Source organism: Echiichthys vipera (assembly GCF_963691815.1).
Source record: "Echiichthys vipera genome assembly, chromosome: 18".
In the NCBI taxonomy this organism is placed as follows: Eukaryota; Metazoa; Chordata; class Actinopteri; order Perciformes; family Trachinidae; genus Echiichthys; species Echiichthys vipera.
The window spans coordinates 20,870,655-21,014,833 of NC_139843.1; the positions used below are offsets into that span (position 1 = coordinate 20,870,655).

Here is a 144,179-nt window from a genome sequence, read left to right on the forward strand (position 1 = left end):
ACAGGCAGCTTAATGTGTTTGTATAAGTCTTGGGAAAGCATGAGTGGAGCAGCTTAGTTAAGTGTTTGATTCACACCTTCACACACACACACACACACACACACACACACACACACACACACACACACACACACACACACCACACACAAACACACACACACTTTTCCCTCTCTCACCATTCATGGCGTCAGTTGAAGCACTACATGTGAGACACCCCTCATTAAGTTTGTGTGTGTATAAATTTTGACTGGCCCCTCTCCTCGCTTATTAAACATTCATAGGAGGGTGATTACTCTGATGTATAAGTTCCCTTAGCTAATGTGCGTGCGGGGTGTGTGTGTGTGTGTGTGTGTGTGTGTGTGTGTGTGTGTGTGTGTGCGTGCGTGCGGGCGTGTTTTCTATGAGGCCTGCATCCTGTGGTGATCGCACAGGGAGAGCGTTTCGGTCTACAAACAAAGGACCACTGTTAAACACGTTACCGTATTGGACTGTGGAGGAAAGTAGTTGTCTCTGCATCTTGCACTTCCTCGTGTGCAATGCACATACAATTCTTTACCCATTGTAAGGCAGAATATACTGTATGTGAACCATTTAAATACAACAACACACTGTGAGTATGCCAATACCCTTACAGAAAAGTACTGGCAGCTGTATCTTTTGTGTACATTTTTGTTACTGCTGTTTTTTTTTAAGGTCACATTACCGTAATGCAGGGTGAGGCATTCTTACTATAATGTAAATAAACAAGAATAAAAACTAAATTATCTATAAATCATCACTGAAAAAATTGAAAACAAATATTAGTTAGTTATTACTACTGCTAAATATTAGTAGTAAGGTCACCATTAGCAAAACTGGCAACCTGAGAGAAGTACCTACTTTGATATGAAGCAGAATATATTCAGCATTTAGAATTCATCATGGGCAAACATTTTTTAAATTGTAATCAAGTAATCCTTGATATATCTAATATACTGTATCTAAATACCGTATTTTTTGCACTATAGGGTGCATTGGATTATAAGGCGCACTGTTAATGGTCTATTTTTTTATCTTTTTTCATATATAAAGCGCACCGGACTATAAGGCGCATTAAGCGAAACAAAACATTCAGATAAGTCAGTCAGTTAAACTTTATTAAACACGTTCACAATAACTCTCAACATTGTTCAAACGTTAATGAGTGTATTCACAATAACTCTCAACCTTGTTCAGTTGTAACATGTAAAAAACACAGTCTGATACCGCTAAATCAAACGTTAGCGTATTCACAAAAACTGTGAAAATTGTTCAGTTATAACATGTAAAATACAACACAATACACTCACTTTTTCAGTTTATTCCTCGTCCACAAATCCCTCAAATCCTTCATCTTCAGTGTCCTAATGTAACAGTTGTGTGATTACGGCATCCAACATGCCCGAAGTCGTACTAAAACATTACTACTTAGCGCCGTGTACCACACAAAATCGCTTCGAGTAGACGTCAGATACATTTTTCCAAAAGATGTTTTCTGTCATTTTAGCATTTAAGTTATTGTTGTTGTCATCACACTAATGATATGTTCAGTTATTCATTTCTCTGATAAGTTTGGGTTTAACTTATTTGATGCTACAAAAAGGGCATAAAACATCATGATTGCTAGCTGTGATTGACTCCACCAGCGCCCGAAATTGACTCCGCAGTCTCTGGGTCCAAAATCACAAGATGGCAGCACCTGCATCTAGGGTGTTTTGGCTTTACTTTTGTACAATGGTAGGAAGTGGAGGTGCGGCATCCATCTTATATATATATATCCAGTCTATGATTTCACCTAAAAAGAAAAGAAATCCTGCATGATTTTGTTAAACCATGCTGAGAATGAGTCTGCTCCACTTGGATATTAGACATATTGTCATGAGACCTGCAGCAATACCCAATTAGGCTCACTATAATTTGGGCTCAACCCAATCCCTGGTTGGGTGTCAATTGTTGGAGTTGAGTAGACCACCAGCTGCGGCATTGTTTTCTGAAATGTGCACCAAAAAATGTCTTTCAGGTCATTTCAGCAAGACATTTGCCTCTTTCTCTCCTTTGCTTGTTCCTGCTGCCCTTCGAGAGCAACTAAAGACCTGGGAAGCAACTTAAAGAGGTGGGAAACTCTTAAAACTGTTGGCGCACATACCTGCTGATGGTTTACCCTTTCTCTTTGATTTATTCCTCCAAATAACAAAAGTGGTTTAAATCTAGAAGAAAGAGACTTTTCTCACATCTCATCAGCCTCAGCAGTCGTCCTCGGGCCAGCAGGGTTAGGGAGGTTGGATCTTTTAAATCCTGTCTCTGGGGAGCTAATCTTCCATTCCATGCTTTAAGCCAAAAAAACATTTTAGGTGATGTAATTATTCAGCTTTCACAATGCCTGCAGCCTGGCCTGCCTGCGTACCTGGCTGGCTCCCCTTACAGGGTTATTTGCTCAGCTACCAATTGCTTGTAAAAATAAAAAGCAGCTTCTGAAACAGAACAACTCATTACATCTTGTAATCAAGTTCAGATTTGGTTTATTCATCCACTGCTGTTTTTCTTATGAAAACCAGGTTGTTTCACTACCTCTTACTGTTTTACTCAGATTTAGATGGTGGTGGGGCTGACTGTCATAGTGCAGGGATGCATACATTTAGCAAAAGATAAATATCCGATACATTAACTGTGAATGTCTACACCCATTACCATTCTGTACAAAGATCTACGCCTGTATACATTTGTTCCCAGGTGAATTTGCAGGCACACATGCTCACACTGGCTTTTCTGTGTTCCATCTATGTTGAGGTCTGAGCGACACAGCCAATTATTTCATTACTGTGTCTCGTCCCTGTGAACTTATAAAACAGATCTGAGACTCCAAACTCTGATGCCGACCGAAGTGGACAGCTTTCATTTCAAAACAAAACAGTGTTTTAATAGAATAATAATGTAGTTTCCTGAAAAAACAAGGTTATTGACTGAAGGTTAAACTTTAATTATCTTTGAGTAAAAACAGTTCATGTTATATACAAGGTTAAAATAACTCACATTTTGTCAACCTAACCAGCAAGTTTTTTATTTTAAGAATGAGCTCAGTTTTACTACTTTGGACGTTTCCTCATGTGGCACGTACAGTAAATTAATCTTTAGGTAAACCTAATTAATTGACATCTATAATTCAAAAGAAACATTAGAATTAGAATAAAGTTGGAGTCTTAGCTCTGTTTTTCGTCTCTCCACCAAATCCTAATGAAATATATCCTTATAGCTAGTCCATCTAAGCTAGCTAACATTTATATTCACCGGCTAGTCAACAGCTTTATGACTTTGTTTGGTAAGTCCATTATTAACTCTCTATCCAACTTACTGCCAAAAGCGCGCCGAATATATCTAATTGAAGCTGTGACATGGACTCCTTTGGCACTGTTCCAGACTCCCACCCTATGTTAAGGAGATGTGTCAATCAAGACAGCCCCTCCCCACCCAAAGATTTTAGCATTTGTGGACGAATCTCGTCAATCTCTGGGGCTTTGACACTGTGAAGTTGTTTGACTACCTCAGTGACTTCCATATTGATATAGATAGATATAGATATTGCTTACTCTGGGTAGGGAATATGTCCTCAGCCCGAGTGAAGGAGTTCAAGTGCCTCAGGATCTTGTTCCCGAGTGAGGGAATGATGGAGCGTGAGTTTGGCCAGAGATTCGGAGCAGCAGGGGCGGTATTGCAGTCACTTTACTGCACCGTTGTGACGAAAAGTGAGCTGGCAAATATCTCACTCTACCAGTCATGGAAGCTGGGTCATGACCAAAAGAACGAGGTCGCGGGTACAAGCGGCCAAAATGGGTTTTCTCAGGAGGGTGGCTGGAGTCTCCCTTAGAGATGGAGTGAGAAGTTCAGCCATCCGTGAGGAGCTCGGAGTAGAGCCGCTGCTCCTTAGAGTTGAAAGGAGCCAGTTAAGGTGGTTTGGGCATCTAGTAAGGATGCCCCCTGGGCGCCTCCCTAGGGAGGTGTTCCAGGCACGTCCAGCTTGGAGAAGGCCTCAGGGAAGACCCAGGACTAGGTGGAGAGATTATATCTCCAAACTTGCCTGGGGATGCCTTGGGATCCCCCAGTTAGAGCTGTTGAATGTGGCCCGGGAAAGGGATGTTTGGGGTTCCCTGCTGGAGCTGCTGCCCCCGCGACCTGACCCCGGATAAGAGGGTGAAGATGAGTAATGAGTGAGAGTGCAACACTCTACGCAACCCTCCAACAGGTAAATTTAGACAGAACTGTCTATACAAATAGTATGATCTGTTTAAAAATGATTAAGATACCTTATTGTACCAGAGGACAATGTGAGGCAGCAGAGCTTCCAAAGGTACAGAGATGGAAACGGGGGACAGAGCCAGCAGTGGAGGTAGTCACAGAGCTGCAACTGCGCCGAACCAAGGTCTTTGTGAATGGGACAGGCAGCAGGGAAGAACTTCATGCAGTAACGATGTACGAGTCGACCCAAAGGAGGATCAAAAAGTGACAAAGCAGCATTCAGAGTAGTTAAAGTTATTAATAACTTTAAGAAACATTGCGTGCAATAGTCCACCTACACGCAGACATACACTGTGCTGCAGTCCGTCTCTGTCCTTCTGTCTAATCACAGTTGTGCTACTATGATGTATAAAGTTGGTAATTTGTGTTTCAGGTCGGGCTCAAGTTCTGGCTTAATGCCAGTGTGAATGAATAAAACCAGGGTTGTAGCATACCTTCATTACTGTGCTGTTGGAGAATCTCTGTGAAAGGGGCTACTGAAAACAGCTGGAAACAAAGCAGTAAAATTATGGGCCATAAAACCAAAACAATGAGCTGAAAGATGCTTAAAGGCTCCAGCTGAAAATGATCTGTGGGTTTGTTACTATGAGACCCTTTACAAGCTGTCACTTGTTCCAGTGGTATTGAAAATATTGATATCTCATTGCTTCCATAAGGTCAAATTATTTCAGAGCAATGCAACAACGTGACAAAATGAGAAATTATTTTTAAATGTCACTGCTTTACCTTCCCTTTATTAAAATACCCTGCAGGCTCTTTTGAGATTTCTCCTACAGTTCTAATAAGTCTGGATAGCCATGGTATCAACACAAATGTTTTGAAATACCAAAATCTACACATGAAATCAATATGTGAATGTCTCTGGAAGAGTTTCGAATTTTACCATTTAACCACCAAATCCTGCTTTTCTCCTTAACGTCCCCTGTTCCCTCATTGCTTTCATTTCCCCCTCTCCTCCTCACACACAGTCGCACACATACAGTTTTGTTATCAGTTCAAAGCACAAAGAGAGGTCAGTCAGGGAGCACGTCAGTCAGACAAGTTGTCACCCAAATGATGACAAATTGGCCGCCTCTCCGCTCGCCTCCCAATCAAGTCCAGACCTGGCTTTCATGCACACACAGTTCTTGTAAATGGAGATCGATGGCAGTGAGGCGAAGCTCACAGACACACAGTCAGCGCTCAGTCACTGTCATATACAGCTGCTTACAGTCAAATAACTGAATTGATCTGGTTTCAGTGGAGAGTTTTAGTGTCTTGTGATGCCCTACATATTGTGAATTATCTTTCACTCAGAACACATACTGAACACTTCTGCTTTTGACAGGAAAATTGTCATATTGGACCAAATTGAAAACAATTGCTGTTGGCATCAGGTTTCACCTGTTTCTGATCTCCACTCGGCTGCTAACCCTGCCGCCACTTCAATGGGCTTGTTTCCAGGGAGACAAACATCATGTAACCCAACACTTTGAGTCTTGCAACAACATTGTCTTTATCGTTGCCGATGGATGGAATTTTTTCATCTCACGTCTTGAAGCCGAGAGAATATGCAGGAATGCTTTTCCTCCTGGTTAATGTAGAGTGGAACGTGGGGCACAATATTTGCTTTCTTTCATGCTTTTTTACCTCACTTTTCTGGACCTTTATTGTCTCTTGATCTTCTTTTCTATCTTTTGCCACTTTATTCATACACACTATGTTTGGTTTGTAAATTCACATAGAGCTGGAGCTGCTCAGGATATATTAATGTGCATTCCAGAACTATCAGTGAGTCAATTCATATTTTTGGTGGTGATAAACATTGTTATTGAGTGAGTTTGATTCTTTATTCTGATATCATGAAAAAGTGGGTGTTGTGTTACATTTGGGGACCAGCCATTTGTATTCACAACAGCAGATGCTGAGTGAGGGAAGTACCAGTCCCTTACTTATGCGGATTTTCACAGCTTCAAAAACAGCAGAACGGAGCGCTTCTATTCATTATCAATGAGTGAAGTTAGCTGACAGTCTGCCTCCTCTCCAAAGGTTGACTCTGGGTCAACTGAAATATTTTTTTTCACGCAGGTTGTAACTCCTAAAAAAATGCACCCACTGAATTACAGACTTCGCCTCAATGGGAAAGTCCGTTTGGGCCCAAACATGAGACAGCCTCAGAAGTTGTAATTCAACCGTTGGCCACAGATTAGCTGATAAACCGACATGATATTTGATACAGTCATATAGTGTCCCTCTGGATGAATTTTAATTGGTGATCTGTTTTTTCAACCCATTCTCCCTTCCAACTTACCGAACACAGTAGCTTGGTCAGTGGTCCGCAGTGTCCGTCTGACCGCAGATCAGGAAAATGACATAAAGAGCGACAATGTCTGTGTAATGAGTGTAATATTTATATCATAACATAATGCAGCAGATTAAAACGCGAAACAGACCTACATAAAAGCCCATATACAGCAGCATAAAGCACAAACAAGCAGGACAAACATCTAAAGCAGCATAAAGCGCAAACACACACCACCAACATATTGATTTACACACTAACATGCACAGCACAAGGCAGGACATGAGCACATAGGAAAAGGGGACACGAGTGTAGCCAAGAAGTCAGCAGGGGAAGCATTTGTAATCCTAATGTACACATAACTGTTTAACAATGAGCCACATTTTCAGCTGTCCTGGAAAGGAATGGTAAGAACTCATGTTTCTGATGTCACCTGGTACTGAATTCCATTCCTGAGATGCTGAGTGGCTAAACTTTTTTAGTACACTTTTTCTAAATGGTACGACACTGAGTGATACACTGTTGAAGAGAGGGGGGGGGGGGGGGGGGTTATTATGTAAAATCTAAAAAAATAAGGCAACTTTATTAAGTGGTCCTAACTCAGAAGTTTATACTTCTTTAAAATAAGACAACGGTGGTAGGGTTTGTTTATAAATCTTTTCAAGTGGTTTTAGTGTTGTTTTATTGGCTTGTGCAAAACTGGTCAGACAGTATGTGAAATGCGACATTATCATTGTATTCATATATAACTTAGCTGCATCAGTAGTCAGTGAATTTCTAACAAAGCGAAAATTCGATAAGTTGAACTTAACCTGGTGACTTTTTTTGACATAGGATTAAAAGGACAATTGAAAGTCAATCAGAAAGCCTAGGTACTTAAACTCAGATATAATGCTTTCTGGAGAAAAGTTTGAAGTTTTCTCTGAGTCAGGAGTGCAGCATTAATAATACAAAATCTGGATAGGAAGGAGACATGAAACACAGGACTTTTACCCAAAGAGACTGCTGTCCATGTCCCATTTGAAACCAAAAGTCACTGTTGACTTATTTTAACTATTTTAACTAAGTTACGTCACGTACGTAACATACTTAATAACATCACATATGTAAAGTACATAAACATACCTATTTGAAGCCAAACACAATATTTTCCTAAACCTTACCATATAGTTTTGTCGCCTTAATTCAACCAAGTAGTTTTGTTTCCTAAACCAAACCATGACCTGCATATTGAATGATGACACCAAAGGGGTAACCAGAGAATTAAAATGCAAGTTGGGATTGAGAATGTGTTGTCAGTGCCAGCATCACATCCAAATTTCACTCTATCCATCCGTCCATCTTCAACTGCTTGTCCCTATCGGGATCGCGGTGGGGGCCGGAGGCACACCCTGGATAGGACGGCAGTCTATCGCAGGGCACATAGATACAGAGACAACCATTAACACTCATAGAGTCATCAATGAACCTAACACATGCACGTCTTTGGACTGAGGGAGGAAGCAAGAGAACCCGGAAAAAACCCACACAGACACGGGGAGAACATGAATACTCCACACAGAAGGGCCCCAGCTGGGATTCGAACCAGGAACCCTCTTGCTGTGAGGCGACAGATTTCTACCAGCCTCAGCTGTACTTTGTTTTTAGTGCTAATTCTTAAACATTAGCTAGTTATTTAGTTATTTAGTTATGCTAACAGGAGAAAACTAAGATGGTAAACAAGCCAGACATTACACCTGCTTAGCTTTAGCATGTTAGCATGATCCTTGCCAGCATGATGAAGTCAGCATTTAGCTTAAAGCACCAATGTGCCTGTAAAATATAAACATGTTTTAGAAGTCTGGTTTAACCTTGTGGAGTTTCTGGTGGATGCAACATGTTTCGCTGCTATGGAGCATGAAAATGCATCAAAAGCATCTAAAACATACCAAGTGCCAAAGAAAATCCTTCCAATCGCTTCCACAAGCCTGACAGGAGAGTGTGGTAGTGGATGGCTGATGAACAGCATGAAAACTTTGTTGACTAAAACTGTTGACTAAAAGTTTCTCTTTGCCAGTAAGACTAGACAGAAACAGTATTGTATACCTTCAAAAAGTATTTTTCTAAAAAACAGGAGGTGGAAAAGAGGGGGGTTGTCTTATAACCAGGGTCTTTGTATATTTATTTGTGTATTTATTGGATGTTTATTAAGTTCTTGAAATCTATCTACACATTGCAACAGATAATATGGAGAAAAGCATGGAAAATATCAGGGAAATGTTTCTTATTTTCATAAGCTGAGTTTTCATTCTGCCCTTTCAGCTTCTCTTTGTTATTGTTGCTTCTGTGAAACCAACAGGGATCCACAAAGTGTAATGTTCTGTCACTGTATAAACACTACCTTTTACTTTACTTTTGCACTTTTGCTCCTGTGACCTCTTTGATCAGCGGATGAACTTAGTATGGAGGAGTTTTGCAAGTTAAAACACACTGAATATTTTGTGACATACTAAACTAAGTATTTAGAAGACAAATGCGGGACAAGGGCTCCTGCTGTGATGTGGACAAATCCCAGGATGGCGCTTTGGCTCTGATTCATTGCCATCAACTGCATTCATTCCCATTTGGTCAAAATGTCATTTGGGGTGGGAGGGGTGTGGGTGTTAGTGGGGGCAGAGGTGAAATCCAAACTTCAACGCTATAAAACACAAGGTTTGAATAAAAAAAAGAACTCCGGACCTCAGATGGCAAATGTGAAGAAAATAACCTGACTCATTTTCTTTTCTTTACCACAAGCTTCCTCCAGGCAGGGGTCTGCCAAGTCACAAATTAACGTTGATTTAGAAACAACAGAAGCCTTTTGTCTCAGAGTGCTGGGATTTTTCTTTCAACCATCGAGCCACTTGGCTCCGCGTCTTGTTATTTTTCCATGCATAAAACTTTCATGATGAAATAAAGCAGAGGGCGTACGGCGGCGGAGACAGGCCGCTCGCTAGGCCTTTGGCTGCTATCACTCATTAACCTGTCTGATCGATGAGATGAGGTGGACGGCCTGTCTTGCTTCTGTCTGTCTTTTTTATTCTTTCCTCCACGTCTCCCTTTATATCAGTGTCTCTTTTCATTTTTTATTTTACCTCTCTGCTCATCCCTTCTTCACCCCGACTATAACTTTCTTTGACCCTGTCTTTTCCCCCTTTGTCTGTGACTTTCTCGATTCATTTAAATTCAGTTACTGAAGCTTTTTATTGGCCTGCAAGCCTGAAAATCAATCTTGCTGACAAATTAGAAACCACTATCATTCTTTTTCTCATCTTTCCCCACCACACACTAACACACACACACACACACACACACACACACACACACACACACACACACAGGCTCAGGTTCCCTCAGATGTCGGGTTTTAGGATTCATTGTGGACATCTGATGGAGAAGTACGTCTGGGTCATTTCCACCCGGATGTTGGTTTTGCCTGCAGAGCGTTGCTCTAACATCGATATCTGATATTCATATTCTGTCATTTCTGATGTTTTTTAAAGCCCCTTCTACCTGTCCTCATAAATAATGATATGCTGTGGATTTAACGGGCCAGCAGCAGACATTGATGGCTGAAACCACATTTATCTCACATATCTTTAGTTTTGTGACTCAGTTTCAAGTTTTATGACGGGAGAACTGAACCCCAATCACCTGGATACAAAAATACGCTTTTTTAACCAGAGAAAGGGATGACTGAATTTAAGGGTGACATTTTTAAGGGCTAGCAGCTGATTTAGGCACCACCACCACTGTGTGAAAATGTAACACCTCTATCAAGCAAACGTGACACTGCTAGTCCATGAAAGTCCTTCTTAGAGCTGCACTGGTAAATATTTGTATGCCTCTGCATTAGAGACATTGGGCCTCATTTATCAATCTTGCGTGAAAACGGGCACAGATCTGGGCGCAGAATTGGTCGTAGGAAAGGACCCACGTGTGATTCATTAAACATTCGTATCGGACCAATCTCAGCGTATGAGTGAGCGGGCCCTGATAAATGCGGCGGCTGAATTCGATCGTCATTTACATGTTACGCCCCTAAATATTCCTGGTTCGGAGGCCTCGCCCACTGAGGTCAAACATGGAGAGAAGAAACACTGGGAAGAAAAGAAACTTTTCCGACACACAGATCGGCATCCTGACATCCGACATGGAGCAAAATAAAGATGTGCTTTTTGGCAGTCTTAAGAGTGGAATAAAAGGGGCCCATAAAAACGCTGTATTGGAAAGAATAACGGAGGCAGTCAACCCGAAGCAGCGCTCCACTGTGACCCGAGTGCGCCTGTGCGTGTGTGCGCACTGCTGAACCTGCGCTCCTGCTCTGTAGCGGGTTTTGCCAGCGGGGTTATTAGGTATTCTGTTAGAGGATAACCTTTGTCACCTAGAAGAACCATGCCAAGATGTTAATCATCTGATACCTTGTTTGATTTAATGCAATTCATGGAGGGTAGCCACGAACCGAGGAGATGACTTTGGCTCTGCAGTGCGCATTCCTGCAGCAATATAAAAAAATTGTGTGTGTGTCCAGGAAATGGTCTTACGCATGTTTTTCTGCCGTACGTTCGTTTGATAAATGAGGGCCATTATGTTTTTGGGTTGTCCGCCCGTCCCAATCATGTGAACCCCTAGAGGGACTTTCTTCAAATTTGGCACAAATGTTCACCTGGACTCAAGGATGGCCTGATTACATTTTTGGAGGTCAAAGGTCAATGTCAGTGAAAAATGCATGCAACTGAAGAATTCCTACGCTAATTATGGCAAAACTTCAAACCAATGTCTTATAGGAGAAAATTATGAAATGGTGACATTTTCTATCCAGAAAGTCGAAGGTCAGCTTTACTGTGACATCTTAATATTTCTGTCCATTATTCAATGCCATAAACCACAACATTTGGTCAGAAACTGAATTGGTGGCAATAATCGTAAAACTGTGCTGATTGTATAGAGGGGTGTGAAGCAGCCACATTTCTCCAAAAAATACACTTTAAAAATTAATTCACTGTCTCTACTTCATATATTATGCATGTCTGGACAATTTGGATGTGAAATGCAACTTGACTGTTTGGGCGGAGGCATACAACCACAGTGCAGTTATATCAACAAATGTATGTAAAAGGCGTCACTCTTTTGAACTCATAATCATTCATCTTTCAGCTATAGCCCCTTTTTTTGCACACCTGAAATTATCTAGGCATTACCCAGAGGAGATGAATATGAGAACGCAAATATCTGAATCATTTCTCTGAATGAGCCCATGTGTGAGAATTCGGTGAGAGGAGTGGATGTGTTGATGACGTTTCTATCATGCGGCTTGCGCAACAACAAAATAAAATTAAAAATCTGAGGACGAAAAAGAATAGTGATTTACATGAAGATGGCAACAAAAATGTGACTGGAGAGACGATGAGATGGGGGTTGACTTTGGTTGTTTTTGACCAAATTACAAACCGGCTATATGACCACAGTGTAATCTGCACCATGCTCTGCATGCCACATGACATATCAAAATAAAATATATGTTTTTTTATAATTTATTAAACTGTTCAGCGTTATTCAGAGCCTCTCATGTACCCAGTCGTATGTTTTGGAACAGTTGGCAGTGTCGATCTGTTGAGAACATTCTCTCTAGTGTAGAAAATGTGTCATATATGTCTCCACGTTTGGTAGTTGCATTCCTCGTCATATTTTACCTCTATACACAAAACTGCAGTTGTCATACATTTCAGTCTTTATAATTCCTCCGACACAGCTTACTTTCCTTTGAGCAAGGAGCGTGTGACAGGAAAGACTTGAGGGTTAATTGTGAAATGACACATGAAGTCTCTCTTGACTCTCCTGCAGGACTATGAAGTAGCTGTATCAAATGTCTTACTGAGAGGTGTTTGGCAGAAAATAGCCGCCTGACTTCACTTCTAAACACACGCCTGACGTACAGAAAAACAAACTGACTGACAGGAAGCATGAAATAAAAGAAAGTGGCCTGTGAGCTGGGAGTTCCTCTGTATTGTTTGATAAAGGAGAGACACAGAAAGGAACCAGACACAGGGCGAGTTCACTGTGGTTTGATGAACGCAGCAGTCAAACTTTTACAATCACCTCACACTACATGTGGAGTATTTGATGTCAAAGGTTCAGGACGGGGTCATATGATCATTAATGCAACCCGAGAGAGCCTGTAGCAGCATGGTGTGTGGTGGAAGAGTGCGATTACAGAAATAATTCAGTTGGAACCAGAAATGAGCTCAATTCAAGTCAGTGCTGGCTTACTGACAATATTGTGTGTGTGTGTGTGTGTGTGTGTGTGTGTGTGTGTGTGTGTGTGTGTGTGTGTGTGTGTGTGTGTGTGTGTGTGTGTGTGTGTGTGTGTGTGTGTGTGTGCGCATTGTGAGGAGCATGCACGCCATTTAGTCTGTTAGAGTAGAAATATGGGTTAATTAGAGTCGGTGAAAGTGGAGACTACACAATTGTAATGTTACAATAAAAAATATTACAGAGGCTGACATAACAGCACTACAGCAATAATATCTGGGAGGCTGAATCCATCTGAGCTTTGTCAGATGTGATTGTAATGTATAGTACTGTAGATACAATACACAGCAGCACACCCTAAGGTGGTCAAAGTATCACCAAGGGTATTTATGAATAAGAATGCTAATTAAAGCATATGTTCTTCTAATGTAAGTCTAATCAACAGTTCTTTGTACATTTACTTTACATTTATTTAACTGACGCTTTTATCAAAAATTACGATAAAGTACATACTGCAGGAATGAGTCCTAAAACCCCCAAAGTGCTAGTGTTAGCATTTTTGCACTTTGCACGTGCTATTATCATAACCTGTGGTTGCCCATGGGTCCAATTTACTGCAATAACCAATGGAAGAATCCCATTGACTTTTTGTCGAGGGAACCCAGGGTGATGCCAACTTCCGGGTCAGCCGGAAGAGCATCTGCTGTCCTGATGTCAGTCATTGTGGGCCCAGGACAACAAACAGTCAGGACTTTGAGTATTAGCTGGGCCCCCTTCCTAGTGAGCGAGTAACAAGCTGTCAGAGCTCTGTGAACGGGCTGAGGTGTATGGTTTAACCATGTCCTGGATAGAGGATGGGCCTGAGCTGTGAAAGGCAATTGAGAACAGTGCCTTGAACCGGAAGCCAGTACAGCCAGTACAGGGAGCAGAGAAGTGGGATAGTGTTGAAGAACTTGGGTAGGTTGAAGACCAGCCTGGCTCTTGCATTCTGGTCGTCCGGCGGGACGTTTGTGTGTTTCACCATCTAGCGGCGCGGCCATTGCAGTCTCCCTCCAGTATGCGCACGCTTGAATGGGAGCTGTCATTAGAACTGTAGCTTTTCTACTTTTACCTGTACTTTTTATGCAGCATTACTTTTGACAACGATGTCTAGGAAGTCTGGGAGAACCGGTACAATTCTGCTGCTCAAACAGCAGTGGGAAACTTCAACTTTGGAAAAAAACTGAATAAGAACGACATAAACCTTTACCTCAGTGCCCCAGCCCGTACGTTCTACATCATCTCTGGGCGTGCAGAAATTCGCCAAAATTGGATCAAGAATATTAACAGAGGGGGCTTTGTTCCCAACAGCAACAGGGCTGTTTTTGTGCAAGTCTTGCTTCACACTCGTCAACCTCCCAATGAACAGCATGCGGCTGTCTTGCTTAACACAGTGAAAAAGTAATGTCAGCTAAGCTAAAGCTGCGTTCAGGCCAAACGCGATAGATGCAACACAATCGCTTGAGACGCTTGCAATGCGCCGTTTGCATCGCGCCGTTTGCATCGCGCCGTTAGCATCGCGCCGTTTGCTCACATTTTTCACATTTTTGATCATAGCTTCATCGCTTCAATCGCAGGTAGCAGCCGAGGCGGCTAGCTAACTGAAGCTAACCCCCGGCTCAGCCTACTCTGCTGTTGTGCTAAATGGAAAGTGATGCTAGTGCTAACCATGGATCTGATGCTTTTAAAAGAACAGAAATTAGCTCTCAGAGGAAGTGTGTGGCTGTTAAAAGACTGGAAAAACCCAGAATCGAAAAGCACGAATTCAGAAAGTGCAACAAAATCAAAATGTATTTAAAAAAAAAAAGAAGCAAAATCAAGGCAGCAAACAAAGCAAGCAAACTAAACAAAGGGAGAGACGCAAAAAAAAAAACTCTGGCAGTTGTCTAGGTGAAATCTCAGGCAGAGCAAAAGTGACAGGGTGAGAGCTAGGCATGTGGCATGACAATCAGACAGAGGGTGAATGAGAATGGGTTGTAAATGAATGGGAGACTGGATGGGAGGCTGATGATGATAATGAGGGCCAGGTGGGGAAGTGGGTCGGGAAGCACAGGTGAAAGAAATTAGGTCATGCAGGGCAGACGAGAGTGGCAAGATCTGCAAAGACAAAAACAAAAAACAGTCCCTAAGCAGGTGACCCCGTGATAGTTGTGTTGTAGTGAGATCAGGCCATCAGTGATTCAACCTCTGAAAGGTGCTGCCCGGTCTCTGGTAGATCAGACAGGGATATGCATCAATCTGCAGTTACGGCTTTCTTCTTCTTCTTCTTCTTCTTCTTCTTCTTCTTCTGGATCTCCACAGTTCATAGTTATATCCATTATATTATATCCATAGGAACAGTCTGGTTTCCCCCAAGGACTGCAGTAGCGGCTTTGGTGAGCCCCTGGATGTGTCACGGAGAAATTTGATGCCGCTTACCGCAATCTCAATGCTGATTGGCTGTCGCAGCACGATGCACAAACAACTTTATTTGTGACGTTTCAGACGGCCCTGACGCTCCATTTGCGCCGCCTCCGCCTGAATCGCGTGTCATCACGCCATTTACATTGATTTTCAATATAGAGTTACTGTTCAATTTGCCTGTTCCATCGCATTTGGTGTGAACGTCCCTTAACACTCCTTAGCAAGCTCACATAAGAAGCCTCTATCAATGCTGCCGTGGTTGCACAGAGTAAATTAACTCAATGTGGTGTTATTGTGAAATGTAAGGTAAGTTGCTCTAACTAGGGCAACCTAATGACCACAATGTAAATTTCAAGTATCCGAGTTAATCATTGATGGAGGTAAAGAATCACAAGCACTCTTCATGAGGTAAAGGTTGTAGAAAAGGTACACTTTTCATGACAGCTCCCATCCAATCGCACGTTTACTGGAGGGAGATGCCACCATAGCTAAGGTGGCTTGTTCACTTACGGTACTTCGCCGGGTTAGTCTATAGTAGTGAGTTAAAGTAATCTAGGAATGAGAAGACAACAGGCTGGACCAGGTGTAGAGAGAAAAGAGGAGGGGACCCATAACCAAACCCTGAGGGACCTCAGTAGAGAGGCTTCAAGAATCAAACACCGATCATCTCCAAGTTCAACTGTAAATAGTCTTGCATTGCAAGACCATAGCCCAGGTTTTGGGCTATCTATTGGTGTCTTTAGTAATTTATTCCATTGTTGATGTACATATATGACTAAGCTTCAGCAGTGACTGAAAAGCTCAAGAAGATACTGCCATCACTGCAGTTAACTGTTTCTTTTCCAAAATTTCAAACCAAAGACCTTAAATGTTTGTCAAATTTCATAAAAGGTAAATAAGTAATTTCTATTACTATATACGAGAAAGCTGTGTAAATGTAATGCATAAAATAGACTCATTTTTACTGCTATGAAATTATGATGTAGATCTTCTATTTATGACGTTTATGACATTTCCGAATATGTATGTATGAATAAAATACATCACTGCTGTATAGGTTAAATAAATAATGTTACAAACATTTCTGGGTGCAGAAATAATCTAATTGGTGGAATTAAACAGCTGTGGTTCAAGGTAAAGACACAAAGGCTGGGTAACATAATATCACCTCAGACCAAATGGCTCTTGGAGAGCAAGAAGGCCCCAAAACCTCAAAAACCACCCAAACTCAAAAAGCTGGTCAACTTACCATTAAATAACCTTAATATAACATCGGTTTAGTTAATGTTTGTATTGAGAGCTTCATTTCCCTGAGAATGGACTTTTTCAGTGGGAGCACTCCGCGCAGGATCAGACCATATGTATGAATTTAGTTTTTCCCAGGAGAGAGGCTGCAGCCAACAGCAGATGACGGAGCATGGAATCAGTGTACACTGGAAGAACAGATACTAAACTACTGTATTGTGTAACTGTTCTGAAAATAAAAAAGACACAGGCAATATGACACATTATCATGAGTCACTGCACGTTTCATGACTTACAGGAATAGTTTTTACAGTTTGAGAAGTTCTCATTGTTTTTTTTCCAAGAGTGAAGGGCCAGACATAACAATCCTACATCAAAGAACTAGCAGGGATGAAGACCGACTGTTGCGTCGCCTCATGTTCCCTCCATCTTACCCGTAAAAGTTGCACTTGAACACATAGCAAAGACTATAGCTGGATCACAAGCCTCTTGACTTTAGTTGTGTGTTTCTCACTCATGTTTCTCTTTGTTCACATACTTACTTACGCTGAATAGCCAATCAGAGTGATTTCTCTCACTGACGGACTCCGCCACCAATTCAACATGCTGTATCATCTAAATAGCCTCTGACGATGGTCAATTAGTGTCAACGGTCCATGATGCACCACAAAAACTAGGCCTATTGACGCTCACTGTTAGCCATTAATTGCCCAACGGCTGACTGTCGGCCTGGTATGGCCTTTAGATAAAAAGAATGATACCACTCTCATATCTATACACTAAGGCTGAAACCAACAGATTTTGGAGACATTTGGTAGTTTATTGTTTGCTATATTTCTTCTAAGAAAAGCTAGGCAGTGACACCGATTATTTTTTATTATGGCATTAATACATTTGCAGATGTAATTTCAAGATATTGAAGTACAGAATAATGTGAGTTTACTTTTAAACTTTTCACTTTCTGTTTTTTCCGCCCCATTGGTTTTTGTTCGTCTCCCTGTTATCAGTGGTCCAAGCGCCTGCTGCCTCCTTCTCCCCCTCACTCATCAGCTCTCAGAGACAGGAAGCAATTCACTAACCCCTCTCATCACCACTCCAGTTGTTCCCGTCTCCAGCATTTTGGCAAGCCATTTTGATAAATACCATGACAATTCATATACAGCGAGCACAGCCATACCATATTAGCCTCAATATGATGGAGTGTGTGAATATGGAGCACAAATCTAGGGCCCCTGACTGAGAGTAGTGCAGTATCCTCTGAAATCCCTTCAAAAAGCAAGCATTCCCTCATGGATTCATGAAAAGAGCCCATTTATAGACAAGAAAAAAAAGGCCCGTTTCAACAGACTTTAAGTGCAGCGGCCAAGGAAAACAATGTGCCTGGCCAGAAAAACTGAAGTCTGTAATGCACCGACTTAATTCCATTCTCTCGCATGAAAAGAGAATAAAAAGTTCAGAGCTGGCTGGAAAACTCGCTGTGTCCGAATTGTGTGCGACTGACAGAGGCACTGACATACAAAGTATTGCTCTGCACGAAAATCAACTGGGGGCTAAATCACACCACAGGCTGCCTCAGCATGGCCGGAGTACGTCACAGTGATATGACAAGTGATTTATAGACAGCAACAGGACTGAGAGAAAAACGTGAGAGGGAAGTGAGGAGAGAGAGAAATAAGCAGATTGGGAAAGGGAGAGAAAGTATACAAAGACAGAGTAATAAAGTGAGGGGGTGTTTGAGAGCGCTTGGTGCCAGTCGTCAGTCCATTTGGTCCATTATGTGGAGAGTAACGGCCTCGCTGACTGAGCGATGATGGGAAAATAGCCTTTCCTGTAGGGTAGCTCTTGAAGTGATGTATAGTAGCGAGGACAGAGCGCAGTGCCCGATGGCCGATTCCTCCTTCCTCAGTTCATCGCAAGCATAAACAACAGGGGGCCTTCCTATACAGAGAGGGCACTTTCACAACACAGAGCCAAACCAAACTACAGTGTGTGAACTCGATTGTTTTGCTCTTTTAACTTTATATGTGCTCAGTTCCAACTTTAAATGTTGCTGCAGCAGCTCACTTGAGCTTTTGGGAAAATTGATGTGAGTGGACTGAGGGCCTAGTGTGTGTTCTTTTTAACAGGGGTAAGAAGTTTCAGAAAGCAATTTCAGTCAAAAAGCAACTGGATTTGGACTACATGCTACTGAAATGCAGCATGTAGGACGACTGAAGACTAACAAGATAAAAACAATGCCTTGTGGGAAATGATAAAAGATAAAGAAGTAGTCCAAAAAATAATTTCCTAAAGGTAAAAAAGTGTTTTTGTATGAAAAAGTCCTTGCAAGTCTGTCGGCGCATTCCTTGTTCAGCCACTCTCTGACGAGCTGCTCTCTGTCCGTTCAGACCTCGAATAGTCTTTGGGCTGCTCCACACGCACCCCGCTATCTAGAAAGAATACAGAATAAGCCCTAGGTACACAGAGGGAGATACGCACACAAAGAAGTGATGCACACTCACCTGGGACTGCAGGCAGGATCGCTGCTACCTACTTGGAACCCATGGTTCCTTAGTGTGTGTCTGTGTTGTCATCTCCATGTGTTTATTCCCCTCTCTATGGCTCCGTCTTCTTAATATCCTGCTACTGTTATTTGCCTCCACACAGGTGTGTCCCATTTCACTGATGGTTGTGACCAAATAAACTTCACACTAGAAAACACAATATATGGAAGAACTAAGTATCCTAGTGAAAAATATGTTCACACTAAAGCCACTGCAGACGAAATAGCCTGGGACAAAACGTGAAGTGAAGAGGCAAAACCGGAAGTTGAGAGTCTTTCCCTCCAAGCGATTCATCTGTTATTTTAGGACATTTTGCTGTTTTCCAAATGGGTAAATTGCTTCAAAATGCTATTTCTGTACAAAGCATTTGAAGAATGTACACTTAAATGATTCTATAGAGGTCAAATATGCAGTATATGATGCCAATGGTGATTTAGTTGGTCTGATGTTTCCAGATTTCATCCACATGTGCTTATATTTTCTGAAAGCATTGTAACTTTTTAACTTTACAGAAATATATTTTGTTATCAGTCTGAAACAGATTTTCATTTTTGTTGTGTAGTGCGGTATGGGATTAAAGATAGAGTAGTGAGTTTATTGAGAAATACATACATGCCAGTTCACTTGATAGTAATTTACCATATGTTTCATGTTTAAGGGTATTGACTCCGTCTTTTATTTATTTTATCTTTGCATTAACAGAGAAGTAGCCAGCTATTCATATACTGAAGTACTTTATGCACTGAACTGATTTACTGACCCAGGTACTGCTTGAGGCACTTCAAGCTAGCCAAGTATTCAAGTCACATTACTAAAGTGGTTGAGGTGCTTCATATGATATTCACCAAGAGTTGTTAAAACTTTGTTTGCACACTGAGTTAAATTGTTTTAACTGAGTTAAAACTGAGTGTGTGTAGTATAAAGTTCACTGTGTAGGATAATCTTTGTTAAATCTAATCCAAATTTAATCATTCAAATTCATTTAATTTTACTCTCCCATTTAAAGAGCAGTCAGAAATAAATATCCATGAATATACTTTTGTGTCTGTTGTCAATTTTACAATTACATCAAAACCAAATAAGCACACATAATACGCGTATCTGGGGATCTCAATCTTCCAAAAAGCATGGAAAGCTATTGTCTAAGCTCCCAGGACTTATTCCCTTCTGAGCTGAGAAACCACATTTAAAGTGATGTAAATGACTTGGAAGCCAGCACATCTGGCTGCAGATGTTTTGACTGTTGAAAATGTCTTGTTTTGATACCTTCTATTCTGTACTTTGTGTACCTTTGTGTCCCTTTCTAGTTATGATATGTTTGTTTTATGTCTGAAACCATGTTGTTAGTGCTGCTGCCTGTCTTGGCCAGAAAAAGCGAAAGATTTTCAATCTCAATGAGTCTTTTTATTCCTGTTTAAATAAACAGAATTGAAATCCCAACAAATCAACCAGTGCTGGTTTTTAAAAAAATGATAATGATGTAAACACTGCCTCCCTTTTTATTTTCTTTGTTAAGTGACCAGATAAATATGTGATAAAATATGACGAGGTGTCTAAATATCAGAAAGAAGTGGGCATGCTGGAGTGGAGCACCTTAACTATCTATTATTATTATTATCATAGTTTTTATATTGTTTGACTGGTGGGGCCAACAATACATTAGCCGGTGTAATAAGAGTTTCAGCATGAAGCTTTGAAGAGCTTCAACGGTTTTAATGTTTTTGCCTTTCTTGTCCTTGTTCAGAGCTACATAAATTCTGCTGGCTTAGAAATTCATGCATCCTACAATCTAAGAATTCATGCAAATCAAATACCTATCAAATCAAAACAAATCATCAGCTAGTCTCAACTTCTATTCGTGCAAGCCATAAGCCTAAACGAATCAGTGGTTCTAATTATTGTTCCCAGTTAAACAACACTTAAACACATACAATAAAAATATTTTTTTCTCGCAGAGATGAACAGAATCTAAAGAGTATGTGCATTATTTGAGGGTAGCAGCTTAAAGCTTGCCTAGTCCTCCGTTCTAGCAAAACAACAGCCCAGTCTGGAGGTAGTTAACTAAAAGAGAGCTGACAAGGTGAAGCCAAGAACAAGCGCAGGTCTGCTCCCGGAGTGTGAAATCGACTGGAGCGTCTGGTGCTGCGGACCATTCCTACTGGCAAAGAAAGATATGCAATCATGGCTGGCTTTTAAAATGCAGCTGTTCCAGAAGCCTGAGATGTGAATAATAGGTGCAATTTGAGATCGTTGTCAATTTTTCAAATAACTGACAAACACGTCGTGGATGATTGTTCTCAGACGGGGGCCTCTGAGGAGGAATTGCCAAAACAACACGCTTAGAGAAAATTGCAGTCTTGAAAACACTGGAGGAGAGTGATCACCATTTACTAATGAAAGCTCTTCTCATGGGAGACATTGAGACTCATCCGTCACACAGCGAGACTGACGTTTGGTTTAGAGAGAGTTTGTAAGGTTTGGGCCTCCGTTATAAAGGCTCCCTATGACATGTTTTCTTATGATTAGTGAGAGTAAGGCCTAAGTGGGTTTCCCTCAAACTCCTCGTTGCAAATCTGCTGTTGAATGGCACAACAAACTGTCCGTCTGTGAGTTTTCAAGCTTTTTTGTGTCCGTTTACGAGATCAGCACCTAGCTTAAGATCTGGTTTCTCACTTTCCTTTTGTGCAAAGGGATTTCCCCTACTCTTTACTCCTAACCATAATGAAACTAAATTTCCTCTTTAAAGTCAATCCATCTTCTGGCCGACTGTACATCAACCGCTGGATCAGATGGTAAGACACAATGAGAACTTGAGAGCTTTGTTAAATAAAAGAAAAAACAACCCACAAAAAGTATTTTCCTAATTGGGCCGCTTGAGGAAAAGCGTGTCAGGGCTGAAATCCATCACGCTGATTGCTGGCCTTGTCTGCGTTGAGCCGCATGGGGGTGGTGCTGTGTGGGGTTTGTTGGGGTTCTTGTGGTTTTGGATTCTGCACATGCTAGTTGGATCTCCGGAGGGAAGCCCTCGTGCGGCTGAGAGCAACTCATTACTGCGGTCAGTCATCAGCTCCACTGTCTGCAGCGGGATGATAAATGAGCAGGTCCTCATGTGTGCCTCTGACAGCCCTGTGGCACAGGGTCAAGCTGACATCTATGGAGGGGTGCAGTCAGCAGGGAGGCCAAGCAAGAAGCAACCACACTTCAGAGAATCTGTGAGGGTGTTCACGGAATTTAAGGAAAACCCTACAGAGGCTATATTGGAGGTCTTCTCTGGCATCAAGAAATTGTTTGAAAAGTGGATATTGTTTCTGAAAGGACAACTTCCCATCTATTGCAACACTGATCACTCTGTTAGGGTTTGGATTCACATAAGAAATGCCCAATACTAATGTGAGCAGAGCGGAACACAAAACTCCAGGACCGACAATAACTTTAAAGACTACAAAACTTCAACCAACTCTGCTCAGACGAAAAAACTCTGTCCTTATCTGTTAAATTTCAAAAGTCTTAACTCGAACACAGTTGTGGATACAGCAATGTGTTAGAGACATAACTTTAGCACCAACACAGCAGAACACTCTGCTTTTCATTCACTTCTTACACCAGAACAAATACACCAGCTTTTGTTTTCACAAAAAATAAATGTAACCACTGAGGTCGGTCACTTTGAGATTCCTAGAAGATATTTATTCAGATTCCAGTGTAAATGATGAGTCCATATCATTATCTTTTTTTTCCGTTGCAAAAAAGAATTCCAATGCAACTCCTCACATGTTCCTAACACTTCACCAGGACCCCTTAGCGTCACTTGTCACCGCATTGGGTAGCCCTGCGCGTCAAGTAATGATGCTACACTATGGCCATTGTTGTAAACACGGGAAAAACATTGTGGGTAGGGTTAAAAGTCAAAAGGTTAAGTACATTTGTAACGTAGCTACTGTCACACACAGAACAAGACCAGAACACGATCCACTGTCTTCTGGGTGAAAGTCCTTTGTTTATTTATTATTTATTTATTTATTGTATAGGACAGACAGGAAAAGGAATGAGAGGGGGGCGGGGACATGCAGAAAAAGGCCGCGGTTAGAGTCGATCCTGCGGCCGATGCCCAGAGGACCTCCAGCTTCTTTACATGGGGCGACTGCTCTAACCACTGTGCCACCGGCCACCCCCTTTGTTTATGTCTAATCATCCACCACGCCGACCTCCGCCATACGCAGACTTTGTTGGTCTTACTTCTGGAGCACTTGCTCAGATATTGCTGAGGATAGGTTTGCAGTTGAAAGCATGGTGCGTTTCATACAGATGCTCAAGGGTGCCAAACGCAGAGGGCATTAACAAAGCGGTGGTATTTGAAAGAATAATGAAAACAGGTTGGTCCAATAGGGCAACAGGCACAATGATAAGTACAACATATAGGTTGTAAACAAACCCTGGATTAAACACACTTTTTAAAATAGAAATTCAAGGGTACACTAACCCAAATACCCAAACTACGCATGTTGCTGTGTTTTCATATCTTACTTGTGAGTATGATGTTATCATAAAAATTGATTGCGAGAGCCCTAGTTGTGATGAACTGTAGTCTTTCTTTGGATGAAAACCTGTCTGAAAATGAGATTATAAAATATCCTTTGGAATGCAAATATTCTGTAGTTTAAGCGTTTGTTGTTACATCAAGATCTTCAGGCTGATTGAATGCTCTTCTGCATTTTCTCCCATTATTTCTGTTAGTGAATGCATCTTTTGAGCTTACCAACCAGCTTCAGAATATGTGTTTAAACCAACCTATACCATCTTTTTAAGAAGAGGATATGTTTCAGTGAAAACTGGTGTACTTATTTAAGAAGCTACCAAGTTAATTTTTACATGTGGTTGGCGTCATGCCTTCTATTTGTTAGCCAGCTAAAAAAACAAAGCCAAGACAATTAGCTCAGATCAACATAGTTGACTGTTGCTAAGCTACAAGTCAGAGTTTTGGAGCAGAGTGAGGGTGTGAAGATTAGATTCATTTTTATCAGGTGGGCCAGTCTCTCCAGCTCTAGGGAGTCTCTTAGATATTTACATATTTGCACACAGAAAATTCTGCAGAGGATCTCCAAGTCTTGTGGGTGTGAAAATTTTACCTAACTTTTAACAAACTAATGTCTGCTTTAGGAACTGCGATCCGTCACCAGGCACATATGACTCCCCTGTCACCGAGTTGCCCAGGTGCTGCGTGGATGAAGAAATGTGGTCTAATTCTCCTCAGATGTCAGTTGTTGTTTTTTCACCATAAAGTCTGGCAAATTGCAGTTATTTGCAGTCATAAATTTGTCATGCACAAGTTTCCCCCTGACTACAGCAGACATTCCCCTTTCAGCTGGCACTGCTGCAGCCACTTTCAACACTAATGCATGAGACAACCGGATGTCTCCCGGAGTGAGCGAGAGGACTGTATGTTTCTGTGTGTGTCTGTGTTTCTGTGTGTGTCTGTGTGTGCGTATGTGTGTGTGTGTGTGTGAGTGGTTGGACCTGTCACTCTTGGATGAGTGATGTTGATGTGAGCTCAAGTGGCATGACTGGCTCTCTATGAGGGAGGTATGGCACAGAATCCAGACTGGTGTGTGGTATGGTAAGTGTATGTGTGTTTATGTGTGTGTGGACGGCTTGGCAGACATCAGATGAGGGGATGTCATGCCCCTCAGACCCCCCCCCCCCCCCCCCCTCTCTCTCACACACACACACACACACAAACACACAGACATTCATATCCAACAGCAGCAAGCATGAATGGTCATTCAGATCCAGCCAGCAGTATGAAAACAAGTCAAAGGGAGGAAGAGGAGGAGGTAAAGGGGGAGGATGAAGGATGGGGTCTCGGGCCAAAAGAAACATGGTGGGCTCGTCTGTCCTCCTCCCTGTCCTGATGAGCACCCCAGGCAAATATTCTGTGAATGAGAGCATGTTTTGGGGGGCTACACTTCCCATTTTACCCTGTGAAAGAGAGGGAAGAGAAGGAGATGGAGGAGAGGTAACTCATCCATGATGTCATAAAAGATGAACATTTTTTAAATGAGTCTCAATGTGTAATAGGGGATGTGAATTTTGGCGCGATTCTTCATCTGGTACTTCTATTACCATACAACAGCATTGGTTCATAACCCTTTCAGCTTCAGTGATCCCTGTGAAATAAAGTAGTGCCCTTTTAAATTACCTGGTCAACATTTTAACTTGTTTGTCTGGTCCACAAAGCTCTTTTACAATGTACAAAACATCTGTGGTGCAGCCTAAAAGGATGATGGTTAACGGAATAGTTTATCACTTTAAGAAATGTGCATATTCACATTCATGCTGAGATCAGTGGCGTTTCCAGGACATTTTGACTGGGTTGGCCAAGGTAGGATACAGAGCTAGCCAACCTGAATGAATGGCATGTGAAGTGCATTGTTAACCAATGCAGAGATGATTCATATCTGATTTCAAAAATCATGTTGGGCATCCATTGTAATGTTTGTATTTAAGACTGGGTTAATACAACCTAGAACAGCACGAACATGCAGTTACCCTACCATATACTAACCATAGACTGTATAAAAAATGGACGTAGCCTCTCCATCGAGGTGTGTTCTCTCAACTTGATCCAATCGTACTCGTCTAGGGGGGTCGCCATCTTGTCAGACTTTGCCTTCGCCTCATTTCCTCTTACCAAAAAAGCATTGCTGTACGGTGGAGATAGGGAGATGCGTCCATCTGGCTGACGTACACTGGATTAGCCACATTAGCACCACTGCCCGGGAGCTAGGCTAACAGAACACGTTACTGGATAAACTGGAGTAGGAGTCAATTACCGTGTTAATAACTGAGGGATTCATTTGGCTGTGAAATGGCCTTTTTGTCTTGGCGGTCAATGAAAAATGGCTCTATTATGAAACCTGCCCCTAGTGGCCACTGGACGAACCGTAGTTTTTGGCACTTCCATATTGGATCCACCAGGAAGTCGCTGTGGTGGGGGCCTGATACTAACACGGTCCCTCTACACATACTAGCTTGCTAGACTAAGTTCTAAATAAAGTTTTCACATACTCAGCAGCAGGAAAGTCAACAGAACTTAAACATTAAATGACCATACCTCTCAATGGATACATTTTATCTTTTCGTTGCTGCTATGACTGGAGTCTGAGGATGAGGACTCTGCTGACCAGAGATCAGTTCTTACGGCTGCAGTTACTGTACTGTACAGTGTCTATTCACCCTGGCCACCCCAAGTCCCCCCTAAATTCACCACTGGCTGAAATGTAGATAAGAAGATTGAGAGCACTTTCATTCCTGTATGTTAAATATCAAGCTACAGCCAGCTAGTTAGAATATAGCTTTAGCTTAAAAACAGGAACTAGGCTAAAAATCCCCTTAAACTCCCCTTAAACGACAACTTGTCAATTTTACACATGTTATTATACAGATTAAACAAATGGGATATAACACGTTAATTTGTGAGATCTAGTGGCACTGGTAGGTGGAATTTTCAGACACTGCTCGGCTAGCTGTTTACCAGTTTCCAGCATTTATGCTAAGCTAAAACAACCAAAAAGTTGTAGCTTCATATTGAGTTCACAGACATGATGAGTGATATCAATCTCACAGCAAAAACTCAGATGTGTATCTGCAGGTTTTGTGTCATTCTGACAGAGCCAAGCGAACCGTTTCCCCCGCTTCCTGTATTTATGCTAAGTAAAGCTAACTGTCTACTGGAATTAGCTTCCCATTCAATGGACAGACATGAGGATGGTATTGATGTACTCATCTAAATATCTGCCATTAAGTCAAAAATAAGATTTAAAAAAAAACATATTTCCCAAATGTGTTAAAATTTTTCTTTAACTGTCCAAACAGAAAACATGATGAGCTGAGATATTTCTAGTACGGCTACAAAAAGGGGGAAAGCCTTTATTCCATCCTTTAAGTCATAGATCGAGTTAAAAATTCCTCATGGAACATAACACCTCCAACTCATTTTAATATTTGAGCTTTAACAATGACTACGTATGTTCACTCTCTCTCTACACTGTCGGCTTTGTTTAGCAGCCATATTGGTAACCAGGCTGACGTGTGTGGGACACAGAGTTTGGACACGCTCCTTTGATCTCTGGCTGCAGACCAACGATAATGAGGTGACTTTATGATCAGTGAGAATTTATGTTTTAGTTTTCAATTCAACAAATTATAAGCCTTGTCCGTCTGACATTTTCTCTACTGCTGGAAAGCCGTTAAGTGAAAGGTCTTATGAACTTTTCTGTGGTTGTGACAAGTACTCATAAGGGTTTGAATTATCTTTGAAGAGGCGGCTAATCGCTGTGGTGGAGAAGTTTTGGCTCAGTAGCTTCAGCCACTCAATATGGAGCTGGGGCCTTTTAACTGACGTATTTCCACAAGGCAGGGTGGCACAATAGAGATTCATGTCTTTAAACATTAATGTTATGTCATGTTTTGTCCCTAAAATCAAAAATGGGGGGTTCAGCAATCAATAATAAGAGGGATACAATGAAAATCTCTTGCACAAAGTTGGAGTGCAAAACATCATGGTCTCCAGATGGAGGGTGATTCAATGCAGTGACAGAGGTGAGAATGAAACACATTTCTCCATCCGGACTCCAGATGCTGAGTGAAGCTATGTCTATTATTATTTTGCGTGATGACTGTTTGGAACAACCAACCAAGAGGCAACAGAAACTGAAATTATATTCAAGACAATTAAGTCAAGGAAATGACCATTGTAGCAAACGGTTATAAAGTTAGATTTGGTGGGGGAAACTTTGTTCTTTGAGGGGCCTCTTCAAGAATCCAAGCAGAAACCAAGATTCTGCTGAGTGAGCTTACAGGCAAGATACAGTCATCCATCCTTCTTGTGCACGACCGGCCTTTTTAAAAGACTTAAATTAATTTGTGTCCTTGTAAAGTTTCAATATTCTTGTAATCACAGACTGTGAACGCCCAACCTCTCTCTGATGGCTGAGAGGCTAATCCCTTTGGCCTTCATCTGGACAATCTGCTGTCTCAGGGTTTCTGTCACCTTAGAGCAGCTCGCCATTTTTTCAAAGTAACCAGGAGGGCTGCCAGATAAATAGGGTGTGTCCAACAATTAAGTCAAATTTCACCAGCTCTTACAGAATCCAAGCAGAAACCAAGATTCTGCTGAGAGTACTTACCGTGCAAGATACAGTCACAAAACTTTACAGGGGTGTAGATGAGATCAAAATTCAGGATTAGTTCAACTATGCATGTGGTCTGAGCAACAGTGCCAAAAGTAGGGGAGACAGAACGTAGGGAAGGGGCCATTTCCTCACACTTTACGCCCATGGCCTGATTTGGTGATCAGGATTGTCTTAGATTAGATTTTAATGACCCCATGATGAGTTTGACTGATTGCAGCCACAAAAAAAATCATACCCCATCCAGACATGTCCATAATATTAAAAAAAAAAAGTCAAGAAGTACTCCCTTCAGAATGAAGAGTTGTGACTGAAAGAGATGTATCAAGTCCTTATGAACAAAGTAATCCGTCACTGCTGTCCCAAACAACCCATGTGAGTATTTTCTGCAGGTTTGGTTCACTTTAGGCAGCTAAACCTACCAGGCTATGATTAGGATTGTTGTCATGGTTAAAAGAAACCACAACTTAGCTGTTGGTTTTGGTCTCCAAAATCAAAGTCATGCCCTTTGTGGCCCCAACCATCTTCCCTGACCTCCTTCTTAAGAGGCTTTGTGGCACTACAACATCAAGCTACTTCCAGGGCCCCAGATCCCGAGACACTGGCTGGAAATCAAGCCTTGGTTACTGTCGTCTGTGCTTCTAAGAGAAGAGTCATTATTCACATGACCCTGCTCGTCAGGAAAACATAAGCATTTTAAGTGTCTGATCAAATGATTAATGTTGTTGTTTTTACTGGTCTGAAACACCATCAAAAGAAGACTCATAAGAGCGGCATTCGTTTTTCTAACCCCATTAGAACCAATTAGACAAGCCCACGCTGACAGAGTTTGATAGCTCCCTGGGTGGAGACAGATGCTATCTGGCTCTTTCACTGAAGCAGCACAAACTTTTAACACACTAGTGTTTTACTTAGGGGGATCTCAGTCCCAGCAGAGTCCTTTATATCCGATGTAAGACACGGTGGTGTCAAAGAGCCCCTTGTGGTCCCCCTGAGGACCCGTAGGAGGTATTTTAATAGCTGTCTGACCCGTGGTGGAACTAGCCTGCTGCCATCTCTCTCACAGGGGAACTATTGTGCCGGCAGTTCTTTTCTGCTGTTGGCTGCTTGTCACTCATCTTGGCCAGTTATCTGCTATCCCATGCTAAGATAAGCATCTTCAGTAAAGTCTGTGGTCATATGTTTTGTCTTTTTCTAACCAACCAACGCTGATATGACTCTGGGACAGCTTCACAAAACTACACACAGTTAACTTGAGTTACAACTTTGGATGAACTTCAACAGGCAAATGTTTTCCATTGACCAAGCCTTATTGACAGCTGTTGACTTTGAAGGAACAGAGACAGGAGTCCAAAAATGAGGAACGGCATAGCTCACACTTTTATTTAACCATCCTCTGCCAGATATAAACTGCTCAGCAAAAGATTAATGATTTGCTGAGAGTTATGAGACAGAAGTCGGTGAATCACGTACTTCTCGTGTCATGAGGAAACTTGTTGCTCCATTAGCAACTGAGCTAACAAACTAACCTCAAGACACAAGCCAACTAGCTCGTAAAGCATATTTTCTTTTCCTCTTCAACTTTTTATTGAATGAATGCCGTACAACCATGAGGAGAACGTGTGAACTGGAATATATGCCATAGTACAGAGAAAATAGAAAGACGCTTGGTGGACTTTTGTAACTGGCTAGCTCTAGCAGGCTTGCAAGCATTTTAGCCCTTAGCTTACCCACCAGCCAACTGGGACTCCCTAAAATCTTCACCCAGATGGGCGTAGTTTTGCAGGAAGTAGCAGTGTGTGCTTGGGTGAACTTTGTGACCCGTGACTTCGTAAATCGATGATCACAAAATGAATTAAAGATGACAACTAATGGGGATCCAACTAAACTATTAACAATTAGGCATGGAGTCTCCAGTAGGTTTAATCTCCTCTAGGGGTTAAGGGTTCTATTTAGCCTACACCAAGGGAGGGAGCCAGACATTTCATCTCACTTCCACTCGGTGGCAGTCAGTGTGTCTTCTTACTACTCCTTGTAGGACATGTTGAATTTGTCAAATATTTTGTTGGTTCTTTACTTTGTTTGATTAGTTTATTCACATAAAAAAAAAATGGGGACGGTCGGTGTGACAGTGGTAAGAACAGTCGTCCAATGTAAAGAGGCTGAAGGTCCTAGGGGTTCGACTCCGACCTGTGGCCCTTTGCTGCATGCCCCCCCCCCCCTCTCTCTCTCTCTCTCTCACTCACTCCATTTCCTTTCTGTCCTATGTAATAAAAAAAATCTTTTAAAAAATGTTCTTTTTTATTCTTTCTTTTTTTCTCACGTTTGAAAAAAAAACCTAAACTGAACTATGCCCACACTGTCACATTAGAGCTGGATTTAAATCAGCTAAGTATCTCTTTAATCAAAGTCTGTAAACGGGGTTATTGTGTCTGTCATCCATGTTATTATCCTGCAGATTTACAGAAGTTGATTTGTAAACTGGCGAGGCAATGACACTATAACCAACATGCTCAAGCAATCACATAGGGGTTTTCATTTTTGGTAACACAGAGGTACTCTAACAAGTTACTTTTCTCAGTGGACAATGCTGGAATGTAACTAGTTACTTTTTAATGGCAGTAATATTGTAATGTAACAAGTTGGCCAACTTTTAAAAGTAGCATTACTCAACACTGTCTAACATTGCCACTTTCACTAGGAGGCATGGATGACTTTGGCTGTGCTACGATCTGTTGTGACCAGGCCTCAACCAGGATACCATTTCTGGTAAAAGTCATTGCTCAATGCTATGAATGCCACGGATGAAACTCCAGCCAACTCTTTTGTATTTACATCACACCACTGGGGCAGAATTATCAGAGGACCATAGAGACCTAAGTGAGAAAAAGTGTTATTATTATTAATTGTATTATTATCGTTATTATTATTATTATTATTATTATTATTATTATTATTGTTATTATTATTATTATAAGGCTATTACAAACCAATGAGTGCTTATAAGTCTTAAATGTTAATCATAAACTGTGCAGCTTTAGAACATCTTACGGATCTTTGTGTCTGACCTTAAATAGCCACACTACCTGGGTGGATATGTTGCATATTTATAGTAGGCCATAGGTTTAATATTCTCGTGGGAATATACACTGTTTTTAACTTTGCTCACCTTTGTTCACCTAAAATGCTGCATGTCTCTCGTTGGCTGTGCGCTCTGAGGCGTCACCATGTGTCATCTAGCAGCAGAGCTTCATGCGTTCGTCCTCCCCCGGTCTCCTCCCATTGTAGAAACAGCTGTACACCGTGAACCGTGTAGTGAGGGTCTGACACGGATTACCTGGATACCGGCTACAAGTCTGGGTGGGCATCAAGCAGCGAGAGACTTAATTTTACTAAATTAAGATTTTACGCATTACTTTTTAATGGGATCATTACCAACTACATCAACCATGGCCAGTCGGCTTCTTCACACTCTGCATTTATTACTGATTCTGGAGTCGAGCTGGGGTAAAATCCCATCCGAGGATCTCGGTGAAGCCGCGCGTCAAGGTGCTGATGTCTCTCCGACTGTGGAGCAGCGCGTCTTTGCGCACGAGAGCGCAAACCGGGACATGGCCTCCATCAACATGTTCAAAGTGTACGAGAAGTACAGTAAAGAGCCGCAGAGCCAGAGGAACGCAAACACCGTGAGAAGTTTTAAAGCTGTCCCGAGTGAGTGACCACAGCGCTCAAAATGTTACTTTACAGGAGAGAACTGGTCCTGATGAAATAAGACTAACTGCTGATACTTTATAATTTTTATAGGTAGATTTAAATCGTAACTCTCTGCTTGATTAAAAAAATTCTCAGCTAGATTCAGTATTTACTGGTATAACTTACAAATATAACAATGGAGATCCATTTGGCAAATTGTTAAAAAAAAATCCAAATGAGATTTATTATTTCTATTTTTTTTGTTTGTTATTTTTTGCATTTTAGGCATGCTTTTGTGTAATAATCAACCCAGTTGGACTCAGCATTTGGAATATACCTGTATATATAACCTGTTTATTTACAGAAGCAATAGACAATGGTTAAATGTGAATCAGCATAATAGCCTATTCCTATTTACAAAATGAAATCAAACCTCAATATTTATGTAATTTAAATCATGCCTAATGTCATTTTTTGTTTCCTGCCTTTTGTATTGCATCTTTGTTGCACATTTCATTACAGATTAACCTTTTACAGACTGAAAATACAGGGAAAGGCAGAAAGTTCATATTAAACAAAAAAAAGTCCAATGTTGTGAACAAAAATAATACCTTTAAAAAGCATCTTATCTTAATTATTTCATCAGTGCTGCATCCTAAACATCCTAAATTCAGGTGTTTTGGTAATCACACAGCAGCTCTTCCTTCCCTTTGGGCTAAACATCTTCACCTCTTTGCTCCCTCGGTGTTGTGATTTAGTGATCTTGGGGAATTTCATTCTCGAGCACTGTTAGTTCCCCGGTAGCTGCAACAGCCTAGGTGTTAGACAAGAGCTTATTATCACACCCAGACACCGGCTGCACAGCGAAAAAGCCTCAGAGGAGCTCTTCTGCTATAAGCATTTCCATATGCCTGCGACAGACCTACTGGACCGATCCAATGTTTGTCTTTCAGGCTGTGGTGGAAGTGTGGGAGACGAGGTTAAGCTTCAAGAGTATAGCCATCTAGGATGAGGCTTTTTGTCATGCGTGAGGCTGGCACTTAAGCGTGCTGCGCTTAATATTTTCCATGCCGCTGCTTATGTCGGTCAGATGTGTTGAGCAACATTTTGCAGAAGACGTATTGGATGTTGTTATTCATGTCAGTCAAAGGTGCGAGAATGAGATAGAGGAGGGGAAAAAAGAGGAGAGGGGGAAAGGTTCAAGGCAGGAACTCGATCGCTTTGTTCGTCTTTATTGTCCATTTCAGAGAAAGAGCTTCCTTTAGGGCTTTGTTTGACAAAACATCTGCATGGTTGAACCAGCAAGCACATCGCTGCTTTTGAAGCTTTTTAAAAGCCAATAAATTAGAAAAGGAGTGAAGGACAGGATGAAAACAAGGTGTTTAACTTGAAGAACTTCCTTTTCTCATTATTTCTTTTCAAATTCTCCAGGAGTCTTGCACGGCAAAGACGTGTTCCAGTTCAACCTGTCCTCCATCCAAGAATCAGAGCTCGTTCTCCGCGCCTCTTTTAATTTCCTCTACAAGCGGCCCCGCCACAACCAACGATTGTGGCGTTTCCAAAGGCCTCGCCATCCGTCCGGCGGCCTCCAACATCCCTATCCCCCATCTCCACAGCTCCTCTTCCACGGATCAGCTTTTCTGCTGGGGAACATAACTCTGGCACCTTACAAGAAAGGCCCTTGGCAAACGAGGGATGTAACTGCGGTGCTGAAACACGCCGGGGATGTTAAAGAGAACGTGGTCACAGTGGAGTTCGATATGGGGTTTGGCGCGGCTCGGGGACAGCATAGGAGCTCTCACAGCCAAGAGCGCCTCTCTCCAGACAACCTCCCGTATATCTTGATATACGCCGATGATCGGGCTATAGATGAGCCGAATAGTGTGGCCACATCGCTCCAGAGGTACGGGCCCTTCCCTGACACATCCTCCTCAGCGTCAGCCTCAAGGATTCGGAGGGAGCTTCATCTCCAGCTCCAAACCAACAACATTCCAGAGGTCCAGTACAACACCTTGAAGAATCATGAACTGTGGCAGAACACGTATTTCCCTGCGAAAGCCAAAGCAGCAGTGAAACCTGAAAGGAAGCAAGGTCAGGAGAGCAGCGAGGGCCTGGGAAAGCCCCAGGTGCTGAGGTTCGATGAGAGGACGATGAAAAAGGCCAGGAGGAGACAGTGGAGCGAGCCCAGGGTTTGCTCCAGGCGCTACCTCAGGGTGGACTTCGCTGACATCGGCTGGAGCGAGTGGGTTTTGGCGCCAAAGTCATTTGATGCCTACTACTGTGCCGGGGCCTGTGGGTTCCCCATCCCTAAAGTAAGCCAGAGATTATTTGAACTTTTATTTCTGGTTTTCATTTGGATTTTAGAAAGAAACACATATAAACACGTACATATAAAGTTCTTTACAGGCACCAGTTGCAGTTCCAACAGTTAGTTCTTTTAGCATTAATCCCTCTCATTCCCGGTTTACTTAGGTGGTGCGTCCTTCCAATCACGCCACCATCCAGAGCATCGTCAGAGCGGTGGGAATTGTCCCTGGTGTCCCCGAGCCCTGCTGTGTTCCAGAGAAGATGAGTCCCCTCAGTGTCCTTTTCCTAGATACAAAGAGGAATATGGTGCTAAAGGTTTACCCCGGCATGTCTGTTGATACCTGTGCCTGTCGGTAGGGCCGGAGCCGCCAGGCGCGATCAATGAAGATAGATGTAGACTCAGCTTATCAGGAGGGCATTTCTACGTCAAAGAGGACGGCGGTGATGGGGATAAAGTGAGAGGACTTGCAGGGCTCTCTTGAGTCTCAGTTTGAGAACTCTTTTGTGAATCTCGGACTAGTTTTCTGTTATGATCGGACATTGACTCGACTTTTTCCTGCTTATCTAACAATTTCCTTAGATGTGTTTCTCTCCACCCAGGCCACCTTCATTTCTATTGCTCCCCTCATCCAAAAGCAGTTTATAGAAGTGCACTTATACAAACCTGCATATGTAACGTATGTTGAAGTCAAGTCCAAAACTCCCGTAGGGGGATCTTTATCTCCTTTTCAGCATCACTTTTATAAAGTGATCTCGCCTGTTTTAATATTAGACAAGATAAGACTTGATTTTCTGTGGACTGGTTTTGGAAATGTTTCCAACTTGACTAAGCTCAACGTCTGGGTTTCCGTTTCTGAAACCTTCTGACATCAGTATCCTCTGCTGATTGCCCCTGTTTTTAGGATTCAACTGAGTTTTGGACACACTGATGAAGTGCACACTGACTCACAGACTCAGGGGGGTCTGAGGGACAGGGAGGCTCCACATTTATATCCTAACCAAATCTATTAACCCTTGTCATGTAAATACTGTAGTTACTAATGGAAACTAAATGGTACTTATTCTTAAGTGATATGTCTTTGAACACCTCCCATATATTAGTAAGAAAGTATTCATGCATGAGAGGCAATATCTTCTTTATTCTATCTTTCAATATGTTTATATCTTGTATATAATGAATGTATTTGACACCTACTGAGATTTAATGTACTACAAGCATTGTTTCTGCTACGTGTTATAGCAGAGAGGAAAACGGTGTGTTGCTGCCACCTGCTGTGCATGTAGGGGAAGTTGAAGAGAGAAATATTTAAAAAAGGAGAAAGTTATGGTACGTCCTGTGGCGATTCAGTATTTCCTTTTAATACATAAAAACTGTTTATTAAAGATGACATGTACAGTTTGTAATAATATTAGATTTCAATACTTAAAAAGGGATTAATGTAGCTGGCCTTATAACTGTATGGCTAAAAGTGTATTTGAATAGCTATGTGATGTGTGCTGACATAATGTATGGGTGGTGAGGAAATAAACTGAATTGTACATATAGTCAAAGACAATCGCCGACTTTCTTAGGTTTTAGAAAAAGTATATAAAGCATAAACTTTGTGTATACTACATTAGATAGATAACATTACATAACATTGTGTATATTTTATTTAACCCTGTACAGGAATACCTTCTAGTACCTCAGCTCTCCCATGAAAAAAACATTTTTTAATTCCTACACATGCACATGTGTAAACAATCCAGTGAGGTGTGGGTGTGCCAAGAAGTGAGACGGCCACATGGTCTGAGTGGAGGCTAAGATACATTTCACTGTTTGTACACATGCATGAACCTCTAAAGAAACATTGTATAGAATTTTGAGATATATATATATATATATATATATATATATATATATATATATATATATATATATATATAAAGGGGGCTCTGTGCAGTTAGACCACGATATAGTACTATAGCACAATATTGTGCTCAATGGAAGAGTTGTAATGTGATGGAAAAAGTAGGTCATGGTCAATGTTTTGATATGACATATCGTTTGATAACATTTATACTTAAATTCATATGCAATGCACACAGGGACACTATGGGCCTAATCCAACAGTTGGAACCATGCATCTACTCTGATGAGCCTGTGAATGTTCTCATTTGTCCAGGTCATCGAAATTTAAGTCAAAAGCAACTGGACTTGGTTGATTGTCTTCTCTGATAATGAGGACAGTGAGTTTAAGGGAAGTGGCAGCGAGAAAGAATTCCTCCGGGGATCAAGTATGAGAGGCAGAAAAGTACTAGTGTACTCCCAATTTCTTACACCTGGAATACTATAATTTATATTATAATCTACAGTACATCATACAGTATTACAATACATTTGAAACAGCAGATTGTGCGTGTAGAAGTAAGGAAAAGGACAAAAGAAGAAAAGTGTGATCCTGCAATTATAAGAGACAAGAGTGACAATTTTGATCACTGATTCATTATCAGATAGCCCCGATCTTCCCCAAAATTGGATAAAATATGTATTTTTAGAATAGAATAGAATAGAAATACTTTATTGATCCCAAGCTGGGAAATTGCAGGAGCTGGGAAATTGCAGAGGATGAATAACCATAATGAATTCAGTAGAGGGTTAAATGGTTAGGCTCTTGGTTTATTGATGTATCATCCCAACCTTGAAAGTAGCAGGTGTTAAGTCAAAGTAGTGTGACAGTGATTCTAAATAAGACATTTCCCCTTTTCGGGACTAATAAAGGAATATCTTATCTTGTCCTACCGTTTGTCTCTGAGCAAAGCTACAAATATGAAGTCCTGTAGTGTAATGTGATATCATATGTTTATTTTTGTTAAGCTTTTACAGGAAGCCAGTAATGTAATTTGATGTAATGTCCAGTTCGGGTCCACCTTAAAGCTGCACTTATCAGTAGTTTTATGTCAACAGTGGGTTACATGACTATGCTAAAAGTGAAATGAGTCACCTATTATTGCTCTGTTAAGTGTCTTTCAGCACTTAGTTTTGATATTTCAGCCCATGACTTTTGGTTCACTCAGTGTTGTTTCTGGCCATAGCAGAGAGCTGTTTAAAGCTAAAAAAAGAACTTGATAAACACACTCTACACTACATCCCTTGTAACAAAAAAAAACACCAAACAGAGTTAGCAACTTGCTGGTGAACGTAGAGGTCCACTTAGGAGCTAATTCTTTTTCTCAGGAAATGATGAAGGAACACTCAATTTGTGTTTGTCAGATTGATAGAAACAGAGTTTATCTGTGTCTGATGGATGTGTAAATAATAATTTATTTGCTACCAGTTTGACACATCAACTTTACAAGGTGATACTATATGTCATTTTTGTGTTAAGTTTGTTCCTCTTCCCCTAAGAAGCAAGAAAATAAATACATAAATATTGCTTTAAAGAGCTGCTAGACATAAAATATACAATTTTAGATTGTGAGTTTTAAAAGTTCATGGTCTAAATGTTGTTTCAATGCTTTTTGCACCCTGATAAGAAAGAAATTCTGGAGGAAATGCTTCTATACTTCAGAATTTCTTGACCTGAAAACAGAAAAACTTGTGCTGAATGTTCCACTCAATTCAATTCAATTCAATTTTATTTATAGTGCCAAATCATAACAAAAGTTATCTCAGGACACTTTACAAACTAGGTAAAGACCACACTCTATGACTTATTTATGATAAACATAGACCCAACAATTCCCCCGTAGAGTACGGTGGCAACGAAAACCTTCACTATAACAGACAGGAACGTCAGACAGACCCAGCTCTGTGGAGGACGGCCATCTGTATGCACCAGTTGGTGAGGAAGGAAAGGAGAGAGAAAGAGAGAAAAGACTCACAGGACAGACAGAGAAAGACAGAGACAGACACACTTCCAGTAATTATAATGATATCTATAGTAATGTGAATATGACTTATATGTTATGTCAGTTAATACAGCAGAATAGTAGAAACAAGCACAGCTAAGGTTATAAATTATAATATTAGCAGGAAGTGTCATGCAGGACCACGGCAGCAGGCACCACCACTATCAGCACCTGCAGAGAACTGCGAGACGACAAAGCACAAAAAACTCTGGGTAAGAAGTTGAATTAGTAACATGCATTGATGAGACATGAATGATACAAACAGAGAGGAGAGAAGCTCAGAGTATCTGGAAAAGTATTATCCCCCAGCAGACTAGGCCTATAGCAGCATAATTAAGCAGAACAAAATCAGCTTAAAAATAACAACATTGCTAAGGGCTCGTAAGCCCTAGCTGTAAGCGTAATCAAAAGGGAAAGTTTTAAGTTTACTTTTAAATAAGGGGACAGTGTCTGTATTCCAAATAACACTTGGGAGTTTGTTCCACAGGAGAGGAGCTTGGTAGCGGAAGGCTCTGCCTCCTATTCTACTTTTGGAGACTCTAGGAACGACAAGTAGCCCTGCATTCTCAGAGCACAGAGATCTAGTCGGGTAATACATTGAGTGTATTAATATCAGTCGTCAAAGGCCGCAGTCTATTGGCTCAGCTCTAATATAATTAGGTTTTTACGGCATATTTTTCAATCCAATAATTTGGCCTAAAATAAAATGACCAGTTCCACAACCGATCTTTCTTAGTTCAGTTTTCCATTTTTTTCAGTTTGTTTTCCTCCTGCATGCCTGCAGATTGACTTCATAAGAGGAACTCTTAAAAGCCAAATGAAAGCATTTTTATGAAACCCAGTACTGAGTGACTGCATGAGTGAAAGACAGAAATTCCAAGATAGGCCAGACTCAGGCCAACGTCCCCAGACACACTGGCTTGCGGTTCAGGCTCAAACCCCCCGGCAAGAACAAGGGGTAGATCCCATCAGCCATCTAGGATGCAGTGGTGAAGACCACCAACATCTTTTCTTTTTACCATTTACCAGTGGTGTGAAATAATATCTGCTCTGCTGCCTATCAGATTGTAGAGATTCCTATTATAAACCAAGTCAGGTCATAAACATTTTTCCAAGTGTTTTTCCATGTGCTGTCCTAACGTCTGGTTGATCTTTAATTTGAAAAATGATGAAGCGCAAAGGAGGTGCTTGGAATAAACAGAAGAACATGGTAGTTAGTGATTGCTACCGTGGATGAACAGAACACTCAAAGAGATAGCTTTCATGAACTTAAACCCTACACTTAGCGTGTCAGCGTTGTGAGCGTGTTCGCATTTAAGATGCTTTCAGACATCAAGTGGTTGCAAATTCAGATTCTTCTATTGGATTTTGGATCATAACAGAAAATAAGTTCTGCGGCAAACAAACGTTTATGATACTTTTGTTACTTTTTTTATGTTACTTTTTGACGCGTAAATGTAATAATCAGAAGAAAAGAGCTAACGTATAGGCTAAACAAACTACATGAATGTCACAACTACATCATAACCACTAAGAATGTTTAAATCCCTAAGCTTGCATTACCCATAGGCCTTATTTTAGGCATTTAACCAAAAATACATTTTTAAAAACCCTTTGGCCTTTGGAAGTGCAAAAATGCTAACTCATTTCCAGGTTTAGGACTCATTCATGCAGCTCTCTATTATTTCCGTTGCTCACCATGCTGATTTTACTGGTACCTGAGTTCCTTGTACTATGCGTATCAATGGAGAAAATCAAGGGAGAAACATTAGCTTCATAGTCTGGTTATCCATCAATAAACAGTTCATGCATGAAGAGTCAGCAAAACTTACTAATCATATTTCCAAACATTTCCTCTATTTTAAGCTCCCACAGGCTCAATTTAGTTGTGTGATGAGATTATATCAGGTAGATAGAGCAGCAGATTCACATTTGAGTGGAAAATCAGGGGTCTAACGCAGTGGTCAGCTCAGTATTTACCTCTATGGAATAGCACTAAACGCTACAATGCTAATATTGATAGCAGTAGATTGCTATGAGGTCAGCTTGCTATTGTACGGTTGTATTAATGTGTTGAATTAAGATGTATCATTTTTAATTCACAGTGCTATTTGTGTTGCATTTGTAATTGCTGAGATTATTTCATTTGCACATTTGCATAACCATCTGTGTCTGTCAAATGTAGTATCTTAGTACCTTTCAGGGATCAAAGTCCTCAGTTTTGATCATATTTCGGTAGGTGGGACACGTGCGTTACCTGCAATGTCTAATAGTAGGATACAAGTTAAACAGCTTGAAATATTTAGCAATGACGGCAGTGAAGAATGCAATGTGCTTTCAAGTGTTTTGTTTCCACTGGCCCTAACACTGTCACCCTCAAGCTGGGAAAAAAACGTTTTATGGAAATGTCTGCTTGTCAGTAACCTCACAGTTTCCAGTGCCTCCCTCATTATCGCTGTCCAGTGTTTACAATATCTTCATTAGCAGCCAGCCCTATAATGATAACAAAGCTTAAAAGAAGGCATCAATGGCAGTGATAAGCTTGGCCAAGCTACTATTTTGGTTGACACAAGTCCCCCTGTTTACTCTGGGAGCATGGGAGCGGACATCAGGACAGTGTTCCTTGCGTTGGGGATCTCCAATTTCAAACCTTGCCGTCGCAAAGTCTGTTTTCCAGCCGTGAAGAAGGTAAAGTTTGTGTCGGCCCAGTGGCTTAGAAAGGATCTCATTTCAAAATGCAGAGCCCCAGATCGTTCCTGTTCCAGGTGTGTTTGTGTCTGGTGTTTTCTTTTGGCTCCTGCACCTGTAAACCTCTCAGTAATGACATCCAGAGTGAGAATCCTGAAGGACTTTACTCTCAGCTGTCAGAGGAGGAAGACACCAACTCCAGGATGGAGTACCTCCTGGGAACCATGAAGGAGGGCTTTCTGAGGAAACTCAACCTGTCGGATGTTCCTCAGGAGAACAGCAAGATCTACCCTCCTCAGTTCATGTTGGAGCTCTACAACAAGTACGCCTCGGACAGCTCGGCAAACCCTCAGTCTGATGTCATACGAAGCTTCACTGTCCAAGGTACATGAACATATAACTTGACATCAGCGAAGTACAATGTGCAGTTATCTTTTGTCTAGCTCAGGGACTCACGATCTGTTAAAAAAGAGAACTGCTTAGTTATCCCCATAGTCAGAGTCGATATGAATATTTGGAATTCCTTACCAGCCACATGTATAGTTGAGTTTTCTAATTTAAAAAGCTGGTTTTATGGTAATAGTTTTTATTAATTATATTTTTCAGATAGGGTTTTTGTGTGAATATTATGTTATATTAAAGCTCTGAGCCAGTGGCTCCCAATCTTTTTGACCCCTTCTCCTTGCAAACCGGATCAATGGGATCAGAAGTGGTCTAAATATGTTTTGTGCAGAATTGTGCCTTCTCAGGTCTCTAATTATCTCACAGACCCTAAGATTTATCTTGTGAACCCTTGTTGTCCAGGCCTCATTATTGGTTCCAAAGACTTTACATGCATGTATTTTCACCAGTAATGGCCAAATACAAACTTGGACAGTGATGCTAGATACTGTATTTGTCACACAGTATAAACTAAAAGATAAAATGATTTTAAGACATGTTTGTGGAAATAAGCTTCAAGCTTCTGGGAGGACATTCTGAGGACCAATTGTGCATCTGGAGCTCGTCATAGCCCTGTAGCCCAAGAATGATGAAGCAACACATTATAGCAACGGTGTCACCCATTAGCAAATTCAGACATCTGTTCCTTTACAACATTCAGCATTAGGGAGGACCCATTGTGCAATTTAATTTATATTTCACGTCAACACCTGCTGAGTCATTGGCAGCTCCTGCACACTCAGTGTAGTCTCTGTCCTGCATTATAGAATGGAGGTAGTCTAGCTAGCATCAGCTTTCTCTTACTCTCTTACTCACTGTAGTCCTTTGACCTCAGCATTCTTTATGTTAGGCTTTGTGTGATTTGGATCATGACACTAAAGGCTTCTACCCACCAGAGGTGTGACGAATTAACAACATATAAATGCAACATGCTTCCCAGGGAATATTCTTACTGTTGATGTGCTCGGCCTTTCACATCAGCCCAACTGTCACTGTTACACAGTCCAAGGCTTTTATTTTTAAAGGTAGGAAGGAAAGGAGTGGATCTGGTTTGTCGTCTTGATTTGGGACTACAGAGATTCCATGTTGTTGTTTTATATTCCTCGTGGCTTTATTTAATGGTGTGAAATCTCAGAAAACTGACATCATTCTGTAAAAAATTATGTTGCTTTATTAATGCCTAATATTTGTGTTGTGTGATAAAGTACGCATGACAAAAACAATCACCAAGGATACGTATAGGCTACTGATATCATTTTCTTTTTTAGAAAAAAATGATTAGTGATTTTAATCAGATGCCACAAACCTCTGCTGCTCAAATGAACTCTCTGACCTTTTCGTTTCCCTCCAACAGATATCCCTCTCTCCGTTACAAATGGCACAAAGTCAAAGCACAGGCTGCAGTTCAATGTCACCATCCCCAACCATGAAAAGATCACTACTGCTGAACTACAGCTCTTCTTCTTCCCAGATCCCAGGTCAAGGGTCACTTCCCACAATTTCAAGACCACCATCAAAGTCTATGAAGTGGATTACAACGGTTTCACATCCACCTCTCATATGCTCGTTGGCAAAGAGGTGACAGGCTTGGAGAGCACTTGGGAGACATTTGATGTGACCACAGCTATTCAGGGCTGGATCAAGTCGGGCCATGGAGCAACTGTTTTTGATGTAGTGGTGGATAGAAAGGCCTGTGTGACCTCTAAGGGTGGAGAAGAAGGAGCAGTCTGTTTGAATTTGAGCATGTCTGTTGGAGATAACACTTCAGCAGCATTAATAGTCTTCTCAGATGACCTTGGTAGCAGGAGGAGCGAAACAAAGAAGGAATTAAGAGAGATGATCCTCCATGAAGAAGAAACCATCTTACACACGGGTGCCGACTGGAAAAGAGGAGATCAGCTTCCAAACAACATTCCGGAGGCTCAGAATCCACGGAGAAAGAAAAGAAAGGCAGAGAGGGAATACTGCCAGCGGACATCTCTCAAAGTCAACTTCAGAGACATCGGTTGGGACAGCTGGATCGTGGCGCCTCCAGAATACGATGCCTTCGAATGTCGAGGACTGTGTTACCACCCGCTGACGGACGAATCGACCCCATCAAAACATGCCCTCATCCAGACGCTGATCAACATCAGGAACCCCAAGAAGGCCAACATGGCATGCTGCGTCCCCATCAAACTGGACCCCATCACAGTCATGTATCGGGAGAACGGGCGCCTCACCATTAGATACCTTTATGAAGAGATGAAGGTGGCAGAGTGCGGCTGCAGGTAGTCAGGTAGAATTAGTTTGCTTTGGTGTTAGCACAGGTGATGGTTCAAATGCTACATTTCATTCATGTTAGTCGGATGTTCATACCCTCCATTGATCCAGTGGAGAGAACGTACTCCCATGTCTAATAATAAGATAAGAAAGGTCAGGGACCATCCAACAGCTGTCGAGATATATTGAAGAAAATGTAAAGTACCATGGCAGCACGAGAGGAAAAGTCAGGGGATCACCAAAGTCATTAGGATCCATCCTCTGCGGACAGCCCGTTCTCATTTGCAGGGCGTCAAATACCACCTTTTTGTCACGGCCGTTGGTGTTTGATACTAATGCACGAGGCACCCTTGAGTTTTCACTTGTAAACCCATCCGCAGCATGTCCCTTTCATGTCCAACGTGTCCTGTGCATCATTATTCAGCTGTTCAGTCTGACGTAACCCTTTCAAAATACGACCCTTTCAAAATCCAAACGCTCAGTTGAAATAAAACAGACACACCGGCCGAACATGTGAACAATATAATCACCTCTAACGTCAGTGAGATACCTTTTTTCATCGATAAGAAAGAGGTAAAATGACAATTACGTTGTTTTTTAAAGACTCAAACAACGGGGAACACGGCACTGCTGCATTGTAGAAATACGAGGCTCGGACCTGCTTGGACCCAGAAATCCTAATTTGAAAGGGTCTTATGTCACGCCTTAACAGCTGGATAGTTACGTTACAAATGCATCTATTTCAACCCCACCCATGATCTTATAACCAAGTGATTCTGTTGCCTAAACCATAACCACATAGTTTTGTGTGAATTCACAGCATTAACCCTGCGTTCTCGTGTTTAAAACAGCGACCGTAGTAGAGCATAATAGTTGGACACAAAGGGCTACCCAGTGCAGTGACAAGTGACACCAAAACGGCCTGATGAAGCGGCCATATGTGATGCGTTGGGATGAGAGTACGTTGCCGGGGATCATGGGGGTCTGTAAAGAAATGATGGCAATCCATTCAATAGTTTTTGAGATAGTTGGACCAATGCGGTGGACCGATTGATTGACTGACCAACCAGACTGACATTGCCATTCTTAGAACCAAATTTCTAGCAGTGCTAAGCATATAATAAAGGTCAAGCAATGCTTTAATTAAATATACTGTATGTTCCTATAATGCTATATAGCATTTATTATTATTATGTTAACACCACCAAACACAAAACCAAAGGAGAGACATCTTTACATTGTGTATTTAATACTGATTATATGTATATAAAAACAAACAAAACTAAAACAATTTTATTTTAAGCAGTAAATAATGTAAAACAGAAAAAAGTATAAAAAGTTACAATTAATAAAAACAAGTAATAAATAGTATTACATAGTATTCAGTATATAAAATCAGTAAAAATGTTGTTGTTTTTTAAAGTTCATGAATTTTGTTGTCGAAGAGACACCTGTGATTATTACTACGACTATAAAATTATGTTTTTTAGATTTTTAAAAAAGCTGCTAAAGCAAATCCATTAGTAATGTGATGTGTGAAAAACAATTACATGGACGTGTTGGCATTGATAGGATGACATTTAATCAGAACCGTTCATCTGTTAATCCTGTGCTAGTTTGAATGTAAATCTGTATATGGTAACTGTAATTTGTTTATATTAATATATATTTAGTAGCAGTCTGAAAAATCACTGCCATACAGACTTGTACAGAGTGTACATGCATGCTACCTTTCTGAGTGGAGAGTTTTTCTTGTACTGTATGTCTCATGATGTCTACATTTTGTTTCCGAGGCTTTCCTACCCTGAAATGAATAAACATTTTCTCACAAAAAATACATAGCTTTTGTTATTCATCTCAACTCAGCTCATTCTTTATTTATTGCATTTAGTATCAGAGCAGAATAACTACTATTTCTAATATCTATAAGTACTAAATGATTGGCAAAGGGGTATAAAAAGCCCAGGATGCAGGAACTATGCAAAGACAAAGTTGGATATACCACATGTAAAATGTATTAAGTAAGAATCAAGCAAACAAAGAGAAATCAGAATGATGTGGAGCGCATTGCTGGCTGAGAGAGGGGGAGAGAGGTGGAGGACCGGCCTTTTGTAGGTGGATCAGGTGCCACTGATTGGATAGGGTGAGTACCGTAAGTTGATTGAAATCTTCCTGAAACAAACAAAAGCCAGGTACACGAGGCATTTCATACCTCATCATCAGATCATTCTCTGGAATATCCTTAAATTTCAACTAGTATTACATATGAAATAAACTCCTGTTTGTTGTTTTCACCAGTCAATAAATGTAAGAGCAGTAAGGATTATTGAGTCACTATAGTAGCTGCATCCATCTGCTCATTAGATGATAGTGAAAACAGCTGTGCGTCATTGCACCCCTTAAGCCTCTGTCAGTAAAGAGTCAAATATATGGCAGATGGCACTCTTTTATATTGGAGTTCATGTGTCCTACTGGTTCAGATGTGAACTATAGATCAGTATGAAAATTGTCTGCATTTATTGTATGCTAAACACACCATCCAACACACATTGCAAATCATGAATTATCAGTTCTGCTTAAATTCACTCAAATGACAGGAACATTCAATATTGTAAATGTTGTATGTATCAAAGGCTGGTCAAATCCCAGCTGAACTACCGAGAGGCAAAGACTTGTAAAACACGGACATATAAGTAGAAAAAACAAAATTCCACTCAATCCAGATCTGTCAATCTTAATGCACAGTGTCCGTTTTGTAAATATTTGAAGTCATTGACACATCATTATCAGAGCTTAAACCTCTGTGACAAGACCAATGAGGAGGCAAGTTCATGTAGACACTTGTACGTCCTTCATGGATAAGCCCAAATTGCTCTTGTCTCAAAATAGAACAGATGACAAGGGAGGCAATCCCATTTTCACGTCCAAGAAAATAATTGGCTCAGTTGACTCTTTCCTCATTCCTAATTAAGTTCATATGGCTAATGTGTTAGCAAACAAGGCTTATTTACACACCAAGCGGACACAGAGAAACATTAGCATTCATATTCCTATGCATCAGATCCATGTAAGTCCAGTATTCCCTCTCTTTTTACTTCTGTTTTCTCTAGGGGGGCTTTGACAATGTAAACTAGCTCATTGAGAGAGCTTGTGTGTTGCCTGCCATGGTTCCAGACCTTTGAATCTGCCCACTCCACTGAGTTTACTGGCATCATGAAATGAAACAGCAAATGAGTGAGCGCCATGGCATATCTTCTCCATCTCAATCTTTTGTTTATCATAGTTTGTTATGCTCCACCCTTAAAAACAAAACAAATTTTGGCATGGTATTACGCATCAGTTTCAGATTAGTCTTAAGATTTCTTTTTTTATATATTATATCTATAATATTTTAATGACTTCTTCTTATTAAGTTGTTATTGCTAAATTATACTCTTCTGTGTTTTATGTGTATATTTGTATCTGCTAAGTACAAACTCACCAGGTCCAACTCCTGGTATGTAATGTCAGCTGGGATCGGCTCCAGCACCCCCGCGACCCCGACCCCGGGATAAGCGGTTGAAGATGAATGAATGAACTTATTATATATTATAAGCAATTTAGCAGTTCAGGGATTTCAGTATTCAAACATTTGCTGTAATCTGTTGTTATATTTGACACATGATGGCAAAGTACGACACAATACAGTGTTAAAGGTATTGATTGGTGTCCTGGGAACTAGCAAAGGAGATTGTATTACGCAAGGTGTGAGGAGGTATTAAAAGTTAAGACGTTAAGATTAGCTGAGCACAGTCTAGTATTTGGAAGTAGATTATGTCTTGCTGCATACTTCTGAGCTGCAAAACTGTCTGGATTAGTGACTCACAGGGTCCTTATTGATGTCAGGTTCAATGTTCAGACTCAGCAAGTATAGTTGAATTAAATGAAAGTATGGAAACTTGTAACTTGTATTATGTATTATTCAAATGGACACTTTCTTTGTTTCAGTATCCACCAGATTAAAAGATTTTTTTCATTAAAAAATACAAAAACTAACCAAAGGAAACAATACAGTGAAAAAAAAGAAATCCAGATAAAGACTTTCCAATCAACCTTGTCAACCTGTCCCTATGTTTAGAGTGTTTGTGTGTGTGTGTGTGTGTGTGTGTGTGTGTGTGTGTGTGTGTGTGTGTGTGTGTGTGTGTGCGTGGGTGTGTGTGTGTGTGTGTGTGTGTGTGTGTGTGTGTGTGTTTGTGTGTGTGTTTTACCCAATTTTGATCCTTACATGGGTTTTAAGAAGGCTTTACCACGTGTCTACAAACTGACCCAGACATGACCCTTAAAGCAGCAAAATACAGCATCATAAGCTTTTATAATAATAGACAAGGGAGTGCGAGTGAGAGAGAGTGTGAGACTTAGTGTGAGGCTCTTGCATCAATCAGTCTAGCCCGAACACGTTTGACCTGTCCTCCAAAGCCAGTTTTGTATTTAAAAGAAAAGCTACGGTGGTTTGAATGTAATAAGATAAAATGGTTGCTTCTAAAAAACAACACAGACTGTAATTCATGTTATAGTGTAACAGTGAATTGTGTCAAGTACATTAAGCCCCTTGGACAAAGACAAAGTAAGTGCATAAGACTCAAATAAAATTAAGAACCCAAATATGCCTTTGTGTTTGTGTGAGAGAAGGTAAGAAAGTGCACAGGCTCCCATTTCCCAATTTGTATTCTATCTGTTATTGTCTGCTGGCTGAAGCACCACAGATAATGCGATTTACGATTTATCTGAGACAAAAGCCTCTTATGGTGATGTTGTCCGGAAAAAAACAAACCTGACAGTGAAAATGTTCCCTCCTATAAAATACACCATCTCTCACGACAGCCCAGTGAAATAGAAAACTGAGTAGTTCTTTTTCCATCAGTGGTGATTGCAGCGATGGCTCAACACACACCACCACTGTTGTTCATGCTTTTCCTATTTACTCATCCTGTCAGCTCATCATTTCAGCCTGCCCTGGTGTTAGAAATGGCCAAGATTCTTTTGGAAAACTACTGCTTCCCTGAGAACCTAGTTGGGATGCAGGGGGCAATCCAACAAGCCATCAACAGCGGGGAAATCCTGCAGATTTCAGACAGGAAGATCCTGGCCTCTGTGCTCACAAACGGCGTACAAGGGGCACTGAATGATCCACGGTTGATTGTGTCTTATGAGCCCAATTTCAGCCCGGTGATGCCACAGACGCTGCCATCTCTTCCCATAGAGCAGCTGATCTGGCTGGTGAGAAACTCTGTCAAGCTGGATATCCTGGACAACAATGTTGGATATTTGCGGATAGATCGGATTATTGGGGAGGACACAGCAGCAAAGCTTGGCTCTCTGCTGAGGGACAACATCTGGGACAAAGTTGCTTACACATCCTCACTGATCTTGGACCTGAGGTATAGTACAGCTGGAGATTTGTCTGGAGTTCCCTTTATAATCTCCTATTTCTCAGACCCTGAGCCTCTCATTCATATTGACACTGTGTATGATAGGCCCTCAAATACAACTAGGGATTTGTGGACCATACAGTCAATAATGGGAGACAGGTATGGAAAGAAGAAAGACGTGATTATTTTGACCAGTAAACGTACCGTGGGGGCTGCAGAGGCAGTGGCATATACATTAAAAAACCTAAAAAGGGCCATCACTGTTGGGGAAAGGTCTGCTGGTGGTTCAGTAAAAGTCCAAAAGATTAGGATCCCTAATTCAGAGTTCTACATAACAGTTCCTGTGGCACGATCAATTAGTCCAATCACTGGCCATAGTTGGGAAGTGAATGGCGTTTCACCAACAGTCAACATCATTGCCAAGGAAGCTGTCACAAAAGCCAAGTCCCTGCTGGCTGTAAGGACTGCCGTTCCAAAAGTTGTGCAGGGTATCATTGACATAATACGGAGGTTCTATGCTTTCCCTGACAGAGTTCCAGCTCTTCTTCAACATCTGCAATCTACAGACTTATTCTCTGTTGTATCTGAGGAGGATGTGGCAGTAAGACTAAACCAGGAACTCCAAACTGTATCTGAAGATCCACGACTGATCATCAAATACATGCAAGACAATGATGCCATAGTAGAGGAGGACCCTGCGCTTTATGACATTCCAGATGATTTGGAATCATTAAAAGCACTGGCAGACACAACAATAAAAGTGGAAATTCTCGCACACAATACTGGCTATCTCCGCTTTGACAAGTTTATCAAATTGTCTGTAGGGTCTAAACTAGAAGAGATCATGGCTAAAAAGGTATGGGAACCCCTTAAAGACACTCAAAACCTGATTATTGATCTACGCTATAACACTGGTGGATCCTCTACCTCTCTTGCCCTTATACTTTCCTATCTGCACGATGCTTCTCAGAAATCTATTTTTTTCACAATATATGACCAAATTCAGAACACAACAACAGAATATGACTCTCTGCCTCAAATTACAGGCCCTGCCTATGGCTCCAAACGTGGGGTTTACGTGTTGACCAGTTACTATACAGCAAGTGCTGGGGAAGAGTTTGCTTACCTGATGCAGTCACTACATCGTGGCACTGTCATTGGGGAAATTACATCTGGTAACCTGATGCACTCAAAGACATTTAAAATAGAGGGGACAAATATTGCCATCACTGTCCCTTTCATAAACTTTTTAGACCACACCGGTGAATGCTGGCTAGGAGGTGGTGTGGTCCCTGATGCCATTGTGCTAGCAGAGGAAGCTGTGGAGCATGTTCATGAGATTGCAGATTTTCACCAAGGGCTGAAGTTGCTCATAGAGGGAACTGGGGGACTGTTAGAAAAGCACTACGCAATCCATGAAGTTGCACAAGAGGTCAGCAAGGTACTGTTGAGCAAATGGGCTGAGGGATTGTACTGGTCGGTGGTTGACTTTGAATCTTTGGCATCGCAGTTGACGGCAGACCTCCAAGATACTTCAGGGGATCACCGCCTTTATGTCTTCCACTGCGATGTTGAGCCAGACTTGCTTTATGACGTCCCAAAGATCCCAACTGCTGAAGAAGTGGGATACATAATTGACGCTTTGTTTAAAATTGAGCTTCTGCCAGGTAATGTTGGCTATCTAAGGTTTGACATGATGGCAGATGTAGAGGTGGTAAAAGCCATTGGACCTCAACTGATAAAATTAGTGTGGAGCAAGATGGCAAGCACAGATGCCCTCATAATTGACATGAGGTACAACACTGGTGGATATTCAACAGCAATTCCCCTCTTGTGCACCTATTTCTTTGATGCTGAGCCATTGCGACATCTTTACACTATCTTTGACCGCACCACAACCACCATGACAGAGGTCATGACATTACCTCAAGTCAGCGGTCAAAGGTATGGGTCCTCCAAGGACGTCTACATCCTCACTAGTCACATGACAGGGTCAGCAGCCGAAGTGTTCACCCGCTCTATGAAGGACCTAAATAGGGCCACAATAATTGGAGAACCCACGATTGGAGGGTCTCTATCAAGTGGAACCTATCAAATCGGTGACAGCGTCCTTTACACTTCCATCCCTAACCAGGTTGTGTTGAGTGCAATCACTGGCAAAGTGTGGAGTATTTCAGGGGTTGAGCCTCATGTTATTGCCCAGGCAAATGATGCTCTTCCTGTTGCACAGAGACTCATAGCAGCAAGGCAGTTGAAGAGAGAACAACGAAAATAGTAATATTATATTCTTACTTATTTTTAAAAACTATTAATTTGTTTTGTGTTTAGCTACCACTTTAGTGTCAAAGTCCAGTTTTATGTGTGGCAAGTGAGGCCTGTGTGATATTTACATTATCTCCCAGAATTCCAGTCCAGCTAGTCTCCACTGTGAAACATTTATTAACATTTAAATCCAGCTGTTTTTTCATTGATATCACATGTGACATTTTTCTCTTTTGTTTTCATGTTTTGTTGTTCCCTTTTTTTTACACTCAAAATTATTTGACCATTATGTAAATGTATGTTGAGGTATGTGATTATGTTTGACAATTTCTCATTACTTTGCTAAATTTCTTGATTGCTGGCTTATTTTGTTTGCATTGTGATTTTCAGTATGCTGTAATGATTCAGTGTTCCTGTTCCATCACTACAAAACTACCAGCAGAGGGAGTAAGTACCAAACAAACCTGAACTGAAGCTTGCGTTTCCCTTCAATGCCACTGCAGAAGGGAGACAGCCACCACCAACTGCTATTAGCTTTGTACCATTTATGAGACAATAAAATAATTCAGTGGAAATAACTGGAATTGTTTTTCATTCAATTTAATTTCAAGACATTAATAGGAACACTCCTCTTTGACACCATAAAGATTTTTTTTGCTTTGAGTTTTTTGTCAAAATATATGGCAATCATGAGTTTTCACATGCTTTATTTCAGCATTTTCTTGTGCTTTCTTGTTAGAATGGCTTAATATCAAACATCAATGACTTCCATTTACAAATGCTGAAACCAAGGGGCTATATAAGTGACTCCATCCAGCTCAAATCATTTTTTGTATATTTGTCAGGTACAAAGTTTGCCTTATTTGACAAAGGTAGCTTTAAATAGGTGTCCGCAATAGCTTGTCTGAATTTAAGACAATTATCTTTGGCAACACCTCCTTGTTACTACACCTACATGGCTAGGTTGTTATTGCCTTACAGAAGCACTCAGGATAATGCGATAAGAGGTTTAATGTGTTGCAAATCCTCTTATGTGTGTGTTAACAGAAACCTTGCAGCCAAAACAGTGCCATTTGTCAAAGAACCTCTTCGGAGTAGGAGGTTCGGCTCAACATCCTTCCCTTCCCTTCTACCCACTTTCGATCTGACTAAACTGAAAAAAAAAATGGCAAAGGTTATCTTCCTGGTTGCACCTCTGCTAGTTTTGGCAAATGTTTTTTTTATCCATGCCTCGTTTTCCCCCAGCGTCATCATAGATATTGCAAAAATTGTCATGGATAATTACTGCTCACCAGAGAAGCTTGTGGGGATGAAGGAAGCAATTGAAGCAGCCGGCAGCAACACAGAGATTCTCAACATCCCAGACGCTGAAACCTTGGCTAATGTCCTCAGTGCTGGAGTCCAAACCACGGTCAGTGACCCACGCTTGATGATCTCCTATGAGCCAGACTACGTCCCTGTGGTTCCCCCGAAGATGCCTCCTCTGCCCCCTGAGCAGCTCATTGCCGTCCTCCAGACCTCACTCAAACTTGACATCCTGGAAGGCAACACTGGCTACCTGAGGATTGATAACATCCTTGGGGAGGAGGTTGCTGACAAGGTTGGCCCTTTGCTCCTAGAACTAGTCTGGAATAAAATCCTGCCAACCTCAGCTCTCATCTTTGACTTACGCTACACCGGCAGTGGGGACATCTCAGGAGTCCCCTACATTGTGTCTTACTTCATCAAAGCCGAGCCTCAGATTCACATTGACAGCGTTTATGACCGTCCCTCAAACACAACCACTAAGCTGCTTTCTATGTCTGCACTACTGGGGAATAGATATGCCATAACCAAACCCCTCATTATTCTCACCAGCAAAAACACCAGGGGCATTGCAGAGGATGTTGCCTACTGCCTCAAGAACCTTAAGAGGGCCACCATTGTGGGGGAGAAGACCGCCGGGGGCTCTGTGAAAGTCGATAAAATCAAAGTAGGCAACACTGACTTCTATGTAACCGTGCCAACTGCAAAGTCTGTCAACCCCATCACTGGCTCCACCTGGGAGGTTACAGGCGTGACCCCTGATGTGGAGGTGAACGCCGAGGATGCCCTCGCTACCGCCATCAAGATTGTCAACCTCCGTGCCCAAATTCCAGCCATCATTGAGGGATCGGCGACCCTGATTGCTGACAACTACGCCTTTGAAGATATCGGGGCTCATGTTGCAGAAAAGTTGAAAGGGCTCCTGGCAGACGGCGAGTACGACATGGTTGTCTCCAAGGAAAGTCTTGAGGTGAAGCTGTCTGCTGACCTGAAGACCCTTTCTGGGGACAAGAGCCTGCAGACTACCAGTAACACCCCAGCCCTGCCACCCATGGTGAGTACCTTGTCCTTAAGAAATTTGTTTTTTTGCTGTGAAAGTATTTTTATTGTCTTGTCACTGTTCATGTAAAGCAATTTTTTGATAGTTGGTTTAAATACAGTTATTATTGAGTGACAAAAGTTTTTCAATAATATTTTTCAACTACTATAGAGCTAAAAAATGCTGTATTGGTTACATCCAGGTGTTCATGTGGGATAGATGAACAAACTGAATTGCCAGAAATGTTTTTATGCTTTTAAAGTGGAATTAATTAATTTAAATGTATAATTTTATTTTATGTTTGCATTTTTTCTTATTTGTTTTGAGTGGCAAGTATTGGCCATGCTTGGATTACAAATGTTGAGTTGTTTGTTCTTCTCCCACAGGATTATTCTCCAGAGATGTACATTGAGCTGATCAAAGTCTCCTTCCATACTGACATATTTGAGAACAACATCGGCTACCTGCGCTTCGACATGTTCGGAGACTTTGAGGAGGTCAAGGCCATCGCCCAGATTATTGTTGAGCATGTCTGGAACAAAGTTGTCAACACTGACGCTATGATCGTTGACCTCAGGTGGGTAATCCATCTCACAAAGCAAGTCAAAGCTTCTATTCAAAATGCATGTCCATTATGGAAAACAAAATAATCCGCTAAAGCTTATAATGCAGCCCATGACTAAATATAGAGGAGTTAGTTTGCAAAAGTGTAATATTGTTTTTTTGAGGATTTATATATTAATTGATCTTATGTTTACAATTTTAAAATATGGAACACCACCAGATCTGGAGGATTTACTAATTTGAGCATAAAAAGTATTGTGTATTGTGCACAGTATTCAATTTCATCATGAACCTTGCCTTCCTATGACTGTTCGGCAACGGTTTTTGCAGGAATAACATCGGTGGCCCAACAACAGCCATTGCAGGCTTCTGCTCTTACTTCTTTGATGCTGACAAGCAGATTGTACTGGACAAGCTGTACGACAGATCATCTGGGACAACCTCAGAGCTCCTGACCCTGCCTGAACTCACTGGTAATTAATAAATAAATAAATAAATCGAGTGATAGTTTCCTATATCAAAGTTAGTGAGATGGTGAACACAATGGATAATTCAGTGCCAGATATTTTATCAGGAGTTGGTGGTGCAGGTTCAACACTTAAACCGTCTAATTGGCTCAATAAGCTATAAAGCTGTCTGGGTGTAATGCCTTGTTTGAATAAGTTGTCTTGTTTGCCAACTATTCAATGCATCTTCGGTAAGCAAGAAAGCTTTATTTGTTTTTTCAAAAACAAATCTGTTTTCATGCAACTTTTTGAAGGGAGGTGTGATTGCTAGAAAATTACTACCTGCGACTCCTTTCACCTTTTTCTTTAGGCCTACATACTGTAGTTCACTAAACTGATCATACCATTATGTACATCCATGACTCCTCCATCCTTCAATTCAACGTTGAGGCTTTTCACGATCAAGCCATCACTTGTCTACTTTATCTACCACACATTTTTAACCTTAATCTGCCTCCATCTCATCCTCTTCCTAAGGCACAAGGTACGGCTCCAAGAAGAGCCTCATCATCCTGACCAGTGGAGCGACTGCTGGCGCTGCAGAGGAGTTTGTTTACATCATGAAGAAGCTCGGCCGGGCTATGATCATCGGAGAGACCACCGCCGGGTCCTCCCACCCACCCAAGACCTTCAGTGTTGATGAGACCGGCATCTTCCTCAGCATCCCCACCATCCACTCCGACACTGCCGCTGGGCCGGCCTGGGAAGGAGCTGGCATCGCACCTCATATACCCGTCCCGGCTGACGCCGCTCTTGAGGCTGCCAAGGGCATCTTCAACAAGCACTTTGCAGGCCAGAAGTAAACCGCATGCAGAGCAAAGCCAGGGGGGTTTCAACAGTCACTTTTGCTTTGAGAGCCAAATAGTTTCAAGATTTAGAATTAAGCCTTGTTTAAGGAGTGAAGTATGTAGATTAAGTAGAGTGTAATCTGTTATTCATTATCTGCAAAACCTAAGCCTTTTAAGCCTGTTAGTAATGTAGAGCACAGGTTCAACACAAGGATTTACTTGTTTTGAGAATGAATGGTGCAAATTATTTTGTGAGATCAATGTGAATAATTGTTTCAAAGATCAGTTATACCATCAAAACAACTTAAAAAAAATATTTTGAGAAGTCACATGCAAAACGCAGGAAACAGCTTAAGTAACACACAAATATGGTTTCAAACTATGTTTGCTCTTCATGTATTGTGTTCGACTTTTGGAACTGACGTCTCTGTGAAGTAATCCACTTGCTGTTCTGGTCTTCATGCAATATCCTTATTGTGTATAGGAAATGCTATATTTCCATTATGCCACATGGGCATATTTGGGTTGTATCAATTCCAGTGGTGAGACACAATAAAAAAGACGTGAGATAGAAAGGTGTGAGTTTGTCATGTTTTACATAAGCAGAGGAGGCATCAGACAGACAAAAAAAAATGTTTGGGATTTTTTGATACAGAAATAAATGAGTTTGTCATAACAAACAACTGTCGATTACCACACCATTACCCAACAGCCAGAAAGATAAAACAATGGTGGTTTCAACGGTTTAGGTCCTAAGTTATGGGCCCATGTTGATCAGAATATAAATCAGTCTTGGATTCATTTTAATCACAACATTTAAAGACAAGCCATGTGGTCTTGGTAAACAATACTAAAACTAAAAAGAAACGTACATAAGAACATATTTTAAATGTTTTGTGAATACTGAATGCTAAAAAGAACCCAAACTCTTGTATCAAATAAAGTATCTCACAGAATCTAGTTTAATCCAAACTTATCAATTCTCAAGTCTTTCAGTATGATCTTATTAAAATAATGTAACAGTCAAATTGTTTTGTGCTGAAACACATCCCTACAATAATTTTGTTTTTTTAATCCATTCCAAGTGTCTCTGAAGTTTTATAACAAATAACTGAAGCTGCTCATTTGTACTGTTAATGGTAATAGACTTGAGCTATTTTGCACAAACTCTTATTTCTGTGGTGCAATTCAGAACTTCCACCCAGATAGTTATGTTGGTAAGATCCCCTGCCAGGCTCTTTGAACAGGACTGGACCCTCTAGAGACCATCTTGCAATGGGATCACACCAGCTGTGACGCCAAATTGGACCAGCGCTCTTGCTGGAACACACCAATCTTTAACCTCAAACTTCATTTTGATTTAAACTACACACCTGCAAAGTTTCATGAATGCATCTTGCACAGTTGTGATGCTTGTAGATCGGTCCACAGACATATATAGACACTCGAAACCACCTCTGTGGTAGCCTAGTTCCTGCTAGTGTCTGCAGGACCACATTCTCCTATGATGACACACACAGACTCCCAAGGTGAAAACAGTACCAGCATCACTATCTTGGATGGTGAATATAGTCTGGTTGCTGTAAATCTTATTTAGCTTTAAGTTATGTAAATTTGTATGTGAAACATTTAGCCTTTAGCATTTAGTTGTTTTATTGGACATTGGTTGTGTGTTCCGGTATTTCTGTTACACAGAATGCAGATGTAATGGTTCTGACTAAATTAATCTTGGAATTTGAAAACAGCCAATTGGGGTTGAGACAATCTGAGACTAAAGAATTTTGTTTTAGGATGAACTTGAGAATCCATAAAGACAAGCCAGGACTGTTATTTTTAAATCAATGTATTTATTTATAAACACTGGACTAGTGTTTTTATGAGTGCTTTTAGTGGTATGTATGTAAGTGGAGGTAAATAACTAGATGGAGGTATATAATTAGACATGAGACAGAGGAGCAGGGCTCAGGTAAGCACTAGACAATCATTAATAAACCACAACGATCAGAAGCAGACATCAACATGTGTTGAGACTTTAAAGTGAAATTCCGGCTTTTAATCATTCCATTGAGACAAGTTTTTTTCACATAGCAACTATTAACGGAGATATCCCGGACAGTCGCTAACAGTTGCTAACAGTCGAATGCGGCTAAAACACTGATCCGCTCTGGGCAGCGCGGGGAAGGCATTAAAACTGCCTTTTTTTAACCATTAATACTGCTCAAAATAATACCAAACCTCTGCAGTAGCATGATAAGAGTCCCTCCACACTCACTGACGCACCAACAGCGTAGTGAGTGAACCCAGAGTTTATTAAAAGAGTGTTTGAAAGACTTACCTACTGGCCCCTGTACCAGCTCCTCTAATAGTAAAGTCCCTTCAAGTCAGTTACCAAAGTCAATACAAGAGGAAGGAGCCCATTGGTGCTTTGTTTTCTGTTTAATGGCTGTTCTCGTGCTGCTGCAGTGGTTTGCTGTTATTTTGAGCAGTATTAGTGGTTAAAAAAGACGTATTAATGCATTCGCCGTGCTAATCTGTGTTAGCCGCATTCAGCTGTTAGCAACTGTCTGGGATATCTCTGTTAATAGTTGTTACACACATAATTTAACTTTAAATGGGGTATAGTGCGCATGTGTAGAAGGGGGGGGGGGTCTGAAGCTTAAAGCTCTGCAACAGGATTGACCGTGTCAACAAGTCAGGCTTCTACTGACTCTTCAGGAATCTATTTGTCTGCATGGTTTGTGGAAAAATTACAGGACGCAGCATAAAGTTATAAATTACAACAACACAACTTTAGCAGTCGTAGCTAAGGGACTTGATGGTTTTTGTGTAAGTTTTTTTTTCTTCATTTTTTTTAAAGGCAAAAATAAATATTGCAGCTAACCTCCTGCGTATGAAAGCAATTTCTGAGCACAAACGGCAGACTTCGCAACTAACAATAAAAGGCTGTTGCTGAAAAATGCAAATCATAACAGTTGAATTGTATGACATTTAAAGCAGATACAGATAAATGGTACATATCACCATAACATATCACAAATTGCCACACAGCAGACCCTGAGGCCATGTAGTATTTCACCACATAGGAATACTGTACAAAGTGCATAGAGAGGGAGGAACTGGGGGTTCAAAGGGGCCCAGCACTCATTTTTTTACCCTGGGGCCCCATGGCAGGTTATTCCGGCCAGGGATGATTAGGATGGTTCAGACATAAGTAGCCTAGTTTAGATATTTGTGGGGTTAAGAACACAGGTGATCTCTGCAAACAGGCAAGTTGTAGGATAGCTCATTGTTTCAATAAACAAAGTAATTAGACTACTATCAAGTCAACCTGTTATACGGATTGCTCAACTTCTAAAAAATATTGTATAGTCCAATGTATCCCTCTATGCTACCGACTTCAACCCATATTCCCCAGTTGATTAACAGTGTGTTAATCACTTTCATAGGTTCAATGAACAACAAAAACTCATTTTGTGTAAGTGTATGTGTTTTGTACCCTGTAAATATATTTCGACACTCTCAGTGCTCGTTAACGATGGTGTAATTAGAGAGGATGTTGCTGTTCACGGCCCCTCCTGCTGTAATTAACTGGTGGTAGCAGCAGCACGGAGAAAGCAAACAAACGTGTAGTTATTAATGAGGACAAAATAGTGGAACTACATAAATGCACACGTGGATTTAAGGTGGAAGGCGAGACTCATGTATCTCATAGCAATCATCATATCCAGCCCTGCGCCGAGTCGCCGCAAAATGCGCCAGTCTGCCACGTGAGGGAGGCGCAAAAGTGAATCTTGACCCATTTTCCTCTTTTCTTTCTTTCTCCTCCTCAGTTGGAAATACGAAACCTGGTCCATTTCAGCCAAGTCTGTCCCCCGGGCTCCCAGTTCCTCCAGCGCCAACACTGCTCTGCATTACCCCGCTTCATTTTGGCTTTTTCAGACCAAATTTGACACTTTGACAGGAAACTTTTATCCATTTTTTATTCGTTTTTTTCCTCCCTTTGGATTTGTTTCTTCAAAGGCTGTTTATAAAACGCGTTATCCTGTGAACTCCACGTGGATTCCGAAATAACCCGAACCTTTGTTTTCAGTCATTCCCATTGAGAGAACGCGTCTCCTGCGGGCTCTAGCACCGGGATGCGGGCGGCCGTGGTTGTGAACTGAGCTCCGGAGACGCGGCCGCTTCGCCTGCATCCTTCCGTCAGTCTTTGTCGCATCTCTGCCTCTGTAATCCCAGAACTGTCTCTGGGATGTAAGAAGACGCTTGTTGTTGTTTATTTTTCTTTTTATCCGCAACGGAATTAACTTTTTTTCCCCCGAGGAAAAACTATGGCGAGCTTTTTGTTGAACATGCGTCTTGTTCTGGTTTTACTCGGATTATTTTTGCTCTCTTCTCCATCTGTGAGAGCCGAGCCGGAGCAGCAGGACGAAGAGGAGGAGGAGGAGAGCTCCTGTCAGGGTGCCTTCGACCTGTATTTTGTTCTTGATAAGTAAGTGGAAACAGCTTAGAACTGCTCTATATCCATTAAGACATAACAGGTTTATCACCAATATAAACCAGCATCAGTTGCCAGGGTGACGGAAGCAAAACATCTGCATTTACTTCTAGTTCACTGTTTTACCGCGTTACGTTATTTTAGCCAGGGGTCAGAAATCAGATGAATGATGTGCCTGCTGAAGTTTTAGCTTCTTATGTTATTGTTGTTTTTTTTAAAGCAGAAAACAGTAGTTTATGTCAGTTGATAAGCACAGCTGCATCCGTGCAGCGTGCGTGCGTGCGTGTGCGCGCGTGATGACTGGTAAAGGAGGCTGACTCGCTGAGTACAGTTTGCTGAATAAGCAAAAAGATGGAGGGGGGGGGGGGCGATTTGGATGCAACCAGAATGATATCTCTCTCTCTCTCTCTCTCTCTCTCTCTCTTCTCTCTTCTCTCTCTCTCTCTCTCTCTCTCTCTCTCTCTCTCTCTCTCTCTCTCTCTCTCTCTCTCTCTCTCTCTCTCCTTCTGTGCCAGTTGAAACCCACTTCTTTTTTCTTCACACCGTGATTTTATTCTCCAGAAAAACACTAAAAACTCCCTAAAGCAAAGAGACTGTTCTTTTATCCCTCCAAAGCATGCTAAAGGGAATTTTGTTTTTTGCTCTTTGCTCAGTGACTGCTCACCGTTCACTCTTTCAGTTCCACACTCTGTACGCCCACATAGGAAAAATGCTGTGGTCGTGTGACATTTTAGCGCTGGACTTCAGATGGGGGAGAAAATAAAATGTCAGAGAAAAGCAGCAGAAACTTTTAGAGTGCCTACTTCTCTTTTAATGCCCTTACTGTGCAGTAACTTGTGTTTGCTAATATAATTGAATACAGGATCCATCCTCAATTCCAACCATAAGTAACAGGTTAAAGAGCTATACCTGAGTGTTATACAAATGTGACAATAATTACTGCGGCCAAACAAACCACCATAATTGTAAGCCATCAAATTTGATGGAAATAGAAACAAAATGTTTACTACTCTATCTTGAGATGACCAACCTGGATTTAATGCAACTTGCTGTATCAGCTCTTATCCTTCCCTTTGCATTAATGAAGCACTGCCAGGAACGGGGAGGGGGAACAAGAAAGGACAGGAAGCAACAAGGTTTATGGAAAATGTGGTCTTAATTTGGAGAACAAACTGTTGCACGCAACACCATTAAAACAGTTTTCTTTAGGGGGGTCATCTATGAGGTTGTGATAGAGAGTACTGAGAAGTCTTGTGCGGCTTAGTTACACTGGTGACCGGATAACATCTCATATGCCACTGGGTGGATGGTTTTATCTCACTTCTGATTCCTGACTAGAGGTGGACACAAAACATGGGACTGCTCCCCAGATGTGGAGGGCTACATCTGGCTTGTTCTGTGCCGTAAACACTGACACATGCTGCAAATAAGTAAATAGCTCTTTTTTTTTCAATGTCAGATGCTATTGTTAGCTGGTTTGCGTGCTGTGGTACCCACTCTGGGGGGTGACTAACAAGGTTTAGACATTGATTGTGGACTTCAAATAAGAGGAAGCTCATTAGAGACCTGCCTCCCCCCATACACCGTCCCTCAGGCCTGAGTTGGTTTTATGAGACACAGTCTGAACTCCATGCCCTGGTGGATCCATATGGAAAGTAGAGTGTAAAGTGTGTGGGAAGGGGTTTCAGTGCGTAAAGTAGCAGAGACACAAATAAATACATTTTGGAGAGAATGAATCATTGGTCACCTGGTCTCCAAGCTGTGTTGCTCTTAAGTTAGTCGTATGAGGGGTGTTGGAGTAGTCTCTTTAGCAGTGTTGGTAACGTTACTTTAAAAAAATAATTGGTTATAGTTACTCACTACTTGTTCCAAAAAAGTAACTGAGTTAGAGACTGAATTACTCTATAATAAAAGTAATTAGTTACCAGGGAAAGTAACTATTTGGGTTACTGTTTAAAAAAGTTGCTGTATGTCAAACTGTCATGTTTTCACATGACAGTTGAAATCAGTAGAATAGGCAGGTATTTGTACATAACCTTCAATATTTATTGCACATCAACAGACCGTAAGAGGTCTATCCTGCACTTCAAGTATAATCTTTGCAACAAAAGTAAACAGTATAAGTAAACAATATAAAGTGTGTTTAACTCTATATCAAATTAAATCAAAACTCTCACAACCTGAGAAAAATGGACAGGTAAACAACCTGTACTTCCAAGTATTTTGTTCACAACAAAAGTCAACATTTAAACCAAAAAAGTACATTTAACTCTATAGTCCTATTGAAATAAATCAAACTCCCAATTTCAGACGACTGGTCTAGAAGACTTTCTTAAAAAGTATTTTCTTCAAAAGTAAACAATTAAAACATGTACAGTGTGTTTACAGTAACTGTAGCAAATTAAATCACTGAAACTCCCACAACCTGAGACAACTAGTCTGGACAACACAGGCTACTGTATTTCAAGTATGTTTTTCATTAAAAAAGTAAACAGTTAAACAACATGGAGTGCTTTTAAAGATTGTACTATAACTCCAAGATATTCATCTACCCATACATACACTCCTTCCAAAACACTCATCTATTCATGTATCCGTCATGTATCCGGCTAACCCATGTAGCCTAACCATCCTGCCATTCAAACAACTGACTGTATTTAAGAAGCAGCAGCATTTCAAACCTCTTGTCAGACAGCCTGCTCCTCTTTGGGGGGTGGAGGTATCGTTGTTTTAGCCACTAGTTTTGTAGATGTGACGCGTGTGTCGCTGTTAGATGCTTTACTACATTAGAGTTGCTTACAACAGATGTCGACAAAGTCTTCACTCCTGGACATAATGTACACTTTACATGTACGTTCTTGCCTTTGACCTCAATTAATTTGAAGTAGTGCTTATATCGCCACGGGGGGCATGTCCTGGCTTGTGTGTAAAAACACACTCTGATTGGCTACCATGAAACATGACTCTGCCTTAGCCAATCGCTTACCTGGTTATTAACCCACCTCTCGTCTCCTCCCTAGAAGTTTATGTGTGGAGCATGGAGCCAGGGTTGTGTTCGGATTACGCACTTGATTTAATCAATTCATAGTAACGCACAGCATTTAACGCTCAGTAACGGTAACAGCGCTGTAACGGCGGAAACAGTAATTAGTTAGATTACCCCGTTAGTAACACTGCAATATTTAAACGCTGTTACTCGCAACACTGCTCTTAAATCATGTAAAACAGGATAAGTGGGAAGTTAATATACAGTGAGTAACACAACAGGATAGACTGAATACACTGTCAAAAATAGTGATTCTTGTGTTCACTATGTTAATTAATAAAAGAGCTCTTATTTTTTCCGTGTCTAAGATTTTTTTTCTTTTTGCCGTGATCAAAAGAGGTAAAGAGTATCATTTTTTAATAGCAATGTTGTTTTGAAGTTTCTAGTTCTACCCTACTAGGAAGTATATTGATACTGGAGGATTGTGGAGCACACAAACTTCATAGATGTTTATTACCCATGCAGGCAGCAGTGTGCCTTTTATATAGCTAGCTGAAAAATAAAGCCTTAACCAGCTATGTGTTGGTAATGTGAGGCTGTACCCAGGCACAGTGGATCTTTGAGATAAATGCTAAGATGCTCAAAGGGACAGGGCTAACATATTGATATATAGCAGTGATAATGTTTACCATGTTCACTATCTTAGTTTAGTTTGTTAACATTTGCTACTTAGCTCATAGCACAAAGTACAGCTCAGAATGATGGGATTGTTATTAGTTCTGATGATGATGTGGTTAACAGATCAGCCGACTATCATTACCATCCCTGGATCCACGCTGAAAAAACATCATCATTGAACACTATCTGGGGCGTTGCAGATTTGTCAATCTCAACATCATGTCTACAGATAGGGTTGGTAGTGTTGAACTGAAAGGAAAGCGTACAGACACATGGTAAAGCAGACGGAATTAGAATTGGTTGTTTTATTAAGAATGAGAAAGACTTTGGGCACTGTGTTGTCGGATCATGAGTTTCTCAGTAATGAAGAAAGATAACTGCTGCGTTGGCTCATAAAGTCAACTCCATGGGCATTTATTGCAGACTTGGGCACATGCAGGACAGTGCAGTCAGAGACATATGCAGTCTGAAGGGTAGAGGAGATGGCTAATGTTTGTATGGTTGCCAGATTGAATCTAGGACATCTGGAACTGGGTTCGGAAAATGTCTTTTTTTAGCGAGGCACTATCCTCAACTGCTAAGTGCCTGTAGAGCTACTTTTCTAAAGGGAAGAAGAGGTGTTACTGGGTGTCAGCGACACAACAACCAGTGACAGGCCTAAACTGTTGAAACCAATTAAATGTAGAGGTTACTTTCAGGGATGAGCATGAGTACTTGGACATCAGTTTTTCTTCACTACTACGATGTGCTGCTATGACAAGTGGCTCATGCCAGCCACCAAGCTAATGTGTATGTTAACGTTATAATTTAACAATAAAGTTATTTTTAGTGTGATTGTTTTGATCATGGACAACAGTGCTGGGCTAACCATTAACCCACTATTGCATACACCACCTAACGTTAGCTAGACTATGTTAGCTGTATGGATCCGCTCATCCAATGGTAAGTTAACAAGTTAACGTAACTTAAGCTAACATAACTTGCAGATATTTCATTAGAATAGAATAACATATAAACGTGGCTGAAGACAATGGCCCTTCTGAATAATCCCCCCAACCACACACACAATGGTCTATAGTGTTTTAATTTAATACAATGTGGGAACATTTGGGCCGCACCCAGGCACCCGCAGTTAACCATGTGATGTATAGCCCTATGTTGTGGTGTATGGCATAACATATGACATCAATTAACTGACAGAAACCTAAATAAAGTGACAAAGAGGCTGCACATTTAGGTAAAGGCTAACCACAGCACTCTAAAAAGGTCACAGCGACAATGCTAACATGCAGAAGTTTTGACGGTACAGTATAACGTTCACCAACTATCTTAGTTTAGTGTGTTAGCATGCTACCATTTGCTAATCAGCATGAAACACAACGAATTGTCAAATTGCAGTCCTTAGAGCTACATGGCTAGCTTACATAAGGGCATAAAACCAAAATCTAACAGCCAGTAGCTGATGGTAGTTCCCTACCTAGAACTCCAGAGACATGATGCCTGTACTAATTTAGGACTTTGGGTAATGTAAGATATGAAGAGATTGGCTTCTTGATCAATTTAGCTTTCAAATAATGAAACTATAAGCCTTAAAAAGTCACTGTGATAATTTGATCTATTAAGCCCTGTACTGCATATGAACCAACAAGGATGTATATTTGCTGATTCAGAGTGGGCGGGCCTCAGCATGCTGCTTTATATGAAACACAGAGCCAGAGGTAGGGTTTTGGGTGTGTTCATGTGGGAGATAAAGGAATTCATCTTTGGGCCAAATGTTAAACATTTGGAGAATGCCTTTATCCATCTGATTTTCGTTGACTGGGCAGAAATTAGAAGGGATTCTTGCACAGTATTGCTATACCTATACCATATTACCTTATGGATATTATACAAATAAGCCTTGAAGTAGTATTTCATCAGAGAGACACTTTAGCTATTTTAATCCAGGTCTGTGTTTTGTGTCATTCTGTTCCATGATGACTTCCGCCCCGGAGACAGGCCAAACACAGTTCATCTGAACACAATGCCCACATTTCCATGACACACACCTGGATTAAAATGGGTATCTCTTTGACCCAAATGTTAATGGGGGATCAGCAAGCATGCAGACAGACTCAGTCTTCAAGCTGTCTTCCCTCTTTCCCTTTGTCTGTCTGCTTTTTTGCCATTTTTTTCCACAGGCTCTTTCCATTTATCTCTCTCTCTTGTTTCCACCAGACTCCCATTACTGCTTTAATCCATTCTCCTCACCACCCTACTTGGTGTTTCTGCAATTTAATTGACGATGTAGCTAGAGATACACAATACTTTAGTGCTGCTATTAATAATAATAAAATTCATATAAATATTTAATAATCTTTCTCTGGTAGGTAATTTCTGTCTTTTCTATTTTTCAGAACCCTAATCACAGCTGCAAAATGTTGTTGTTGTTGTTGTTGTTGTTGTTGTTACTGATGTAGACACAAGTTGGCACACCGGTTGGGTGTTTTATCATGCTGCCTGAATCCTGGCAAGTCAGCGGAAAAACCAAACTGCAGCTGCAGTCCATAAACATTTTGGATATGTCTAGCAGTGGAATACGTTCTAGCTGTGGAATGAGACACACTCTGTGTTTTGTCATTTTGTCTTTTGCAACGTGCTGCTTCAGTGTTTCCAGCAGGAAGAACTGTCTTGTTAAATGATATTGTGCTGTATGAAGTGCCCCAGGGACAAAAACAATAGGCTTTAAAGGGAGTGAATGCCACTCTAACCACCCTAACCCCAGGTAATATTTGATACCAGTCTGGAGAAAAAAGTGCATTGCGAAGTACGTTGTAGATGCACAGATAAAGTCAGGAAAAGAAATATCTTTTGACACACATCTCACACGCCTCTTAACCAGCTAGTCATCCAATAGTTTTTTCCAAACAATTCCTCTCGGTTTTGGAATAGACGCACAGCATTAGCCCAGCAATCAGGCAGTAAAGACTTTGACATCTGCGATGGCTGTCAAAGTAGGTTTGTGGTTTTAAACAAACAAATCCTTGTGCCCAGTCAGTTAAATTGGAGCAGCATCATTGGCTGCAGGTTGGGGTGGTGTGGGTAGGACCAGCTGGAATGGCAGACAGCCTCCTTAGTGGAGTTGGGATTTTTTTTCCCCTTCTCCAACACTTTGAACCGTGAGAACGAAGCTGAGAGCTGCTAAGACTTAAGACCGATGGAGCTTTTTCCCACATGCCGTCATTCTTTTGCCCTCTGGGCAAGAAGTGCTTGCTGGGGAGTTAAATATGGACTTTGTTGAGAAATTAAAGAAGGCTTGAAATCAAATATGCTTCAGCTGTAATATCCTTTACTACACTTGCAGGATTGCAGGCATAGTCGACAAATCCCTGACTTTCAAAATGGCTGTCAGCATCCACATTGCACCGCCACCTGTGCTTCCAGGATGGAGATGGAGCTAGACTCTCCAGGGACCTGTCCATTGCAACAGTCTCTTACATGTAGAATCTCTGTTACTTCTTCACACTTCGCCATTGATAATGGTAGTTTTTTGAATGTTTTAGACTAAATATCTGTCCATATCTTACACCTTGCACCTTTAAAGCAGTATTACTGTTTATGATTATCCATGGGGGCATAAGAAGGAGAACACAGTGATATATTATAGATGTATACTATAAGTTAATACCTTAACAGTTGTCCAGCATTCCTAGAGTCCGACATTCTATATTCTTTGTTTAGATGCAAACCTACTCCTAAAAAAATATTTTTCAAATTCTGTTCACTAGCTACTCAGTTACTTTGTCTCCCTGTTGGTCCAGATATCTCAGCAATACCTCAACAACTAACCTGTACTTTGTTGTTTTTTACTAATGCATTAATCTTAGCAACCTAACACGCTAAACTAAAATGGCGAACATTAGAATGTTAAAGTGTAATTATTGGGAGCATGTTAGCATTAAGCTGAAAGCACCTCTGTACCCAAGTACAGCCTCACAGAGCCACTATAGCATCGCTGTAAGCCCTTAGTCCTGTTGTATAATGTGAAAATCTTTAAGTGGACTCTTACAAGTTGTTTGAGTTTTGTAATCCATTACAGTGAACATCAGTACACTAACATAATGCAGTGTGGCAATTCTGAATCAGTCTTCACTTAAACTGTGTTACAATGCAATTTTAATAATAATAATACTAATGTAACACTGTCAAACATTATTTCGGACTTGGCATTCACTGATTTACATTCTGTATTGATACTCTAAGACTGTTTTGCCTGCAGCATGATAAACACACATTATTAATAGTTAAAGACTTAAAACATATCCATAGAGTTATCACTTGTACTGTATATAATAACTATTTCTCTATTGTCTTGTTTCTTGTCTCAATGTGTTTTTGTTTTTCTGTCTAGCCTCTCCTCCAGCTGAACTTTGTGCTGTCTTCAACACACAAACACACACACACACACACACACACACACACACACTCCTGTCAGTCTGATTCATTTGCAGAACCAGACAATGCAAAATCACCCAGTCAGCAGAAAAAGTCATTGCTAAAAATGACTGAAGATGTTTTTATTCTTCAGGTCTTCTCTGACCCTGGGGAACATCTTGCAAATTCCTGTCTCGTCTTGACGCAGTCTGTCTAGCATCGCTGAACAGTAATGATGTGTATTACCTCCCTTTGAAACAGAATATCACTGCTGTGAATGATAGATGTAGCCTACTGATGTAGCAGCGTAGAGACTTAAGTATTCAAATCTTTAAATAGTTAGTTGATTGAGCCAGCTGCAACATCAAAGCCAAATCTCAAATTTCATTAATTAGCTTTAATGATTCATTAATGAAACAAATTTTACCACTTAGCGTGGATAGTTTTACATTTTGTTTGGCATTTGACTATCTTGATTAAGATAAATCTACACAGGTGGGACCAATGTTGACCTATAATTTTTTGCCTTTATAATGCCTGGTTCACACTACACCACTTTAGCCCTTTTACCTTTGTATCTGAACCTTTCGGGAAGCTACAGCCAATGAGAGTGCAAGACACAAGTTGAGGGGAAACCTGGGGGAGGACATAACAATAGGAACTTTACTGTGTGTGTTGTATTTGCAACAAGGACCACGGCTGTTGTTGCACCTAGAGATAACAGACTTTATTGTAAAGACTTGTGGAAATCATGGATATATAGGTGGCTGAATTTGTGAAGGTGTGCCAACCTCAGCACCAACCGTCATGACGACAAGGAAAGTTCTGCAGATTGCTTGAACAATCCTTTCCTGCGCAAGGTATCATTTCTGTCACTTCTCACGCATTTTTTCATGACAAAACCAGTTTAGAGACCAGATGTACTCATTAGGAATTTTCCTGGTGAAAGACTGTGTAATGGATGACCCCCCCTGATGCCGGTAAGTCGTAGTGTGGAAAACCACCACGACTTCAAGGTTCCCGATTACAAGACAGCAGGTTGTATTGTGTTAAAAGTGCAGTTGACGACTCTAGAAGTTGTCTCGTGTAAACTTAGCTAGACAGTTGAGAGATAATGGGGAATGAGGTGGAGAGAGATGCAACAATGGTGCCCAGCCCAACTTGAACTGGGACACTGAGGATCAGTGCCTTTAAGCCCAAAGCTCTGATGGGCATCCTAGCTTTTTAGATAAAGCATTAACAGTAACTCTTACCAGTGGTCTCTGTTAAAATGAGTAAAGTCAAACGTAAGTATGTTAACCACACAGTTTGATCAGTTGTTTACACCCTGCTTTGGTTGTCTGGTGGTGTTGCACACTGAAGGAGTTGGAGAGAAACTAGACCTTGCAGTTGAAGTTTTCCTCGAATCAGCGACATGTTTGCGCTGGCAGACAAGTTTACATCAGAGCCAACAGATTTTTCACATTATATGACTCCCACACAGCTGAAAATACTGTAATCTCAGTGACAAGGCTCTTTATCTTTCTCCAGCTCTTTCCTTCCTTTTCTTTTGTCTCTTTTTCTCTCAGCCCTCAGATGGAGTACGGCCAGACACATGCTCTTCATCATCCGAGAATCTGTCCAATCAAGAAAACACTGTTGCTCGGCTTTGACGATTTGCTATGACATAACTTCAAACTGCTGTTTGGGCTGTATCACTTTGTCTGCAAATTGTAACACCCCTCACCTCCCGGAACCCTTATTTTAGTGTCCAAACCGCTGAACCACTCCAACTCAGACTATTAAAATTAGATCAAAGGATTCAGGGGGGAAAAGGCCACCACATAAAATAGTTTCATCAAGAATCATAGAATGAAATGGCCCACTTCCTTTCCCATTGCTGTTTGGACAGGTGAGTGAAACTGCAAGCTAGTCCTCGGTCCCACGACTGCAGCCACCCCAGACAATTGAACCGCTCCAAGGCAAACAAGAGGAATTGTGGTTCAGAAATAAAGATAAGCAGCTGAAAACCAAAGGTGGGAGTCCTCAGATTCACCCTGATGTTAAATAAATACTCAAAAAATAATAATCTCCACACCTCTACATGAATATTAGCTGCAGGAAAGTTTCCCCAGACTTTCTTATGTTGCTGTAATGGAACAATTTACAAAAGAAATTGGCTCCTGCCACTCCTTCAGGTCAGAGGCAATCCTTGTGTGACTATTTCTGTTTGCGCTGCACATTTTGTTGCACATCCAAACTAAACATCTCTCCTCCTTTACCTCAAACTTTGTTGCTCTTGTAAGGTCTTGTCCTCTTCCTTTGCTCAGTCAGCCTTGATGTGGGGGAGCATGTCATCAACAATAACTCTGGGAAAATGCTTTGGTAGGATGTTTAGTTGACCGGCATTTGTATCTGTTCAGACTAGATGAGTGAAAACACTGAAACTTACATAACAAGTATATGTTATTCGGGATGCTTTTATTGTGTTTGGAGTGAGGGTTCAGATAGGTGGGTGGCCCAAGGGAACCCAAACCTGAACCTCTAGCTTTGGCAGAGGTGCAATGCTGTACTCTTTTCCTTTTTTTTTTACTCAGAAAGTTGCTTTCCTTTAAAGCAGCTTGCCTCCTTCTGAGCAATCAATCTGTTTATTTTTCTTGGATTTTAACTTGATGAAGTGTGTGTATGAGCTGGCTCTCATTTCAGCTTCTGTTGCTAGTGTTGGTCCTCCTTGACATGCTTGTAGCTGCAGAGATTTTGCTTTTTTTTATCAGTTTTAAATTCCATAATTTCATCAGTAATTGCTAAAGAACAACTCTATAAGCCTCTTGAAGACATTAATTGAGCTATGCTATAGTAAAACACTTGATTGTTGCCTCTTTAGAATTGGAAAGTTGAGGGCGAGAAGATTACGAACACGCACTATTCTTCTTACATTGTCCAAAAGAGCATTTAGAGTCCTGTCTGACGGGATAAAGAGCCTTGAATGACTGAGGCATGATGGGAAAGTCCCTGGTGCTCCTTAACTTTGTCTACCCCCCAAACCTGGCCAAATAATTACCCCTCTGCTGCCAAGCAATAACACAAAAGCACCAAAGGGTATACCCTCTGAGACCCTCAATTGCAAGGCAAATAACATTAGTCACAATTAATTTCCAAGTTTTGGCCACATTGAAGTCCAAAGCAACTCGCAGGACTAAGGCTCTGTTGGGTTTTGTACCTTCAAATATCCAAATAATCCAAATACACTGTACAGAAAATAAACATTGTTGCTAATAATCTCATTTACTGAAATAATATTTTCAACTCAAGGCATGAAAAAGCCCATAAGCCAGAAATACGCCATTCTGTTTATTGTGTCTGGACGTGAGTCTCAAAAGGATTCCTTTTGTGTGTGCTGGGAACTGATACAATAACAGGTAAGCTAGGATAACAGAGTCAGCGTTTAGTCTGGTTCCCATTTAACTCCCATACACACGGATTCAAACTGAGGATTTCTTGCCATCAACAATGAAGGTATAGACCTAAAAAAAAAAAAGTCACGTATATGTTTACTTTTTACTTCTAATTAAAGACTCCTCAGTGGATTGCTTGCTCGATGTAAATGGAAACTCTCCAATAAATTGAAATCCAAGCTAATCCCTGTGGAAAATGGTGTTAACCTTCTGTCCCATGCAGAGAAATAGCAACACATCAATGCTGGCCACTTCCAGTGTGTCTAATGCCGTTACATCAGTTAGTCAGCACCTAAAATAACATTCAGTCTGCCCTGCACTTTATTCTGAGAAAGCCTCATCCTCTAAACATGCCTCTAGTTTGACCACAGTCAATTAGCTCATTTCCCATGTGTCATCTCTCTGGCTCGCTCGCTGCCCAACAGATGACCTGCTGACTGGTCACATCATGCCGGAAGCCCTCTCCCTTAATGCTAACACTTAATAAAATTGCTACAAACACACACACATACACACACAGTCTGCCCAGAGGAAATGAAGGTAGCTCCCGGGGGATTTTCTTTTTTTAAATAGTCCAGTTTTATGGAGGTTCCCCTGGGGAGACCAAGATCTATTTCCTCAGCCTTAAGGGCCTCATGCAGGATACAGGAGGGTGCTAAATTACACACCAAATCACGCCACCAGCCTTTTTTTTTCTCAACAGGGCCCTAATGCATAGTGCAGGCTAATTGTTTTAAGTCATTCACTCACTGGTGTTTGTGATATAAACAGGATGGCCCATGTTCTTTATGAGATTGAAGTTTAATTTCCTTCCCTCAAAGGTTTAGTAATAGATAAAGGATATACTAGCTATCTGTTGCTAGCTAGACGGATAAGTAGCTTTCTAGCTGTTGATAGCAACAGTGGAATAAAAGTTATATTCCTTCTATTATATAAACAAAAACAACTTTAAAAAAATAAGATTTGTTATTAATCATTCATTTCGCAAATTTAATATAACAAGTTAAGCGGTTGGGTTTTGCCCCAGAATACACAGTTTGTTCTTGTTGTGGAGCTAATGATTTTACCCCTTGTCGTTTTTGGCTACCAACACCATATTTTTCTTGTTTGATTGATTTAGCATATGGAGGTTAGTGTGTGACTGATAGATAGCTTAAGTCTTGATATTTTTGATTAAATTCTAGCTGAACAAATCATTTGTATCTCATGGCTATGCAGAAGTTATATTTTACAACAGCTACAGTCATTTCATTTGATATCTTGGATTAAGGGTGCTGTTACAGCTTTTATGCTAGCTGTATTTTGATTAGCATTGAGCTAATTTTAAGATGTTTTCTGCTTACTTGTTTTCTCATTGTTAATGTTGCGTTTCCAGCAACTATAAGAGCATTCATGACAATTGAACAAAACTCATGATTTGATTTTAATTTCTTTTTGTCTTAGGTCTGGCAGTGTGAAGAATCACTGGGAGGAAATCTACTACTTTGTGGAGAATTTAGCTGAGAAATTCAAAAGGTAAGAGAAACAAACGTGAATGTGAACACCATTAACCCATCACAGAATTACTCTAACATTTGAATTGTTTGGAAAGGTTTCACAACCTGACTGTAAGTCTCGAGACACTAAACAGCCTCTACTCAACTTCCCGAAGCCCCTAGACATATATCACTAAAGAGAAACACACACTTTACGCTGCAGTCACCCAGGTAAAGTAAAATAAAAAACTGCTCCCTACAGCGACAGCTCGCCATATGCTAAGTCACTCAGCACGCAGGCTGATGTTTCACTCTGTCTCTGCAGTAGCGGAGCTGATGTGGTGTCAGTGGGGTTACCAGAACTGACTACAGGCAGGAAGGTCTCTATATGGGTGTTTGACAGCCTCCCTAGACTTACAGAGAAAAAGGGGGATGAATATTTTAATTGAACAAGGTTTAATACTAATGTATCTCTGTACTTTCAAATGTCTCAATTGATCCTTTCCCACATTTTGTTTACTATTAATGTTTATGTTTTTTAATTTTCTCCTTGGTTTCCATCTCTGGTCTGGTATGTATTGACTCTGCCTGTAGTTTGAAGTATTTAAAGGGATTATGATAAACATAACTAACTATAACAGATTGGAAAAGGTTGCGGTTTCATTTCCATACAATAAAGACGGTGGTTAAAGCATGCTATAAAGTTCTGTTTGTTTCTATTGTGAATGGTCATGGAAGTTTTATTATGAAAAGGCATGAAAAAGTTTTGAAATGTTGTCCGTGAAAAGGTGTAGGAACCCTGCTTAAAGGAAATACTGTACTGATAAGATAAGATAAAAAAGATAAGATAAGGTAAGATAAGATAAGATAAGATAAGATAAGATAAGATAAGATAAGATAAGATAAGATAAGATATGATAAGATATGATAAGATAAGATAAGATAAAAAAGATAGGATTAGGTAAAATATTCCTTTATTAGTTCCACAAAAGGGAACTTTCCTTTACACAGCAGCAAGTGGATAGCCAACATTGAAGAAGCATCACTGGGAAACAATAAATTGTGGAAATATAGAAGAATATGAACAACGTAAACACAGGGAAATATAAAAAATAAGAATAACAAAATTTTTAGGGCATGGAAGAAAAATAAAAGTATTGCACATTAAGATTTAATTCGCCTGAGCTAAGCATTTCACAGACTGTCGAGATACATGTATGACTCCTATGCATCCTTTCATGGCTAAATAGGAACTATTTCAATACAATTCAAGAGTGTAAAATTCATCATTTCAACAGATGGTCTTGCTCTCGTGGGTGGTTTTGTTTTGTCCGGACTGCTTGGAAGGCCACAGCACCTGGAGCTTTGCGTTCCAGCCATAGCAAAGAACCAACAACAAACATTTAAACAAACACGAGAAAGTTTCAAACAAGTAAATCTGCATTCACTTACTTTGTCTCTCATACGATAAGGCACATTTTTTACTTCAGATTGCTGCGCATGGGCATATGCTTACAGTACATGCAACTAATTCCTTTCTAAATATACATTTTCACAAATAAACAACAACAATAACATTTTCCCACATCTGAGGGTTGAGAGGCGCAGTTTGAATACAAACATTTGAGTCACTGTCACGCACGGAGAACTTTAATCCTGCATACCGCCACATCTCCGTGCTTGGTGTCACATTGTGTCGGGCCATATTCAAAAAGCAATTCATACACAGCCCGTTGGACTGACCTCAAAGGGGGTGAAGGAGTTTGTCCCCATAGGATAGTCATTATTTAAATGAGAGGACTCTACTTTGTTTGTGTGGGATGAAAGTAAAGCACATGATGGGTTACTGCCAGTTACTTTGTGTTTCTGAGGAAAACATCATGTTGCTTGCGCAGTATTACAGGAACCGTTTCGGATTAATCTCAAAAGCTGTAGAAATGTTTGTATTATCACTTGTTTGTTGCGCAAGGTGGGAAATCACCAGCCAGCAGCCAAATGCTGTTGAATTTGTCTTTGGCTCGTATCGTCAGTAACTGGTTAATCAATGGGGCTTTTCCTCTTCACTGCCAACAGTCTGGGCTGCTGACTGACAGGAGTGATGATGGTTGTCTTTTTTCTGTTGCAGTCCCATGCTGAGGATGTCCTTCATAACATTCTCCTCAAGAGCGTCCACCATCATGAAACTGACAGAAAACAGGTAAAATAAGTTATGACTGTAATTAATTAACAAAAACTGACTAAGCAGGGGGAATATGTTTTATGAATAAATCTTATTCTTGCCACAGGATACTCTTACTAACAGAGAACATTCAGCTGTAAACTGTTGAACCAGAGTGAAAGCAGATGCTCTCTGAACTGACATGAAGCTGAAAATTGGCCTGTGTCACCGTGTGACTGTTAACTCAGGGTTATTTATGTAGGAGTAGTATCAGGGAACATTGTTTTTCTTATGATGGGATCACGTCAGCCACAACACCTAATTGAGCCAACGGGCTAAAGGGAAGCCTTCATTTTAATCTCAACTACGGATCTCAAGAGGGTGTCTGTGGCTCAAAGGTAGAGCAGGTCATCCTCCATCGAGTGTGTAAATATGGTTTAAATGAATAGATTAGATTCGATGATGGGCAGTTAGCCTCTGCCATCAGGGTATGAATGTCTGTGTGAATGGGTGAATTTGACAAATGGTGTAAAAGCGTTTTGAGTAGACTAGAAGACTAGATAGGAGCTATATAAGTACAAGTCCATTTATCATCAGAAATCAGGAATCAGAACGGACTTTATTGTCACGGTACTAAAAGTACAACGAAATTACAGCAATCACCCCGTCCATACAATAAGCCAGACATAACAGGATGACTGGGCAGTAAGGGTGCACTCACACTGTCCATTCTTACCGTGTCCAAGCATGCTTCACAGCTAAAGTCTAGTTTGTTTGACCAGTGTGAGTGCAACTGTACTGCGTCCAGGCACGGTGCGCTTTCTGGGCGCAGCCAGGTTGAGAGAGGTGGGCTTTTGTAAAGCAGGGTTGCACATGTACGGGCACGAGGGTGTGCACGTGTAGGAGCATGAGAGCAAGCATTGATGGTGGTCCTGAAAAGTTTGCGGTGGTCTGGTGCAGAGTTGGAGTGTTTACTGCAGATTTGGTCAGATGAAAATGTTCAAAAACAGTCAGACAAAATTAAATCTCCCAGGGGTGATGACGTATAAGCAAGAAGCAATCGAGCCACGGCCCAGTTCATTTCAGATAAAGTGAGTACAAACGGGCCTGGGCCGCGGGGGAAGATGGAGGGGGGACATTCACCCTAAAGCATGGGGCGCGGTACGAATGGACAGTGGGAGTGCACCCTAAGAGTGGGTAGGAAAGGGGGAGAACACGAGGAGAGGGGAGGAGAAAAAAAGCAGCTCCCTGTGTTGCATATGTGCATGTGTGTAAAGTGCCCATGGATGCGTGTGTACATAAGCCTGGGGAAGTTGCCTCGTCCAGACTCACAATCAGCGCCTCAGTTTGCTAACTACACACCAGTATTGTGGCTTTGTGTTGGGATGCTATCACAGATCTGGCAAAAAGACACACATGCAGTATAAACATCTAGCAAAACAGTCAAAACCAGCTCAGTGATACTGCTATTGTAGGTGCCTCCAGGATCACATTTTGCCATGATGACACACACACATAACTAAAAACACAGATTGCGGGGGGGTTGGATTTGTTTCCACAATGGCAGAGATGAGAAATAGGACAAAAATGCAGTTTAAGTGTTTCCTCATCCAAACCAACTCCGCGTTGTTTCTCTTCTGCAGAGTGGACATCAAAAAGGGTCTGAACGCTCTGAAAAGAGAGATTCCTGGTGGAGACACATTCATGCACCTTGGGTTGCAGAGGGTAAGCCTGTATCCTAATGTTATTTTACATTGAGAGTCAAACATTTTGTAGCAAAGAGCAACTTTAAGTGAAACTTTGGTATCTGCTGACTTTCTGACCATGAAAATGTCTTCTCATTTAAAGGCAAACGAGCAGATATACCAGGAGAACTTTGGTACGCATCAAAAGACTTGTTCTCGTTAACACTTACTTCAGGCCAAGTCATGCATTATGTTGAGGTTATAGCACGTCTGTATGCTTCTTGCAGGCACGGCCAGCGTGATTATTGCGCTGACAGACGGAGAGCTGCAGGAACATCAGCTCATAACTGCGCAGCAAGAGGTAGCAACTCCCCAACTGCTGCAGTCAGAGCTCCGGTGATAGATCGTTCTTCCATTACTTGAATGGCAGTTTTCTGGAACTTATTCAGTGTATTGCTTGTGTCTCCCAACAGGCAGAGAGAGCCAGGTCTCTTGGAGCTATTGTGTACTGTGTTGGTGTCAAAGACTTCAATGAGACACAGGTAATGCCAGTGTAATAAATCTGTGCTGCATATGGCAGTTTACGCTCATATCTGTGAATGTTAAATATATGGTCTGAATTAAAGACAATACCATACATGTAGAGTACCACATGTGCTTAGGAATCCAGACTTGCGGACACGCCGTTACCTCCATGTTGCGCAGTGTGTATTCAGTGGCCCCTGTGCAATTCGGCTAACCGGTAATTTAAAATTTCCTGAAAACCAATCCAAGTGATTTTTAACCCTGAGCTGCCTCGTAGGGTGCCAACACACAAAGCTGGACTGGATAAATGTCTTTAACTTGAATATTACTTAACAATTAGGGGATTCAGGTTCCTGTGAAGGATATCTGAGACCATATGAGGGCTGGTCGACCTTCAGTTACCAGACGTGGTCTCCCTCAAGTTTAGCACAAGCTCCATTTGATTGATTGTGAATGGAGCCATTATCTGATTGTGGATAATGTGTGATCATTACTGTGAAGGCAATTCCCTGGTGTTACAGTGTGTGTGCCAGCATTCTTCATGGAGACTTGTTGTACAGATTTTATTCAGTACACCTCTGAATGTTGATGACAGTTACAGACAAGACAATTGTCCTTTATTGACTCAGTTATTAATGTTTCTATGTGAATTAACTCTTAATTTTGTTACTTAACTCTTCTCCTCTCTGTCCTCCGTCCACACCTCTATCGCTACCTCTCTCTCTCTGTAGTTGGCCACCATTGCAGACACCATCGAGCATGTGTTTCCAGTGTTGGGCGGCTTCCACGCCCTCCGGGGAGTCATTGATTCGGTAAATAAACTCTTCTCTTTGCAGGGAAGCATTCCTGTAGCCGAAGCTCACAAACAGCGGACGTCCGCATTCAAGTGTTTATCTTGAGTCTGTCCTGCATTAGCCGAGTCAGAGTTTATTACAGGCCAATATGGCAAAGCATGCCTCAAAGGACTTTAGTACAATTATCTTTTATTACATCTACCCAGAGTTCAAAAGCAACACTGATTTATAGCAAACTGTCACAGTTTTAGTCAAAGATTCAACTCAAACAGACCCTGCGCACTATTTTTTTATACGCCCCAGGCAGAACTGTAAGTCTTTGTGTACACTGGGCTCATGAGACACATTCACATATTTAGAGGCTACAGGACAGGACAGACAGGGTGAGCCCACTGCACATGGCACACACTGTATGCAGTTTACAATGATATTGTAATGATTCTAGTGGATTATACAGATGTGATCATTGTGTTCAAAATAAGCATTGCAAGAAGATATGAGAAGATGATTTTCAAAAGTGAGACATAATATTTCGGTTATTTTCAAGTGTTATTGTATGAGGTATTTATCCTTAGTCAGCGTGTTACATTCAGCAGATGGCGGTTGGAACGTCGCCAGTTCAGAGAAATAGACAGGAGTCCTGACGCGGAAGCTAAGCAACGTACTACTGTGGATATTGGCAGCTAAACTTATTTTAGCCACCTAAAAAAGACACCTTAGATAATCATTTTCAGTGTTACATATAGCATACAGCTATATGTAGAATATTTTCACCACTTTACTTTGTTGTCAGGGATTCTACATTTTCTCACTGTAGAACTTCCATATTCCTACGACCGTCTAAAACACTGACTGTGGATCGGTACCTCATACAACCCCACTTCAAAATACACTAAATATCCCTTAAAGGAAAATGACTTTATTCTTAGAAAGCCCATTTTATTAAGGTTTCGTTTCATACGTATATCAGCATTAGTATAAGAAGAAATAAAAAATAGGAAAAAAACTGATTGTTGTCTTTTCTCCTTGTTTCCCCTTCAGATCATAAAGAAATCCTGCATTGAGATTTTAGCAGCTGAACCCTCCAGTGTGTGTGCAGGAGGTGAGGAGCTAAACACACACACACACACACACACACACACACACACACACACACTGTTAGATTGACATGGGTCCTCCTCCCGAGTCATCCACAGCGGTGCCATCCTCCCATCATTTCTTAAACTGTGTGCATCTCATTCCCATGTGCCCCGTCTCCCCTTCTCTCTCTTTGATGATGACAATCCCAGACTAAGAAATATAGACCATATATGGGCATCCAGGTCACTTAGAGGAAATCTATTGGGACAGAGTACCTCAGTGTGGATATCATTATAGGGTCTCATTAAAAGGATTGACCGTGAGAGAGTGGCAGTTGTGATATTAGCTACAGCTGAAATGCAGAGTGGACAACATGATTTAGTGTCCTGCCAAAAGAAAGATTATGACCGTTAAAGCAACATTAAATAGACATTAAAAAGCACAAATGAACAGATTAAAGTTGATGAAACACTTTTGGCAAAGGCAGACGGACTTTTACTGCTTCTCACATCTGCTTTTGTCTTTTATTGAGCAGCCTACGAGGAAAGTATTTCACTTGAAACTGAATAGTAGTGGCTGGTCTGCTGCTACACTGAGGGGTGTACCGTGCATGATGTTAGTCTCATCTTCATGTATTTATAGCGGAGCATTTTCCCTGTGTTACAGGCAACATATACTGAGTGGCTCAGTTGTTGAGTGGAAAAGCTGACTGCTCAATTTCTGTCTTTTATTTATCCATTTTCCCTCTGCCCATTTACAAGCAAAATAGGGCTCATAAATTACAGTCACTATTAACTAATTTGCCTGTTCATTGGGCAAAGTTTTTGTACTGCGTTTTAAAGTCGAGGTCCAGGCTACTTTATGTAAATCGTGGGTGTCCAAAGCGACTCGCCACATCTCTAAACTTCGAAAATCTCTTAAATTAACTGTTTTTGATCTAAAATGATGACAGATTCAGCAGCTGCATGGCTTATTTCTCTGTGTTGAGAAACACATTTCAGTGAACTAATTTTGTAATAAAGGGAAGGGTTGCAAACAGCCGCCATGTTGGTCCAGTTTGAAATTTGGGAGCCCAAAAGTAAAGCGGGTGCAGCCACTGTGGACATGTACCAGAACTTACTCAGCTCGTTTTTAGGCCTCTGTGCCTACAACAGGAGAATCAGAATCAGAATCAGAATCAGAATCAGAATCAACTTTATTGCCAAGTATCTAAGCAGGTTACATACCAGGAATTTGACCTGGCGATTTTGCATAGCGAATACAAATATACAAAGAAACACAGAAAGAATACACAAAATTTAGCACAAACAACTAAATAAAAAAGACATTAAATATTATAGAAATAGAAAATAAAATATAAAAGTAAAATGTGCATATGTGCAGCAGTGGCCAGCATAGGCATTATGTTTTCCAGTTGTCCGTCTGTCCCATTCTTGTGAACGCAACTTGGATGAACTGATTAGATCTTGGAGGTCAGAGGTCACTGTAACCTCAAAAAATGCATATTTGACCATAACTCAAGAATTCCTACACTAATTATGAAAACATTTAACACAAATATCTAATAGGATAAAATGATGAAGTGACAACATTTTTTATCCAAATTGTCAAAGGTCAACTTCACTGTGACGTCATACTGTTTCTGTTCATTATTTGACGCCATAACTCAGAAAAGAAGAGACATTTGGTCAGATACTGAACTGGTGACACTGATCTTAAATTATGCTGATTGGATAGATCTGAAGATGTGTTAAAAAATACAATTTAATTTATAATACCTTTCATTAAAAGTCTCAATTTCATATATTATGTACGTCTGGACAGTTTGGATGTAAACTGCGACTTAGATGGCAGAGGAATCTAACCAAAAAGTGGTCATTCTACAGTATATATTAGAAAAATTTGGAAATATAAGTATATGTACATTTAAACAAGCATACACATAGAAACAGTCCACTGAATGAATGGAGAAAGCCATTCAGAGTTTAAATCAAAGGGTGTGAAATGTGAACAACACATACAGGATCAAATGTAATTTTACTTGCCAAGGAGTGTAAATAAATGTCTGTGCTCTGTAACCAGAGTCTTTCCAAGTGGTGGTCAGAGGAAACGGTTTTCTCCACGCCAGGAACATCAACCAGGTGCTCTGCAGCTTCAAAATCAACGACACCATTACAGTCAGTGAGTACACCTGAACTTTGCCGACGTCTTTTCATGTGAACCCAAAAGAAAGAAAAACGTGTCTGTATAGTGTTTCCTTCTAAAGCACATTGAGATCAAACTCTAGATGCCTGACCCTTACAATAACCTGTCTAATGAGTGTCTACAGTAATGCACAGGCTACTTTGGAGGATTTTCTGTTATTAATATGTTGTCTTTGTCTCCTAGATGAAAAGCCGGCTGGTGTAGAAAACACATTCTTACTGTGTCCGGCTCCTGTCATCGATGAAGTTGGGAAGTAGGTGCCTCTTTTTTATGATTCACATTCCTCTTCCATCGCGTTCTTTGCTTCAAACACAAAGAAGCACATGTATCTATATGCTTGTGTGAGGGCACAGTCCATAAGAAGCCTGCCATACGTTAGCTTTTTTACGATCCCCATCCGTGGCTGCATTCCTCTTTTCTAGATCCCTGTACATCTTAGCCAAATATAAGGGGCTCTGAAGCCGTGCCAGAACATTCGGTGGTAAACCTTCCATGCATTTGTCCTGCTTCTGTCCTGAATTAGAACAGAGCAGTGAAAACAAATGGAGACCATTGGTGCTTGACCTACATACTGAAGACACTAAGTCAAATATCGACACTTACAAATCTACACCGAGCTTTGCTTTAATTGACTCATTTGTCTAAGAGCAGTTGAGCAAAAGTGGACCAGACGGTTTATCATGAATTTGTTCTTAAAGCTGCGCTAATCAATGTTTTTACATTAACGGTGGATCAAATGACTGTGTTTAGTGTGAAAGCAGTCGCTCTTGAGCAGGTTTCTCATATGGACTTGGAGAATCTTGTGCGTATATTGTTTCCCTTTCACTGTAGCACACAACAGGAGATTATCCATGTCAGATGCGTTTAGTTTAGGCGAGGGATTGTGCCTGGGTTCAAAATTTGGCCAGTCTCCAGTCTCTTGCCGTTCCTTGGATTTGTCAGATTATTTTGGTGTCGGCTCTTACAGAGAGACGTTTCCGAATATTGTCATCTTTCCAGTTAAACATTTTTGTTGACGTCTTCTTACAAATCACCCTTCTTCTTCATAATTGGTTGTTTGTTTTCACGGCAGGCACATGATAGAAACAACAACAACATGCCCAATTGCTCAACGTTAATTCTACTGCTCTAGTCACACATGGGTTGAATCAGAGATTACACAGACTTTGTACTAGGGAGCTGTCTGGACATTTACGTCACATAGAAGACAGGAGCACATGAGGCCATAACCCCATTCTATTTAACCGGTGGTAAATACAAATCCGCCGTTATCTGTCCTGATTTCGCCTATTTTACGTTAACCGGACTGGAAACCTCCTGCAATGGCTAACGTGTGTCAGGCAGACAGATATATTATGTCGTTGCAGAGCGATGATTGTTATTTGGAAAAAAATATTAATAGAATAATTAACACGTTTTTAGATTACTCTCTTCTATACAGCTCCGCTGGGTAGTGTCTAGATTTCAGGTTTGCAGTGCATGTGTGAAACGTGCAGTCGGCAACATTTGGGTCTGGGTGTGTTTCACGTTCCTGCCTGTTATAGGAAAGGTTTTTATTGCCACTGTATTCTACGGGGGAATGTTGGGTCTATGTAAATCATAAATAAGTCATAGAGTGTGGTCTTTACCTACTCTGTAAAGTGTCCTGAGATAACTTTTGTTATAATTTGGCACTGTAAATAAAAATGAATTGAATTGACATACAACATAAATTATCCGGTTTTAGAAAAAAAAGTCGCACCTCTATGTGCACGTAGAGCCTATTGTTTGTTTTGCAAAAATCCACAGTGCCTGATTCATCCTGTCCACTCAGCACAGAGCTGACTCTCAGGCACAGTCCGTGCACACGCCACAAACCCCCCCCCCCCCCCCCCCTCCCCGCTCACGCATGTTGCAATGTCACAGGCACACGACTCAAGCTAGGCATATGCTAAATGACGTCAGCAGTTGGTTTCTATGAGTCAGTTAGCCAGCCTACCTCCGTGTAGCACGTACTCTGTGCTGTTTATCAATGAGAGGAGAGACGGGCGTGCTTACAGCAATCTGGCGCACACACTAACGAGCACTCGACTGGAGAGCGCGGAGGAGCTCGGTGGTAGAGGGGGAGGGGCGTGAGAGTTGTAAACATTTGAAATTTAACTGAGTCAACTCGATCTACCAGACTTGCAGACTGCAGCTTTAAAGGTGCTTTAGTGACAAACCCCTAGAAATGTATAAGCCACCTCTGCAGTTCCCCTCAGCTCTGCTCATTGTTTTGGTTTTATGACCCGCAACTTACTGTTTTGCTTCAGTCTCACTGCTCATATCAGTCATTTCCAACTGCAGCAGGCAGCTGTTTTCTGTGTAAAAGCTCTAAAAGCACACTGTGTGCTACCTGCACACCACCAAATGGAAGTCACTGTTTTCTAACATGTTCACCACAACTACTTTATAAGACAATAATATGTCCATGTTGTGTTTAAAGCTTGTTACGGCGTCCTTAAGTAGCTAAAAAAAATCCAATAAAGCACTTTTAAAGGCTTTCAACGACTAAGTACAACAAATGTACCATATACAAGTATAGTCCCAGCATTTAAGAGCCTGATTGCAGGTCTCAAAGCAGGTCCTTGTACTGTCAATCTTAATGGGACTATATGAATTTCTGTTCTGATCAAAACCTAAATGTAGAGAGTCTTTATTTGACAACTTGCAATTTTGCCAGTGGGAGATAAATGGGAGTAGATTAATTATAGTGGGTTGTATTTGTTAGTTCAGGATCAGGTCTATTGACATACGCATTAATAATACATCATGTTTCAATCACTTCAATGTTCCCTGGCTCACTGGAAGAAAAGAGGGAGGCAGCGGGATGTGAAAACTAAGACAACTGAGGTTGCTTTACTCAAACTTTCACAATACGACAGACACACAGTTTTCTAGTGCAACCCAAGCAGCGGCCAGAAAGCTCTTCATCAGCTGGCCGTACTCTCTTTTCAGAGCCCGACCATGTTCCAACATCAACAATCCACAAACCTCTCTAACCTAAGTCTTTATGGGAAGAAAAGTACAACAGGCCACAGAAGAGAAGGTTCAGTGATGACGGTGGTTAAAGACTTTAAACTGCACAGAGAGACAAAGAGTACCAACACAAATACCATTACGGGTCAAGAAAGTGTGTGAAAAGAGGGCCTCGTAAAAGAGGCCAGAAACCAGGCCCTCTTTTCACACACTTTCTGGACCTGTAATAGTATTTGTGTTGGTCATAGCATAATTGAAACAATAAATTCCTTCATTTTATTCTCCCGTAGAAGTTTTAAATCCAATTTTCAGTGGTGTGGAAAGAGAGAGAACAGTGTGTGTGTAATTTGAACGGCACCAGGCAAAGAAGCTTTAATTAATACCTCAGCAAAAGGGTCGTAAAAGTGAGTACACCGTGTGCTTTTGCCATCCTTGAACTTCCCGTTAAGCCAGATCAGTGCTGCCTTCATATATCTTTTCTGTTCTTGTCTGCGTTCTCCATCCCTCTAACATTTAACCTCCCAAGCCCCACATCTATATTTTCCCCTCTCCTTCACTTTTCTCTCCACCTCTGTCTTCGCCTTCTGTGCCACGGTGGCTCTTTTCACCAACTGCTGGTTGTTTTCCAGCCCCCCTACCACCTCCTCTCTCTGTCTTTTATTTCTCTCTGTCACACAGAAACTTTCTTTCATCCCCCTGGCAGTCTCTCACTCTTTCAACAGTCTCTTGTCCAGTTTTGGCTGATCAAAGCCGTGTAGCAGCTAGCCTGCTCTTTCAAGTGTGTGTGGCCACGTGTTTGTATGCTGCTTGTTTCTCGGCAGGGTGGAAAAACCTTCAGTGTGTCTTTGAACTGCTCCCTTAATACTTAGACTAATTAGGAGTTCTATGGCATCTGTTGACTGTATAAAAATAATGGACGTAGCCACAGTGACATCACCCATTGGCATTTCGGCCGTCACCATATTGGATTTTTAGAACCAGAAGGAAGTGACCATATTTGGAATAGAGGGTGGAGCTAACCCTAACACTAGCTGCTAGCTTGGGTAGCAACGTGCATTTACAGTCCACACCGGTGATTATGCTAATAATTATTTTTGCTTGCAGGAAACTTTTACTGCTTAAAACCAAATGTACTTACAGGAAAAACTGAACATCCAACTCCTTAAAGGGTCTTTAAATACAACCAAACATTGAACAAGATGTTTTTAGGCAACCAAAATGTAATTTAATGAACAGAAAACTCACTGAATTAGCAACGGCTACACCAATACTCTCTAGATCTGAGGTTACGCCATGTAAGTCATAATGAAGCAGGAAATTAACTATAGAGACCAAAATCCTTTTTTGTACCAATGCACTTCTGTATCGGCTCCATTTTTCAGCTCCAGAGGTTGCTGCTTCATGGCTTCATTCTGTCTGTTTCCCCAGTTATACAGAGGAAGAAGAAAAGTAAATAAGAATTCAGGCTTTAGTGGATGGATTGGATTTAAAGAGCACCTTACTCAGTACTCAAGGTGCATTACAAAGTCCAGGTTCCATTCATTTATCTACATTAAAACCCTCACGTGACAACATCTATGTCACGTGAGGGTTTTAATGTAGATTTTTCTTATGAGCTGGGGTGACCTACACTGCCTAATGAGAGACAGACTGACCAACTCTAGTGATGTGTAGTTGTGTTCCATTCGTGTGTTTGTGCGTGTGCGTGTTCATGCTTGGACCGCCTGCCCTGTCTGTTTTACTTCCTTGTTCAACAGCTGTCGGACAGGGCGCTCTACAAGTAACATTTCCTCCACACCCTCAAATTCACGCCGGTCAGTTTTCTCTGGCTCTTTCTTCTCTTTGTACCACTTTATTTGTTTCTGTTCCAGGTTTCTGGGCTTTCTTTTCACAGTAATGTATCCAGTAAAAGATTCAATTATAATGCTGGCAATATTTTATAGGCTCATAATTACCTAAACCAACAATGAATTGATCCCACCTGTGTATCCACAGCCTGATAGGCCATGTCCATTGTTAACAAAAACAAAGAAATAGAAAGAAACAAGAAACATGTTCTTTCATTACAAAGAACACTGTGGTTCATTTTGACTCACTTAACTCAAGACTTTGCCTGCCATAAAAACTCACCAGAGAACCAAATCTGTATTGACCTATCACTGAAAATAGTCTCCAACGAATGCTATTTTTACTACCGCAACGTTTGAAATAAAAACTACAGAAACTATATGTGACCTCATTTTATATAATCCCTTCTTCAGTAGGAACAATGTTCTTTAAGGCCACAGACAGGGTAGGGAGGTCAGAACATTTTGGGATACAAACTAACAAATTGGTTTTGGCGTGAGTTTTGTTGACAATGAGAAAAATAAAGAATAAAGCAAGCCTCATGCTTTAAACTGGAGCCATGGCCGTATCAACGTTTTAGACAACAAGAATCAGGTTTACTGTAGATTTATTACACCATTTATACAAATCTGTGTTCATAGTTGTGTAAAGTTTTAGTCACCTAAACGGAAACTAAACGCCTAACTTAAATCTAAGGGATGTCATACTGAGATCCATCAAAAGCATGAACACAAAGGGCCCCTTCTTTACCTCTAAGACTGTTTTGAAGTTCCAGTCCCTTAGTGCCCAGTTGTTTGTTGTCAGCAAGATGTCTGCTGTTGATCATCTCCTCTCTCCACCCTCCCTTTTTTTAAAAAAGCAGTCACGCTGCTCACTGAATCCGAGTAAAGACAGGTTTATCGGTCAAATGACCTGCTTTCCATCTGCCAGACCTCATTCCCATTCACCTGGTCCTCTACTGTATAAGACCTTCCTGCTTAAAAACATGTGCCTTTCATCCTCATGTTTTAAAGATCTGAACGAGAACAGACTCCAAAGAGGCCACTGGAGGTCACGTGAAATTCTCAGAATTGTTTTTCTCCACTCGGAGGAGGAGGAGGGGTTTCTTCAGACCATCTAGAAAGACTCACGCAGCTCCGAAAATCTTAGCAGGACAGGAGAGGAGTTTGGATATGGATGAGGTTTGGACTGGAATGCAGAGGTGTGTTTTGACAAAGAGTTTATCCGTTGAAGAAGAGTGGAGGGATTAGACTTTGGTTTATTGCACAAGCCACGAAGGAAACTATTTTGGAGCTCCAAGACTGCTTTCAAACGGCTGGCAGAGATTGTTCTCATTGCTGACAGGGAAATTAGTAATGGTGTCATGTCGTGGAAAAAAAGCACACAACTTGCCCAGAACTGTGAAAAAACAAAATCTGAACTAGCAGGTTGTTTTTTTCCCCCATTTCCATGAAGTTCATCCATCCCATCTTGGCCTCTGTGCCTGCTGTGTGAGTCAGTGGGTCACACCATCACACCTACAGTTTCTTTATTCGCCTCTGGTTCTTAACCACACTGGCAAACTTTTGTATTTGGCTCATTGCAGTTCAGATTCCTCAATTTCAAGAGAAAACAGGGCTCGCAAACAAAAGTCACTGGATTCACCTGGTAGCTCACTCACTGGACCCGGTTTCGGTGACCCGTTCTCCTGCCAGGTAAAAGACTTTGGCTAAAGAGTCAAAGCTGATCTGAGTGCAGTGACATTCGAAGAAATAACTGCAGTGGAGCGTTCGTCCAGAGGTCTCTTTGTTCCTCAGCTCGGTCCCTTGTGTTCTGTGGTTGTTTCCTTATGGTTCAAATTACATTCTCACTTCTAACAAACTACGTCACCGCGCGCAGGCAGTTCAGTGACGCTATTTGAACCCAAGTTCAAATGACATCATACAAGTCAAACAAACTGAGCTTAAGGAGGAAATGCTTCAGACTAAACATGTTGAAATGTTACATCCTGACAAGACAACACAATACTTACAGTCCTGTGTATGTCTGTTGTTTTGTTTCAGGGTGATTTACCTCCAAGTGAGCATGAATGATGGTCTGTCCTTCATCAGCAGCAACGTGCACATCACCACCACGGAGTGTGTAAGTGGCAGCCCTCTAAAAACGCTCGTCATTTTAGAAATATTCTCAAAAATGTCCAAACAGATGACAGTTGGTCACGAAATTATAGGTTTACTCTTTGGATTTTGTGTTTTGTAAAAGGATAAAAAGAGGTTTTCCATTTCTTCTTGTATTGCATGTGGTTTCCACTCTTCTCCTATCCTCTTCAACCTCATCTCTTTTCCTAGAAGCGTGTTGTTTTGTTCTCTGCAGTGAGTTTCCTCGCCCCCTTAATCCCTTTCATCTTCCCCATCTCAATTTTGTTATTTTTACACTTACATTTTTTCACCATGGGGTTTTGTAGTAGCGACCCACCCAAAAAAAGATCCCCTGAACCCCCGGGGTGGCAGGAGACGAGAGGTTAGAGACGCAGGTTCATGACTGAAGGATGCCGTCTTGATCTCAGCATTTTGGTTGTGAAAGGGAAAGAGAAGCTTAGACTGGAGTCGCCTTTTGTGAAGCATTTACACCTCAGTTGAAGCTGCTCAGTGGCGTTACTTGTAGCTCCCAGGTGTGCAAATGTACGTTACTGTGTCAGCGTGAAGCAGGATGGAGCTTAATTCCCTAAAAAACAAGATTAAATACAAAGTAATTTAAGACAATTTAAAGCAATTTATTCAAATAAAACACATATGTTGGAACATATGGGCCGGAACCACAGCAGATTCCCACCCAGCCAAGAAGAAATATGCTCTTTGAAGCACTTCTCCCTCAGTCCATGTGACATCATATTCATGGAAACACTGCATTCAAACGGCGTTGTGGTTCATGATATACAGAGCTCAATCACACAAATTGTAATTACTGTAGCTGCTCCTCTCCACTAAACTAAACCATAAAAGGCTGAAGTCACACCATGATGCTTAAGTTGCTAACATGTGATGGTTATGGAAAATCAAAACAAACCTCTACGACCCCTCCCCAAACCCTCCATTGCCACATTGGCCAGTCTTGGCCTTTATAGTTTGTCCACAAAATGTGCCCATACGGCATAAGAAAACACATTGTATGTACAGGAGTGACAAGACGCAGATGTGGTCACTGTTTGCGGTTTGCTGAACCATCACTCCCCAAGCTCTGCTTGTCAGCTGTTGAAAGTTCCAGAAAATGCGCTGATTAGGACATTTCTGAGAAATCATCATTAGTGACTTTCTACGGGGCCCACTGCTGAGCTCAGATGAATCCCCTGTGTCTTTGCCTCAAGACAGATAGGGGAAAGTCTAACCACATGTGATCCTCATCTGTGGTCTGTAATGGGAACCATGTTTGGCTCATTGACGCAAGCCCCACTTAAAGTGAGCAAAGTAACTGATGGATTCATTCAGGGATCACACGGTTTAAACTAACCACTGTCATCGACAAAAACATGAATAATGCTGCAGGGATGACGTATTTTTTAAGGCTGGCGCAGAAGCTAGCATCGCCCAGGTTCCCTCCACAAAAAGCCAGTGGGATTTTGTATTATTGCAGGAAATAAGATCAAAGTTTATGATGTTTGGGGTGCCCGGTGGCTCAGTGGCTAGACCAGGAGCCCTACAGTATATGCAGAGGAAGTAAAACTCCTCGACGCGGCGGCCCTGCGATCGACTCTGACCCGTGACCCTTTGCTGCCTGTTATCCCGTTTCCCAAAAATAATGGCCCAAAAAAAACAAAAAAACTTCAAAAGTCGATACTTTTTGTTGAGCAAGATAACCCTCACAAATGAACACTTATGATTTAGCCACTTGTTATGTTAGCAAGTGCCTTTTAAAAGACACGTACAAGCTTCAAAATTCACAAGTGAGGTATTTACTGTGTGTTTTATCTCGTAAAAATCTCTTAAGCCTGTGTTAACCACAGACCCTATTTAAGGCGTCTAACCATGGAATCAGAAGTGCAAACATGCTAAAATGTTTCTGGGTTTTACGACTCATCCTTGCACTCTATATTTAAAGTGACAGAAGTGAGAAAGAAAGTACAACGAGTAGTATTATTACTGGATGGACAACATCCTGTTTCCTATTCTACTGCTACTCGTTTTATTCTCACTACAACATCTGTTATTCCCACTACTACTAGCACTTCTTCTGGTGCTCCTACTAAAATTGTTACTTCTGCTATGCTTACTTTTACAATTTTTAGTGCCCAGGGCTGCAGTAATGTCAATTTTTTTCTTGATTAACCAATTAATTGTTTGGTCCATAAAATTAAAAAATAAAAAAGGTAAAGAATGTGGATCAGTGTTTCCAGAAAGACCAAGATGACATCCTGAAATGTCTTGTCCACAACTCAAAGAGATTCAGTTTACTGTCATAAGGGAGGAAAGAAACCAGAAAATATTCACATTTAAGAAGCTGGAATCAAATACTTTTGACTTTGCTTTATTAAATGTCACTCAAACCAGTTCATCGATCATCAAAGTACGTAGGTGACAACTAGTTGATTAATCGTTGCAGCTCTATGTCCAGCTGGATAAATGTGGGTGGAGGAAGTGAGCACTTTGTTATGACTTGGAAAAATGAGGACTTAAATGCAGTCAGGGTACGATAAATGCAGGCTTTATTTCTGACACTAATGCCCTCTTTAGACAGAGCGATAACTCAACAGGCTATTAAACTCTAAACTCGTCTACACGGACAAGAAACATTACAAAGAAAATTGTGGCAAAAAACACCAAACAAACTTAAAAAAAAATAAAAAAAATACGATCCCAAGGGAGGAAAGGACAACAGGAAAAGGATACACTGATCTAATAATCTATGAAAAGTTCACAAATGAAAATCACTCATAAGGAGGAACAAACTAAAGGTTACAAACAAACTATGCTGCACTGAGCTAATTAAACTACAACTCAAAAAAAACACTCCAAGTGAAGGAAAAACAAAGGCACTATGAAAATTAAACTAGCTTCTCAAGCTGACCTAAAAACTTTAGAAACAAAAATAAAATAAAAACAACCTTCTACAGAGGTGTTCGAGGGAACAGAAATATAAGCAAGGCAATACTTAGCGGCCTGGCAAGGCTGTGGTAACGGTTGAAGGTACTCGACAAGACAATATACTCTGGCAACAAGACAGGGGAAGACTATATACACATGAGGGAGGGTGACACAGGTGGACACAGTCAGGTAATCAGGGAACACAGCAGACCGGTGACACAGGAGGAAGGGCAAGTACGATGAGCAAGAGGACGATTACTTTTCAAAATAAAACATGAATTTCATAAGACAAACAACCCAAGACAGGACACATCTCACTGGGGTGTGACACACTTGTGCAGTCTGACTTCCCTGCTTTGATGCAGTAGCACTGTGCGTTGTGTCTGTGTGTTAGTATTGTACTGATGTGATGTGTGTTCACCTTCCAGTTTGATGGCACCATTCTTCTGATCACCCTGCTGGTGTTGTTCCTGCTGCTGGCCCTGCTCTTCATGTGGTGGTTCTGGCCTCTGTGCTGCACTGTGGTAAGAAATGTGAACTACATTCAGGAAGTGGTCAATTTTTAAAAAGTGTGTCTATACCCCAAAGGGCCAATAAGCACCTTTTGGGTCCTTACACAAACACGCAAAGACCCTTGAGAAGTCCTCTGAGACGTGCAGCGCGGGATGTGATTCATGTGTTCATGAAAGATCTCTTATTGTTCCACAGGTGATCAAAGAACCACCTCCTCCACCTCCTCCTGAGCCTGTGAGTCAAAACACATATTTATTTACCTATCCACAAAGTCTGAAGGAGAATGTGTATCTGACGCTCAATCAATACAACAAAAATAGAATTGGATATAGGATTGGATTTGAGTGTTAGAAAGTATAAAAGAGAGGAAATAGTTCAGTCTCTGTGTAATTGTTTGTGTTTTAGGAGTCCGATGATGAAGACGGCCTGCCAAAGAAGAAGTGGCCCACTGTGGATGCCTCGTATTACGGAGGGAGAGGAATCGGAGGGATCAAGAGGATGGAGGTGACAAGATGACAAAAATCCATAATGCTAACACTCAGAGTTAAATCTGCACCCACAAAATGAGACCACTTCAGATGATATTGCCTGCTTCTGTTTTGTCGCATATTCACGTACGGTGTGCTGTCTGCAGGTGCGCTGGGGAGGGAAGGGCTCGACCGAGGAGGGGGCTAAGCTGGAGAAGCCGAAGAACGCCGTGGTGAAAATGCCGGAGCAGGAGTACGAGCCCTTCGAGCCCAAACCTAAGAAATCTCACAACAAGAAGGCGCCTCAGAACCGGAAGTGGTACACACCTATCCGGGTAAACACAGACTCAGTTTCCCTCAGGGCCAACAGACAATACATGTTGCCATTTATCTGACATATCTATGGAGGGGAAAAGCATTTCAGTGCATCCTTGCCGTCCTGTAACAACGTGTCTGCTTTTCAGGAATTCAAAATTCTGCCTTGTTTACAGTTTGACCGCTGTGCGTTTTTTTTTAGCTCTAGACCAGGGAGTTTCAAATAACTGCGGGTGGCAGAATAATCTCAACCCACAGAGAAGCCTGAACTCCTTCAACTGAAGTTAAAACATGAAAAGCACCAGGACAGCAGGGAGGAATAAAAGCCTGTTCTGGACATATATCTTTAGAATTAGTTGCATAAGCACAATATTCTTCAACTATCCATGTGCACACAGAGTAATATAAGCTACTCGCTCCAGACAGAGAGACATTATTAGACTTGGCGTCAATGTGTTCACGCTTTAAACATACTCTAGGATACATCTCTGTAAAGACACTGGCCTTTCATACAGTAGAAGCATTTACTCTTATCTGTAGACACTAGGACCTTACAAGTGTATTTCAATATGACACATACCTACAAACAGCGCAGCAGCTATTCATAGCAACATTTTACACTGCTCATACACCAGTCAGTGTAGGAAAAAGGGGAAATCATACACTAGCCACAGTGTGTTGGGATGTAGTTGGCCCCTACATGTGAAGATCATTTAAGATATTGACTTCCTTCCTCTGAAGTACATGCCGTTGAGGCTCAGGAGCCTGAATCTATTAACTCTGTTGCTCTGTTAAAGGTCCCATATTGGTAAAAGTGAGATTTCTATGTTTTTTTTTAATTATAATGCAGATGGAGGTGCTATATAAATAGTGTGAAAGTACCAAAACTGTCAGTCCACAGAGAAATGCACGCAGCCTGTATTCAGGAACTGTGCCTTTAAACGAGCCGTCAGGACTTCTGTACAGTTGTGATGTCACAACTTTACCATATATATTACCATATATATATATATATATACAGTATATGTATGTAGAAAGTGCTGCCCCAGTGCTGTTATACTCATTCCCCGGCTGCAATGATGGGGCAGAGACGCTGAGAGCCCAGATGCTGAAGAGACGGAAAACTTTAGTTTGGTTTAGTTAATTTCAAACATGTAACAAATAAAAAACTAAAATAAACAACAATGACAAATACAATTAACAGTACACTTATAGCAAATTCAATATTACAAATTGCAGTTTGTGTATATATAGTTTCCACTACACAAATAAACAACTCAATCAACTATCCCAGTGCTCTTATTATACCTCACATTCAACCAAACCTTCCCCATCCCTATACCTCTTCAGAATTATTTATTTGTAAATCTTCTTGGATTAGTTTATATTTGGACTCTGCTGTAGTTCTGTATTCACCGCACATATTGAAATGTACACACTCATCATAATGCTACGAACTCACTATCTGAGAACAGTTTCTGTATGTGACCAGGCAGAAAATGGCTTCTTGATTTAAACATTATTTCAAGTCTTAAATGCTACCAGATCCATGAACTTCAGAGCAATTGACTTTAACAACAGATTGTTAGCGTGTTCCAGATATCCAGCATTGTTTACTATCCCTTATGGCACTTTTTTGTATTGTGCATAATGATTATAGGGTGCTTTTGTAAATGTTGCCCTGAACTTCCATAACAGAAACTCAGATATGGTAATACAAGTGAACAATACAGAGTGTCCAATGCTTTATGATCCAGAATGTGTTGGGTTTTTCCCAGAACCGCAATGTTCCTGCACGTTTCTGGTCTAATCACAACCCGAAATGTTAGCTCACTCTCACCATGATAACATGGCTTTTCATGACTTTTACTTGTGTGTTTATTTTACAATTAACAAACAGTAGAAGTTTGGTTTTATGCAAATGTAATGACAAGTTGTTTGTGTTAAACCACTGCATATTTACCCCAGAACAAAAAAATCTTCGTGTTGCCAAGGGAAAAGGCTAATTTTATATTTTTAATGCTGACAATCAGAGACAGGCACTAAAAGTGAGCATTTCAGACAGGTTGAATACAGGTATAGTCAGAGAGACAGTATAAGAAAAATAAATCTGTTTTTTGAACATTAAAGCATGTAAACATTGTAAACATTGTCTAAAAGAAACTTAAAATACAAGTATGAACCTGAAAATGAGCATCATATTGGACCTGTTATATTTGTATCAGCAGAGACTTGATTTACAGGGAATTAAGGTTCATTCTTAAAGTGTAATTCCGGCGCAAAATCATCCCATGGTCTTTTTCGGCACTTACATACATCAAATAAGCCATCGTAACAACTATTAACTGAGAAATCCCCGAGAGTCGCTAACAGCCGTATGTGGCTAACACTTATTAGCTCGGGGCAGCACGGTGAACGCATTAAAACGTCTTTTTTAACCACTAATACTGCTCAAAATAACACCAAACCTCTGCGGTAGCATGGTAATAGTCCTTACAGTCCTTAAAACAAAGCACCAACAACGTAGTTAGTGAACCCATGTTTATTAAAAGAGTGTTTTAAAGACTTACCTACTGGCCCCTGTACCATCCCCTCTTATTGTAAAGTCCATTCAAGTTTTTTTTCCAAAGTCAATCCAAAAGGCCTTTGGTGCTTTGTTTTCTGTGTAGAGAAAGGTATCATACTACTGCAGAGGTTTGGTGTTATTTTGAGCAGTATTAGTTGTTAAAAAAGACGTTTTAATGCCTTCATCGTACTGCCCCTAGCTAATCACTGTTGGCCACGTCCGGCTGTTAGCGACTCTCCAGGATTTCTCCGTAAAAGGTGACTCATCTGATGTTTGTAAGTGCCGAAAAAGACCATGGGATGATTCTGCGTGGTAATTTTACTTGAGGGTTAGGCAGACACGAATCAAAATATTGCCAAGTGACTCATCAGCAGAGCTTCAACCAGAGAGGAAGGAACTAATCAGTAAAATCAGCTGCTGCAGTGTTTTTTTGGGATTCAAACCTGCAGACTCCTGTCTCTGAAAGAACATGGCAGAGCACCGCAGACCAAGTGTTAGCTGATGCATTAGAAACAGTATTGATATGGGAGAGTTTAGTGTCCGGATGTGTCCAGCTGTTAAACCTCAGCCTCTCCTCTGTCCTGTTCAGGGTAAATTGGATGCTATATGGGCTCTGTTTCGCCGCGGGTACGACCAGGTCTCCCTGATGAGACCCCAGCCCGGGGACCATGTGAGTACCTCAGCAGTATTTCATTTCATCAAATGCCTTCATCCACTCCCACTCACTTTCACTCCCCCCGTTTCACATACTTTGCTTCAAGTTCGTCCCTCCTGTAGTGATTTATACCTGTGATGACCCACAACTGCATCACCCTCCTTTTCCTTTCTCCTTCCCTCCTTTCCATCTACATTAATCTGTAGTTCATGTTTTTCCCATACGCTTTTTGAAACCTGTAACCCCACAAAATGATGCACTACGAGATGCTCTTTGCCCTTGAAAGTAGCAGCTGCTAAGAATATTGCAGGTGGTAAGACAATAATCCATCATTGGGTTGAGATATTTATCTCAGATGGACAAAAAAAGTCTGAGAAGCAACATTGTGTTCCAAAGTTGCTCAGTTTTAACAGTCTAGTCTGAAAATGCTTCAGTCATCTGTAATCATTACTCATCTCGTCCTCCCTCGCCTCATCTGTCCCTCAGTTTCACCCACTCCTGGTGTTCTTGTGCCGGCTAAGACGGCTAAGACCTCACCTGGCTCGTCTCCATCATGTCAAGGCGGCTCACACCTGTTTCACATTAGACGCAATAAATCGGATAAAAAGCAGAACCGCAGCACCCACCTAGACACATCCTTGTAGCTTGATAGGAGTGTTTTATGATGAGTCCGTGTGTGTGTGTGTGTGTGTGTGTGTGTGTGTGTGTGTGTGTGTGTGTGTGTGTGTGTGTGTGTGTGTGTGTGTGTGTGTGTGAGTGTGAGTGTGAGTGTGTGTGTGTGTGTGTGTGTGTGTGTGTGTGTGTGTGTGTGTGTGTGTGTGTGTGTGTGTGAGTGTGAGTGAGTTTGTGTGTGAGAGAGAGAGAGAGCGGATAAAAAAAACATTAAAAAATCTCTCCTCTTCTCATATCAGCCACATGGTTTCGTTTTATTTCCTTGAGTCTTTGTATCAAAAAGGCCGAGGTAAGAGTTTGGTTTGAAGATGGGAGGTCACTGAGTACAGACAGCTCTCCAGGGATGGCTTTAATGCCTCTGACACATTCAGCAAATGTTAATGTTTAAACGTGTTCTGGTGTTTCTTTATCATTTTCTCCTTCAGTAATCCTGATGGGCATTTCATAATCCAGTGCAAATGCTGCAGTAGCATGCTAACACTATAAAATACATGAACATGGTAATAGGGATACCGTGGTTACCTATCTATGGTGTCCTGATTCCTTTATTGTTGCCCTGTGAAAACTAATCTACGAATCTAGGGGACCCCTATTAAAGCAATTCTCATCTTTCTTGCATTTTTACCCTTTTGTAATCTTCAAATGCTCATATGGCACACTCAAATGTAAAAGAAATCCACCAGGTGTTAAAACTCAAAGTCGGACCAATCATTTTATTCAGTCTGAATAAAATTATTTCCCGAGCCTCCTGCCGGCCATCGGTCGCTCCATTTCACTTGTTTTTGTGCTGCCCATGCTGCGTTCCAGTGCCATGTAAGTCTGAAGTTTTGAACCTCCTACAGTACTATTGAATTTGGGGTAGGTCGATCTCCCTCGAATTCAATAGTAGGAGAGTCCACTTTGATAGCATTCCAGTGCACTATGCCTAGTTGGAGGTCCGAAACTTCGGATATCCCATGGCCCTGGAGCTCACGCGTCGGAGGGAGCTTCAGAGGTCAGGCAGGGGGAAGAGGGTGGGACTTTGGAGGGAAGCGCTGTGAGACGTGCAAGATGGGTAAGAATTGCTCTAACCTTTGGTTTTCACTTTTAACACAACAATTAATAACACACAACTAACTTTAACAGGGCAAAACACCACGACACACAACTATTTGTGACATGTAAACTATTTTGAACACTAATAACTGTTAATTTACAAATGTACACCACAGAATGGCATGTTTCTTTATTCAATGTGCTCCTGACAGTAGCATAAGCTACTATAAACCCATAATAAGGCCTAGTTATGTAAAATATATATATATTTATATATATTATAAATGTAAATATATATATATATAAATATAAAATTACCATGATACACATTTTTAGTCATTCCACCCAGGACTACTTCTTCATCCACTCTTCTCCTTTTCACTGTTCCCTGCTCTCTCTCAGTCCATTCTTCACCTTCCCAAATTCTCCCACTTATCAGGCCCTGTTAATATCATGCCTTATTAGCAGAACATTTCCAATGATCTTTTTTAACAGGAATTCCACATTTAAGAGAGTTTCCTTGGCACCACAAACAGGACCAGAGATGGGATTTGCTCTCAGCTTTCCCTGAGACAAACCCAACAAAAAAAACAGTCACCATTAGCTTACAAGTACATCCTCACCAGAGCAAACTGGCAGTCAGATAAAAAAGTCATTTGATTTCCTAAGTCAACAAATTTCTCTTGCCAGGAGAAGCTTTTAGCGATGGCTGAATAAATGACGCAATGCCTATCTTTCCACTCAAATGATGTCATCTCTTCAAGTCATTTGTGGTTTGTAAATTAAGCAACAGAAAGATCTTTCGCAGGCCATCAGGCTGGCTCATTTCAAGGTAATGGGATGTTGTATTTCAAGTAGAAAAGAGTGGAAACAAGACACCTCTCACCTTGCTTTACAGTACCTGAAAAGCTATTCTGGGGTTAAATTTCCTGCCACAGTCCCACCTAGAACAGAACTTTTAGAGCAAAGTCTCTCACTTCCAGACTTTTAAAACTAATACAAACACTCACTATTTATATGAGTTCAGTCTGGATTCTTCATTGGTCATTCTGTTGCTACGGGGCGGGTTTTAGAGCCGTGCCAATTACCACAGCAACAGCTGGATGTCACCCTTGAGGCCGGCCCGGCTACAGTCATGAGCCTAATGTAATCAGTTCTTACGGATCATACCAGTGATGGTAAAACAAAAAAATGGATCTCATCCTGTTCATATACTGTACTGTCTACACACACACACACACACACACACACTTTCTTACTCTCCCAGCAATGAACTCAACAACCCCACCCCCTCCTCTTGTTTGCTCAGCATACGCTTGGTTGTGTGTGTGTGTGTGTGTGTGTGTGTGTGTGTGTGTGTGTGTGTGTGTGTGTGTGTGTGTGTGTGTGTGTGTGTGTGTGTGTGTGTGTGTGTGTGTGTGTGTGTGTGTGTGTGTGTGTGTGTGTGTGAGTGTGTGTGAGTCAGCCTCAGAGTCTCATTATAAAGCTCAGTCTCATGGTTTGGCTCACATAGAAACTCATAAGTCTTACATGCATTTTGTGTGTGTGTGTGTGTGAGTGTGTGTGTGTGTGTGTGTGTGTGTGTGTGTGTGTGTGTGTGTGTGTGTGTGTGTGTGTGTGTGTGTGTGTGTGTGTGTGTGTGTGTGTGCACCAGAGTTAACATCTACAAGGATTAAGTTATCTACATTTGAGACAGGAGTTAACCATTATGAGAGTGTGTGTGTCACCAAACCACATCCATTACACTGACGTCAGAGAGTCCAGTATGAGGTAGAGCTAGTCTGTGTGTCTCTCTCTCTCTCTCTCTCTCTCTCTCTCTCTCTCTCTCTCTCTCTCTCTCTCTCTCTCTCTTTCTCTCTCTCTCTCTCTCTCTTTCTCTCTCGCACATAATCACACTCCTCCCCAGGGAATCATTTAGCTGGCCATGAGGTAATACCTTAGGCAGACGACTGCCAGGGCTGTCTCCACCAACCAACCGTGTCTCACACACACACACACACACACACGCACACACACACACACACACGCATGCACACACATTTTGCCCAGGCCGAGACACTTTTATGACCTCGGTAAGACTGTAGACAGTGGAGGAGGTCAGTGTGGAAGAACGAGCGAGTGTGGCTTTCTTTAATCCAAGGAAATGTTCATAGATTCAAACCGCAGCTGGGCGCTAACAGAACAATGTACATGAAGCGAAGCCTTTTTTCTTCTTCTTTTTTTAATGCCCTCCACATGTATTTCAACCTGTCTTAGTTCAACAGTCATTTAGCTCTCTCAGTGTTGCATGCAATGACATTTTAATTTACTTTGCTGAGCTAACACACTGGGTAGGGCAGTAGCCAGGTCTGTAGGGCTTGAGAACCTGAGGGTCGCCAGTTCAAGTCCCACATATGGACCAAGAATGGAAGCTGGAGAGGTTTTAGTAAACCTCCTTGAGCAAGGCAAGGCAACTTCCCAACTGCCTGGAGCGCCTTCTCACTCTGATATCTCTCCAGTTTGATAAATGTGTATGCATATGTGTGGAATTGGGGACTGCGTGTGTGTAATATTTAAAATAACAGAGTGAAAATAAGTGAATTAAATACGTCTTCTCTGAAAGGAAAAGCTTGACACAAATGCCATATTTGTGCTGAATATGCAGCCATCACCACCACCATCAGGCGGTTAGCCCAGAGCCAGTCACCCAGACCAGATGAAAAAGTAAAAAAAACTAAACAGATTATCCCTTAGTTTCTCAATAAATCTTAATCTTAGAATGTGTGCCCAAAGAGAGCAGTCTCTACACATCCCCTCTACTTGGGTCTTTCCATGAGGGGAGAAAACAGAAGATACTCATCCAGGCTTTTTTTTTGTTGTTTTTTTAAATCTATGTCTAGGAATGCCAGACTGGATAAGTGGCAACATACCAGAACTTGGTGGTTGCTGCTAGAGTCTTGTCATTTTCTAGTCTGTTTATTACATTTTTTGTTTTTTTCACTCACAGCAGCTAATTTAGCAGTGGGGTGAATAGAATGTGTCCTTTGTGATTGTTGGGATTTTGTGCCAAATGTTGCCTCTACGTGACTATATTTACAGTATGTGTATGTGTTAGTGTGTGGTAGATGTAGAGATGTTCAGATAAATGGAGGAGGACAGGAGTAGCTGGCTGGAGGAGAGGGCAAAAGTTTAGAGAGGGATATTGAAAAGTTGAATAATTTCAATTTGGTTTGTTATATTTTTCCTCTTTTTGCTATTGTTGATCCTCTTTATCTCCAAATATCTTGTATATAACTCGCTCTCACTCGATTTAATTTAATTCTATAGTCCCTGCCATACATAAAACGATGGAATGAGCTGAATTCATACCACACAGTTTTGTAAGTGACATCAATTCCCTCATTTTCCACTCTGTAAAACCATGGTCTGTGGCTCCAATCACTGGTTATTAGCAGATTAACATTACTTCACTCCACTCTGGCTGCCAACCACACGCAACTACGGAGCGGGTAGAGTTACTATGGTAACAGCAACCTCTGTGAACTCTGGTGCAGCTCGTGGTTAGTTTAATATATTTACAAGAAGCTCAGGAGCGAAATGTGATTTCTGCCAGAACAAATTCCTGATAAGTCAACCGTACACTGCTAACATTGAACAGCTAGACCTGCTGCCGTTGGACAAATCGGGATCGTTTGTGCGGGGGCGACAAAGTGGAGATTTGAGTGTAATCTGGAACACCAGCTGGCCATACACACACACACATACATACATACATAGAGCAGTCACTGTACCATGACCATGTGTCACTGCCTTCTTAGACCAGATGTGTCTTTACCTGAAGTCTATGTACATTTTTACTTTGTATCAATTATTTTTCAAAATCGTACCTTCATGTCACACATATACAGTACATACTTTCAACTTCTAATCTTTTTTACACATTATCATTCAAATGCTACCACATTAGCAGCTCTGTGAGGCTTTTTTTGGCCGTTTTTCCAAGCCTTTTAGATAGGGCAGACAGGAAATGGGGTGAGAGAGAGAGAGGGGAAACATGCAGCAAGCAAATGCTGCCTCAGGGACCTTCAGCCTCTTTACATGGGGCGACCGCTCTAACCACTGTGCCACAGGCCGTCCCAGCACGGTGATGCTTTGAGCTAAATGCTAAGGCAACCATGCTAACATCCTCAACGACAATGCTGACTTGCTTAATAGGTATGATTATCGTGTTCACCGTCGTAGTTTAGCATGAGAGAATGTCAGTGTCACTAAAGTCCTGAGCAAATAAAAATTTGGACCTGACATGAATATCTGTATAAATATTGTGTGTGTTAATAATGTGTTGAGATATTTCAGTTTGGGCTGAAGTGGTGGCCCAACTAGCAGATCGATTCATCCCTAGAGCCACTAAAAACTAAACCAAAATCAATTTTAGATTTGAACTCAAACTTTTTTTGATCCCACAACTCTTTCTTTCCCTAAAGGGTCGATGCATCAACTTCACAAGGGTGAAAGAAGAGTCAGCGGCAGCCAAGGCCCCACCTCGCACCCCGATCCACACACCATCACCCCCGCCACCGGATTACTGCCCCGCGACCAACCCCCCATCTCCCACCGCCGCCAGCCCTCCTGCCAGAGCACCCCCCTCAGTCCAGGTACCCCCAGGACCACCACCGTCTCGCACACCCCCTGGGCCTCCCTGTGCGCCACCATCGCGCCCCCCACCCAGCCTCCGACCCTAAATCACACAGACAGACCCCTTCCCAGCCCCTCTCCCAACGCTTTGACATCACAGACTTACCGCTCTCTCGACCAGTTCTTTCAGTTTGAAAGTTGTGGTCCTCGCTGCCAAAGATACTCCTGCTATAAGCCAAAGATCAGCAGTATTTTCACTCCCAGTCTTCTGTGTTCCTCTTCTTGTATGGGAGAGAATGTCAAGTCATTTATGTTAAGTAATTTCAAACATGCTACCACCTAGCATGATTAGCTCAGGAGGAAAAATGAAGCAATACTAGCAAAAATGTGTCATTGTTTATATGCAAAGACTGGAACCTCCCTAAAAAAATTAAAAATGCAGTTTGACTTGACATTATATCACTGATAATATATCACTTTATGTTGCGATCAGGGAGGATTGTTGCTGGACAGCAAAGCATGTAGGGACAGGAAGTCCAAAAGAAGAAGAATGCAATGGATGGAATGTCTTTGTTGTCTTTATCAACTACTGAGTTAGGCCATTGTTGTCAAGAGTTAAGGCAAAAAGTAGGTTGTACATGAATATGTGAGTTAGCAGGTTAAATCTTGAGCAGAATGGAATTGGCCTATTTCTCCATTCCTGTGACAGTGAACTAAAGATTCAAAGACATTTCAACTGGCCACGTTGATAACAGTGTTGAGTAACTGATTTGTTTTAAAAAAGACAAGAAAAAAAGAGATTTTGGACATTGTTAATTGTTCTAAGTGGGTTTTTCTCTTTATCCACCTTTTTGTGATGTTTCTTTTATCTGACAACAAATTCCTGCCCTTTAATACAGAGTTGATACAGTTACATGATTTTGTGGTCCAGGTCTTGTACCATTCAGTGACAGGGAAGTGTACAGATGTTAAAAGGAAGGTATGTTTTTACAATGTGTTTTTGAATGTTACGTTGGTTGATATAGTTGAGGCTTTGGATCTTGTCCTTAACCACCTTTATATGTTTCATTGAATTTCGAATACAGCGATATATATTGTGTTTTTTGTTTTGTATCTGCGCACATAGACTGCTGGACAACTACAGTATGTATACGCATTTGGACATGGAAATCGAACAACCAGAAATCAGGTTAACGTCTCTACTCACATTTTTTTTTTTACACAATCCTGATACTGTACTTTGATACCAATATGTGTGTTTTATGTCTTCAGTTTTATCATCACCGGTCACATTGCAACTGCAGGGCAGTTCAAAGAGCATCTAATTTATTTTACTCCCCGAGAGAAATAGAGGAGAGTACTTGAATATCGACAAGGTGTCCAACCGCCAAGACGGACACTGTGCGCAGAATTTAGAAACACAACAGCTAGCCAGTTTAAAGTCAGATAAGGCGTACCAGCGTTTCACAACCCCTCAGCTACACTGAACAACATTTGAAACTGAATGGGATCCAATCACCTTTTATTTATGTCTAAAAAAATGAAATAAATAAAATGTGTGACTCTTTGTGTATTACGCGCACTCTATTAGCTCCTTGCTAGCAGGTGAGAAGGAGCCGCTAGCGACGTGTACATGTTAGCAGCGACTACATGCTAAATTGAAAGGGTAATGGAAAACAAAAAAGAACAGAACCCCTGACATTTTGACTTCAGGGTGTAGAAAAGAGGTTTAAAAATGCTGGTATTCCTTTTTTAACCCAGTGCCTTCTGGAATCTTCTTCGTTTGATTTTTTTTTATATACTTTAATTTTGATGTACGTCATTCGGTTATATTGTGTACCGTTGTGTTACTACATGCGTTCATAATCGCTCACAGTGCCTTAAAGCTGAGCTCAAAGAAAGGTGCATAGGTTGCTTCATTAATGTGTCCAACCATCCACATGAAAATGTCTTTTAATTTGACTTAAGATCCCAATACAGCCCAGTTTAGTTGCTACATGTCACAACCAAATCAAATGAATTGTGATCCATTGGGGTATGATCACCATTTTTCCTTCCAACTTGTCACATATGGACGCTTGGTAACGACTTCTTGGCTTCAAGTTTTTAATCCTCTGGGTGCTCTGGTAATCTTTGGTGTCATTTTCGTATACATGCAGGGTTAGAGTTAGGTGTAGGCAACTTAACTACTTGGTTAGGTTATGAAAATATTATGGTTTGGGTCAAAATAAGTAAATTTGTTAGTTAACTTACATAACATCAGTTAACTTACATATGTTAGTATGTTATTTAAAAAAGTGAACTTATGAGAGTTAACTTAAAATTCATTAAGGTTGACTTTTGGGACACAAACAACATTCCCCTGGGTAAAAGTCCTTTGTTTGGCTCACAGGACTGCGCCGTATCTCATATGCTTAAGGGTGCGTTGGTATCAGACGCTGAGGGTCACTGACCAAGCTGCTGTATTTGACGAGTTTGGAATTGAGAACGGGTTGACTAATCCGACATGGACAAGTCACTTGTGTTTTTCTAGCAATTTCTAGCATCACATTTGACTACATTTTCCATAGCCCTTCAGCTGTTTTCACACCACCATTTTCATTTCAATGAAAGCAGGTGCCAGAGGTATGAAGCGCTTGCCACCTATGGGACTGTGCACAGATTTTAAGCGCTCTGGGCTGTAACCGCCCAGAGGCAAGGGCGGTGGTGTGAAAACAGCTTTATAGCTTCTGATCTAAATAGAAATTTGATCTGAAAGCTTAAATACAAATGCACGTATTATTACTTTGGACTCAGAATTTCCTTTTTTTTTAATCCAAGAAAGAACACGAGATAAAGGTGTTCCACTTATTAATGCATAAAATTGTTGAACTAAGGCTTTGTTTTTCACAATGTGCTAAGTCGGTTCACGTCTGTAACACCCATGGAAGAATGTCATTATAAATGCAGCACTGATGCAGGATCAGTGTTTTAAGGAACTTCTGCAGAGGCTGTCAGAGCTCAGTGTCATTCCGAATCAAGATGAGATACATTATGTTAATCAGTGTTTTTTTACACGTATAAACAGCAGTACTGAAGCAAATATGAAAGACGTATATAATTTCTCTTGTTGGTTGACATTTTTTTTTTAACAGTATCAATAAAGGTTGACTTCCAAGCTTCTAGCGGAGAGTTTCTGTGTGAGATTTCTGCTTGGACTCCTGTATAATACAGGATTCAGTGTCCCGCATGTCTAATTTCCCTTTTTGCAGCTCCACCTCTGCAAGTTTGGACAGTAGATAACTGTTCCATTCACAGTTAGCCCTGTATACTACCCACACACGCATTTTGGCTAGCGTCATGAGCACAGACTTACCAAGCTTTTAGCCATGCTCAAGGTCCAGGTTCATATTAAACTGATACTGTACCTGCAAGGAGTCTCCTGACTGCCCTAAATAGGCCTTTTTCACTGCAGACATTTTAAAAGCCTGAAAACACCTATGCGAAAATACTAACATACGTCTGGGCGGACAGAACGTGCAAATCAAGAATGAGATGTAGTAAGAACAGCCGTTTGTTCTTATATTTTCCTAGAGCTGTACTATTCAAAGGTGTTACATTTAAAAATGAATCAAATGACCTGTAATGTGACAGGTGTCACTTGTAGTGTTGTCAAGATACAAAAACTATGACTTCGGTACGGTACCGAATACCGATACTGAAACAATACCACAGTGTAAAACTAAAATATCAGTAATGGAATAAAAAATTAGATGACAGAATGTGGAACTTGAAATGATTTATTTCTTTTTATTAATTAAAACACTTAAACCTAAAAAGTCAGAGTAAAAACATAAATATTTGTTAAAGCTGCTGAGCTTTATAGCTACTTAACTTGTTACAGCAACAATGAAATGATTAAGCAGCTGTTTAAAAAACTAAAAAAGATTGGTCACAGAACATTAGCATATGACAAGAAGAACATTCTCATTACTATTTGGACAATTTAAGGTTCTTGGCGTTGTGTTGATCATACCTGTAAACACCAGCTCATGTTCTGGTAAAGTTAATGTCTCCAGCTCATGTTCTGGTAAAGTTAATGTCTCCAGCTCATGTTCTGTTAAAGTTAATGTCTCCAGCTCATGTTCTGTTAAAGTTAATGTCTCCAGTGTGAACTGTTTGCATACAGAAATGTGTGAAACCACATCGGACAGTTAAACAGTTAGCTTTACCCCTGACTGCCTCGATCAACTCTGATGGTGAAAAAAGTTCTCGTCACAAAATAAACACTCGACTTAACATTACTTCTGGAGGATATTTGTCTGTGGGCTTGTCCTTACTGACGGCAACGTAAGTAAAAGTATTTCGCTCAGTGCGTTTGCTTTTTCAACAAGCCTAGGACGGTCAGCAGGAGCACTTGAATCACTGTCAGCCATGTTTGTCTCGCTCTGTGAGTGACATGTCACCATGATACCAGGCCCACTAGGATCCTCAACATTTTGGTGGAGACCAAAACAAAGCTAAAAGGAGAGTGAATATTGAACTTGCATTCGTCAACACGAACCCAAATCAGTGATAATGTTGCTCAATATCTGCTCAGTGTGAAAATAAGCAATTGTTTGGTAACAAGTTGATATTAGTGAATAGTGTTGTGTTCACAGCTTGTTTTCTTCAGCCCCCCAAGTGGCCAAAAATGGACTATACATTTGATTAAGTGTATGTAAAGAAATGCAAAACAAGGCAAGTTGCGTAGCCAAGTAAAAAGCAGGATTCTTAGCGTGTCAAATAACTCCCAAGCCACAAATATCCTGCCGTTCCATTCACTTACTCCCAACTAGCCTGTTATGGAAGAGAGAACCAGAAAAGTGGTCTCGCTTTAGAATATTTCTCCTCATCCTTTAATCCTGCTGAGGCTTCTTTCCTGATGGATGAAAGGGTGCTTTCCAGTGAATTTCCCCGAATACTTCTTTCCTTTGCTATGCTCGGTTCACCACTGGCTACCTTCCGGTCACAAGCTTAATGTTAACCTTTTGACCTCTACCTCCCAAATCGTCAAGAGACAGCAAGGAGGTAGGAAATAATGGAACTCTGAGCATCCCCTTTCAGCTCTAAGGATGCCAACAATCAAGGTGTCTTATTATAACCTCATGTATAAAAACACATGAGGAGTTTTCAAAATCTGTTTCTCTGGTCGGTAATGAATTTAATACAGCCCAATAGCCACCGTGAGCAGTTCCAGCTGGATAATTACTGTGGAGTCTGCGTTTTTCCCCTCCGCGTGCAGAGGAGAGAAGGATGTGGTATGTTGAAAGGGGTAGGCAGAATCCGAAAAATGGAGAAAAGAACTGAGAAAATGAGGCAGACAGGCAGTCAGTCCTCCAAACAGAGCTGAACAAAGCAAAAAGCAAGAATAACAGCAGCTGGGACTCTCCGGTGCAGTCCCACCTCAAGAGAACACTTCGTCTTTTGCCACCCGGAAGAACGAATATTGTTGTTGTTGTGACGTCATGGCGAATTGCAATGTAGTGAATTGTTAAACCAACATAGGTGGTGATAGACAGATGGTTTATCCAATCAGCAACCAGTATTCCCGCCCAGTCCCAACGGAGAGTTCCCAGATGGATATGCAGAGCAAATGTGAATAATGCGAATCAATCCATCTGGTGGAGTCAGGTCAGAAAAAATTGTCCCTAACCATTCCCTACCGTACATTTTTTCCAAGAGGGGAAGGGATTTTGGTCACAGCTTTTAGCCTCCACGTGTTGAGTTGTGTGTAGTAATGATTGAGTGGGGTGGGGGTGGGGGCTGGGGGTCAGTGATACTGTTCACTAGCCATGGTCACCTCAAAGCTAGCATGCTATAAAAGGACAATAAGTCATCTCAGCTCAATGGCTGGTTAGCTTGCTGAGAGCACTTTTTGATGTAATATAATAAACTGAGCACTTTAAAATGTATTCATTCACTCATCAAGTGTTACTTCAATAACGTTATACAAGTTATACAAGTCAAACAACCCACCCTTGGCTTATCTCTGGATTTATGCCAAGTGAAGTCTGACGCTGTGACATCTGCTGGGTAACTTAGTTTCTATACACGGCTGTCAAGCACAAAAGAAGGTATATAATGCAAAGCTACAGTAGATTGATGTACACAGAAACAACCCAAAGAGATGTGGAGTGCAAAGGTTTTTTTAAAACAAAATTCTTGGTACACATTGGTTCAGTGGTTATTAAATGGTTCTGCAGCCACATCACAACAAGCCCTTTAAGACAGCTCTCTGTTTCTGGCCTGGTTCACAGATATTCAGACAATATTTGTGGGAAACAAATTCCACCGTCAGCCACCATCATGAAGCAGATGAGGCTGAAGGCGGATTTATCCAAAACCTCCACAAAGCATGTATATAAAGACTGCAACAATATAAGGACTTATTCATACTTTTCTAATGAGAGGCTGAGGAGGTACTGCTGTATGATTATGATTGTTACTGAACGGCCCAGGAGGCAACTGCATCATTTATAGTAGCTGACATGTTTACTGCTACTTGGGTTTTTCTCTCTCTTTCTGGCCCTTCTCATTTTATTTTCATTTGTGTACCGTGATCCGTTTCTTTCTTTCTTTCTTTCTTTCTTTCTTTCTTTCTTTCTTTCTTTCTTTCTTTCTTTCTTTCTTTCTTTCTTTCTTTCTTCCTTCTTTCTCTCTCTCTCCAAGCTGAAGAAAACCAAGGCCCATAGGAATGTGCTGATGGCTGAGTGTTTCATCTTGGTCTCACATTACCGCCCAGACTGAACCTCACTGACCCATACGCACACACACACACACACACACACACACAGGCACACACACACACACACACACACACACACACACACACACACACACACACACACACACACACACACACACACACACACACACACACACACACACACATGCTGGTATTTGTCATTGTGCCTGTGTTTTGATGCCCCTGGTATCCAGGGTAACAGCGGACTGGAAAGATGGAAAGCTGTCCTGTAAGCAACATTGTGGGGTTTTTCACAGTTTAAACTGAGTTTCTACAGCATAACCATATTCACTGTTTCTGATCCTGGTTACAGTATTTTGACAGTGCTTATAGAGGGGCCCTTCTGCATCCTGTAAAATCATAGAAGTTGTTTAAATTAATATATGATGCTATGCTTTTGAATATATATTGCACTGGTTATATTTACTGCACTCTACCTGCCCAGCGCCAAAGCACAGGCAAAGATGACTTATGCTTTTTATCCATTCTCACTGCTTTATTTTGATGGAATGAAGGCAATATATTCCCATTTTAAAAGGTAACCATACCTTAACTGCAGATAGCAGTTAAAAATTCCTCTGACTTGTTTTTGGAACAATTATATGTATAGTATTTAAAGGAATTTTTTGCAACTTATGGCCTTTTCACACCTGAAGGCGCTTTCATACATGGTAGTCCGTTTCTAGTCCACTTCCCTGGTGCGCACCAGATGTGAAAATGAATAGTTTTTTTCCCACAGCTGGACTGGTTTGCTTTCCTATTCATTTCATTTGGTCCAAATCAGTTGATGACGTGCTGAAGTGAACTAAAATGTAGCTGTACGACTCAATAAAGGTTTGGGACAAAAATAGGGGAAAAAAGCACTTCTCTCATTGGTCAGTTGTGTCTGGTGCAGGCCCAATAACTAGATCCTGAACTGCTCTCCCATTGGTCAGAATTGCCATGCTGGCAAATGCTGAGAATGTAAACAGAGTGACGAGCAGACAAGCACCCACCACAAGTAATGTCACAATGGAGAGACAACTGCGGGGTTGATTTTGGCGTTGGTCTTGGGTTATTACATCACGTGACAGAGGAGGTACTTAATCATTACATAAATCACGTAGCTGCCTACAGGAGCCGGGTTGGTCCAAAAATGTGCAGTGCTTTCTGCTGTCAAATGAATTGCATCTCCAAATACTTGTAATTGATTGGTTTGTACATTGGCACCCCTGTCCTTTTGTATCCTCTTTCTATTGTCAGAATATGTTTTGTTTTTTTTCCAACTGACTCCTGCTCTCAACATTTTTTTTCGTTGTTGAAATCAAGACGTGGGAACTGCATTAATTTAGAGACAAACCGAAACCTACACTGTACATTTACATTTTACCACCTAACTGCTTAACACGGTTCAATTTGAGTTAGACTGACCACCTCTTTTCGTTGGACCAAGATTGCTGACTGCAAGACAGCAACAGGCCTGCAAATAATATGCTGCTTTAATATGCTCTCAGGCTGCGTGGACTGATTGGGGCAGAAAGGGGGAGAAATAGGAGATAGCATATATATATATATAAAATAATTTGGGAAACACAAATCTCCAAGTTATCAAATGTGCATGTCATTGATTTCACATTCTTTGTGTTTTTTGAGTTGAGTGTTTAACACAAGCCTTTCGATACGCTGAATTCACCACCTGGCTGTCAACTATCAACCAAAATATTTGCTGCTCTTAATTATTTTCCAACAGGGATGATGTTTTTTCTTTGGAAACCCCCAAGCTCCACAGAGGCTGACAAATCTACCACTGAAGACTATTACTGACTCACAGTGCGTGTGGGAACGGTGAGTTTATGTAAGGGTTAATTTGATGTAGATCAGTTTTTCATTTGTTTTCCAGTGCATTTCTCTTTTTGCATGCAAACATGCTACAGCTGCGATCCCACAAATAATCCTCTCAAAAGCACAATTTACGAGTAAGACAGTCAAAAACAAAGATGAAAAAAGGGAAACTTTCCAACAACACAAAATTACATACGTCTGTCTGCATTGGTCCAATTACACTTGATGTAATTTCCTCAAAACATTGTCATTACCAGCAAATATGTAGACAACAGTTTGGTGGTTGGTTGGTTGGTTGGTTGGTTGGTTGGTTTTGAATATGTGCATGTGTGCTTGTTGGGATGTGACAACATCAAAGTTTTTTTGCAAATGTAATTACACAACACTATATAATACACCTCTGGGATTACAACTTGTTTGTGCATCATACAATATTTTAAATGTTGCTTATCAAACTTCCCTGAAATTAGAGGCTATGGACCGTTCACTAAACCTCTCCCTCAAACAATGATTACAGTTTCCAGTCATAGCGTAACCAGGCACCACAGGTCTTTTGCGTGGTTCTTATTCTGAAACGAGTCAGCTGACAGCTGAGTTTTCTGCTCACGGAGTTAAGGCCTTTACACAACGGGGGCGTGATGAATAAACAACATGTAAAATATGACATGCTCTCCATCGAATATTCTTACCAGTGACGTGCTTCGCCTGCCGGATCAGCTACAGTTACGCAGTCTAGGGCCCTTATTATGAAAGTTAAGTAAAAGGGATGGATCTGGTATGCACTGCCATTGTCAAGGTTAAAATGAGTAAAGTTTGCCATTTCAATCAGACTACTGAGCTTCTGTGTTGTTGTTTTATTTGCGTACATGATGTTTCACCATGCCTTCATTCGCAGTGCAAAAGCTCAGAATTCAACCCTGTTCCAGAAAGAAAATATGTTGCTTTATCACTGTATAGTATTTCCATTCTGTGTGAAAGTACTCATGACAAAAGTGTTTGAAAATCGAACCAAAAAAATGCTCCCGGTTTGTAATATGTTTATCGTAAATTAGCTAGCTAGCTAAAACCGATGAGCTTTAGCGACAGTGATTATTTTAAACGACATCACTGGTTGTTGGCTTTTGTTTCCTTCTGTGTGAAATCAGGGACCAATATTTTCAAAACTACCAAAGAATTTCCCACCACAATTATCATTTTAAACATTGAGAATGGAAAACTCAACTGTAGTAGCAACAGTAGCTAATGAGGTCAGGGCTTATTAAAGATCATTTCTAAGAAGATTTAAACAAAGGGACATGTAACCACTGTACAAGAAAATAATATAGAATGCAACGCATACACTGTTGTTATCGGGTCACTGTGGGCGGCGATGGAGTAGCAACTGGTCAAAAATGGTTAAAAAAAATAAGTGAAGCAGCTACAGTGCCAACTCTGCTTTGCTCAGCACTGAAAGGAATTACAGTTCTGTGATGTAAACGTGGCACCAGGAGCTGCCCTCAACAGCCCCCCTTTCAACACACACACACACACACACACACACACAAACACACACACACACACACACACACACACACACACACACACACACACACACACACACACACACATCTCCCTCCTCTCTGTTTCCTGCCAAAGCCAACGCCACCACTCAGGCCCAAGGGGCAACTTGTGTGGCATTGAGCCCCCTCCACCTCCACTTCTTCATCTCCTCCTCTCCTCACATGTAAAGCAGTCTGACACATTCAGCTCCATATCCAACTCCTTACCTTACTTATCTCTTATCTCCAGCTCAAGCAATGACCTTTGACATCTTCATACAACGTTTGCACTATCCATGTTCCCAAAGGACTGGTAACTAGACTCCTTGTGAATAAACATTGACGGCGATCCAGCTTAAGTTTAGTTTGACCCAGACTGTCTCCAGTAAGCCTTATTGTACCTTAAAAACTTTTATTACCATGCAACCCCCAGACCAGGAAGTGGAAAGAAGAAGAAAGATAAACAGAGAGCACAGCTTGTTCCGAGACTCCCACACATATGCACGCGCATGCACACATGTATGGAGAGCCATTTCGTACAGAACCTTACGGCTCTCCACGCACATGCACGCACATATGGAGCTGGTTCGCAGGGATCAAGAGAAATAAGCATGGACTGGTTTGAAAGGAGGTTTAAATGGGCATTTTAAAAAAAACAATATGTTTCATTTTATATTAAAAAGAAAAAGCAAGACCGTCCCCCAACTGGTGCAGTTCATGTAACCATTAAAGGTTCTGTGTAACTTTTGACATATATTTCATGTTTTTTTTTATTGCCAGTGGGTGAACAGGTTGTAATGTAGCTTTAAAAAAATGAGACCGTTCCTGACTTTTCCCCCACCTCTACCAGCCTGTGGATTGACTTCTATGTATAGGACTCAGAACCAACTTCCTGGGGCTGAAATATGAATGTGGTGTGAAATATATTGTGGTTTTAGCTGGCTAATGTTAGCTTGCTTGCTAATGTGGACAAGTTGTTAGCTAGCTGACATAGCAAAATACTGTCTTGAGTGGATAACATCAGCTAATTCATCCAGACTGCTGGGCTTGATCTGACTGGTTTGCTGTTTGCAAATGACTTTATCAGCTAACATTAGGAAGCAACCAACACCAGATCAATGCAGCGAAGCAAGTTACAGCTAGCTTTTTTAACACAACAGTTTTGTTCTGCTTAATGATGCCGCTATAGGCCTAGTCTGCAGGGGGATAATCCTGTTCCTGATCCTCTGAGCTTCTCTCCTCTCTGTTTGTATCATTCATGTCTCATCAATGCATGTTCCTTATATACTTCATATTTACCACTACAATTGTTATTATCATTGTCATGTTGTCACCTTGGCTGTGCCTGTTTCTTGCTGGTCTGCTGTGTTAACTGCCATAACTTGTAAGTCATATTCACATTGCTTTAGCTATAACTATAGTCACTGTTACTTTTGTGGTTGCTTGTATCTTTGGAAGTGTGTCTGTCTGTCTGTCTGTCTGTCTGTCTGTCTTTGGCTCTCTCTGTCCATCTGTCCGTCTTTTCTCTCTTTCTCTCTCCTTTTCTTCCTCCCAAACCGGTGCAGACAGATGTCTGTCCTCCAAAGATCTGGGTCTGTCTGACGTTCCTGCCTGTTAAAGGGAAGGTTTTCAACGCCAACTTACTCTAAGGGGGAAAAGTTGGGTCTATGTAAATCACAAATAAGTCACAGAGTGTGGTCTATACCTACTATTTTTTTACAGCATTCTATCATCACGGTGCCGGTCATTCACATTCAGTCTCACTTTTTTAGTCGATACTCACATCTACAGAGTGCAAGCGCGAACAACAGGGTGCTGACTGTAGTTCAATTAACCGCCACCTGTGTCGCTAATAACAAGGGTTTTCTGAAAGTTACACAGAGAATCTTTAATACCTAAAAGTACACAAAGAATTGACGATGGTGTAGCCTACTTAAATTTAAACATTTACATGCTAATAAAACTTTAATTTTCACAAAGATATAAAGTGATATAAAGTGAATAGAAGTGAATAGAAGTGGAATTTGCAATTTTCATAATGATGGCAAACCGATAAACATAACACCAATGCTTTTGTTTTTCTAAACCCCCTCCCCATCCTTTTTTAACAATGGATCTTAGTAGGAAAGGCTTAAAAATATATAAACCTTGGTTGAGAAAAAATAAAAATGAGCAATGAATAAATACATAACCCCGACCCTTTTTTTGGCCCCAACTCCTCCACTAATAATTTCCGTCCAGTCCCTACCGAGTTTCTAGACACACCCCGAGAACACCAATAGTATCCAACTTTTTAAGAGTTTCAGAAAGAGCACTTTAAACCTCTCAAATAAAGACATAGGAGACACGACCAGAGACAGGGAGGCTGAGTTTGTGACCAAACTCAGGGACCGGATACAAGTCTCACATTTATATGGTGGGCACGTAAGCCAACAGAGCCAGGACACCCACAGTGTTTGCTTCACTGAGATTTGTTCTCATCCCAGAAATGTGCTCATGTGCAAACTTTCTTGCAAACTTGCATTAATCCCCATATCCCATTATCATGCTTCTTTATTTGTCATAGAAAGCAAATGGAGAAGAACTCTCTGCCTCATGAAATTTCCTCTGGTATTTAACTGCTGTAATCCAGCGTTGATGTAATGAAGAGCCTCCGATTTGTATAATTGTTTCAACCATGTTTAAACACGGTTATTCCATCCACTCCATTTATTTAGGTTGCAAGCATGTGTGTACACATTCTGACATCAGTATTCAGCAAAATTATATGCTTAAACAACTTTTTTTCTTTCACGACCAAAGTCATGATTAGTGGGAAACAGGCAGTGTCCCTACTGGTTACAATGGTACCAATTTTGGTATGGAGTTGTCACCAGAAGGGGAGAGTGATGCAGATAGACATATACGAAAAAGTACTGGATCTGAGTGACACGATTGTTATTTATAGTCTGAAGAAAACTACCATAGACCGAAGAAAAGTACGGGTGTATAACTGCATGGAAATTTGAAAATGTGATTTTACATCTATTGCCCTTTGTGTGTATGTGTGTGTGTGTGTGTGTGTGTGTGTGTGTGTGTGTGTGTGTGTGTGTGTGTGTGTGTGTGTGTGTGTGTGTGTGTGTGTGTATGCGTGTGTGTGTCTGCATGCTCTGAACCTAATGTTAAATCATACTTAAACCTTAACTCACTCCCAGAGATATATTGTACAAGTACTGTAATGCTTAGAATGAATACCTTATTATTTATGGGTTGAGCCAGCTTAATACCAGAGGCGGATTAATGAACAGGCTGTGCAGGGGCCCTGGATAAGCCAGACTATGTTTAATTTTGTGCTCTACTGTCATTCATTCCTCCTTCACTGTCAAGAGGTGAAACCGTGCTGGTATCCTATTCGTGGGGTCATCCCTATGGTCCCCGGGTCCTATGTTCCCTGGGTCCTATGTTCCCCGGTCACATGAGCCTCTGCTTTTGCAGATTTAATCCAGCATTTTGTTAGGGCTAGATGTTACAGTTAGGGTGAGGGTGAGGGGCAGGGTTAGGGGGTAATGTTAGACACACCCACACACACACACACACGCACACACCCACATAATTGTACAGTAAATAAGAAGCTTCAGGCAGCAGCACGTTAGCATAGTTAGCATAAATTATACATATCTTGTATGTTTAATCTGTACAAAATCATGACAAGTTGGGTTTTATAGGGGGTTATGTGTCGTACTATTTCTTAGAGCTCCCGGAGTCCTGTCATTACTGTGAGAAGGAGACTTCACTGGTAAGAGCCTACCATTTATGCTTAGATAAGCTACAAATGGACATAGCCTCTCCGCCGGGGCCCGTTCTCTCAACTTGATCCAATCATACTCGCCTCTGGGAGCTGCCATCTTGTCAGACTTTGACTCCTCCTCCTCTCCTCTTACCAAAAAAGGGCATTGATGTGACATTGGGGGGAGGGAGATACGTCCATCTGGGTGACGTTTACAGAATTAGCCACATTAGCTCCACCGCCCAGGAGCTAGGCTAACAGAGCATGTTACTAGATAAACGGGAGTGGTAGTCCCGTGTCTCTAGCGGAGATTGCACCGGCTCCGGGAGTGAAGTGCAGGCAGCATTTATGAACTATGATTTAAACTGACATTCAACAAAGTACTATTCTTACAGACTGCAAAACACCGACCCTCACGGCCAGAATCTTCCAGTTGCTCCAGATTAGCATCTGCCATAGATAGCAAGCTGTACTGCAAGTCATGGTGCAAGTGCTGCTATTTAATTATCATAACAGAGCTAACGTTAGCACGGTGTGTTCCTAAACCATCTGTTTGTACAGTTGATGGAAGAGTAAACCATCTTGTCACTTATGGAAACACCACCACACGAATGACCGCAGTCCAGGTCGAGATGAGCATGCTAATGATGCTAATCCTGACAACTAGCATCCGGGGCGAAGTCACAGTCAGAAGCTAGCTGTCACTAAAGAGGCCGCACCACTAATTATTTATGAACTTTGTCCTTCAATAAAATAAAAACTAAAATACTCACCCCCCTAAGTGTTGTCATGGAGATATGACCTAAACATACAGACTAGAATGTTTTTTGTAGGTTTAATGATGCTGTGAAAATCGTCCTGTTTAACATGGGGGTCAATGAGAGGCTGCTCTATTGTGCATACTACTCCTAGTGGACACTCAGAGAACTACTATTTTTTGTCCTTTGTGTAAGATATGATGGAGTAATGCAATCTGTACATAACTGGTGCTCAGTCTTGCACTTTAACCTGAAAATCAGGTATGATACTCATACCACTCAGCCTTATAGTGCGACTATCACAACATTGCAGGACGGAGAAGCACAAGATGAATTAAATTTCATGAGCATGACTTCTTCCTCTGAGCAGCAGATACCATCACAGACCACAGAAAGAAAACAAACAGCGGTGCAACCTGATAGGACAAAATCTAGTGACATAAATTGTCATTTTCCCACTATCCTGCCATGTCATGCGGTTTGGATAGAACATTATGTAGGCCAGCAGAAATAATGCTTTTAGTGTGTGTGTATGTGTGTGTGTGTGTGTGTGTGTGTGTGTGTGTGTGTGTGTGTGTGTGTGTGTGTGTGTGTGTGTGTGTGTGTGTGTGTGTGTGTGTGTGTGTGTGTGTGTGTGTGTGTGTGTGTGTGTGTGTGTGTGTGTGTGTGCTTGTGTGTGTGTGTGTGACTCAGGAAAGTATCTGCCCCTCTTCTGTCTAACTGAATGATATGGTGTATCAAGAGGAAAATAACTGCTGTCATCACAGTCTGGTTCGCTGACAGGGAGATCAGGATGACTTGACACTTTATCCATGTCATTACACCACATTAAGCAATAATAATAATAACAATAAGCCTTATATATACATGGCCAAATTACAAAGTACCTCATTATGACAATACACAAGCACAAAATGTAGAGGGTGTGACTGGTATTACTATTTACACATCTTAATGTGAACACCTATTTACTGTTGATTTGATTTTTACCACAGTTCAGAAAAAGACAGTACTAGGGATTTCAACTTCATGGTTTTAAATGTGTCAAAGTTATTTTATTATTTCATGGTAATATTGTGAAAGCAGCTACTGACTTGATGTAAACTGCAATATATGGTATATCGCAAAATTCAAATTCTGGTATAAAGCTTTAAAATAATGGCAGGAGCCGCCTTACTGCTTTGTACGCACAAGACTGACAGAAAATATATTCCACACGACAGAAACAAAAGTAATAATTGTGGTAAATTCTTACATTAAAAAGATTGCTCTTTGGCAGCCAGCTCGAGTCTCAGTTGCAGCTCCCCCCCTGTACACAAATGCATCATACTGGAATTATTTCCATACTTGCATCTGTACTACCGTTCAATAATAATGTTACATTTTCATAAAGAAAACCAGACATGATGTTAAATGTGATGGATTGCTTTTCTTGCACGTTTCTCTTCTCTGCCTGATGTTTTTAGACCACACCAAAATGAGTGGCTTCCTGGCAATTACGAAAAGGGATTCAAATATGTACAAGCTACTGGTAGGTTATACTTGCTAGGTAATGGGGTTAGATGCCCCCTACCATTAAATTCTCTCCTGACCAGTAGATTGCCTCAAATGTACTCTTATTACATGTAGCTGTGTTCTTGTAGATTGTGACATTTAATCTGGATTGTGGCATTCTTGGACTTTATTGCACCAGAACCGGTAGATTTTGTAGTATATATAAGTCATTAAGTATGTGTCCATATAGTACAGCTATAGTAGTAGCTAGCAAGCTATTATTAGCATTGCTAGCTATCCAGAATTAGCCAACAATTTAGTGTTGAAACTGATAAAATAATTGCTGTCTGTGGTTCTATATAGACTGTGGCAATAATTTAAGATTGTAAAAGCTTGCAGCAACAAATAAAATTTTTAAAAAAAAGAGCTATGAACTAGTTCATTTCTGGAACTGTGAACTTAGTTGATAATTTTGAATTATGAACTATGAACTGAACTAGTTCATTTTTAAATTTGTGAATTGAACTTTGAACTAGTTCATGTAGAAAATGAACTTTCCCAGTTACGTCCTTCCAGTCAGCCTTTTTTCGCTGACCTCCAGGCGACTGCAGCCTCACTTTCCCCTTGAGCTATGGGAAAATCTGCCTTTGATTGAGCTCATATCAGCATCTAATACCCTGCAGAACATCTCCTAAGGTACAGTCTGGTACAGTAAAAGCCTTGAGACCGTCTGCTGATTAGAATGGAGCTCCCAAGGAGCCTCCTGATTGGCCGAAGGGCAGGGATTGGAAATGAGGAGATGTTTACTTTGGCTGTGGGGGATTTAATCAGTGTGTCTCACCTGCATGGGGAGGTAGAGTGTCTTCATGTGTGTGTGTGTGTGTGCTTGGCTGGCACACTTTGCTGGGGGTTGGTGGCCAATGTAGGTCTCCGACGTGGAGCTGGTGTCTTGGCTCTGGCAGATGAAAACACTGTCTGGTCAGTGTGTTGATCCTGAACACAGAGTGCAGTGCCATGCATGTGTCCCCTGCTTATGTGTTTAGGAGTACCTCAAAGGTGTATATTCAGCACTAGCTTCATATGCCGCTGTTCAACAATGGCTCCTGTTGCGGCCTGTGCTGATTTAAAAATAAAATCTGGACTGTTACAGGTGAAACAAGCAAGATGGTATGGCTGTGTTCCATTCCAGAGACCGACACATTTGAAGGCAGTGTTTGATGAAGATTGGTCCTTTAGAGAACTGGAGTGGATTGCACCAGCTATTTGTATTTCGTATAAGTTTGAGTGAAAGGTAAATATTATAGACTGAATAGAAGAGATGGGTGTAGCTATAGAGCTGGTTAAAAATCTAATGCTAGTGCCAGCATGTGAATATTCTCATTAGTCCAGGTCATCGTTATCCCCAAAGCAATTTCAGTCAAAAGCAACTGGACTTGGTTATTTGTCTAGGAAGACGTTTCACCTCTCATCCAAGAGGCTTCATCAGTTCATGTACGCATCTGACCAGGCTGGGACTGGTCCAACTAACTGGTGTGGAGATCCAGGTATTTAACCTCTCACAAGGCCGATGATGTCACTGGAACCCCAGTGAGAGGATTGTTAGTGCTTGCTAGCTAACATTAGTTTTGGTGGCTTTTTAAAATCGACTCTTGACTGATGTAGTGTATCAGAAAGCAATATGTGTTTATGAGTGTAGTGATGAAGGATTGACTATGAATGCCCCCATAAAGATCTATAGATGTGGTCATTATTACAAAGATGTTGCCAGAAAATGAACCCACTGCGCCATTTTGACCAACTTCATAGTAAAAGTACAAATAAACAGACAAAACTGTACTTTAGTAAAAGTTGAAGTATCACATTAACCTTTCTCCTTGAGTAAAAGTAAGAACTTACTTACTTTAAAATAGAATACAAGTTTTAAAAGTAAAAGTATTTGTCTGTGTATTCCCTAATGCAACAGTCTGTTAATATTGAGGCAAGTGTGACCATTGTATGTATATTTTGTAAATACAAAAATAGTACAGGTTGTGCCATTTAAAATAAGAATGCTGCAGATGATAATACTGGTATCTTGGTAAATAATATGATATCAATTATTTGAGAGGTTTTTGTCCTTATTGGGTTTGACCTCTGACGGTTTACACTTGGACTTATAAGTCTGTTTCACAATTATTATTTTTTCAGGGGTGACCTGTAGAGTCAGGTGTTATTTTAATCAAATTAACACCAAAGACCAATTATTACTTAACCTAAGATTTTTGAAAGCCAGTATCTAAAGTAAAGACACATGAAAAATGTACTTAAGAACAGTAACTTTCCACCACTGCCTTTTGCGCATGCACTACTGCATCCAACTGTTTACTGTGGACAGTACTGAACCCTCTGTGTGGACATCAGTCAACAATAAATGCATAAATACATATTTTAACATGGACAGCAATAGAAAATTATGCCATCGTAGATTTTAGTATTTTTCAATACTTTCCACCACTTGGATTTCTTAGGACTTTTGATATGTTATAAATTACATATTTAGAACAGAGAACAGTTGAAAGAATTCCTGTTGTAATTTGTGGGGGGTCAAGTCGTAAATATGCCTGTACTTCCACACATTTCTTTGCAATGTCCATGAAATCTGGCCTCCAGCTCCTGATAGTGTCTTGGTGCCATAGCATCGTGGTCAGTGATAGTTTAGTGGAATACGGTAAACACTGCTGTGAATCTTGTTCCTTGCTCTACATTGTCAACATAACAGGTACGCTTATATTAACCCTCAGACCATTGGCTCTGTTCCCACTGGGCCCTGTGACGTGGTCTGTCAGGCCATGGGTTGACCAGGTTCACAGTTTTAGTTTTCAGTAGAAGGTATTATATGACTCACACACACACACCATAGTATTATGTGAGGTTTAGGTGAGCACCAGGTGAAATAAGTGGATGAAAGTCTGATGAGAGCAGAAGTCCAGGGATTAGCTTTAAAGCCACCAATTACTAGCCCTACAAGCACACGTACACACACACACACATACACACACACAACTCCTACCCATTCTTGTGTTGAGAGGATTTTAGTTTTTTTAGATTCCTCAGTTATTCTGGACAAAAGTCTGCTTTGCATAACAATCCTCTGTATTTATCCCACAGAGAGCACATACACTCCTCTCATAAACATCCTGATGACTCATGAGTGACCTCCGGTTCCTGTAAATCAGAGCAGGAGATTACTGTAGGTTCACTAACATCAAGTACACATTACACGAAAAGGGATCAGCAGAAATAATGGTGAGTTGTTTTTTTTTTAAAGTCTGCATGACATTGTACGAGGAGCTTCAGGGGAGAGGATAAAAAGGGGAAACAAATTGGTTTTCCCTATGAAAACATTACCGAGATATCAAAATATCCAATTCTGAGCTGTTCGCTGGACTATGAAACACTGCATATTTGGAAATTGAAGTTCTACTGAACACAATCCTCAACAGCTGTATTCTTCTGCCATCGGTCACAAATTCATCAAATTAAATCCGGGTTTTATATTACGTAGAGTGTCAAAATATTTACTTTGAAGAACAATCGTGATGACTGAAAATATCAAATGTGTCCTGAGTTGATAAAAGCTGGAAAATGGTCGGTGATGGAAAAGAGTGAGGGGGCAGGAAATGAGATGAAATTGGAGCTGTGCCTTTGAACTCAAACCGATCATGGTTGCACAAATAGCAGCAAGAGCGTTTCATCAGTCAAAAACCATACAGCGCTGTCAGTAAACTTTATCGTTCTTTGGATGATTCTCTGGGATTGCGGAGAGTTGGAAATTCCACTAATACTAGTGGGGAAAATGTAAGTCAGCGCTCCAGGCTGGAGACTGTCAAGAGGACTATTTTTTCCAAGCCTCAGCTATCTGTTGCCGGTGCTGTGTCCAGCTAATGGAAGGAGAGAGGTCCCCAGAATTGAGATCCCTAAAGTGTAATTCCGGTGCAAAATCATCCCATGGTCTTCTTCGGCACTTGCATACATCAAATAAGCCATGGAGGCAGTTTATTCATGTAGCAAATATTAACGGAGAAATCTGGGAGAGTTGCTAACAGCCAGACGTGGCTAACACTGATTAGCTCGGGGCAGCTCGGTGAACGCATTAAAACGTCTTTTTTAACCACTAATACTGCTCAAAATAACAGCAAACCTCTGCAGCAGCATGAGAAGAGTCCCTACACAGAAAACAAAGCACCAACAACGTAGTTAGTGTACCTGGAGTTTATTAAAAGAGTTTTGAAAGACTTTCCTACTGGCCCAGGTACCAGCTCCTCTCATAGTAAAGTCCATTCAAGTGGATTACCAAAGTCAGACCAAAAGGAGGGAGCCCATTGGTGCTTTGTTTTCTCTGTAAGGACTCTTATCATGCTCCTGCAGAGGTTTGGTGTTATTTTCAACAGTATTAGTGGTTAAAAAAGACATTTTTAATGCCTTCACCGTACTGCCCCGAGCTAATCAGTGTTAGCCACTCTCCCAGATTTCTCCATTAACAGGTGTTGCATGAAAAAAATGGTCTTATTTGATGCATATAAGTGCCAAAGAAGACCATGGGATGATTTTGCGCAGGAATTACAATTTCCATTTTTCAAGGGAACCGTGCGTACGTCCAGTGGGGATGAGGCAGGAGATCTGCTAGTGCGTCCAGCTTCCTCTAGACAGTAGTTATTTTACTCTCATTTTTGATTCACTACTTCCTGTGGTGCAGACTTTCCACCACACTGACAACAGGATTTCATTTGGGCAAATCTCCAGCCTGGTTGTAGCTCTACTTTGTAATTCAGCGTGACAAGCCGTTTGTTTTGTCTTTTTTGAGAGATTTCTGTACAAAATCAGGAAAAAGCTTGTTTTTTCTTCATCACTAGAGTTCACAAAAAAAGGGCCTAGTCTCTGTCTAATCAGCAATAAGTCTTAAAAAAATGAGAAATTAAATGAATACTTTACATATCAAAGGGGCTAAATCTTGACTGACTGTACCAGTTGATGCATTTAAGCACTGCATTTTCATTTAATTTTCTCCATATTTCAGTCATAACTTTGCAGTTCATCGCGGAGGATTGGTGTAAAACTTTATGTGTCCACTCGGGTGGTTTTGCTGCACAAAGAGAAGAATCAGAGGAAGTTGGACACACACATTATGATGTGGGGCTCTCATAAAACTCTAAGTATTGCCTGAGATCCTAAGTGAAATGAACAATCAAGCCTGGGACAATGTAATGTTCTAACCATCCGAGCTCTCCGCTGTGGCGTCAGGGTCATCCTGGGTCTGTCTATGGGGGGAACAGAGTTTAGAATAAGGCTGACTGGGCGAGAGACCACAAACACAGCTCTCCCTGTGAATTTCCACCGTCAATAGGGGCTTTTTCCAGGCCCGGTGCACCACAACCCTCCGGAGACCCTGTGTTTGCAGAGACTGAGAGTGAGAAAGAGACAGAGTTGCACTGCTTGAAAAGCTCCCTGTCCATGTACGGACAATATTATATTATATGTTGCAAAAATGTGCAGCATGAGAGGAACAATGGGCAGTATTTTCACAGTATAGTAGACTACCAATACCTAAAAATCTTAACTTATGATAAAATACTGAGTAAATCTGAGCACAGTGGATTTCCTGTTCCATAGACATTCATTCATTCATTCATCTTCAACCGCTTATCCCGGGGTCGGGGTTGCGGGGGGTGCTGGAGCCGATCCCAGCTGACATTGGGCGTGAGGCGGGGTACACCCTGGACAGGACGCCAGTCTATCGCAGGGCACATATAGACGAACAGAGACAGACAACCACTCACACCTACGGGCAATTTAGAGTCATCAATTAACCTAACACATGTATGTCTTTGGATTGTGGGAGGAAACCGGAGTACCCGGAGAAAACCCACGCAGACACGGGGAGAACATGCAAACTCCACACAGAAAGGCCCCAGCCAGGATGCGAACCTGGAACCTTCTTGCTGTGAGGCGACAGTGCTAACCACTACACCACCATGTAGCCCCGGTTTGTTCCATAGACATGAGTGATGGATTTTAAAGTTCTAGTGCATTATAAACAGAAGGTAAATATTGTAGCCTAATTATCATAACCAGAGATGTTCAATACAGTTTGGCAGGAGATGCAATTACTGTATGTAGGTGGAAACTAAAAGAGCACCACCTACAGAAACTTCATCAAGAGGAAACTCTAGAGAGATAGAAAGACAGTCCCATTACTTTCACACAAATCCTGTGTGACTGACAGGGGGCTTCTTGGAAATGCAGCGCTGAAACATTTCAGTGATGTCGTTAAGTCTCAATAACTCAGATGGGGACGAAGAAGAATAAAACTAATGTGAACGTTGAGGGTTGTTGAAACATGTGCATGAGTAACACATGCAGCCCACAGCTTCCAAAACATTAACATGCCCATAAAGCCACCTTTGATTCCAGCTGCCGTGCTCACACCCTTATTTTGACGGGGTCAAAAGGCATTTGGGGAAATGGAGGAGCAATTTTCAAACTTTTCCATGGTCCGTGTTGGGCAACGCTGCTTTCAAGGAACACACATACTGTACATCATCTGATTCATGCCCGAATTTGTCAGAGAATAAAACAGAACAGGGCTGTGTGTGTTCTACGTCCCTGCTTTCACTCCTGCCACTCAGTTCACAGGAGCAGAGCACCATCTTGTGGTGAAGATGAATATCTTTCTCCTGCTTGGACACTTATTGTAGAACAAAGTCAATCAACTGAATCAGATTTTTGCCACTTAAAAGCTCGTTAGAACTTATTTCAGATTTCATTATTTAGGAAGAAGGAAGAATTAATACAAGACAATCCTTTTTCTACACATGGCAAGGCAAGGCAAGGCAGCTTTATTTGTATAGCACTTTTCATACACAAGGCAGACTCAAAGTGCTTCACAGCACAACATGTCATGAATTCAAATGCATTACAGAAAGACAAAGAGAATAAAAACATAGACAATAATCAAAACAGTGCGGACGTTAAAAGTGAAAAAAAAAGAAAGCTAAGGTGAACATAAAAGTTTTCAGTCTAGTTTTAAAAGTGGTCAGAGTGGGTGAAAGTCTCACATCTTCAGGAAGTTTATTCCAGCTGTTTGTTGCATAATGACGGAAAGATGCTTTCCCTTGATTTGAGTTTACTCTGCGAACCACTAACAGATTGGTCTCAGAGGATCTTAGTGATCTAGAAGGCTTATGTAGTGGGAGCATATCAGTGATATACCTCGGCCCTAGACCATGTAGTGATTTATATGTGAGCAGGAGGATTTTGAAATCAATTCTCTGACGTACAGGAAGCCAGTGTAATGATTTAAGAATTGGTGTAATGTGCTCACATTTTTTGGTCTTTGTTAGAACTCGAGCAGCAGCGTTCTGAACAAGCTATAGCTGCCTGACAGTTTTTTTTGGGAAGACCTGCAAGGAGACCGTTACAGTAGTCTAGCCTACTGGTTATAAAGGCATGGACAAGTTTTTCTAAGTCTTGAGCTGACATGAGACCTCTAAGTCTTGTTACATTTTTAAGGTGATAATAGGCCGATTTTGTTACTGATTTGATGTGACTGTTGAAATGTAAATCAGAATCCATAATAACCCCAAGATTTCTGGCTTTATTTGAGGTTTTCAGGGACAGTGATTGAAGGTGTTGGATGACTTTAAACCTTTCTTTCTTAGCACCAAAAACAATTATCTCAGTTTTATCCTCATTTAGTTGAAGGAAATTTTGGCACATCCAGTGTTTGACTTGCTCAATGCACTGGCACAGAAGATCTATGGGGCGATAGTCATTTGGTGATAGCGCTACATAGATTTGGGTGTCATCGGCATAGCAATGGTGGTCAATGTTATTATTTTGCATGATTTGTCCTAGTGGGAGCATATAGATGTTAAATAAAGTCGGCCCCAAGATTGAACCTTTGGGGACTCCGCACGTTACGTTGGTTTGTTCTGATACAAAGTCGCCAATGGAAACAAAATAGTTCCTATCTTGTAGATATGACTTGAACCAGTTTAGGACTGTGCCTGAGAGCCCCACCCAGTTTTCCAACCTGTCCAAAAGTATTGAGTGGTCGACAGTGTCAAATGCAGCACTGAGGTCCAATAGCATTAGTACTGAAGTTTTGCCAGAGTCTGTGTTAAGACGGATGTCATTTATAACTTTAATAAGGGCCGTCTCGGTGCTATGAAAAGGTCTAAATCCTGACTGGAGGTTGTTGTGGCAGCCAGTAGAAGCCAAGAAGTGATTTAGTTGTTGGAGTACAACTTTCTCAATTATTTTACTTATGAATGGTAGATTTGAAATTGGTCTGTAGTTGTTGATAATAGAGGCATCTAGGCTCCGCTTTTTTAGAAGAGGTTTAATGACTGCAGTTTTGAAGGCCTTTGGGAAATTGCCCGATTGAATAGAGTTATTAACTATTTGCAATACGTCTGTTGATAGGCAGTCGAAAACATTCTTAAAGAAGTTGGTAGGTAAAGCATCGAGACAGCAGGTGGTTGGCTTTAGATCGGTCACTGTTTCCACTAGAGTTTTAGAGTCTATGGCATTAAAGCTTGCCATCATTGCTGTGTTATTTTGGCCTAAACGGGGTGGCGATCCAACTTTTTTGTTTGAGATATTGATGGCACGTCTGATGCCTTCAATTTTATCAGTATAAAAGAATGCAATCTCATTGCATTTCTGTGTGGAATGGAGTTCGGCTGGTATTTGTGTCGGGGGGTTGGTCAATACAGCACACAGGTATTCGAATGATGTAAAATCACCAAGTGACATCTGTTTCCCCTGAAATATGTTTTTAAATGTAGCAGCAACCCCTCCCCCCCTTTTCCCAGATCTACATACATCAATAAAGTTATAGTTGGGGGGTGCTGTCTCGATCAGAATGCTTGCACTGTTATATTGCTCCAGCCATGTTTCAGTTAAAAACCTAAAATCAAGTTTGGAAGTAGTAATGAAATCGTTGACTAAAAATGATTTGTTATTCAGAGACCTAACATTGAGCAGACCCATCCTAATGGTGTTATTGACAGGCTTCGATGTTGACTTTGATTTGGAGAGGATAGGAATGAGATTGTTTAGGTTAGCAGGGTGTCTACGTTTCCCAATGTTCACTCTCTTGGTAGTCACAACAGGAATGTAGAAGGTGCCAAGCTTTGACGTAGGCAGCCTTGGGCCCAGCTGATAATGTGGTCTACTGCTGAACCCTTTTCTGTATCAGTAGTATTCAGGACTGCTGTCAGGGCGGGGCGGGGGTGGCGATGAGGGGGAGGAGGAGTGGGCAGCGTCAGAGCTGGAATGAACTACTGGAGGTGGACGTTGAGGGCGTAGAGGGGGTTTACGTAAGAGGGGCGGAGTAGGGCTGAGGGTTTGTGAAGCACGCCTTCGTGGGGGGGGGGGGGTAGGTGGGAGGGAGGTGCCACTGAGATGACGCTGAGGGGGGGATCGCTGAGGTCGGTCAAGGGGGGTAAAAATAGGAGTAGGGCGGGGAGTGGGTGGGGGTAGCTCCCGGAACTCCAAGGGGGATAAGGGGGGAGAAAGGCTTACTTGAGGAAGGGAGAAGGATGGAGACCTGGATTTAGTCATTCATTCAATTTTATTCAACAGTTTAAAAACATGACACACGAAGTGCACAATATAAATTGTGGGTGTCATTCATCATCAAGGAATGAACATTTTAAGGGACATTGCGAAATACATATTTGAGATTTGTCTTTAGTGAGGGCTTTATGGCTGTATTGTGTGGAAGCTCTGTTCAACTGCAATACCTTCTGGGAATTTGAGTTCTTAAAGGCCAGAAGAGATACTGTATATGGAGAGGTATTGGTGATCATGTAAGTGTAAAATAAATATTCCTAGCCTAACCAGCATAATAACAGACCCTAAATGCAGTTTTCATGTGTTCAGATGTGTAAAATTGTGCATACATTCTACTGAGCACAGGACAATAAGGTGTCCCCTTTGCACTGCTGCTAAGTGTAAAACACTGGAAAACTGAAATTGATGTGAGTGGGTGTACAGTGAATGAAGAAATAAGTAAAGATGCAGTGAAAGATGCGGAAGCTCTGCAAAAATCGAGTAAACAGCTTTTGAGTTGTTTTTTTAGAGGGGTCATACGTTAATGTCTTGAAAAAAGACTAGAGCACCATTTTTACCATCTCTCCTTGCCACTGTACCTGAATGTGGGTGCTAAACATGTGAAACTTGAACATTTTTGCTTTAGTCTTCATTAAAAAAAGAGGAGTAACTATGTCAGTGGGGTTAACTTGAACGTAGAAAAGAAACCAGAAAAAATGAGGTGGGATTGGAGTAAAATTCACAGCTTTAAACAACCTCAATGAACACAAGTGTCTGTTCTATGGTGAATCCTTAGAAGGCTGAAAAGAGAACAGTTAAAGGAAATCACAGATCTTTCCTTAAACCCTCTGCCGTGGGTTTGTCCCTTTCCATTCACTGTTAACTGGAGGCTGAAAAGGCAGAAGGGGACCTGTCCGAGCTCTGCGTCCGACCCTGCATCAAATCTTCAGAGCCGAGGGGGGAATCTGGCCGGCTCCTTTCTCAAGGGACAACATACTGCGCCACATCTAAGGAGAACATGCATTCAAGTTCCCTCTGGCTACTTTAGATATTATTTCGGAGAGACACCTTTGTCTGCTGAGGTCTAACATCTCATCTTCATAGCACATTAAAGGGGAACCAGACATTATTGTGCATTTGTATCTTCCCTTAAAACAGAGAGTAACACATTAAAACTAAGTGACACCTTAAAGTTTCTTCAGCCATTTTACATCAAATTAAAACGGAAGGAAACTGTGTGTCTGTCTCTGGATTTTCTCGTCAACCGTTCATCCAATCCACTTCACACTTACGCTGGTATATTGCTGAGGACCCCGGAAAGTGCTGTGAGCTCTTGAGATCAACAGGACACATCTATAGGCTGTGCATTATGTACACTCTGCATAGCGTATTGAGAGAGGACCCCTGTTAACAGTTACACTGGCAAACGGCATGCTGGGGAATAGGAATTAGTCATATCACTCATATGATTTAGCTCACGTATTCGAGATGTGCTGATAAGTTTCTTGGAAATAAGTCATGAAATAGCATAAAAAACAAAAACAACGACGGATAAGTTGACTAATGGAGCAGCAGTGGTCACAGCTCCCTCTCCGTCATTCGCTACAGTAAGTTCAGGAACAGATGAATGAAGATAGACTGGAGATGTTACATTGTAGCCAACTCAGACATTTCAAGCATCAGTGATGTAGATTTCGAAATCACCAACCTTTGTTTCCAGAAATAGCCGGGTCCCAAATAGCTAGCCGTTAGCAAATATACTCTAGCACAGTGGTTCTTAACCTGGGTTCGATCGAACCCTAGGGGTTCAGTGAGTCGGTCTCAGGGGTTCGGCGGAGCCTCCGCCGCGGAGGTCAAGACACACCCGACTCATCGTGTAAATTCATGATGACACGCCCCGCTTGGCCATCACTGGCTGCAGATGATCATGTGACATTGCTTGGCCAATCAGTGCTGCAGAGAATTTAATGCGCTCAGTAGTCAACGTGTGACTGTCGTGGTAGTACGTCATGTGATTTCTTCCTTAATATTTTAATCCATACAAACTATGTCGAGCAAAAAAAGAAAGTGGTTGGACGAATATGTACAACATGGATTCACATGTATCACGGAACGTGATGGGAGTCAGCGTCCTATCTGCATGATTTGCAATGCCAAGTTGAGCAACTCTAGTCTCGCACCGGCAAAACTAAAGGAACACTTCTTGAAGCTCCATGGAGACGGGGAATACAAGAACACAACGCTTGCTGAATTCAAGGTGAAGAAAGCCAGATTCGATGAAAGGGCCACTCCGCCTGCTCTTGGATTTGTACCCATTAACAAACCGATCCTCGAAGCATCTTACGAAGTTGCTTACCTGATCGCAAAGCAGGGCAAGCCCCACACCATTGGTGAAACACTCATAAAACCAGCTGCGTTAAAGATGGCGAATCTGATACTTGGAACAGCGGCCGAAGGTAAATTATCCCAAATTCCTCTTTCAAATGACACCATCAGCGACAGAATAGAGGACATGAGTAAAGATATCTTGGCTCAAGTAGTCGCAGATCTGATTTCAAGCCCGGCAAAATTCAGCCTTCAACTCGACGAGACCACAGACGTTTCTAATCTAAGCCAGCTTGCTGTTTTTGTGCGCTATGTGAAAGATGACAAAATAAAATAAGATTTTTTATTTTGTAAGCCTCTTACAACAACAACTAAGGCGGCCGATGTGAAGAAGCTTGTGGATGACTTCTTTAGAGACAACAGTCTTTCATGGGACATGGTTTCTGCAGTTTGTACGGACGGAGCTCCAGTCATGCTGGGAAGAAAGTCTGGTTTTGGCGGGCTAGTAAAAGCCGATGCACCACACATCATTGTTACGCATTGTATTCTGCACAGGCATGCGTTGGCAACAAAAACCTTGCCTCCAAAAATGGCAGAAGCATTAAAAACTGTAGTGGAATGTGTGAACTATGTGCGAAATAGTGCTCTGAGGCACCGCATCTTCAGTGAGCTGTGTAAAGAAATGGGCTCTGAATTTGCGATACTTCTGTACCATTCTAATGTTCGGTGGTTATCCTGGGGACGGGTGCTGAATCGTGTTTTTGCCATGCGTGTGGAATTAGCCCTGTTTTTGCAAGAGCACCAACATTGTCATGCAGATTGCATTAAAATTCTGAGTTCATTCTCATTTTAGCGTACATAGCTGATATATTCGCAGCTCTCAATCATCTCAATCAGCAGATGCAGGGTGGTGGAGTCAACATCCTGGAAGCGGAAGAACACCTGAAGGCTTTTTCAAAAAAGCTACCGTTATGGAAATGGCGAACAGAGAACAATAACTTCGCAAACTTTCCCCTTCTGGACAACTGTGTAAGTAAGATCGAAGATGTGTCTGGAATAGGAGACATTTCTGTAACCATGGAACTGAAGCAAACAATTGCCACACACTTAGATGAGCTTGCAAAGTCTCTCAACGGATATTTCCCTACAAGAGAGTCATATCCAGCATGGGTGAGACAGCCGTTCACGTTTGCTGTTGAGACAGCAGATGTCAATGATGAATACCTCGACGAAATCATTGAAATTCAGCAGAGCCAGGTTCAACAGCAACTCTCCCGAACAACAACGCTCTCAACATTTTGGTGTCGACAAATGGAAAAAGTATCCAGTTATTGCTAAGAAAGCCCTGGAATTTTTTATCCCATTTGTTACAACATATCTTTGCGAGCAATCCTTTTCGAGGATGCTGGACATAAAAACGAAGAAAAGGAACAGACTTTGCTGTGAAAATGACATGAAAGTGGCACTTGCCAAGGTGAAGCCACGCATATCTGAACTGGTCTCTCAAAGGCAACAGCAGAAGTCGCACTGATATGCAGGTATGTTATTTCTTGTGATTTCATGCACTGTGTTTGTTTTATTCTTTGAACAAGGTAATGTTCATGCACAGTTCATTTTGTGCACCAGTAAAAAAACATATATTTATGTGTTGAATTTGAAAAAAAACATTTTATTTTTCACCAAAGAAGGGTTCGGTGAATGTGCGTATGAAACTGGTGGGGTTCGGTACCTCCAACAAGGTTAAGAACCACTGCTCTAGCATTAGGGCTGGATATCGTTTATAAAAATTACAATACAAGTGCCAATACCAGTACCAGTTCACTTAGAGGGATGCGGATATACCAATAGAGTATTTAATTGAATGCCTTTTCTTTCTACTTCGTTTAAAGCCATCGCATGAACGGAAGCATTCAGCTGCGTAAAGTGCCACCACCACTCCTCCCACATCCAAATGACTTTTACACTTTACATTTTGAGGATTCAAACGATTCAAATATGCATTTAATAACTATACAAAACTGTACAATGAAGTGTTTGACTGTAATTTTAAACATCACAACAATCTGTTGTCAGTCCTCAGCTGTCACTTTTAATAAACCACACAAATAGTTATTTTTTCTTGATGTGGGTAAAAAAGGGATCGAATATGGGTATTGTTTGCCCGGAGAAGTTTGGACACTACTTGGGTTGTTTCGGTGGATATCGAGTACCGAGACCCAGGAGGACTACCTAGAATCGCTACAGGATGCAACTATGTTGGGTCAGGTGTGCTGTTCGAGACCCAAGTAAGTGAGTGTGAAGTTGTTTGGATGAGCGGTTCTTGAGTATCAAAACTCAAGAGTAGGAATAGGGACATATACGGACATGAGGACAAACAACCACCATAGCTCACATCAGCAAGGACGCTGTAACAGGAGACGCTATCGACTAAGATGTCAACGGAGCTTTTCCCCACCCCGAGGCTCAACGACCTACCCTAACCTTCAAAGCCGAAAACCTGCAGGACAGAACGTTGAATGGACACCGGGAGAGAAGAGTTCGGTAGGCATTTTTAATGTTTAGATATTTACTCTGTGAAAGATGAGAGGACATCTGAAGATGACAGCTCGGAATACATTTGATAGTGACAAACATGAACATTTGAAACTGTTGACATCAGTTTATAGCAGGCTGGTACCTGTAGATTGACATTTATTTCACAATACTGGAAGCTGGTGCTCTATGAAATCTGTAGTCAAATGAACAAAACGTACATGATATGAGGTCTAGGTCTATTGTATTGCACATACAGAGAAAAAGGCTTATTCAAGTTTGCGTACAATGATAAGAAAATATCCCCACAAGAACCATTGGTAAAGGAAAGCAGAAAAGGCCTGGAAATATAGGGAAAAAAGGTGATTGTGATAAGCTTCAAAACTAAACCTGGAGAGAAAAAGACACAAAAAAAAAAAAAAATGTAATTCTTATAAACATTTTCTTGATGCAGGGAGCTGTGGCTTAGTTGGGTTTTACTCTGATGGTTTCATTTTCTCCCCTCTGTGATCATACTGCTCCAGAGTGACAGGAGCGGTGAATGAAAATAACAACTAGTGTGTATGGAAAAACAGAAGACACTTAAGTGAGGATGCTGTCATGACGATGACAGTACGGGAGAAATTCACACAGCAGGTCTTGATTCTCAACCACATTAATCTCTACTCTGGGATGTAACACACATCCGACATTAACATGACCTGGAAGTGACAGCCATGCAAAGAAGCGGAGAACGAATTTTTGCATCTTTGCTCACTGGGATAGAATATACTCTGTCTCAAACTGATCCAGTAAAGGGCTGCTGTGGCTCCAGGTTTTCATTCGAACCAAGCAAGAACATTTGTTGGATCAGGTGTGTTCTTGCTTGGTTGGAATGAAAACCTGCAGTAGTTTTGTAATTTAAAATCCTTGATTTTCATTACCCCACCAAGGAGGTTGTGTTATTTCTATTTGTCTGTTTGTCAGCAGGATTGCGGGAAAACTACTGGCCCGATTTTCTTGAACCTCGGTGGAAGGGTGTAGCCTGGGCCAAGGAAGAACCAAGTTCATTTTGGAGCACAAATTCTGATTTTCCACTTGCGTTAATGTGCATTTACGCCGCATCGACAGGGTATTGGAATAATCGGGAAAATTAGCTCCTGGTGGTAAATCCACAAGAAAACCCTCTAAAGTCAGTTACATAGCATGCCTTAGCACAGGTCTGCGTTTTCTGAGTGCCCTCTAGTTGTTCATGTTTTTAAAAAGGTTCACAAATACACAGATATAGTATTTTTTTTAAAACATAAACAAGTTACTTTAAATTCAGTTTTGCAGCTTGACAAATTCCAGCAACGATATTCAAAATGAAAGATTGAAACTTAAACATTTACTCTACCAGATGTAAGAAAGCGAGTCTGAATGGAAGCGATCAAACCTCTGTCCTGTCAGCTTACACACCTTTTTGTGTCTTTATTGGACAGCAGATAGACGGACAGGACCCAGCAAAGGGCCGCATGTTGGATTCACAGCTGCCAAGAACCCTTCATGGAGCTCACACTCTACCAGCTGAGCTAGAGCTTCACCTCGACACTTTCATTTTCAATCTAGCAAATGTGACAAAAATCTTTGACATTTAGTAAGTAGTATGGTAAATAACTTACTAGAAGTTTGAAACGGGGGAATTTGTGATCCGTTTCCTCAATGGTTTCACGATGCTTTATCACACTGCTCAGAAAAGCTGCAAAGTAGCCAAACAAATCATAAGTTCACTGTGATTTCAGAGTTCGGATAAATGCACATGATTTCTTACATATCCATATGATTCATGGGAGCAGGAAACTAAATGCAGCTGGTTTTTTTTTATTTGTTTTTGATGTTCACAGTCCTCAGACGAAAAATCTGATACTTCACATGTGATGGGGAAATATCTGAACCGTGCAATTTGAGCTGCAGTGTGAACGTAGCCGCAATGGTTTACAACACCGTGCATAATGGGCACTGCAACTCCAGCGTTACATTCAAGGCAATTTTGTTTGTAGCTGACATGCCACTGTGGTTGGTGACACTGACAAAATGATTCTTTGCCATGCAACAAGGATCCGTCAGAGTCACTGAAGCTGTACTTCTAAATACAGACTAAAAGGCAGATACTGCACAATGTCAACCTGAGAAACAGGTAAGATGGCTTGTTTCTTAGAGGTTAATCTTAATTTCATAAAGGCAATGTCACATGTCCCACCGAGTCACTTCCTTACCAAAGGAACTCACCTGACGGCTATCAGAAGTTGTTTGTACTCGAGCAAGCAAACATTATGGACAGTCACAAAATGTTTGGATAGTGGTTATAGCGGTTTCACTCCCTTTGCCCTCCAGACAAAACAAAAAGTCTAATCTCCACGCAGTGGTACAAACAGTATGAAGTCGACTGAAAAGCAACAGAAGTGAAATGATACAAAAAAGGTGATGAATGGCCCTGGTATGGAAGCCTTGAGAGATCTGATCTAAATTTTCTCAACTAGAAAAAAAGTTCTGCCAGGATAATTCGACCCCATCAGGGCTCAACACTAGCTTTTAAAAAGGCACCGGCTTTTGGTTAAAAAGACCTAAAATTTACAAATGTCTTTTTTTGTTTTTCATCTGGTTCTTTGTTAGTAAATTTGTTAGTAAATTTGTTTACGATGTTGACGGGTTAATCGAACTTTTCACCCCAGAGTCAAACAACTTAATTTGCTTAAACGTTGTCTCCGTAAGGAAAAAAACACGTGCAAGTAAAGAACCTGAACCAGACAACTGCACTCACCAACGGTTCTGATTGACTGCAATATACAAATATAACAGTTGCAATAAATATTCAAAATGTTATTATTTGCGGGGTGTAAGTTTTGCTGTTTGCTTCCCGATTTCTTTCTTTAATTATGTTATGTTAAAAAAGCCACAGATAGCAATTGGTTGCCAAATTCCCAAAATGGTTGCCAATGGCGACCTGGCGACTGTTACTGTCAAGCCCTGTTTGTGTTTAGCGTGCATGGAGGAATTCAAACTCACTGCATTTTTAGCCTCTTGTGGTAGATGACGCAAAACACCGATCCTGACAAAACTGTTTTTCACAACCCGTCTCACTTTTGCTTTTAAATAAGGAACTTGAAACGGTTATCCCAAACCTATTTTTCCACCTGTTTTCAAGTCATAAACATAGAAGGAAAAATAATTTTCAATCAGAATTAGAAAATGAATCACCAGATTTTTGTTCTTCTCATTTGCCTCTCAGGGCTTCCGTACACTCGTCCGACGGACAGTCTACTTTTAATGCTTTCAAATCATATCGACGGTTCCATTGAGAATCAACACCTGAACGGTTCTGTGCGGCCCTCGGCTCATTGTTTTGGTTCACCGCTCCATATAGACTCCGATTGGCCCTCCCCAATCCTGCGTGTAAAATACGTAGGTGCCCAATTCTGGCAGACAAGCTCACACAAGATGCTGGTGAAGAGAGTCAAACGTCGAGCCGACAAATGTGACAGATATTTGTCGTCAAAGTTATGGACCACATCAAGCATAAAAGGCGAATGAGCACTGGATTTACATTCATCAGGTGGTGAGGAAAAGGTACAACAAGCCCCAAGTATCTGAACTGAATATATCAAGGCTTTGTTGCTGCTCCCTAGTGGTCTGGGGGTCACTAAGTGGTCATTTTGCAGCTTTTAAGACCATCATTTTTGCATCTTTCCCTATAATGTGATATGATTGACTGCAAAGTTGTGACCTGGAAAACAGTCTTGTCTCAAACTGAAATATATCATACGGGCCAATTGCATATTCCTTTTGCCCAAACGCACACACACACGCAACCGCCAGCACACACACACTAAATGTTTTGTCTGCAATATGAAATCACCAAAAAAGGCAGCAGTTACAGCTTGGATTGATCAAAGAGTTCCTGAATCTAAAAACAATTCAGAAGGGTTAGCCTTGCGCTCAAACTAGCGTCTTTCAGGACATGAACCCTTTTTTGTTTCATCTTAAAGAAGGCACACAAACTACCACAAAAGTATAGTAATAATCTTCAAATGTGCAAAAAAGCCATTTACATTATTTCCTCAATAAAAAAGAAAGGGGGAGAAAAAAAGGAGAAAAAAGTTCAGTCTCTCACTCTCTGCCTTCCTGCTTCTGTGGAGGAGAAAAAGGATTGCGGTGCAGAGTCTATGGGCGTCCGTAGTAGAAATGTGCTTAGGAACCAACACTCTGCTTCTCTTCCATTGGCACTTACTTAGTGTTAGTGCAGATAAAAGGGCAGAGGCAGAGTCTGCACGTGCAGCGTGATGCGCACGTGTGTGGTTGAAAGGCCGGCACCAGTTCTGCTTCTCAATCAAGATGGTTCAAAGAGACGAGGGGACGAGGATCTCTGGGGTTACTGTGCTGACTCACGGATTCACTGTAAGAAGCCAGCAGATCCCCAAAAACACGACGAACATGGTAGATGAAAGAAAGCAGCACTTTTGAGTTTCTCCCTCGTGTGTGTTTTTGCTCCAAAGCAGTTTTGTACCTCAACAGTACAAATTTTATTTCAATAACACAAGATGTTCTCAAAAAGCATAAGTTATCCAGCAACAGGAGGCACCTTCAGTTTCTGCCGCCGACCTCCGCTACCAACTGCACCGTCCCTCCATCTATCTATCCTCCGTGTCCGCCGCTATTCAGATGCAGGCGAGGAGTCGGTGGGGGTGGGCGAGAGCTTGGGGCCTTGGAGGGCCTGCGGATTGACGATGACCTGGATCACAAAGTCCTTCTGGATCTTAGTGTCTTGCAGTCGCGTCTTGTCCGTGAGCAGCTTCCCGGAAAAGAACCAGCGTTGGTGGGTGGCGTCGATGTCCTCTTGGGCCTGAAGCTGCTTCTTCAGCAGCCCTATGGTGTCAGCCATGCTGGCGCTGAGGCGCAGGTCCGTGCCTGTGGACAGTCGTACCTACAGCGAACAGGAAGTATGAAGTTAAACACCGGGCAAAAAAGACACAGACACACGGGTTTGACCTGGTTTAACATCCGTCCTGAGTGATCAGATCACAAGTGGACAGCCCTTCAGTCCGTCTGTTCACACCTGGAGGCAGAACGTGTCTCCATGTGCTTTTTGGGTGTCCACTCGTGATCTGATTTCATTTCCCAGCTCTGTATGTAAATCAACATGTACATCATTTACGTTTCCATATAGATAGCCTGCATATTTGAATGTTGCTATTGTTGCGTGTGAATTTAATCTGTTACTTTCATCTATATCCTTATTACACAAATGTGAGATGACAAATGAAAAAGTGCTGCCCACAGTGTGTGCTGATGGATGTAACTTTTCTTTTAGGAGTCGTGTTAAGTTACTGCTGGAGAAAACTCAACACTTCCTGATTTTGCTTCCTCATAATTAAAACTTTTAAATAAAAACAGATGGGATTTTTATTGTGAAGAATTTAGAGGAAATGAATGGGTTTATCTGTGTTACAACTGCTCCAGCTTCTTAATAGCAACAGCAGACGTTGCAAAGAAAGAACAGGAGTGTCTGTTCAGTAATATATCCTATATATTAGTGAACGGGGGTAAATTTCATCAACCTAAAAACATGGTTATAGTCTGTAGACCGCCGTGCGCCACGGTTGCCTAGAAAAGGCAGCCATGCTCACAGGGCTCTAGAGAGCCGCCAGTATGATAACATCAAAAATACACAATTCACTCTCAGTTGTTTTGTAACATTAGAAATACTTTCGAAGTTTAGGAATATAAAAATAGCAAAAATAGCTACCTATAGCTCAGACTGTAGCTTGTAGACAAAGCCAGTGAATAAGTTCATAGCTCCACTTACATTTGCATACGCACAGCTCAAAGAATGTGGCCACATACTGCCCAGAGAACCTCCAAATGTAATCGGAGTGATAACATCTCAACGCGTCGTGGGTGCATTCGCATCTGTACTTAGAGCTGCCTCGTTGTGATCTGATCACTCAGGAGAGATTTAAGATACAGGTCTGAATGAGGCCACAGACACAGGCTACTTGTATACTGGCTAGTAGCGTTCTGATATAATTAGTATAATTGGTGAGTTATGAGTCAGAAGTCTGGGCAAAAATAATAGAAAGATGGAACACTCAACTCCAAACAGAATGAGAAAACAAATTAACCAGGGGTCATATTCACAAAACATATGAAGCCTAAGAGTAGTTCCTAACTTGCTGATTCAGGAGTAACTCTTAAAAATAAATTTAGGACTCCAAAATTTTTGGGTGTAAGTCACAAGACAGTTTATCACTAAAAGTAGCTCCTAAGTCTATAAAAACATATGAGTCCTCTCGAGGATTTTCCAGTCACTAAAAGTAAATCAGGAAGGACCTACCATGGCTGCTGCAGTCAACATTATGGAGAGATTAAATGATGGTGAGCTTTTAAAAAGGTATGGTCTTAATGGAGATGGCATTATGAATGTGGATGCCATCACATCACCAACCATCAAAACCCCCCCAATATCCCCAGAGATTTCAGTTCAAAAGCAGCTTTGCAGCTCGGACCATCTTGGCGTCCCTCAGCTGTCGGTCAGGAGGATTTTGCTCCAGACCATAAATGACCGTTCCAGACCTCACATAGTGCAGCAGTTCATTCACTTCCCTATTGAAATGTTCACTCTTAGGGACTCATTCCCTCTCAGCCAATAACTGTGGGCATAGAAGGGATGAACATGATGTCATTCATATCAACGAGGTCGACCCCGCCCCTCTAGTCTTAGCTTAGGAGTCCCTCCAACTCCTTAGTGAAAGGTGGTCTCAGAGGCTTTGGGAATAGGTTTGAAGAAATGACTCTGAACTAAGAACTTTTAGTGCTCCTCAGGAGAACTCTGTGCTAAAATAAAATGTTTCGTGAATACGGGCCCAGCTATGTTTGTCACAGTACCTTGAGCTGGAATTCCTTCTTGGGTGCTACGGGTGGTTCGGGGCTGTCGCTCGGGTCGTCGTCGCTGCGCTCTGAGATGAGGTTGACAGGTGGGGCCAGGCAGTAGACGGGCAGCTGGTAACGGTTCCCGAGTTCGTCATAACACTCTCCGAGAGTACCTGGAGCGGGGTGTTGAAGAAATCAGGACAAGTCATTTCACTGAACTAAGTGATTTTGTGATCAATATGTTTTCTGTTCTCACCGTGTGGCAGTGTGATACTGGCTCCGTCCACTATAGCCTGGGCCAGCTCGTGGTCGTTGCCCTCGAGGGCCACGGCCGCGGCCTTCAGGGCGTCCCAGATCTCCTTGCGGCCCTCGAAGGCGGGCGCTGTGTCCCAGAACTCGTCCCGCTTGCTCCGCAGCTGGCCCTCTGTCATCGGATAGTCGCTCTTCCACTTGGGACGATCTTTCTTCAGAGGCTCGTTACGTCCTGTGATGGGTAGGAAAAGCAATGAAGGACCATTACAGGGAGTGAAAAGATCTGGGATTCATTTTGGTTTGGTACAGTCCCCGTTTCCTGGAGACTCTTGGGGACAAATGGCACCTTTATGCTGAGATGAAGCCATTTCTAAAAAAGAACAGGATTTGTTTTTAGGTCACACAGCAGTTGCACATGGTGTAGGTCTTATTCTAGTCTGCATATGAGAGACTTTGCATTTTATCTTATCAAAGTCATAATTTTGGTATTGTGGTCTCACAGACATGTTGAAAAAACTGATAAAAAAGATTGTTCTAGAGTGGTGACACTGGTATCGTATGGAAGCAGAAGACCTGATGCATCTATTGGTACCAACAAACACTTTTTAAAGTGGTCCCTTGACCTCCCACCTCAAGATATTTGAATGAAAATCACACACACAAATCTTCCGTCTACAGACATGACCACTTTATTATAATCCAGACAGTTTGGGGCAAAAACAGGCCATTGTTGTCATGCATGGAAATGTGTTATTTTGGTCTTTTCTTAAATGGTGCGTTTGAACATTCCTGTATACTGGGGTCCATAAAAAGACTTAAATTGCATAAATTGGGTCTGACTGGGAAAAGTGAGACTCTTGTGGATTCAATGAGCCCAACGGTATTCACGTGTGATGATGTTCATCTCCATTTCACTGTGGTGAGAGCATGTTTTGCATATAATGAGCTGTATAGACTGTGACCTCTAACATAATCACAGCCTCATGAAGCCACAAACCAGACACCTAGGGCATTCAGAGGATTAATAACTTTCATAGGTATACTGACAATAAGTGCTCACCATCCAATCATAGAAAAATGCAGTTCTTACAGATATCTCCAAATGTCAAAAGTTGTTGATATCAAATCATTTCATGGATTTTTTTATGGTGTTCCTTAATAATGTGGTATTTGAGGGATTTTTGACATTTAAAAAAAAACTTCTGTGTTACAAATGGTATCAACCCAAAAACTACAGCAATAACTTATGAGACAAAAGTGAACATGATAATGACCATCATATACTTCCATCATACTCCCAGGCCCTTCTAAACTCTAAACTTCGATCTACAGTATCTGCATCTACAGTACTGTTGACCTGCCAAAGCCCCCCCTCCCCCCAAAAAAGACAAATGGTACGGAGGGAGTGGAGTAGTAGAAGTTCAGCATTGTATTTCATAATTCATATCCTGTGCTTTCATCTCTTAACACACAGTGTTAATAAAGAGAGCTGACAGCAGAGAGAGAACATCCTACCCCGCCACACTATGTCATCTCTCAATCTAAATTTAGGAGGTCATTCAGAGTTTGCAATATGCATGAAGCATGTGTGGCCTATATCTGTCTGGTAACCTTACCGGTGTTTCTCACCATTCAATATTAACACAAGGCACACCTAGGCCAGAAGAGCACTTCTATTAGTGGAGGCCCGAGGGTCACGCACAATGACAACACGCTTCTCTTCCCTGTCGTTTCATCTGTGCGGCATTGGGTTGAAAAAATCTGATTGTAGATCTGATTTTTCTTTTATTACTTCGGTACTTTCAATATTATCAAATGTGGATATCGTATTTGCTTTCGGTACTTTCAATATGATCAAATGTGGATATCGTATGGTTTTGAAAAATGCGGTACTGAAAAGCAGTAATACTTTTGAACAGCCTTAGAGGGAACATTTCTGATCACCATCCAGCAGTTAAACTTCTTAACATTCACCCGCAATTCTGCAAGTTGTGGTTACCTGGTGTCAAGGACGCCACCACTTCAGTTAATGCTGTCAAAAACACCTTTAGCACATGTCAAAGTCAAGTCCCAAAGCTTAGATTTCAAAAGCCTGAGGCAGAGATGCCACTCACTGAAGAGTGGAGGGAGTGAAAATGAGTATGAAGGAAACAGCACACATGAGGTTGCATTTCTTCTGCAACTAATTATTTATAGTGCAGGCAGCTTAGGAGGAGTAATTTGGAGGACACGGGTCGGTGTAGGATTAGCACTTGGAGAGGAATGAATCCCAATGAAGCAGAGGGGCTTCTTCACTACCACTCAGCCAAAGTGGCAGTGATGTGGCATCTGTACGGAAGCAAAATGTGCAGTGTCAATCCCTCATGTGGTCCACAAAATGCAACATAATACACATGAATATAGGCCTGGTAGTGATCATTTGCGTTTTTCCTGTTCTCAGGGCCAAAACGCACAACACACTATACCAGAGGCATGCAATTAATGATCATCTTAATTATATATTATTATGACATGTATTTTCTGGATGTACAAAACTGTACAGTGCTCTCAATTTAAAACAGACATTGAACATACTTTTACAGTTTTTGCTGGGTAATTTTTTCCTTTTTTGTTTCTTGACATTTTTTAAATATATTAAAAAGGTTATTTTATGCACCAAACAACAACAAATTCTTCGTATTTGTAAGCCTTATAACTTGACAATACACCTTATTCAAGGACATCATTAAATGTATTGTTTTGTCCAAACACCAAAGATTTTCAGTTTACTGTTACATAAAGAAAAGACGAGCGTCAAATGTTCATCGATTTATTGACTTATTACTGCAGCTCTAAAAGTAACCCAGTGTTCGTGGAGAACATCCTTGGTTACACTGCAAACAGGAACTGTTAACAACCGATTCTGCATTCTTTTAATGGTGCGAGATTGCCAACATGTAAATATAGAACTTTTAAAAAGTTAAGAAGAAGAGAAAAGTAACCGGACTCAAGTTGTGGCCCACGGTAAACTCACTGACCCCATGGTGAAATGATGCTTCCTGTTTACAACGAGCAGGGTTGTTTGCGAGTGTGTTTGTGGGGGCGCGGTTGCCTCCTTTATTTCTGAGTGGAACCCACATTGTGTGACTTTGAAAACCCCCCGAAATATACCAATTACACATCTTCTTTGATGTCATTTTGAAACAGCCTCCTCTACATAGTTTGTCCCCCAGAGAGCACTGCTCAGTATCTATCTTAGTCACAATCATAAAAAATGAAATAAAATAAATTGTTTGTTAGTTGGTTTTTTTTCCACCCTCGGCTGACAAAATGTTAAAAGTGAGCTGGTAGGAGAGTTTTGCTTCCATTGGTTTCCTACTGGATATGCACAGATACACTTTTGTTTTTGAAAGATCTAAGACTTATTCCATGAACACTAAAAGTACCATTTCTGTCAAATTCTGTTCATAGATTAGTTTAAATCTGTGTCACTGAGATAGTCCATCCACCTGACGGGTCTGGCATATCAAGATGCTGACTAGACACCCGGAATATTGCACAGGTGTGCCTTAGCCCGAAACTCCACCAGATGCTGGGGCGCCGGTTCGGTTCCCTCCTCTGCCCGGCGGCAACCCCAACCGGGAGCTTTTTTAGAAGCGGAGCAGTGCATCAACGTGGTCTTTAGCATGGTGCTTTTGGAGGTGCTTACTTAAGTTTGTGGTGTTGAATTTACCAACTTTATCACCACCCCTCACAACTTTGGCGTTGCAGATATTGCATGTTGCAGTCGGACTTGTCGGCATATCAAGTTTGAAATGTTTCCAAATAGCAGACTCGTCCGGCTCTTGCTCCATGTTGCTCTGTGTTTGCTCAATAGCTGCTGTGCATGCTCTGCTTGATGATGTAACCGCTGTTGCAAACATAGAATTGAAGTGACTAGATCGCTGTAACTGTAATGCTGTGTATGATATTAATAAAAAAGATAGGACTGGATCAGAATGCTGGATCAGCCTCATTCATCCGATAGCTAATTAGTCAATATCGGAGCCGATATCCGATCCGGGTATCGGAGCATCTCTAAGTTATAATGCCATAAACTGCATAGGATTATCATAAAGTGGACATGTGTGTAAGAAGAGACTTGTGGGAACCCATTAGAACACATTTTCATTCAGATATCTTGAGGTCAAAAGGACCCCTTTGAAAAGAACTTCCTGACAAGCTAAGACATCCTCATGTCCTCTAGTTTCATATGATACCTTTAGCTTCAGTCTAGCTTTAAAACTGAGCCCACTACAACTAGAGATGCACTGATCCGGTATCTGCTCCGATATTTACTAAATTGCTGGATCGTATATCGGATGAATG

At 41.2% G+C, this 144,179-nt stretch overlaps 5 protein-coding genes across 6 annotated transcripts in view; 4 read left to right on the forward strand and 1 right to left on the reverse strand.

Annotated features, from left to right (window-relative positions):
- The first annotated feature begins 31,606 nt into the window (after positions 1 to 31,606).
- Positions 31,607 to 35,731, forward strand: gdf10b (growth differentiation factor 10b). Its single transcript, XM_083932880.1, has 3 exons — positions 31,607 to 31,988; positions 33,402 to 34,282; positions 34,443 to 35,731. The coding sequence occupies exons 1-3, from the start codon at positions 31,700 to 31,702 to the stop codon at positions 34,632 to 34,634; spliced, it is 1,362 nt and encodes a 453-aa protein (XP_083789006.1). The 5' UTR covers positions 31,607 to 31,699; the 3' UTR covers positions 34,635 to 35,731.
- Positions 35,732 to 40,903: 5,172 nt separating this feature from the next.
- Positions 40,904 to 43,571, forward strand: gdf2 (growth differentiation factor 2; the record flags this gene model as incomplete). The annotated part of the gene is made up of 2 exons (XM_083932696.1): positions 40,904 to 41,240; positions 42,652 to 43,571. 2 exons carry the CDS (start codon positions 40,904 to 40,906, stop codon positions 43,569 to 43,571), a joined length of 1,257 nt encoding a protein of 418 aa, XP_083788822.1.
- A 4,902-nt stretch (positions 43,572 to 48,473) lies between these two features.
- On the forward strand, positions 48,474 to 55,446 carry irbpl (interphotoreceptor retinoid-binding protein like; the record flags this gene model as incomplete). The annotated part of the gene is made up of 6 exons (XM_083932604.1): positions 48,474 to 51,241; positions 51,620 to 51,625; positions 52,277 to 53,588; positions 53,960 to 54,150; positions 54,468 to 54,610; positions 55,121 to 55,446. 6 exons carry the CDS (start codon positions 48,474 to 48,476, stop codon positions 55,444 to 55,446), a joined length of 4,746 nt encoding a protein of 1,581 aa, XP_083788730.1.
- A 3,861-nt stretch (positions 55,447 to 59,307) lies between these two features.
- On the forward strand, positions 59,308 to 105,262 carry antxr1c (ANTXR cell adhesion molecule 1c). 2 transcript variants are annotated; one of them, XM_083933109.1, is made up of 18 exons: positions 59,308 to 59,920; positions 72,881 to 72,952; positions 75,038 to 75,109; positions 76,714 to 76,795; positions 76,919 to 76,949; positions 77,043 to 77,116; positions 77,229 to 77,297; positions 78,012 to 78,092; positions 79,116 to 79,176; positions 81,237 to 81,335; positions 81,543 to 81,612; positions 88,247 to 88,325; positions 91,690 to 91,794; positions 91,970 to 92,008; positions 92,180 to 92,278; positions 92,409 to 92,576; positions 95,712 to 95,792; positions 101,948 to 105,262. In XM_083933109.1, exons 1-18 carry the CDS (start codon positions 59,760 to 59,762, stop codon positions 102,203 to 102,205), a joined length of 1,701 nt encoding a protein of 566 aa, XP_083789235.1. In that variant the 5' UTR covers positions 59,308 to 59,759; the 3' UTR covers positions 102,206 to 105,262. The 2 variants fall into 2 exon arrangements, with proteins under 2 accessions (XP_083789235.1, XP_083789236.1); XM_083933110.1 differs by having other exon boundaries at positions 91,690 to 91,785.
- A 27,044-nt stretch (positions 105,263 to 132,306) lies between these two features.
- The window catches only part of ubtd1b (ubiquitin domain containing 1b), an 18,076-nt gene continuing 6,203 nt past the window's right edge, over positions 132,307 to 144,179 (reverse strand). The window contains exons 2-4 of the mRNA XM_083932370.1: positions 139,837 to 140,064; positions 139,596 to 139,753; positions 132,307 to 137,634 (exon numbers count right to left, since the gene is read on the reverse strand). Of these exons, the coding sequence (XP_083788496.1) occupies positions 137,365 to 137,634; positions 139,596 to 139,753; positions 139,837 to 140,064 (656 nt within the window). The 3' untranslated portion in view covers positions 132,307 to 137,364. The remainder of the gene's footprint in view (positions 137,635 to 139,595; positions 139,754 to 139,836; positions 140,065 to 144,179) is intronic.

What these genes read in the sequence shown, in the direction of transcription:
- antxr1c (XM_083933109.1), top strand. Translation starts at nt 59,760, where the DNA reads ATGGCGAGCTTTTTGTTGAACATGCGTCTTGTTCTGGTTTTACTCGGA. An exon ending in GCTGCACTGTGGTAAGAAAT is followed by an intron (nt 91,795 to 91,969) that starts GTGAACTACATT and finishes ATTGTTCCACAG; the next exon opens with GTGATCAAAGAACCACCTCC. An exon ending in AGTGGTACACACCTATCCGG is followed by an intron (nt 92,577 to 95,711) that starts GTAAACACAGAC and finishes TGTCCTGTTCAG; the next exon opens with GGTAAATTGGATGCTATATG.
- gdf10b (XM_083932880.1), top strand. Translation starts at nt 31,700, where the DNA reads ATGGGATCATTACCAACTACATCAACCATGGCCAGTCGGCTTCTTCAC. An exon ending in AAGTTTTAAAGCTGTCCCGA is followed by an intron (nt 31,989 to 33,401) that starts GTGAGTGACCAC and finishes CAAATTCTCCAG; the next exon opens with GAGTCTTGCACGGCAAAGAC. An exon ending in GTGGGTTCCCCATCCCTAAA is followed by an intron (nt 34,283 to 34,442) that starts GTAAGCCAGAGA and finishes CGGTTTACTTAG; the next exon opens with GTGGTGCGTCCTTCCAATCA.